The sequence below is a fragment of the Rhodamnia argentea genome, chromosome 2, assembly GCF_020921035.1.
Source record: "Rhodamnia argentea isolate NSW1041297 chromosome 2, ASM2092103v1, whole genome shotgun sequence".
Taxonomy (NCBI): domain Eukaryota; kingdom Viridiplantae; phylum Streptophyta; class Magnoliopsida; order Myrtales; family Myrtaceae; genus Rhodamnia; species Rhodamnia argentea.
Window position 1 is genome coordinate 4,104,358 of NC_063151.1, and position 119,911 is coordinate 4,224,268.

At 40.5% G+C, this 119,911-nt stretch overlaps 11 protein-coding genes, 1 long non-coding RNA gene, 1 other non-coding gene and 1 pseudogene across 18 annotated transcripts; 4 read left to right on the top strand and 10 right to left on the bottom strand.

Moving 5' to 3' along the window:
* Positions 1-13,673: 13,673 nt before the first annotated feature.
* LOC125313910 (receptor-like protein 9DC3) lies at positions 13,674-16,142 on the bottom strand. The gene has a single exon (XM_048275076.1). The coding sequence runs from the start codon at positions 16,140-16,142 to the stop codon at positions 13,674-13,676; it is 2,469 nt and encodes an 822-aa protein (XP_048131033.1).
* A 13,269-nt stretch (positions 16,143-29,411) lies between these two features.
* LOC115748954 (receptor like protein 22-like) lies at positions 29,412-31,877 on the bottom strand. The gene is made up of 2 exons (XM_048275078.1): positions 30,506-31,877; positions 29,412-29,893 (listed from the first exon to the last, which is right to left on the bottom strand). The coding sequence occupies exons 1-2, from the start codon at positions 31,875-31,877 to the stop codon at positions 29,412-29,414; spliced, it is 1,854 nt and encodes a 617-aa protein (XP_048131035.1).
* Positions 31,878-39,686: 7,809 nt separating this feature from the next.
* LOC115748956 (putative receptor like protein 25) lies at positions 39,687-40,112 on the top strand. The gene has a single exon (XM_030685621.1). The coding sequence runs from the start codon at positions 39,687-39,689 to the stop codon at positions 40,110-40,112; it is 426 nt and encodes a 141-aa protein (XP_030541481.1).
* A 12,923-nt stretch (positions 40,113-53,035) lies between these two features.
* Positions 53,036-56,985, bottom strand: LOC115748905 (UPF0307 protein KPN78578_45570). The gene is made up of 6 exons (XM_048274363.1): positions 56,465-56,985; positions 56,286-56,334; positions 56,142-56,193; positions 55,432-55,604; positions 53,813-53,923; positions 53,036-53,306 (listed from the first exon to the last, which is right to left on the bottom strand). The coding sequence occupies exons 1-6, from the start codon at positions 56,851-56,853 to the stop codon at positions 53,145-53,147; spliced, it is 936 nt and encodes a 311-aa protein (XP_048130320.1). The 5' UTR covers positions 56,854-56,985; the 3' UTR covers positions 53,036-53,144.
* Positions 56,986-57,550: 565 nt separating this feature from the next.
* LOC115748910 (chaperone protein dnaJ 11, chloroplastic-like) lies at positions 57,551-58,411 on the bottom strand. The gene has a single exon (XM_030685563.2). The coding sequence runs from the start codon at positions 58,274-58,276 to the stop codon at positions 57,806-57,808; it is 471 nt and encodes a 156-aa protein (XP_030541423.1). The 5' UTR covers positions 58,277-58,411; the 3' UTR covers positions 57,551-57,805.
* Positions 58,412-63,530: 5,119 nt separating this feature from the next.
* On the bottom strand, positions 63,531-64,299 carry LOC115748908 (chaperone protein dnaJ 11, chloroplastic-like). The gene has a single exon (XM_030685562.2). The coding sequence runs from the start codon at positions 64,279-64,281 to the stop codon at positions 63,805-63,807; it is 477 nt and encodes a 158-aa protein (XP_030541422.1). The 5' UTR covers positions 64,282-64,299; the 3' UTR covers positions 63,531-63,804.
* Positions 64,300-70,793: 6,494 nt separating this feature from the next.
* LOC115748911 lies at positions 70,794-71,903 on the top strand. The gene is made up of 3 exons (XR_004016274.2): positions 70,794-70,913; positions 71,657-71,727; positions 71,833-71,903. It is a non-coding gene; the product is annotated as an uncharacterized LOC115748911 (long non-coding RNA).
* A 6,655-nt stretch (positions 71,904-78,558) lies between these two features.
* On the bottom strand, positions 78,559-78,664 carry LOC115749023. Its single transcript, XR_004016289.1, has one exon. It is a non-coding gene; the product is annotated as a small nucleolar RNA Z279/snoR105/snoR108 (small nucleolar RNA).
* Positions 78,665-79,600: 936 nt separating this feature from the next.
* Positions 79,601-85,971, bottom strand: LOC115748904 (protein PSK SIMULATOR 2). Of its 6 annotated transcripts, none has more exons than XM_048274310.1 (13): positions 85,402-85,963; positions 84,796-85,081; positions 83,403-83,725; positions 83,198-83,290; positions 83,015-83,105; positions 82,482-82,575; positions 82,132-82,229; positions 81,747-81,816; positions 81,316-81,428; positions 81,076-81,192; positions 80,851-80,927; positions 80,698-80,742; positions 79,601-80,370 (listed from the first exon to the last, which is right to left on the bottom strand). In XM_048274310.1, the coding sequence occupies exons 2-13, from the start codon at positions 85,048-85,050 to the stop codon at positions 79,908-79,910; spliced, it is 1,839 nt and encodes a 612-aa protein (XP_048130267.1). In that variant the 5' UTR covers positions 85,051-85,081; positions 85,402-85,963; the 3' UTR covers positions 79,601-79,907. The 6 variants fall into 6 exon arrangements, with proteins under 6 accessions (XP_048130267.1, XP_030541412.1, XP_048130266.1 ...); XM_030685552.2 differs by having other exon boundaries at positions 84,796-85,086; XM_048274309.1 differs by having other exon boundaries at positions 84,796-85,091.
* A 7,028-nt stretch (positions 85,972-92,999) lies between these two features.
* Positions 93,000-94,403, bottom strand: LOC115748907. The gene is made up of 4 exons (XM_030685561.2): positions 93,857-94,403; positions 93,670-93,741; positions 93,478-93,552; positions 93,000-93,375 (listed from the first exon to the last, which is right to left on the bottom strand). The coding sequence occupies exons 1-4, from the start codon at positions 94,217-94,219 to the stop codon at positions 93,010-93,012; spliced, it is 876 nt and encodes a 291-aa protein (XP_030541421.1). The 5' UTR covers positions 94,220-94,403; the 3' UTR covers positions 93,000-93,009.
* Positions 94,404-99,084: 4,681 nt separating this feature from the next.
* Positions 99,085-99,507, top strand: LOC115748957. The gene has a single exon (XM_030685622.1). It carries the CDS (start codon positions 99,085-99,087, stop codon positions 99,505-99,507), a length of 423 nt encoding a protein of 140 aa, XP_030541482.1.
* A 317-nt stretch (positions 99,508-99,824) lies between these two features.
* On the bottom strand, positions 99,825-102,773 carry LOC115748974 (desmoplakin). Its single transcript, XM_030685641.2, has 5 exons — positions 102,299-102,773; positions 102,076-102,187; positions 101,611-101,684; positions 100,914-101,531; positions 99,825-100,292 (listed from the first exon to the last, which is right to left on the bottom strand). The coding sequence occupies exons 1-5, from the start codon at positions 102,503-102,505 to the stop codon at positions 100,191-100,193; spliced, it is 1,113 nt and encodes a 370-aa protein (XP_030541501.1). The 5' UTR covers positions 102,506-102,773; the 3' UTR covers positions 99,825-100,190.
* A 307-nt stretch (positions 102,774-103,080) lies between these two features.
* On the bottom strand, positions 103,081-104,122 carry LOC115748975 (gibberellin-regulated protein 1-like). The gene is made up of 3 exons (XM_030685643.2): positions 103,935-104,122; positions 103,792-103,834; positions 103,081-103,583 (listed from the first exon to the last, which is right to left on the bottom strand). The coding sequence occupies exons 1-3, from the start codon at positions 104,013-104,015 to the stop codon at positions 103,402-103,404; spliced, it is 306 nt and encodes a 101-aa protein (XP_030541503.1). The 5' UTR covers positions 104,016-104,122; the 3' UTR covers positions 103,081-103,401.
* A 3,392-nt stretch (positions 104,123-107,514) lies between these two features.
* On the top strand, positions 107,515-108,137 carry LOC125313817 (annotated as a pseudogene).
* The last annotated feature ends 11,774 nt before the right edge of the window (positions 108,138-119,911 follow it).

Sequence of the window (119,911 nt, forward strand, 5' to 3'; positions counted from 1 at the left end):
AAGATACTTTGAACATGCCATTGAATATTGTTATGTTCCACTTTGACCTATGTTCTCCATCCAAAAACAAGAAAAAAGAAAAAAAGAAAAATCTGCAATAGCTTTCAGTCCACAATCTACTACCGACAAGCAATTTCGAAGATTTCAGTGTTGATTCTTTAGGACATATTTCCACGGTAGATAAATTTATCAACATCTTTGGTCGAATGGGTTAAGGTCAGTCTTCACTTCTTTGAGATATATCAAGGCTATGCACAAGGAAAGATGGAAAAGAGATCTTTAGAGGTTAATGACGCTTCATTTTTGTTTTTGTTTTCTGTTTCTTTTTTCTTAAAGTTGTGTGGTTGACAAATCTCATTGTTCATCTTCTCAATTCAACCGATGCATGACGTCACCAAGAAACAAGAAGTGAAGACATTAGAAACAAGCCTCCATAAGGAAAATGACAATTCAAGCTAGTGTGGTGACATCATCGTTCACTGAATCTACATTGCACGATTTAAAGAGACAACTGAGACTCCACAAATTCGTTGTCCATGAAATTTGATGGCCTTTCGGGTTTTCTTGTCCATCAATTTGGCTGCTCTTCTCTCTAGCATCCTCATACCTCACGCGAGCCATTCGGGCCTTCTCATTTTGAATGCAATGTATGCAATGGAAATCCCAATTACAATTCCAGATGCATGTCGCGACCTAAAAATTGGTTATTTTCAGGTTAAAGGATTATTAGATTAATTAAATTAACTAACCTAATTCGGACTCTCCCATGTCCTACCGAATCGCAACTTAGGTTCAATTACGTGCCAAGATTTTAAATTGGAGCTGCCACTAATCTTTTATGGTAGGTAGATTAGAAACCTAAATAAAGTATTCGAGAGAAAATATTTTATTTCATACGAACCAGAGATTAAATGGTTTTGGGGACTTGGTTACATTAACTTTTCAATTAATGACCTTTCGGTACCCGATTTTCATGAAGAATCCTTAGTTTGATGATTTGAATTTTTTTTTTTTTTGGGTTTTCTTTTATTAAATGCAATGCTAATGCAATCTACCTATATAACATGTGAGATGTAATGACATGGCAAAAATACGTGACATGGCATAATGACGTGGCAAAAATGCATGACAAGGAAAATATAATAATGCAAACTAAACTATAATGCTATACAACGTGAATGGTATTTTTTGGTATATTTTAGTGTATTTTAGGATTTATGAAAAAAAATAAAAGTAAAAACTACCCTAACGTAAAGTAACATCTAATTTAACTTCAGAAATTGATTTCTCAAAGTCCTAATTTTATTAGACGTTATTTTCATGCAAAAAGTGAAGAGAAATATGATTTAGCTTAAGAAAACGTGACATCTTTTTTGGGATTTTTTAGGAAATTATTTAAACCATGAAAACAGTGAAATTTAAACAAAAATAAACAATATTGCCCATAAAACACCTTTAAATCCAAAATTCCGATTTTTATTCACAACATCCCACGAGATTAGGGTTAGCAAGTGAATATATTATAGAATTACCGTTGTCCCTATATACATAGAGCAAACCTTGAAATTCTATTTAGGAATTAGCGATCCGCTCTTCGAGATCGAGGATTTGATATCTAATTCACACGTACGGGCACGATTGTACTTCGAGATCGAAGTCATATGTTGCCTTTAATGTACGTTTTTCGAGGGACAAGGCACAAATAGGGAGCATGTGTTATGGGCAAGATTGTTTATTTAAGTGCAAATTTTAACAAACAATCAATCACATGAATACATAAATATGCATAAAGACATAAAATGCAGAGACTACGAGTTACCAGACGAGATGTAAAATGGTTAACCAGACATCGAAGTAAAGTCAATAAATCATCACAAGTATTGCAATCAAAAGTTGAAAGAAATTACCTTTTTTTTAAGCAAAAATTCCAGCACTAGCAATTCACCCTAAAAAGTCTTCTTTTGATCCAAATTCCCACTGAACAGGGGCTGATCCGAAACTTGAAGGGACGCAATAGTAGGGTGGCGTTAGGTAAGGTTGCTTGGAATGCGCCGGTGGTGAGCGGATGGTGGCGCAAGTCTTCGAATGGGATGTTCGGTTGAGCACCTTCCTTACTCGAGCACCTCTACCACTCTCTCCCCTTTTTCGTCCTCTATTTTCTCAGCGTAACCCCCCTTCAATTCTGATGCGAGTCCCCTTTATAGGATGAAGTTAGGGTTCCAAGAAAAAGGGTTGAATAGTCAAACCATCCTCTCCTTCGTATCTTTCCTCCCAATGAATATTACAAGTGGATTCTCCACTATTATTCAACCATGCAAATGTATATCTTCTTTATTGCAAGCTGCACTTAGCCGAATATACACCAGGATATTGTCCTTTTGTAATGATATCTCTTCTCTCTCTTTTTTTTACTTTCTTTTTTCAGCCCTGTTCCTTCTTCAGCAGCACGTATAATATTGGCTCAATATTGCGCCGATTTCCCTTGTGATTTGAATTCCTTCATGCCCATGTTTCCTTTTTGTCTTGCCCAAGAATATATTTGTCTCATATTACCTTTTCTTGGCCATTATGATAAAATGGGGACTAAGGTTCATACGAGCAAAAACTCAATGTGGATACCAATTCTTAATTCACTAAGTCTTAACTTATTCTATTAAACTTAGAAATCGCACAATTAAGTCCTCCCACCATTGGTCCGATAAATAAAAGAGAATGTGATGCATGACTAAAAAAATAAAAGAACACGAATGCTAGATTATTTTTGGTAGGAACTAAAAACAATTCCTAATTTTTTTTAAAACAATAAAAATCAAAATTTAGGTGTCAACAATGCATAACAAATCCACACTACTTTCTTTTTTAACCAACTCTCACATCCTTCGCGATTAAACATCGACAAGGATGATGGCAGAAGAGGAGGAGTATCGCCGGGGCATGCTTTTGAAAGTGGAGTTCCACATAACCCTGGATTCCCCCTAATTGAGTCATTTGAAAATGCGCTCAATTGCTTGTCTTGAGGAACTCGACCGGTGAGTTGGTTGTTCGAGAGGTCCAAGTATCCAAGGAATGTCAAATCTCCCAGTACTCTAGGAATTCCACCACTGTGCATGTTTAAAGATACATCGAGTCATTCAAGATGTGTCAAGTTCCCCAAAGTAAGAGGGATGGAACCCGTAAGATGGTTATGAGAAAGGTTGAGCCCTATGAGAAAGTGAAGATGTCCAAAGACTCTAGGAATGTCCCCATGAAAAAAATTGTGCGACAGGTCAATGGTTGTGAAGACATTCAAGATCTTCACTAGCTCAATCTTTAGCCCGGTTATTGCCACGGTAACGGAATTTTCGTATGACACTGTCCTTAAAGATTGTGTGATATACAATGATTTGTCATGTGCATTTTTGCATTTCATTATGCCTTTAAGGTTCATCATCAAGTTGGCTAGCAAATGACAGCGAAAGTTGTTGTTTGAGAGGTCCAAAATGTGTAACTTGGGAAATAACCGAGCGCCCCTCGAAATATTCAAAAGATCCTTAAAATTGTTGGACCTCAAAATGAGAACTTTCAGTTTTGGGAGTGTTCCCAGCCATCTCGGGAATGTATCTTCTATATGATTGTCATTGACATCTAGAACTTCTAGATACTTACATTTGACAAGGGACGAGGGCAATGTGCCTTCAAACAAATTTTGACTTAAGTCGAGTCGTGAAGCTATTTTTTGAAGAAAATGATTGAGGAATTGTGCCCTCAAGGTGATTCATTCGCAAGTTCAAAATTGACAGATGGGTGGTCAAATTTGTTAAGCACCGATGCAAGCTACCTATTAAGCCATCGTTGGACAAATCCATAATCTCGAGCTTGGTGGCATTGCATATCAAAGAAGGGATGTTTCTGGTTATGTAATTACTTGCAATGGAATAATAATATGTGACGGGACATGGCAATGGAATTGGCCCTCCAAATTTGTTGTTGAACAAATCTACTACACCCAATGAGGTGTTTGAGAAAACCTATACGGGCCACCGTCCAGTAAAATTGTTGTTGGAAATAAGTAAAGTAACAAGAGAAGGGAAGGGGAGTCCAAAAACAGTGAGATTGATCCTCCCATGAAATTTGTTGGATCGTAAATCAAGGACCACCAGATGCGGTGCTTCCAGCCAATGGGGGAAGATATCACTAAAATCAATGTGACTGAGACATAGTGATTCTAATTCCGTGACTTTGATGGGGGAGCGTGGCAATGACCCTTGGAATTTGTTGCTGCTCAACTAGATAGATGATATTGGCTATATTACCAAAACACGGTGGCATATTTCCTGAGAGACTATTGTTAGAGAAATCTATATGCAGGAGCGAACTCAACTGGCAAATCGAACAAGGGATCTCACCGGTGAAACTATTGTTCTCAAGGTGAATAATCGACAATCTCTTCCACTGCAACTGCTGTATTCCTCCCTCCATAAGGTTAGAAGAAAGATCTAATGCTGTCAATGTATCGGGGCTTATTTCCCAAAACCACCTTGGGATCTCCCCACGAATTCTATTTCAAGAGAGGTCTAACCATGCTAGATTTTGTAACGAATTCAAGAAATAGGGGAATTTGGTCAAGTTGGTATGGGACAACAGCAACCCTTCAAGGTGCCGAAGGAGGAGGGAGCTATTGGAATTGAGAGAGCCACGAAGCGATTTGCAAGTAATGTTGAGAATGACGACGTCGCCGGTGATCTCATCGCAAGTGACACCATCCCACCCGCAACAGTTCCCGTCCTTGTCCCATGTCTTCGAATGATCGGGAGCCGTGTGATAAGAATCGCAAGAGCCCGACGAGATGTTATCAAGCACAAAGGAATGCTTAAAGTGGAGCAAGGCATCACGCTGGTCGGATGGCAAGGGGGCAAGGGCAAGGAAAAGGGAAAGGGAGAGAGTGATTCCAAGGGCGAGGCAAAGGGAACGGAGGAAAGTAAGAGAAAGAGGAAATAGAGGAGGCCGAGGATTTGATGCCACCCCACTTTTGCAATTTAGCACTGCGAGTGAGTTTATTGGTGATGGACTGGAGGGTGCTTCCACTTATATATACAGCCCCTTCTAATAAGCCAAGGTACCAACACAAGTCTTTGGTGCAAGTTATGTGGTTGGGTTTATGCCAAAACATAACATTATTTTGCCGAGTGCTTTCGCCGAAAGGCTACATCCCATGGGAAAAACCTTTCAGGGGAGATATATCAAAAAAGTTCTGAATTTTTTTTCTTTTTTGCTAATTCAATTCTAAACCATTCATAGTGTGGCAAAAGAAGAAGGTATAGGACTGAACTGGCGCAAATCGCAATAGATATAGGACCTTTTTGGTTATCTTTTCAGCATTTCGGCTTTGTCAAAGGTAGAATTGAATATCCCATTTTCTTTTGCCTTTCCAATGATTTTTACCCCATAAAATTGGAAATGAAAAAATTCGACAGAAGACCTTGCCATGACATGGTCTTTGGGTACCTTTTCCTTTTTTTTTTCTCCTTTTCATCATTGCTAAAGTCCCGTTCACGGATGAGCCAAGAACAAATCAGATGAAGTCGTCCTTCAATTTCGGTTCAATGACTAATCAAAACCTTTTTTTTTTTTTTTTTTTTTTTTGCAATTTAAAGGGTCGCGTATCTTCACATCTGATTCTTGTAGCTATTATGATAAAATCAGTGCAATTTCCTTATTTTAGGGTTGGCCATCTCGACCCCTTCCCAACATATTTACCACTTACACACAACAGTCCTAGGTCTTTCTAGGTTATTACATATGCAATTTCAAATGTCTACTGTACTTGTTCCGTGCTTGCTTCGTAGGCCGTATTAGCTCACAATCCTCTCAAGAAAATAACAAGTGTTTGTTAATTTCAGTGCATGTGTAATGTACTGGCACGAACATGAATTCAAATGTAAATGATAAACCGAGGGTCACATGTACCTACAAATGAGTGTCGAAATGAACCCTCGGCAGAAGACAGTTTGACATCCCTTTTCTATTTCTATCATATGATTTGCAGTATTTCATACTGTTTATTCCCATAATGAGATCACAAAAGAGTAGAACTCAAAATCTCTGGAATTGTAGTGGAAGGATGATTTTGGGAATTGGAATAATTACCGTAGATGACAATCATGACATGGTAGGGATTAGGGACTAGCTGCTAGCTATGACTCGGAAGGTAAAGTAATTTTCGTTGTACCTATTTGTTTTCTGAAAAATGAATAATTTGGAAATTATTTTCCTAAAAATTATCGCTTGAATTAATTAGGCAATGAAAAATATTTTTGCTATCAACAACAATTTATGCCCAAACTTTTTCATTCATTCATTTTTTTTAGCGATATAAGTAATCATTTTTATGAAATATTTTTTAGATCATTCATTTTCGCACTTTTTTTATTATTTTGTACTGTTCATTTTCTAGTAAGGACCGATGGGTGTAGCTAGGGCCTTGGGCGATGACCCTCCGTGCCACGTTGAACGATTGACGATCGCATTAGCGATTTCCGGCACAGTTTGACCATTGTCAAAAGGTTTAAGAGTAATTTGATCCAGGAAAAAGATAGCAGATTTAAGACTTTTAGGACAACTATCCCTAAACTGGACAGTTAAGGTCGGCGAATTTTAGCATCCCCAACTCCACTAGATTTAACAAGAAGAGGTTCTTAGGCATTATTTAGAGGCTTATTATAGTTTGATCCACCCACAAGAAAATAAAATAAAAAAAATATTAGATCCACCCCATTATTCACTTTAAGATGCTGAGTAAGCTCTTGAAAGTCTTCTCTTGAAAGAGATCCACCCCATTATTCACCTTACAATGTGCGAAGTGATCCACGCAAGTCTTCTCTTGAAAGTCTGTTGGGGGAGCTCACAAAACGGGTTAGCCGTTTCTAAAAGCTCTGGTTGGATTGTTGACTGTACCATCACCATGATTGGTGGTGAGATAGGGAATTCAACTTTTTTATAACCCTTCTAACTAGCCAAGTGATCAACGTGAGTCCTTCCGAGTGCTTTCCACGTCAAGTGGGATTGGATTCCCATGTAAAAACAAGCGTTCTAGCTTTGTCAAAAGTAAAACAAAGTTTAGAAAAGAGAAAAATAAAGCAGCTGGAAGTGGCCTTCCAAATGACCAGAAAAGGACGTTAAAGCAAAATTTAATGTCGTATTTCCTGTCTTTGGAGTGATGTCTACCCGCTAAAATGAGAAAGAATAACTTCAATAAAAAAAACATTGCCATGAAATAATCTTAGTTTGACCGGACCATGTTTCTAGGTAATTTCCAACCCACCCACCACACACCCCCCCTCCTCTGAACGACGGTAAAGTTACGTTCATGTATAAGCCAATATGTGGAGAACTACAAAAAAATCCTAAACCTATTACACTTATATCAATTCAATCTTAGACATTTTAATTGTGTCAATTGAGCCCTAAAATTTTGCACATTTTACACCAATTGAGTCTATTCGATTAATCGAAAATCTCTGACATGGATGCCGGTCATCTTACGTGGCATGATGGGTACTGAAGTTGAAATTTTTTAATTATATTTAAAATGTTTTTTTTGAATTCTTGAAATTATTTTCTTTTCTTTTTCTTTTTTCCCCTGGACTTAGGGTTGGCAAGGTTGCGGCTCACCGTCGTAGCCACCGGGGGGAAGGTGTCCTAGCCTTAGTAGGATCTGGGTGAGCGAGGCCGTCGAAACCTTCCCTGGGGCTGCCAACGCTCTCAACGGCCCTTAATCCGGGGAAAAAAAGAAAAAGTTGGTTGTAGCATGGGGATTCAACTTATGGAAACGTTGGGAGAGGAAGTTGGAAGGTTCTTTTGCACAAGGTACATAAATGAGATATCCACTATTATCACCTCCTTTGCAGTGGCTTAAGTAGAGTATTTGCAAGAATTGCAGGTTCGGATTATCTGCATAATGCTTGCAAACCGCTCATTATCCCAGAAGAGAGAGAGAGAGAGAGAGAGAGAGAGAGAGAGAGAGAGAGAGAGAGAGAGAGAGAGAGAGAGAGAGAGAGAGAGAGAGAGAGAGAGAGATATATATATATATATATATATATATATACCTATTGAATAGGTGTAAATTCAGCCCTAAACTTTTTAATTTGATCAATTTAGTCCTAAACATTTTATATTTATGTCAATTGTGTCCATCCGGTGGGTCTCAACTAGAACCGCCGACATGGATGTCGGCCGTCTTACATAGCATGGCCGGTACTAACGTGGACATTTTTTTTAAATTTTTTTAGACAATTGAAATTATGATGGATTTTCTTCTTTTTCTTCCTTCCGGCAATGGCTGAGGCCCTTGCCCAAGGCCTTCGCGGCCCCGCCGACAACGGGTGAGACCCTGGCCCTCACCCGGATCGCCAGCCAAAACCAAGGAAAAGTAAAGTAAGAAAAAAAGGAAAAAAAGAGAGAAAATTTTGGGTTCATTTTATATGAAAAATTATTTAAAATGTCTATGTCAGCATTGGATGGACTCACTTGGCACAAATGTAAAAAATTTAAGACTAAATTGACTAAATTAAAAAAATTTAAGACTGAATTGACATCAACGCAATCGGCTTAAAGGTTTTTTTGTATACTTTTTGAATCCGGAGAGACAAATGACAACAAACATCTTGATGACCCGCGTTCTCATATTCCCAGAAGAAAGTCTGCTTTTACATGGCGGAAGTCTGGTCCGACACACTTTATTCAATCGCGCGATGTCCTAAATACGTGGGGGAAAAGTGGCTTTTGTCGAAGTGAGAGGGCACTATTAGTATTAGATGCACTCAGGTGGCCGTTGTTCTGCTTTTTATTTCAAGTCAAGTCTCCTCCATTATTGTTAAGCAAAAATAGCTTTTCGTATGCTCGTAATATTTACCCAACTGAATTAATTTGGTTAAATCTGCAAACAAACTACCGATATATTTTACTCTCATCTTGAACCACTGATAATCATGGTGGGGTTAGCTAAGTAGAAGAGTGCACACCTTTTAAGATTAAGCATTCCACTAATCTCTCTCTCTCTAGATACAGACGTGCATAAATATATACATGTACTTTATCAAGGCAAAGTAAATTCTCTAAAAACATCAAGATCATCATTGCCTAAGCTTATATGGAGTTCAATGAGAAGAATGAAATGCACAAACGCAAAAAGTTACATAGAGAGACAGCTTCTAGAATTGATTGAAATTAATCAAGTGCTAATTAAATTACCATCACATCCTTTTTGACTCTCGAGTCTTCTCATCGTCCCAGTCGTCTTTTCTGTCCCAAACCTCAAATTTCTATAAATTCTCTTAATTGAAGTTTTTAAGCCTTTGAATCGCCTCATATTCGGATTCGCTTTCTTTGTCGGCTCCATCTTCAGGTTTTATCAGAAAGGCATTCTTGGTGATAAAATCATAGTTGAGATTGATTCTAAATGCCGTCACTGATCTTATTAGTTAAGAACTTCTGATTGATAATGCTAGCTCTGCTTCGATTAAAGATATCAGAAGATTGTTGCACTCTCTTTTTGAGTTTAAGGTCCAATATAATTTTCGAGAAGGAAATCGCTCTGCTAAATGGTTTGCTAATCTTGCAATCGATAAGCACTTGGTTACTAGATTCTTTTTATTACCTCCTAGAGTTACTTCATATTTTATTAGCTGAAAAAATTGGGATAGTAGATCTAGATGTTAAATTTTTGTATTCGGCTTTAGCACTTTTTCATTCAAAAAATCTCTCTCTACACTCTATTATGGGAATTCCTCTCTCTCTCTCTCTCTCTCTCTCTCTCTCTCTCTCTCTCTCTCTCTCTCTCTCTCTCTCTCTCTCTCTCTCTCTCAATGTGTCGCCTTTTATGGGGCAAAGACCAATATCCAGTTAAATAGCTCTTTCTCAAGTTAGGTTCTTTCTTCATCATGGAAAGCTAAACAAAAAAGTCCTAAACTTGTTAGACTTATGTCAATTCAGTCCTAAATCTTTTTATTATGTCAATTGAGTCCTAAGCCTTTTTTATTTTTTTCAATTGAGTTCATTTGACCAATTCTGTCCAAAAATCGCTGAGCTGATATTTCTACATGGCATAGCTGATACCGATATGATCATTTTTTAATAAATATTTTAATGAGTTTTTGCATTTTTATAGTTTTTTTTTTTCCCTTTCTTTTCCTTTTCTCCTTTTTTGTTGGGATGAGGGTCGGGACGCCCTCGCAGGCCACAAGAGAGGGTGTCCCAGTCATGGCTGGATCTAAATGACGGTCGTGATGCCCTCGCCATATCTAGGCGAGGGGCCACACATCCTTGCTTTGACCGGCGAGGGCGTTGCAACCCTCGGCCCTCAGTCCAAAAAAAAAAAGGGTACAAAAAAAGGAAAAGTATGGCGCGCAACCAGAATTATCGGGATCACCAAACTATTAGCCCTTGAAGAATTAATCATATGGGAATTGTTGTGATGCTTTGCGTCACTGTAATGTGTCTGTTTTGGGGGAAAAGTACGTTTGCAATCGGAAGCGGAGTGTTATTTCATCTCTGGCTTCAACTATACATAACGAATAAAAGGTTTTGCTTGAAAGATCAAAATGATGAGGGTATCTAACGTAGACAAAGCACCTTTCACGGAGATAATTCGCCAATCTCTTATGGGGAAAAAAAATGTCGAAACATAAACTTAGAGATGGTACAGTAAAAAAGATTATAGTTGAAGGCATAGTAAAGAAGGCCGAACTTCCTAAAAAACCCCTCCAACTATAGGTCTCAATTCTATCTCCACTTTATTTTTGTCTCAGAAAAAATCCCAAACTTTAGGTCCAATTTCAAAACTGTCCCGAATTTTGTTTTGTCTAAAAAAATCACAAACTTTCAATCTATTATCAAATCTACCCCATGGTCCAGTATCAACTTGACGTGCCATTTCCACGTCGATAGAAAATCCACATAAGCAAAGTAATGGGGCGATAAGTATGGACCGACGTGACATTTCCATGTGGATACTAATTATGCCCCAATAAATATTATTGAAATCTCAAAAATAAAACTGTTCTAGGATATGAAAATTAGGGACGAATAATAGTGAATTTTGGACAAAGGGCTAATGGGACCAGATTTGAGATTAGAGTAAAAAATGATGATTTTTCTCTTAGAAAAAAAAAAGTTGGACATTATTTTGGAACTAGATCAAGTTTCAGATTTTTTCTGAGACAAAAAAAAGTTCGGGATAGATTTGGGGCAGGACCTAAAGTTAGGCATTTTTTCTTTGATGAAACAAGCTCTGGATAGAATTGGGATTGTACCTAAAATTTGGGTTTTTTTAGGGAATTCGGCCCAAAGAAGTAAAGAAGAGGCTTGTGAATTGAATTTTAAATGGGATCCTCCATAGAAATTGTCAAGAACTCAAAGCCTTGTTTAATATAACAAGCCGCAGAATGAAATCAAATTTCGGCAGGTTTGGATTAAATCAGATAATCCAATGCCAAACCATCATAATCCAAAGCCAAACCATCTTTTGCTTCTTTCTCCTACCAATTCAGCTGATAAACTCACCAGAAGAGTATCTTGTGAAAAATAACTCTCTCCTCAGAAGAATTGCGAGGAGAGAGAATGTCCCACAAAGGCTGCATGAATCACCACTTGCGATAATACCAAAGAAAGACCATCTTTTGCTTCTTTGATAAAGTCTAATCCTACTTTATTTTAAGATGGTCAAGTCTAATATGATAATAAGAAAGACCTGAATGCATTTGAAACTGTTTAACGGGATTTCTCCGTGACAAAATATCTTTCATCGAAATTCGTTCTTCGGCTTTTAAATGTGATAAAGGATTCTGTGGAAATCGTGAACGTGAGAGATCTGGATTGTCAAAAAAATCAAAACGTGAGATTTGCAAAGATTCTTATGAAATTTCACAAATATTATCTCAACCAGAGTTTGACTTAATGGAGAGACTCTATAAGTACAACTCAAAGGGAATCAATATAGATGAAATTAGGTAGACCAAACCAGAGTTTGACTCGATAGAATGGCTTAGTGAGCACGATTTCTCTCAAAAGATAACGAACCAACGCACTCGAAACTGTACCGAAGTTTGACTCAATAACAAAGTCTTGAATACACTTCGATAATACACTAGAGTTTGACTCGATAGTGTAGTATCTGGGATAAAGATAAACACACCGAAGTTTGACTCAACGACGAGAATCTAAAAGTTACAACTAAGAAAAGTAAAGTGCAGTGCGATAAGTAATGATAATATAAATTTGTTGATTTGGTCGGGAGCTTCTTCTGTGGATGTTTGGCGGTATTTATAATGGGGAAAGTAGGTAATTACTCTTCAACGGTTATGACTTTTAACGCACCAATAATTGCCACGTTCGTCATCTTCCACAAACATTTTTGACTAAGTCTTCCAGTAGTTATTTAGCCTCAAATAACCGTCAATACCTTAGCCTCAAAACAACCTCTTTACTCAGATTAGTTGTGTCTTCTAGGTTAAAATCCCAGTAACTGTTGATAGCCTTCAAATTAGAAGTACCAGTTAAACCTCTTTCATTCACATGATTTGTGTCCATGTGTTCCGTATTTTAGGAACTCCTTAGCCGGATTTCCAGGGAGCTGCTTCATCTTTACCTGCTAATAATTATTCTCTTGCCAAGTAATTCAAGGAAGAATTTCCATCTTCTTTGGCGTTACTTGAAAAGTTTAGGGATCTTTGGCGGGATTACTTCTCATTGGCACCCATGTTTATAGCTTGCTTTATGTTCCACTACTCTGGACATGCAGCATTATCCTTGCTGCTTGGACAGGTGGCTTTCCCTTGATGGTACCGATAAGTTTCTCAACGTTTCTTATTGATCGACATCTACTTGGACCCTCATGTGCTCCGCACGTGGTTACTTCGTACTCTGTCAAGGTTCTTGCTCATCACGTGTCTATTGCGGGTGTCGATTTCTCACGTTTTAAGCACATGTGCTGATTTCTCACATGCACAGCACGTGTGTTGACAGATGGATTATTTTGAGTGCCAACAGAAATCAACCTACATAATCTTCCAGAAAGCATATTAAAATAGTGAATTGTGTTCTATTCAATAGAAGCATTTGAAATTTGAAAATACTTTGAGACACTTCATGAAACATTTTTATTGGTCCATTTTGACCTATGTTCTCCATCGAAGAACGAATAATAGCTTCCGGTCCACAACCTACTACATCCCTGCAATTTCAAAGATTTTAGTGTTGATTCTTTAGGACATATTTCCACGGGGGATTAATTTATTAATATCTTTGGCCGAATGGGTTATGGTTAAGCCCCTCAAATGGGTGGACTTTTTAGTTTGATTTGGGTCGGGTGAAAAATGGTCCAATCCAAATTAATTCATTTGATCCATGTTAACCCATTTTATAAGCCCCGGTTAAGGTGAGTCTTAACTTCTAATTCTTTATGGACAAATAAAAGCGACGTGAGAAGTTGCTTCATACTTTTTTCAAAAGTTGTGTGCTTGACTGATCGAATTATTCATATTTTCAATTTAATTCATTTGCAATTACACCGAGAAACAAGCAAAGAAGAGTTAGAAACAAGCCTCCATAATGTAAATGACATTTCATGCTTGTCTGATGATATCTTTATTCATTGAATCTACATTGAACAGTTTCAAGAGACAACTTCTCAAACAATTTCACTGTCCATGAAATTTGACAGTCTTCCTCTTTGGCTTCTTCACCCATTTGGCTGCTCTTATCTCCAGCATTCTTACACCTCGTGCAAGCCATTTGGGCCTTCCCGTTTCAAATGCCATGTATGATAAGGAAATCCCAATCACAATTCCAGATGCATAACCTATCAACACCACTTTCTGTTTGAACCAACTCTCATGCCCTTTGCAGTGAAAAGATAATGGTGGAGAAGGTTGGGCATCGTTGGGGCATGCTTTTGGCAATGGAGCTCCGCATAAGCCAGGATTCCCACCAAATGAGTTGTTTGAAAATGTGCTCAATTGCTTGTCTTGAGGAATTCGACCAATGAGTTGGTTCTTGGAGAGGTTTAGGTAACCAAGAAATGTTAAATCTCCCAATTCTCTAGGAATAACCCCACTAAGATTGTTTGAAGAAAGATCAAGCCATCCAAGATCAGTCAAGTTCCCTAGAATTGAAGGGATGGAACCTGTAAGATGGTTATGTGAAAGATTGAGCCCAATGAGAACGTGAAGGTGTCCAAAGACTCCGGGAATGTCTCCTTGGAAAGAGTTACACGATAAGTCGATGGTTGTGAAGATGGTCAAGATCTTCACTAGCTCAATCTGTAGTCCTTTCATGGTTACGGTCACAGAACTTTCATATGACATTGTTGGGAGAGACTGTGTCATATACAATGGTTTGTCTTGCCCATTTTCACCGTTCATCATGGCTTTCAGGTTCGTCATCAAGTTGGCAGGCAAAGGACCACCAAAGTTGTTGTTGGAGATGTCTAAAATCTGTAACTTGGGAAAGAGATGAGCTCCTCGGGAAATATTCAAAAGACCTTTAAAATTGTTGGACCTCAAAATGAGAACTTTTAATTCTTGGAGTGTCCCCAACCATTTCGGGAACGTGTCCTCTATCCGATTGTCACTAAGATCAAGAACTTCCAGATATTTACATTCGACAAGTGACCGAGGCAATGTGCCTTCAAATTGATTTCGACTCAAGTCAAGAGTCAACAAGCTTCGCCTAGAACAAAATGAGACAGGAAGTGTTCCCTCAAAGTGATTCATTCGCAATTTCAAAATCGACAGACCGATGCTAGAATTTGTTAAGCATCGGGGCATCCTACCTATTAAGCCATTGTTAGACAAGTCGATGATCTGAAGAAAAGTGGCATTGCATATCAAAGAAGGAATATTTCCTGTTATCTTATTACTTGCAATGGAATAATAATTTGTGAGGAGAGATGGAAGCGGAATTGGTCCCCCAAACTGGTTGTTTGACAAATCTATTAAATCTAATGAGCTGTTTGAGAAAACATTTGTGGGCCATTGTCCAGTCAAATTGTTGTTGGAAACAGAAAAAGATCTAAGGACAGGGAAAGAGAGCCCAAAGACAGTGAGGTTTATCCTACCTTGAAGTTTGTTGGATTGCAAATCAAGGAAAACTAGTTGCCGTGCTTCCAGCCAGTGTGGAAAGATGTCACTGAACTCGTTGTGACTGAGTATGAGTGAATATAATTTTACACATCTGATTAGGGAGCGCGGTAATGGCCCTTGTAATTTATTGCTACTCAAGTCTATTTTAACGAGATCGGTTATATTACCAAGACATTGCGGCAAATACCCAGAGAGATTATTATTCGACAAATATAAAGACCAAAGTGAACTCAACTGGCAAATTGAAGGAGGAATCTCACCGGTGAAGCCATTGTCAGAGGCATCAAAGGTAACAGTAGAAGGTGGAGGAATGGGGAGTGATCCTTGGAATGAGTTGTTCTGAATTTCAATATGCAACAATCTGTTCCAGTGCAGTTGTGGTATAGCTCCCTCCAGTAGGTTATTTGAAAGATCTAAGCGTTGCAATGTATCATGGTTTATTCCCCAAAACCACCTTGGGATCTCCCCACTTATCCTATTGTTAGAGAGGTCTAAGTCTTGTAATTTTTCTAATGAATTCAAGAAATAGGGGAACTTGGTCAAGTTGCAAAAAGGCAAGCTCAACACCTGAAGCGAAATGGTCGAATGAGAGAGATGCAGATGAGTCGTTTCTGGAAATGCACTAAGATCAGGTGAAATGTGTGTGCTAACAAAGTTATTACCCAAAAAGTAGAGGGTTTGAAGATTGGGAAGGAGGAGGAGGGAGCTAATGGAATGAAGAGCACCACTAAGCCAACTGCATCTAAGATCAAGACTGATGACGTTACTGGTGGAAGCGTTGCAAGTGACACCATCCCATGAGCAGCAGTCGATGCTCTTGTTCCATGAGTTTGTCTTCGGGTAAGAGGTGAGCTGAAGATACTGGTCGCAACTGTAGTTGGATACCTTGCTGTCAAGCACGAAGGAGTTCTTGAAAAGGAGCAAGGCCTCACGCTGGTCAGGAGGGCAAAGGGGCGTGGCAAAGGGAGGGGAGGAATGTAAGAAGAATAGGAAACATAGGAGGCCGAGGATTTGATGCCGTCCCATTGTGTGAGTCAGTTTATTGGTGGTGGATGAGTGCTTCAACTTATATATTATAGCCCCAACTCAAGTGTGAAGTGATCCACACAAGTCTTCTCGACAAGGTATGTTAGTCGGCGTCACAATAACTTGATGCCAACCCATTTTGCAATTCAGCATAAAGAGCGAGTTTATTGGTGGTGGGCACAAGGATTCAACTAATGCAGCCCTTCTAATAAGCCAAGTTATCAACACAGCCTTCTCTCCCGATATAGAGTTAGGTCTAAACTTAAAAGCTCTTCTATCCCGATCTAGATATAGATATGTGATTTACAAGATCTCATTTGTCCTTGCTCAACTTATTATTGTTATTATTGTCTTTGTGCTGTGATGATACTGGGGATGCCGAACCTAAGCGCGCACCGCCTTTTTACAAAGCCTTAGTTTTTATGAAGGAAGATTTCGGTGTGTGTTCATCACTTATGATGATACAAGTTTCTGTGATTGGCCACCGATTGTACCTGTGGAAGGAGGAAGTTGCTGCAAGTTATACCAAATTGATTTAACGCTTTGCGATTGGTTTTGTCTTAATGTTATGTACCTCTCTTTTTTGTGAAATGAAAATTTCCTTTTGACCAAAAAAAACAAAACAGGCTTCTCGGAAAGGTTTGTTTGCAAAGCGCATATTTTATTTCCGAGTGCTTTCACCGAAAGGCTACGACAAATGGATTGGATTCCCGTGGAAAACGCGTTCTAACTTTCTCGAGTAAACAAAGTTTAGAGAAGCAACAATGAAGCAGCACAGCTGGTAGTGGTAGTGGCTTCCAAATGACCAGAAAAGGACGTCAAGACAGAATTGAATATATCGCATCTTCTTTTGTCTTTCGAGTGAGTTTTTACCGGCTAAAATTAGAAAGAAAAACTTCGACAGAAATCCTTGCCATGAAATGGTCTTAATTAGACTTGACCATGTTTTTTGGTACTTTTTTTTTCATTCATCAATGCTACAGGCACGTTCACGGATGAGCCAAAAACAAATCAAATGAAATCGTCCTTCAATTTCAGTTCAATAACTAATGTCTTTTTGTTCGCAATTGAAAGGAAAAAAAGGCGTTTCAATTCGAATCACCGAAAAACATGTTCCCTTTAGACAAGAATTTGTCTCAATCAGACCTGTCTTTTTGGTTGAAAATTCAAGGCATGGACGTAGACTAATCGACACAATCTCTCATTGGCAAATGATTCCGGCAATTTTCGGACGACTTCCAAATTGATACATGCCACTAACAAAAACAAAATTGTATATTTTATGGAACTCCTGCACGTCTCTTGGTCATGATTTTGACTACGCATTTCGGCCTGATCAATGCACTTTCACGTGAAAAATCTATCAGCTGTCTCAAAAGATTTGTTTTACATTAGTGCGAATAAAAGATATTCAATTGCTGCCGGTGCAGCAATCTGCGGGGAGATGCACCCAAAAAGGGTGGCATCTTCTCAAGAAGAAAAGAAGTGTTTGTTAATTTCAGTGCATATGTATATGTATGGGATTGAAATACATCTGTACTGGCACGAGCGTGAATTCTAATATAAAGGATAAACCGAGTATCACATGTACCTACAAATAAGTGTCGAAATGAACCCTCACAAGGAGAGGGTTTGATATCCCTTTTCTATTTCTATCATATGATTTGCAGTATTTCACATGGCTTATTCCTACAATGAGATCACAAAAGAGTAGAACTCAAAATCTCTCGAATTGTAGTGGAAGGATGAAATTGGGAATTGGAATGGTCACCGTAGATGACGATCATGACATGGTAGGGACTAGAGACTAGCTGCTAGCTATGACTTGGAAGGTGAAGTAATTTTTGCCATATCCATTGTTTTGTGAAAAATAAATGATTTGAAAATTATTTTTCTAAAAATAATCGCTTGTATCACTTGAAATAATTAGGAAATGAAAAACATTTTTACTATCAACAGCAATTTATGTTCAAATTTTTTCATGCATTCATTTTGGTGATCAATATAAGTAATTATTTTTAGAAAAATATCTTTCAAATCATTCATTTTTACATTTTTTTACTATTCATTTTCTAGGAATGACCGACGGGTGTAGCTAGGGCCTTGGGCGATGACCCGCCGTGCCATGTTGGACAATAGATGGTGATATTAGCGATTTCCGGCGTATTTTGGTCATTGTCAAATGATTTAAGACTATTTTTGTCAAGGTAAAAGACAATAGATTTAAGAATTTTTGGACAATTATTCCTCGATTGGACAGTTAAGGTCGGCGAATTTTAGCATCCCCAATTCGACTACATTTAACAAGAAGAGATTCTTAGGCGTTATTTAGAGGCTTATTATAGTTTGATCCACCCACTAGGATAAAAAAAAACTATTAGATCCACCCCATTATTCACTTTAGCATGCTGAGTAAGTTCTTCCATTTATCTAGCCCTTGCAAAGTGTGAAGTGATCCACGCAAGTCTTCTCTTGAAAGTCTGTTGGTGAGCTCACAAAACGGGTTAGCCGTTCTAAAAGCTCAGGTTGGATTGTTGACTATACCATCACCATAAATAATTGAGTGATATTTACCCGCTCAAATTAGAAAGAAGAACTTCAAATAAAAAAACCTTGCCACGAAATACTCTTAATTTGACCGGACCAAATTTCTAGGTAATTTTTTTCCCCTCTTTTCAACAACGCTAAAGTTACGTTCACGGATAAGCTAATAAGGAGAATTACAAAAAATAATAATAATAATACTAAACGTATTGCACTTGTATTAATTCAATCTTAAACCTTTTAGTTGTGCCAATTGAGTCCATCCGATCAATTTTAATCAGAAATCTCTAACATGGACGCTAGCCATTCTACGTGGCACGACGGGCATTGAAGTGAACATTTTTAATTACATTTTAATATTTTTTTTTGAATTTTTGTAATTCTTCCTTTCTTTTTTTTTTTTCCCCTAGATTTAGGGTTGGTGAGGTCATGGCTCACGGTCGCAAGCATCGGGGAAGGCATTGCTGCCTTAGTCGGATCTGGGTGAGCGAGGCCGTCGAAACCCTCATCCGGGGTGGGCGAGTCTCTCGGCAGCCGTTAGTATGTGAACTGACTCTTGATGACTCGCGTTCTCATATTCCAAGTCAAAAGAAATTCTGTTTTTACATGGCAAAAGTCTTGTCCGACACAATTTATTCAATCGCGCGACGTCCTAATTACGTGAGGGAAAAATGGCTTTAGGAGAAGTGAGGGGGCGTTATTAGATGCACACAGGTGGTCGTTGTTCTGTTTTTTATTTCAAGTTAAGTCTCCTCCATTATTGTTAAGCAAAAATTGATTACCGTTAATATTTACCCAACTTAATTAATTTGGTTAACTTTGTAAAAAAACTACCGATATATGAAAGTTGATCTTTTGTACATGATGGGTCATATGATAAGATCGTGAATATAAATTGAGGATTAGCTTGTCTAGAATCATCACGTGGTTGATTATTTCGGTTATGTGTAGGCCAGATGAACATTTTTGTTTTTGGCTTTGGCTCGACGTTTTTCAAAATCTTCCCATGCATGGTAGTTGAATAAAACTGTTTGGAAAGGTTATTTTAGAAACTGTCATATAGTCTTGGGATGTTATCCCCCAAATAATGAAAAATTGCCTATGAAGATTCAGATATCACAGCTTCCCTGCATTGTGGAAATAACTTATAGCTGGTTGATATTCGAAACCCATCTTCTCATTCATTCATTGATCCTTCTCTACTGCATTTTATCATGTTCAAGAAGAAGTAACAATGCTACAGTTGACTAGTTTTTCCAGTTATCTTCGTGTTTATCACTTGTATGTTTATCTGAGTGACAAAACCTCCTGTTTTCGTGGTTACCAACAAAAAAAAAAAAAACCTCCTGTTTTCGTAGAAAAGAATGCTGATTAGTGCCGCGACTCTGCATGTCCTCACTACAGGTCCATTTCCTTTTAATGATTTTCGGGACCAACCAAGTTACGTCCTTACTCCGCAACATCTCCTCATTTTTTGTCAGGCTGTTCAAATCTAACAGCACTAAATTTCCTGGCATTTCCTCCTGATCCTGGTGGTCACATTTAGCTTTGCTTAGATCCATCCACCTCTTCCCTAACTTTGATGCCTTGACCTATAGTTACGCTACAGGTCCGTCCTGCTATTGGCAGTTCCGCAGTAACTAGCATAGAAGGCATTATTCGTCGGAGCTGCCCTGGAATGAGTTCCTTTTATCCAATTCATCCGTAATTTAAGGGCTAGAGAAAGTGTCTAAACCTCTCCCATATTTGTGCCTCTAATCTCATCCAGATTGAATCCAACTTTGCTTTAGCAAGCAACTTCACGACTTTACTCCTTTTTCTTTTGCGATGTCCTGAATGGCCCCTAACATTGCCTGAACTCAAGGAGCCCAAGAAAAGCGAAGAAATCGGAACAGAAGTATGAACTTTGACTGCTGGGAATCTGCAAACTCAGTATGCCAAATGATGACATAAAGGGTCATGATGAACTTACTTTAGAATCAATTTTCATCAAGGTTTTCACCAACGCAGTCCTCAACGACATCTTCCAAAGTCACTGTCTGTTTCAGCCGTCCCAACATACCGTGTAACGTAGAATATAAGAATCCTAATGCAACGTAATCACAAAAACATCACTAGTAACCGGGACGCAAGAGAGAGGGAGTGAGAGATGAGAAGAATTCTTGTTTCTCATTTCTGTTCTAGTAATAGAGAAGCTGAAAAATTTAACATCTGATTTCTGTTTACAACCTGAAATAGAAAGCAAAATGGTTACCATTCGCGCCCTTAGAATCAGAGAGCTTATTTACATCAAAGTTGTTCTACACACGGTAGCTTTCTATATTACATGCCACCATGCTGCTGACAACAGTCGCAAAATTCTAGGTATCAATAGTAGAGTGCAGTCACTATAATTCATCTTCTCAAAGGGAATTTAACGTGAAATTTAATTGCTTGCTTCGTTACTGAGTTGAACCTGCAGTGTCAGTCGAGCCAAATGGAATGAAATTAAACTCAAACAAGGTGACAATCTGATCACATGACAAACTGGTCTCTTTAGAAAATAGGAACATTAACGCTGGTCTCTTCCACTGACTTAAAAGCTATATCACCATGAAGGTGGGGAAAACGCTGTGTCCTCAGAGCAGTCGCAACTTTACAAAATAAAAGTGGAACGTGAATAATTATTATTCTTAGGCCACAAAAAGAAAATCAACACTTTCCCACTGTAAATTTACAGTAGATTATTACCATTATTTCGATCTTGATAGTACATCATTTATTTGTCAGTAACTCATATACTCAAGAAATAATCACCATACCAAGTCAGAATAACTTATCTATTACGAACAAACGATTGTTTTTATAACTAAGCGTGTTTTTCTCTAGTAGGCTACAAATTCCTTACATACTTTTAGGAAATATCGATTAATGGGTATCGCCTACGAGGAAAAATAACTATTAATTTCGCTAGTAAACGATTGGGTTGATTCGGACTACATACAGCACACTGATGAGCTAATCATGTGATCTAGATTTATCATCTTACCTACCAACAAGGGCACTGTTCTGTTCCACTTTGACCTATGTTCTCCATCAAAGAAAATCAATAATAGCTTCCACTTCCAGTCCACAATCTACTATTATCCTTTCTATTCCACGTTGACCTATTTCTCTATCAAAGAATAGCCTCCAATAGCTCCAGCCACAATCTGCTAATGACCCGCAATTTCAAAGATTTTAAAGTTGATTCTTCAGGGCATATTTCCACGCTAGTTAAATTAATTGATATCTTTGGTTGATTGAGCTAAAGTCAGTCTTAACTTCTTATCATTAATGATGTATCAAGGCTACGCACACCGAAGATGGAAAAGAAAGCTATAGAGATTGTGGAAACCTAAATTTTGGCGACCCAATTGTTATTTATTTCATAAGAAATTTAGAAGTCAGCCCCGGCCCCTAAACAAAAATATAATTAATTCACCTTTGCAAATTAGGAGGATTTTAACTAAGTCCACTTAAATTGCATCTTCATTGGAGTGGTGCTAAATGGGCTTAAGCGGGGAGGTTCGGAGGTTAATTAAATTAATTAGACTAAATGGGCCTAAGCAGGCAGAAGAAAACTTGTTTCATTTGTTTTTTGTTTTGTTTTATGTACCCTATTTCTTAAAATTGTGTGCTTGACAAATCTCACTATCCATCTTCTCAAGCCAACCGATATATAATTGCACCAAGAAGCAAGGAGATAATACATTAGAAACAAGCCTCCATAAGACAAATGACATTTCAAGTTGGTCTGGTGACATCATTATTCACTGAATTTACATTGCACGGTTTAAAGAGACACCTGAAACTCAACAATTTCATTGTCCATGAAATCTGATGGCCTTCCACGTTTTCTTCACCATCCATTTGGCTGTTCTTCTCTCCAGCATTCTCACACCTCGAGTGAGCCATTTAGGCCTTTTTATTTCAAATGCAATGTATGTTATGGAAATCCCAATTACGATTCCGGATGCATAACCGGTCCACACTACTTTCTCTTTGAACCAACTCCCATACCCTTTTTGCTCGGGCGTTGAAGAGGATGACATCGGAGGAGGTGGAGCATTGTCGGTGTGTAACAGCCTGGGCCCACCACTCCTCCGCTACGTCACTTGTAAAATATTGTTCGTTTTGGAGTGCAGCACAAGGCTCGCTAACTCCTCACGATTTTGTTTCTCCGAGAGCCGCCCATACAGCCCTTAGAAAACGCGTCGTTCCTAAAAAGACCATTGCCATGACATGGTCTTAATTAGACTTGACCATGTATTTGGGTACCTTTTTCTTTTTTTCTCCTTTTCATCATTGCTAAAGTCACGTTCACGGATGAGTCACAAACAAATCAAATGAAGTCGTCCTTCAATTTCGGTTCAATGGTTAGTCTAAACCTTTTTTTTTTCGCAATTTAAAAGGTCGCGTTTCTTAACATCCGATTCTTGTAGCTATCATGATAAAATCAGTGCAATTTCCTTAATATAGGGTTGGCCATCTTTTACCACTAACACACAACAGTCCTAGGTCTTTCTGGGTATTTCATATACAATTTCAAATGTCTACTGTACGTGTTCCGGGCTTACTTTGTAGGCCGTATTAGCTCACAGTTTTCTCGAGAAAAAATAAAGTGTTTGTTAATTTCAGTGCATATGTAATGTACTGGCACGAGCATGAAATCGAATGTAAATGATAAACCCTCGCAAGAAGAGAGTTTGACGTCCCTTTTCTATTTCTATCATATGATTTGCAGTATTACATACTGTTTATTCCCATAATGAGATCACAAAAGAGTAGAACTCAAAATCTCTGGAATTGTAGTGGAAGGATGAAATTGGGAATTGGAATGGGCACCGTAGACGACCATCATGTCATGGTAGGGATTAGGGACTGGCTGCTATCTATGGCTCGAAAGGTGAAGTAATTTTTGCCAAACTCATTTGTTTCGTGAAAAATGAATGATTTAAAACTTATTTTCCTAAAAATAATCGCTTGTATCACTTAAAATAATTAAGCAAGAAAAAATATTTTGCTATCAACAACAATTTGTTCTCAAACTTTTTCATTCATTCATTCATTTTGGTGAGCGATATAAGCAATAATTTTTAGGAAATATTTTTCAAATCATTCATTTTCATAATTTTTTTTTTAGTTTTTACTGCTCATTTTCTAGGAAGGACCAACGGTGTAGCTAGGGCCTCGGGCAATGACCCGCCGTGCCACGTCGGACGATTGACCGTCGCATTAGCGATTTCCGGCGCATTTTGACCATTGTCAGACTGTTTAAGACTAGTTTGCTCAAGGGCAAAGGCAATAGATTTAAGACTTTTTCAACAATGATCCCTAAATTGGACAGTTAAGGTCGCGAATTTCAGCATCCGCAACTCGACTAGATTTAACAAGAAGAGGTTCTTAGGCATTATTTAGAGGCTTATTATAGTTTGATCCACCCACTAGAAAATAAAACCAAAAAAAACTATTAGATCGACACCATTATTCACTTTAACATGCTGAGTAAGCTCTTCCAGCCCTTGCAATGTTGTGAAGTGATCCACGCAAGTCTTCTCTTGAAAGTCTGTTGGGGGAGCTCACAAAACGGGTTAGCCGTTTCTAAAAGCTCTGGTTGGATTGTTGACTATACCATCACCATGATTGGTGGTGAGATAGGGAATTCAACTTTTTTATAACTCTTCTAACAAACCAAGTGATCAACACGAGTCCTTCCGAGTGCTTTCCACATCAAGTGGGATTGGATTCCCATGTAAAAACAAGCGTTCTAGCTTTGTCAAAAGTAAAACAAAGTTTAGAAAAAAGAAAAATAAAGCAGCAGGAAGTGGCCTTCCAAATGACCAGAAAAGGACGTTAAGGCAAAATTTAATGTCGTATTTCCTGTCCTTTAGCCGCTAAAAATTAGAAAGAAGAACTTCAATAAAAAAACGTTGCCATGAAATGCTCTTAATTTGACCGGACCATGTTTCTACGTAATTTTCCCCCCTCTTTTGAACGGCATTGAAGTGGAGAATTACAAAAAAATTCCTAAACCTATTACACTAGTATCAATTCAGTCTTAGACATTTTAATTATGTCAATTGAGTCCTAAAATTTTTCACATTTCCATCCGATCAACTTTGGTCGGAAATCTCTAACATGGGCGCTGGCATCCTACGTGGCACGATGGGCACTGAAGTTAACATTTTTTAATTATATTTTAATGTTTTTTTGAATTTTTGTAATTATTTTCTTTTCTTTGCTTTTTTTTTTTTTCCCTGGACTTAGGGTTGGCAAGGTCACGGCTCACCATCGCAACCACCGGGGGAGGGCATTGCAGCCTTAGTCGGATCTGGGTGGGCGAGGCTATCAAAGCCCTCGCCTGGGGCCAGCGAGGCTCTCGACTGCCCTTAATCCAGGGAAAAAGAAAAAGAAAAAGTAGGTGGTTGGCATGGGGATTCAACTTACGAAACGTTGGGAGTGGGAGAGGAAGTCGGAAGGTTCTTTTGCACAAGGTACATCAATGAGATATCCACTATCGCCACCTCCTTTGCAGTGGCTTAAGTAGAGTGTTTGCAAGAATTGCAGGTTGGAATTATCTGCATAATGCTTGCAAGCCGTCTATTATCCCAGAAGAGGAAAAAAGAAATATAAACCTATTGAATAGGTATAAATTCAATCATAAATATTTCAATTGGATCAATTTAGTCCTAAACATTTTGTATTTGTACCAATTTTGTCCATCCCGTGGGTTTCAGCCGGAACCGCTGACGTGAATGTTGGCCATCTTATATGGTATGGCCGGTCTTGACGTGGACATATTTTTTAAAATCTTTTAGACAATTGAAAATATGATGGATTTTCTTTCTTTTTCTTCCTTCCGGCAAGAGTTGCGGCCTTTGCCTAGGGCCTTTGTGGCCTCGCCGGCAACGGGCGAGGCCCTCACCCTCACTCAAATCGCCGGCCAAAACGAAGGAAAAATAAAGTAAGAAAAACAGAAAGAAAACCTTAAAGTTTATTTTATTTGAAAAGTTATTTAAAATGTCCATGTCAGCGTCGCCCGTTTCATGTAGGACTACATCAGTCATTTCCAACTAAAATTGGCCAGATAGGCTCACTTGACACAAATACTAAAAATTTAAAACTAAACTGATCAAATTTAAAAGTTTAGGACTGAACTAATACTAACACAATCAGCTTAAGATTTTTTTTAAACACTTTTCGCTCCCGGGAGACTAGTGACAACAAACATCTTGTCGTGTAAACTCAATGGTGGAACATGAGAAGCAAGAATATGTGAACTGACTCTTGATGACCCGCGTTCTCATATTCCAAGTCAGAAGAAAATCTGTTTTTACATGGCAAAAGTCTTGTCCGACACAATTTATTCAATCGCGCGACGTCCTAATTACGTGAGCGGAAAGTGGCTTTAGTAGAAGTGAGGGGGCATTATTAGATGGACTCAGGTGGTCGTTGTTCTGCTTTTTATTTCAAGTCAAGTCTCCTCCACTATTGCTAAGCAAAAATTGCTTACCGCTAATATTTACCCAACTTAATTAATTTGGTTAACTTTGTAAACAAACTACCGATATATCTTACTTTCATCTTCAATAATTGATCATCATGGTGGGGTTAGCTAAGTAGAAGAGTGCATAACTATTAAGATTAAGATTAAGCATTCCATTAATCTCTCTCTCTCTCTCTCTCTCTCTCTCTCTCTCTCTCCATCCAGATCATCATTGTCTAAGCTTATATGGAGTTGGCACATCAGAATATAGAACACTTACAAAGTCCTTTAGTACAATGAGAGGAATGAAATGCATGAACGCAAAAAGTTTTACATAGAGACAGCTTCTACAATTGTTTGAAATTAATCGAGTGCTAATTAAATTACTATTCCATCCTTTTTCACACTCGAGTCTTCCATCTTTCCAGTCGTCTTTTCTGTCCCAAACCTCAAATTTCTGTAAATTCTCTTAACGGAAGTTTTTAAGCCTTTTAGTCGCCTCATATTCGGATTCTCTTTCTTTGTCGACTCCATGTTCATGTTTTCTCATAAAGGCATTATTGGTGATAAGATCATAATTGAGATTGACTCTAAATGCCGTCACTGATCTTATTAGTCGAGAGCTTATGATTGATAATGCTCGCTCTGCTTTGGTTGAAGATATGAGAAGACCGCTGCACTCTCTTTTTGAGTTTAAGGTCTAATATAATTTTCAAGAAGGAAATCACTCTGTTGAATGGTTTGCTAATCTTGCAATCGATAAGCACTTGGAGACAAGATTCTTTTGTTTCCTCCTAGGGAGTTACTTCATGTTTTTTTTTTTTTTTTTGTCAAAATAATATTGCATTCACTTCCTCAATTGAAATACAAGAGAGAAACATCTCAGATAAAATAGCAAAACTTTAAACCATGACAATTCCAGACAACCGCAACACAAAACAAGCTCCGGATAATAAAAGAAATCATCAGAACAAGGTTATAGGTCACACGCTCAAAGAACACACCTATGGCTTCTTCACCCCCAAAATCGGCGGCCAATCCCCGAATCTATCTTCAATAATGAGCATACACCAAGAACTCCTTCTGATCTACGGCTTTACCTTTCGACGGTGCGCGCCTATATTTGGTGTTCTCAACACCATCACCGAGTAGAGTTACTTCATATTTCATTAGGTGAAAAAATTGGCATGGTAGATTTAGATGTTAATTTTTGTATTTGTATTTAGCCCTTTTTCATTAAAAAAAAAATCTCTGTCTACACTCTATTATGGAAATTCCCTTCTCTCTCTCTCTCTCTCTCTCTCTCTCTCTCTCTCTCTCTCTCTCTCTCTCTCTCTCTCTCTCTCTCTCTCTCTCTCTCTCTCTCTCTCTCTCTCATAATGTGTCTCCTTATATGGGACAAAGACCAATATCCAATTAAATAGCTCTTTCTCAAGTTAAGTTCTTTCTTTATCACGGAAAGATAAACAAAAAAGTCCTAAACTTATTGGACTTGTGTCAATTCAGTCCTAAAGCTTTTTATTATATTAATTGAGTCCTACGCCTTTTCATTTTTTTTCAATTGAGTTAATCTAACTAATTCTAACCGAAAATCACCGAGCTGACATTCCTACGTGGCACAGCCAGTATTGACATGATCATTTTTAAATAAGTATTTTAACGAGTTTTTGAATTTTTTTATAATTTTTTTTTGTTTCTTTTCCTTTTCTCCTTTTCTGCTGGGATGAGGGCGAGACGCCCTCGTGGGCCACTGGCAAGAGTGTCCCAGTCATGGCCAGACCTAAACAATAGTCGCAATGCCCTCACCATATCTGGGCAAGGGGCCGCACATCCTTGCTTTGACTAGCAAGGGCATTGCAAACAAAAAACAATGTACAAAAAAAAGGGAAAAGTATCGCATGCAATCAGAATATCAGGATCACCAAACTATTAGCCCCAAATAATCGTCAATAACTTAGCCTTAGCACAACCTCTTTACTCGGACTAGTCGTGTCCACATTCTCTCGACCTTCGGGGCTTCCGGGTCAAAATCCCAGTAATCGTCGATAGTCTTCAAATTAGCTGTGCCAGTTAAACCTCTTTCATTCACATGATTTGTGTCCATGTTTTCCGTATTTTACGGACTCCCGAGCCAGGTTTCTAGGGAGCTGCTTCATCTTTACCTGCTAATAATTGTTCTCCCATCAAGTAATTCAAGATGGAATTTCCATCTTCTTTAGCGCTAGTTGAAAAGTTCTTGGATCTTTGGCAGGTTTACTTCTCATTGGCACCCATGTTTATAGCTTACTTGATGCTCCACTACTCTGGACATGTAGCATTATCCTTGCTACTTGGACAAGTGGCGTTACTCCTTGATGGTACCGATAACTTTCTCAATGTTTCTCATTGATCGACACTCACATGAACCCTAATGTGCTCCGCACGTGGTTACTTCGTACTCAGTCAAGATGCTTGCTCATCACATGTCTATCACGGGTGTCGATTTCCCACGTTTTAAGCACATGTGCTGATTTCTCACGTGCACAGCACATGTCTTGATGGACGGATTATTTTGAGTGCCAACAGAAACAGACATGCATAATCTTCTGGAAAGCATATTAAAACAATGACTTGTGTTATATTCAATAGAATCATTTGGAATTTGAAAATACTTTGACACACTTCATGAAAAAATATTTTATGTTCCCCTTTAACCTATGTTCTCCATCAAAGAACGAATAATAGCTTCCGGTCCACAACCTATTATGGACCTGCAATTTCAGAGATTTCAGTGTTGATTCTTTAGGACATATTTCCACGGGGGATTAATGTATTAATATCTTTGTCTAAATGGGTTATGGTTAAGCCCCTCAAATGGGTGAACTTTTTGGTTTGATTTGGGTTGGATGGAAAAGGATCCGATTCAAATTGATCCATTCAATCCATATTAACCCATTTTACCAAGTTAAGGTGAGTCTTAACTTCTAATTCTTTATGGACAAATAAAAGCGACGTGAGAAGTCACTTGCTTCATATTCTTTTCAAAAGTTGTGTGCTTGAATGATCGAATTATTCATCTTTTCAATTTAATTGATATGTAATTGCACCGAGAAACAAGCAAAGAAGAGTTAGAAACGAGCCTCCATAAGGTAAATGACATTTGAAACTTGTCTGATGACTTCTTTATTCACTGAATCTACATTGAACAGTTTAAAGAGACAACTTCTCAAACAATTTCACTATCCATGAAATTTGACAATCTTCCTCTTTGGCTTCTTCACCCATTCGGCTGCTCTTACCTCCAGCATTCTTACACCTCGCGCAAGCCATTTGGGCCTTCCCGTTTCAAATGCCATGTATGATAAGGAAATCCCAATCACAACTCCAGATGCATAACCTGTCAGCACCACTTTCTGTTTGAACCAACTCTCATGCCCTTTGCGATGAAAAGTTGATGGTTGAGGAGGTTGAGCATCGCTGGGGCATGCTTTTGGCAATGGAGTTCCGCATAAGCCTGGATTCCCACTAAATGAGTTGTTTGAAAATGTGCTCAATTGCTTATCTTGAGGAATTCGACCTGTGAGTTGGTTCTTGGAGAGGTTTAGGTAACCAAGAGATGTTAGATCGCCCAATTCTCTAGGAATAACCCCAGTAAGATTGTTCGAAGAAAGATCGAGCCATCCAAGATTAGTCAAGTTCCCTAGAATTGGAGGGATGGAACCTGTAAGATGGTTATGCGAAAGGTTGAGCCCTATGAGAACGTGAAGGTGTCCAAAGACTCCAGGAATGTCTCCTTGGAAAGAATTGCATGACAAGTCGATGGTTGTGAAGATGGTCAAGATCTTCACTAGCTCAATCTGTAGCCCTTTCATGGTTACGGTCACGGAACTTTCATATGACATTGTTAGGGGAGACAGTGTCATATACAATGGTTTGTCTTGCCCATTTTCACCATTCATCATGGCTTTCAGGTTCGTCATCAAGTTGGCAGGCAAAGGACCACCAAAGTTGTTGTGGGAGATGTCTAAAATCTATAACTTGGGAAAGAGGTGAGCTCCTCGGGAAATATTCAAAAGACCTTTAAAATTGTTGGACCTCAAAATGAGAACTTTTAATTCTTGGAGTGTCCCCAACCATTTCGGGAACGTGTCGTCTATTCGATTGTCACTAAGATCAAGAACTTCCAGATATTTACATTCGACAAGTGACCGAGGCAATGTGCCTTCAAATTGATTTCGACTCAAGTCAAGAGTCAACAAGCTTCGCCTAGAACAAAATGAGTCTGGAATTGTGCCCTCAAAGTGATTCATTAGCATTTTCAAAACCGACAGACCGACGCTAGAATTTGTTAAGCACCAGGGCATGCTACCTATTAAGCCATTGTTAGACAAGTCGATGATCTCAAGAAAAGTGGCGTTGCATATCAAAGAAGGAATATTTCCAGTTATCTTATTATTTGCAATGGAATAATAATCTGCGAGGGGAGATGGAAGTGGAATTGGTCCCCCAAACTGGTTGTTTGACAAATCTATTAAATCTAATGAGCTGTTTGAGAAAACATTTGTGGGCCATTGTCCAGTCAAATTGTTGTTGGAAACAGAAAAAGATCTAAGGACAGGGAAAGAGAGCCCAAAGACAGTGAGGTTTATCCTACCTTGAAATTTGTTGGATTGCAAATCAAGGAAAACTAGTTGCCGTGCTTCCAGCCAGTGTGGGAAGATGTCACTGAACTCGTTGTGACTGAGTATGAGTGAATATAATTTTACACATCTGATTAGGGAGCGCGGTAATGGCCCTTGTAATTTATTGCTACTCAAGTCTATTTTAACGAGATCGGTTATATTACCAAGACATTGCGGCATATACCCAGAGAGATTATTATTTGACAAATATAAAGACCAAAGTGAACTCAACTGGCAAATCGAAGGAGGAATCTCACCGGTGAAGCCATTGTCAGAGGCATCAAAGGTAACAGTAGAAGGTGGAGGAATGGGGAGTGATCCTTGGAATGAGTTGTTCTGAATTTCAATGTCCAACAATCTGTTCCAGTGCAGTTGTGGTATAGCTCCCTCCAGTAGGTTATTAGAAAGATCTAAACGTTGCAATGTATCGTGGTTTATTCCCCAAAACCACCTTGGGATCTCCCCACTTATCCTATTGTTAGAGAGGTCTAAGTCTTGTAATTTTTCTAATGAATTCAAGAAATAGGGGAACTTGGTCAAGTTGCAAAAAGGCAAGCTCAACACCTGAAGCGAAATGGTCGAATGAGAGAGATGCAGATGAGTCGTTTCTGGAAATGCACTAAGATCAGGTGAAATGTGTGTGCTAACAAAGTTATTACCCAAAAAGTAGAGGGTTTGAAGATTGGGAAGGAGGAGGAGGGAGTTAATGGAATGAAGAGCACCACTAAGCCAACTGCATCTAAGATCAAGACTGATGACGTTACCGGTGGAAGCGTTGCAAGTGACACCATCCCATGAGCAGCAGTCGCTGCTCTTGTTCCATGAGTTTGTCTTCGGGTAAGAGGTGAGCTGAAGATACTGGTCGCAACTGTAGTTGGATACCTTGCTGTCAAGCACGAAGGAGTTCTTGAAAAGGAGCAAGGCATCACGCTGGTCAGGAGGGCAAAGGGGCGAGGCAAAGGGAGGGGAGGAATGTAAGAAGAATAGGAAACATAGGAGGCCCAGGATTTGATGCCGTCCCATTGTGTGAGTCAGTTTATTGGTGGTGGATGAGTGCTTCTACTTGTATTTTATAGCCCAATCTCAAGTGTGAAGTGATCCACACAAGTCTTCTCGACAAGGTCTGTTAGTCGGCGTCCCAATAACTTGATGCCAACCCATTTTGCAATTCAGCATAAAGAGCGAGTTTATTGGTGGTGGGCACAAGGATTCAACTCATACAGCCCTTCTAATAAGCCAAGTTATCAACACAGTCTTCTCTCCCGATATAGAGTTATGTCTAAACTTGAGAGCTCTTCTATCCCAATCTAGATATAGATATGCGATTTCCAAGACCTCATTTGTGCTTTCTCAACCTATTATTGTTATTGTTGTCTATGTGTTGTGATGGCACTGGGGACGCCGAATCTGAGCACGCACCTCCTTTTTACAAAGCCGTAGTTTTTATAAAGGAAGATTTCGGCGTGTGCTCATTACCAATGATGATACGAGTTTCGGTGATCGGCCACCGATTGTACTTGTGGAAGGAGGAAGTTGCTGCAAGTTATACAAAATTGATTTAACGCTTTGCGATTGGTTTTGTCTTAATGTTATGCACCTGTCTCTTTTGTGAAATGAAAATTTCCTTTTAACCAAAAAACAACAAAAGAGGCTTCTCGGAAAGGTTTGTTTGCAAAGGGCATATTTTATTTCCGAGTGCTTTCACCGAAAGGCTACGACAAATGGATTGGATTCCCGTGGAAAACGCGTTCTAGCTTTGTCAAGAGTAAACAAAGTTTAGAGAAGCAACAATGAAGCAACACAGCAGGTAGCGGTAGTGGCTTCCAAATGACTAGAAAAGGACGTCAAGACCGAATTGAAAGAAAAACTTACCCGCTAAAATTAGAAAGAAAAACTTCGACAGAAATCCTTGCCATGAAATGGTCTTAATTAGACAGGACCCCGGAGAAAAACTATTCTCCAGTGGAAAAGATCTCCGCCACACAAGGAAGGACGCGGTGGGAAGGAAGCAGCCCTAGCCTCTGTCCGGCCAATTAACTAATGTCTTTTTGTCCACAATTGGAGAGAAAAAATGGCGTTTCAATTCGAATCGCGGAAAAACATGTTCCCTTTAGACAAGAAGTTGTCTCAATCAGACCTATCTTTTTGGTTGAAAATTCAAGATATGGACGTAGAAAAATCAACACAATGTCTCGTTGGCGTATGATTCGGGCAATTTTCGCATGAATTCCAAATTGATACATGTCACTAACAAGAAAAATAGTATTTTTATGGAACTCCTGCACTTTCCCGTGGAAAATCTATCATCTGGCTTAAAAGATTTGTTTTGCATTAGGGTGCATGACAGATATTCAATTGTTGCCGGTGCAACTAGGGGTAATCGGTTTCAGAATGGGTAGGTTCTAAGCCTAGAACCTAAAACCTACCCTGTTATAACCGATTCTCAATTTTTGAAACATGAAATCTATCATGTTTTTCTGAAACCGGTTCTATAACCTACCTTATTTTTCCGGTCCGGTTTCAGGGTCTACCCGAGAACCTTTCTTTCTTTTTTTGTTTTATTTTTTACAGCAAAATAATCTAAGCAACAAAATAACTCATAGTAAAAAATGATTGACATAAATCTATATCCACCAAACACGTGGTCACATACAATTATAAATGATGAAAAGTTCAAACACGTAGCCACATACAATTGCAAACAATAAAAAGTTCAAACACGTAACATAAAACATAAATTATAAAGCTATGTTCACCATTCATCAAAATAATGTTAAAGTCCATTCTCCATTCGTCAATAAAAAAATATTGCTCCAAAGAATAGAGAAAGAGGCGACAAAGAATGGAGAAGAAACAAATGAGTCGAGGTGGAGTTAAACTCAATTTAGAAAAATTATGTTGTTTTTATGGTAGCTAAGAACCGGTTCGGTTCCCGAATGGCTCTTTACTTGGAACCAAAACCCGGACATGTTTAAATTGGTTCCAAATTTTTGAAATCAGAAACCAAATTGGTTTTTCAAATTGTCCGGTTCGATTTCCGATTCTACCCTATTCAGTTGTGTGCAGCAATCGGCGGGGAGATGCACTCAAAAGGGGTGGATAAATGCTTTTGTAATATCCCACTAAAGTGGGTGGAGAAACAATTTTCAAGCCAATCTTCAAGAGTTAGGCATTCCGACTCCGTCCCAATGAATTCTTCACTAACACACAACAGTCCCAGGTTTCTGTGGGTATTATGTATGCAATTTCAAATTTCTACCGTACTTGTTTCGTGCTTCCTTTGTAGGCCGTAGCTCACAACCTTCTCAGGAAGAAAAAAAGTGTGTTAATTTCAGTGCAGACGTATATGTACAGGATTCAAAAACATCTGTACTAGCACGAGTATGAATTCGACTGCACAGAATAAACCAGGTATTACATATAGGAGTGAGCTTGGTTCCAAAGTAGAAACTTGACGCAGCATTTAGCAAAAATAACAAGCAAATCTTACTTAGGAAGAAAATCTCAGAATTCAATAATCAATCAACATCCTCCAAAACGTTATAATAACACCTTTTATAGGGTGTTAACCCTAAACCTAACCCTAGAAGGATTCTAAACATCAAAATCTAAAATTACAAAACTGTCATTAATAATAAAATAAATTCCGAAAAAACTAAAAAAAATAGGAAAACCCATCTAGACAATCCCCAAATCACCAAAATTCATCGTTAGTCACAGCCAAAGGCGGTGAATATTGATCGGGACGCCATTTCGCTTCAGCCAAATGAATTTGAGCTCAATCCGATGTCATCGATCCAATCCGCCGGTTCTTGGCGCATCACCGTTTCGTCTTCCGATTGGATTTCTGCATGTCCAATCGATCCAGAAACGCATTACCAATACATTCCGCATCAAAACTGGAGCTCGAGAGCGGACCGGTGGGGATCCGATCCAGTTTCAAGCTCCAATAAAAATTCTAGGTTTCAAAAATTGGGAAACCTGTTCCGATTGGAATGTTTCGGGTTCCATCCTAGAAGTTTAACCTGTAATAAGTTTTTGTACTTTTCTTGGTATATGTTTTTGCATAATCCTACGGTATTCCATGGTGTCTGATGATAAGTGTGCACTAGTCTAAGCTTTTATTTCCAGTGATATTTATTACTAAGACTTTTACTTTGTCAATATTTTATATTTATTCGTGTATATAAATATGATTTGTGGTGAGTGGATTGTAGCAGCAAATTGTAAATCATTAAAGGTGATGATTCACTGTAATCGTTCAATTAAGAATACAAGTCGAATCTGGGTAGACCCTAGAACATGTGACATGATAGATTCCAGTTTTCAAGGTATGCGGGTAGGTTCCGGATGTCAAAAATGATGAACCTGTTCCGATGGGTTGGTTCCAAATTTCAAGTGAAACCTATACGGAACCCGGAACCAATCCTGCAAATGAGTGTCGAATTAGAGACTAACATGAAGAGAGCTTAACCTCCCTCTTTTTATTTATACACTAGCTATGACTCAGAAGGTGAAGTAATTTTCGCCATACTCAATGCGAGTCCTATATGAGTGTAAATTCCTTATGTTCTTATGTAAAAAAGAAGTATAGATGTCTTTTTGTACCAGACGCTTGCTAACGGGTATTACATCTTCAAAGTTGTATAAATCTCATGGCAGGCATGCTACTAATTCGTTACGTCATAGATTGATTGATATATGTAGTGTTGAGTGGCATTTCATCAAACACATTTTGCACCGGCTTGCTGTCCCAAAATGTATATTTAATGACCTAAACACGTACAATAATGTTTGTCGCATGCGATTTACCACATAGATGTCGCATTTTTTCCCCTAAGCAGACATAGTTTTGTTCTTCAAGGTAGGTATTTATTCATATTAAGATCTGATCTCAATCATCATAGAACTAATTATGGCTTTGGTGGTTACAATTACGCAACTCATACATGACGACCTCTAAAATTTGGCATTATCGGATGATGGGTGATTTGATTTGGGGTGTCAGCAAATCATCCCACGGCAAACACCTCAAGGGAAAGTTCAAGATGATAATAACGACCATCCGATATAATCCTCAAAGTAATCGACTAATCATGGAAGAGACAAAATAGGTCTAGAACCCATATTTGACCCATAATTTATGGCGGTGGGTCATAAATGGTTTCCTTAAGTTTTAAAAGTGGGTCATAAATAGGTTAGTTAAAAACTTAATGTGTGCTAAATGGGTTTTAAATAGACCATAAATGGGTTAGCTAAAAAATTATAAAAAAAAATTAACAATATGTATATCTTTTAAAATGTTTAAGAAATAATTTTTCCTAAATTGAATTTTAATATTAAAGTGTTTTAACAATAAAGGTCGGATCGGGACTCGATTTGCATAGTATGAAAATAGGTCAAAACGGGTTAAATAGGTCAATATGGGTCGGTACATATTCGACACCCAAACCTGGTCCGATCCACCCATCTGAACCGCGACTTATCCGTGCCTGCATGACTTTAGAATGGATTGTGCTAGTTTGAAGTCAGACGAGACTTATTTACTAATAGAACGGTGAAAACATGGATGATGCGAGATCAGAGACCCATTTTCCCCACATTTTCTTGTCCGCACATTGCTTGGCAAGATCCCCTTTGCCCAAGAAATTTATACAGCAACGACGTGCGTGGCGATTCAAACCATTCCTAACGATGAATCGCAAGAGTCAATTTTCTTCGACATGTAGCCACCAAATGATAATGGTCAACTTTAACTACTCGAGGGTTTCAAACCCAAGAAACAAGTTTCTCCAATTTGACAGCTTTTCGGGACACCTTAGAATTCGGGTTGAACGTATAATATGGGGGACGGTGAAATCAATCAAGGAAGAGTTAATTTCATTTTCAATTGAAGAGAATATCTCGTGGGGTCGGGTCGGATTTGTGATTCTCATGAGTTCATATTGGTTTTTTTTTTTTTTTGGTAATCCAGGATCCGCCGGTCGTAATTGGGCCAACTCACCAACCACCTTTCGGGCGGGGCGAAGGCCTTTTCCGACGGCGATTATACCTAGAGGGAGGCTAGCCCCGCAGCCCACCAGCAAGGGCCCCCTACTTAAGTCCGAGAAACGCGTTGGGAGGATTTCGAACCCGTCGCCTGCAACAAGCTCGAAGCTCACCAAACGCGCCATGCCCGTGGTGGGTAATTCATATTGGTTTTGATCTTCTTGTAAATGGCTAAAAGCCAAATCATACTGGATATTCTTGTTAGTTTTGTTCTTCATGAAGCCACATCTCTTTTTGTTGCTAGCGTAACAGACTGCCACCAGAGGGAATACTTTGGAAGTGTCCTCACATCCCACGCGCACCATTAATAGTTTGATATCTCAGAGCCCTCTTAACTTAATCAGCCAAAGATGTTACTCGAAATTTCAGAACTCTTCAACCCTGTCCTTTTTCCACCTACTTTACCTGTGATTGCAGCATGAATGTGAGTCAATTTGAAGAGCGAGTGAAATGCTAAACTGCGGCAATGGATTACTCTGCACAGGATGACATGATCATTCTGTAGAGAAAGGGAGGACTAATGACCGTAAAGAAAGAGTAACGAGAAAACAGAGGATTTGGTATAATCCCCTGTTTTGCTTCAGGACACTGATTTAGCGGTTCTAGGAGAGCGTTTTGCTTACATTATAGAATTCATATGCTTCATGTCCCCGGAGTCATAAATAATTGCTTGATTGGAAATTTTTTGGGGTGCCAATTTCTCATGCTACAGAGCTCGTTCCTTGACTCGATACCCAAGAGACACTAGAGTTGTCTTTAGGGCACTGCTGTAAGACAGGGCATCGACAGGCTGATCTAATGACTTGGATTTTACTGGTGAATTTCTTTGGTTATCGTTCGATCTGGCCACATAAACCCATGTGATGTAGCGAAAAATATAGCAATCCCACGTGCTGTAGCCTTTGCATGGGAATCCAATCCCATGTGCTGTAGCCCTTCGGCGAAGCACTCGGAATTATAATGATAAGTTTTGGCATAAACCCGCCAACATAACTTGCACAGAAGACTAGTGTTGCTACCTTGGCTTATTAGAAGGGATTATAATATAGGTATGAAGCACTCTCCATCACGGATAAACTCACTCGCATACTAAACTGCTAGATGGGGTTGCATCAACTCGTCGGCCTCCTCTGTTCCCTCTCTTTCTTGCATTCCTCCCTTCTCTTTGCTCGGTCCCCTTGCCTTACTGACCAGCGCGATGCCTTGCTCCATTTTAAGAATTCCTTCAGAGATGAAAGCGAGGCGTCCAACTTTAGTTGTGACCATTACCCCGGGGTCACCTTTTTTCTGAAGACACACTCGTGGAACAAGAGAGTAGACTGCTGCTCATGGGACGGTGTCCGTTGCGACCCTGCTGGTAACGTTGTCACTCTTGATCTTACTTGCACTTGGCTTCGTCACGATCTTTGTTCCAATAGTTCCCTCCTCCACCCGCAGCTTAAGCAGTTGAGGTTGTCCTCTTGCAACTTGACCAAGTTCCTATATTTCTTGAACTCGTTAAATAGATTAACAGACTTAGACCTCTCTTCCAATAGGATTAGTGGGGAGATCCCAAGGTGGTTTTGGGGAATAAGCCATAATACATTGGAATTCTTAGATCTTTCTCATAACCTTCTGGAGGGAGGTATACCACAATTGCACTGGAAGAGACTGTCGCGGATTAACCTTGTAAACAATTCATTCCAAGGACCGTTCCCCGTCCCTCCACCTTCTACGTCTTTATTTTATGCCTCCGACAATAATTTTACCAGTGAGATCCCCTCTTCATTTTGCCAGTTGAGTTCGCTCTCCTATGTATACTTGTCTAACAATAATCTCTTTGGAAATATACTACCATGTTTTGGTAATATAACCAACCTCGAGAATCTAGACTTGAGCAACAATAAATTACAAGGCCATTACCGCGCTCCCAGGTCAAATGCGTGAATTTATCAGCACTAATTCTCGGTCACAATGAGTTTAGTGATATCTTCCCACATTGATTGGAAGCAAAGCATCTGGAGCACCTTGATTGATTTTATGGCAGCATCAACCCCGCTTTCATTGGGCTCTCCTTTACTAATCTTCGATCTTTGTTTCTTTCCAACAACAACTTTACTGGAAGGTGGCCCCCTGAGATTTTCGCAAACACTTCATTGGGTGTAATAGATTTGTCCAACAACAAGTTTGAAGGGCCAATTCCACTTCCATCTCCAGTCACATTTTATTATTCCATTGCAAGGAATAATATAACTGGAAACATCCCTTATTTGATATGTAATGCCTTCTCGCTCCAAATCATCAACTTGTCTAACAATGGCTTAACATGTAGCTTGCCTCAGTGCTTAACAAATATTTGCACCATCCTGTCAGTATTGAACTTGCGAATGAATCACCTTGAGGACACAATTCCTCAACATTTCCCTTGGGAAATAGCTTGACGAGTCTTGACTTGAGTCGAGAAGGCAGGTTGCCCCAGTCCATTGTCGAATGTAAATCACTAGAAGTTTTGAATCTCGGTAGTAATCAGATAGAGGACACATTTCCAAGATGGTTGGGATCACTTCCAGAGCTAAAATTTCTCGTTTTGAGGTCCAAAAATTTTAAAGGTCTTTCGAATATTTCTCAATGAGCTCACCTCCCAAGTTACATATTTTGGACCTCTCCTTCAATAAATTTGGTGGTCCTTTGCCAACCAAATTGATAATGAGCCTTAAAGGGACGATGAATCGCAAAAATGGACAAGACAGATCATTATTTATGAAAAGATCTTTCCGAGAGCGGCCATAAAAAAATTTCGTGACCATGACGATGAAAGGGCTAGAGACTGAGCTAGTGAAGATCTTGGCCATTTTCACAACCATCAACTTGTCGCACAACTCTTTCCAAGGAGAAATTCCTGGCCTTATTGGACATCTTCATTCTCTCATAGGACTCAACCTTTCTCGTAACCACCTTACAAGTTCCATTCCTCTGACTCTGGGAAACTTGACCGATCTTGGATGGCTTCATCTTTCTTCGAGCGAACTTAGTGGGGTAATTCCTAGAAAAGTAGGAGATTTGGCATCCCTTGGATACTTGGACCTCTCCAAAAATAAACTTTCCGGTAGAATTCCTCAAGACAAGCCATGGAGCACATTTTCAAGCGAATCATTCAGCGGGAATCCAGACTTATGTGGAACTTCATTGCTAAAAGCATGCCCAGGTGATGCTCAACCTCCTCCACCATAGTCCCCGTCAACTATCGACTATGAAAAAAAAAAAAAAAAAAAAACTATCGACTATGAAGGGCCCAAGAGTTGGTTCAAACAGAAAGCAGTGTGGCTAGGTTATGCATCAGGAATAGTAATGGGAATTTCCATTGCATACATTACGTTTGAAACGAGACGACCCAAATGGTTTGCACGATGTGTGAGGGTTTTAGAGAGAAGAGCAGTCAAGTGGATGGAGAAGCCAAAGCGGAGGGTCATCAAATTTCATGGACAATGAATTCATTCGAGGAGATATCTCTTTAAACTGTGCAATGCAGTTTCGGTGAATCAAACTTTCAACAGCCCAACTTGAAATGTTGTTTCCCTTGTGAAGGCTTGTTTCTACTGTCTTCTCTTCTTGTTTTCGGATGCAATGGTATATTAGTGTAACTAACAAGATGAATGTCGCGACCTAAAATTTAGGCTAACGGATTATCGGGTTAATTAAATAACTAACTTAATTCGGACCCTCTCAAGTCCTACCGAATCGCAATTTAGGTTCATTCATGAGAAAATATTTAATCGGAGCCGCCACTAATCATTTACAGTAGGTTGATTAGAAACCTATATAAAATAGCGGGAGAACTATTTTATCTCTACGAACCAGAGAGAATGAGTTCGGGGACTTGGTTACGCTAATTAAAAAAATTAACGCCCTTTCGGTACCGGTTTCATGAAAAAAAAAAAAAAAAGCCTTTCCGATTGATCGATGTGAATTTGATGATTAATTGAAAAATGTGACATGAGAACCTTATATTAAACGCCCGGAGGATGATTTTTTTTATATTTTTAGCAATAAAAGGAAACATTCAAAAGTAATCAAAAATCTGAACAAAATTAAACAAAAATGCCCATAATATACCTTTAATTTTCGATTTTTCCGAAAATCCTCTCATTTCCGAAGATTTGGGCTAGAGTGAGATTTTATCTGCTACATCCTCGAGGATCCGAACCAGTATGCGGATATGTGTATAGAAAAACAACATCCCTTTTGCCGAAGGGCAGAATACGAATTTCTATACTAAATCACTATCTCATTCCATAAGATCATGGATAAGGCGTGTGATTTATTTTTCCAACGGGTCTAGGCACATATGAGAGCATATATTATGGGCATGTTTGTTTAAGGATGTGCAAATTATATCATGATAAAACAAATCAAGTAATCAAGATAAAGATATGATATGATGCAATAAATAGAATAACTACATACAAATAATGTGCCAAATTTAACAATAGGATAATATTGCATTATCTCTAACGCAATATTACCCTATCAAAAGGATTTACAGGTAATAATATCTGCAAGAATAAATATGTTAGATATGCAAAAGATAGGAAAATATCTAGACAGTTCGAATTAAGAAACAAATTATCACTAGGATAACATTCTTTCCTGATTTGAATATTGCAAGGATATTCAGTTTTCCATTTGAACACGTCGATGGATCAGATCGGGATCGGACCACAACGGTGGTCGGTGATGGACTCGGCCTCTCGATGGGACTGTGGTGTTTGACAAGAAGAGGCAGCGAAGATAGTCAGCAGGATGTCAACGATGAAGGTGACCACTGTGGTCGATTCTTCTTCTAAAGAATATACATGTTGCCACAGCTTCAATGCACCCTGCAAGAGTATTATTGTGCAGGCATAAAGTAAAACCACAGAACCCACAATGTAATCGTTAAACCTAGACAAAAATCCAAAAGAGAATAACTCCTCCGCTTTGACTGGAATGAAGGAACACGTGGGGTTTGGATGATAAGAAGATCTGATCCAGTAATCAGACCAATGATCATCCACTTCCCTTCCTTCAAGTACTACAAGACGACTCGCTTTATCAAACCTTTTGTCCCTTCCTTTATCTGAACACCACAACTGATCTTGGCACAATGAGAGAACAGGTAGTTAATAAAAGAGATCAGCAAGGAGACAAAACCTGGACACCACCGATGTTGACCTCGTTGAATTTCCCGGCTGGGCTTCAGCAAAGCAAGTGTCGGGCGAGGCTTCGAGGCTCATTCAATGCGACAAGCTAGCCGCCTTGTCGATTCGTCAGGATTGGGATTCGTCAATAGCAGGCTCGCCGCTAAAAGGCGGTGATCGCCTCGTCGATGTTTGTGAATGCTCGGATGATGATGATGTCCGGGGTGGCCTTCACGTCATCGGAGTAGCGAAAGGTAGATGGTGTGAACAAATATGTGCAACTACGAGCTTGCTGGTAGCACACCAATCGTGTGACACGATGGTCACTAAATCTGGCGTTGGAATACGCAGGCACACTCGGTGAAGGAGAGAAAATCTTCATGTTTGTCCTTTGTAGACTCAGGCTTTCTCTCCCTTTACCGGGTCTGGACCGAATTCAAAGCAAACTAACTGCCACTTTAAGTTGGATCGTGGATGCTTTGATGACGATTTGCTCTCTATGCTTCGGAGAATTCTTCAAGGGTTCCACCGAGGGAGCCTTCATCAAACAATCTTCATCTTATTTTCTCTCGAAAACCAGAATGTGTCATCTCCTGTGAAGCTCTCAATGGCCGTGTATTCAATAATTGTGTGGCCTCCTTAAACCCTAGACATAACACTTGTATTTATAGATAAAAGTGTCCCAAATCAAGTGCCTAAAGTTTCTTAATTTTTGTAAAATAAACCGGGGCTCAAAATATAACTTGAATTAAGTCCCGAAGGGTGTAATTGCACAAATTGATCCTTGAATGAGATGAAAATTTTGGCCTAGCCATATAGATGGGCTAGTCCAATTTTTCATGTCAATTGTGAGCTTAATTAGGCTTTTTCCAAATAATTGGCATTTTAGATAAAGCCTTTTTTTTCTAAAATATAAGCTCCAAAATAGTTTTAAATTTTCGGCACATATGTCCATGAATTGCCAAAAAATTTGCCCATCAGTTTAAGTCCAAATCGTCTGGAAAATTAAGCTCGGTCTCGCACCGCCGATCCAGATAAATGCTAATGCAATGCATGAATGAAAAATGACTGAATTATTTTTGTCTAGAACTAAAAGATTAGCTCTAATTTTCATGCAAAAATAACAAAAAAGGAAAGTCAAAATTTAGGTGTCGACAATGAATAATGACATCTGCCGAGCACACAACTTAACAAATAAAAACAAGCAAAATGAAGAAAAATGAAGCAAGTGCCATTAACCTATTTCCATCTTCCTTCCTGTGAGCGTAGCTTTTATTTGTCAATGAATAATTAGAAGTGAAGACTGCCCTCAGCCCATTCAACCAAAGTTGTCAATAAATCACTCTACCGAGCAAAATGTGTCTTAAAAAATCAACACTAAAATCCACTGCAACAGCATGAACCTGTCATGTTGGATCCGAGCGAGTGGCATATGCCTCGTGTACCCACATGAACTCAGGCCTCGACACGGCGATGTCCGGGTGCAGGACCCTGGCGAGCCTGCGGTAGGCAGTCCTAACAAAGTGTTCACAGCAGTCATTTTTTAAGAACGAATGAAATGCCAAACTGCAGTGATGCGTTACTCAGAACGGGAAAACATAATTGATCTGTTGAGAAAGGGAGGACGAATAACTGAAAAGAAAGAGAGAGAAAACAGAGGATTTTGGTGTAATCCCATGCTCTGCTTCAGGGCTTTGGCTCAGTGGCTCTAGGAGAGCGTTTTACTTGCTGGAGTCACAAATTAGATTACATGATTGCATTGATGTAAAATGGGCATAGACAAGCTCATATATACTGATGAATTTCTTCCGTTATAATTCAATCTTGGCACATAATGCACAGCAAGAAAGTCTTTGTTCGCTGATCTGAAAGGCATGTTAATCAAATATGTGGTGGCATCTTTTATCTACGAGACAATTTTAGCATTTCTAAAGCTATGTGCTTGACAGATCTCATTATCTCTTGAATTCAACGGATGTGTAGTTACACCAAGAAATAAGAAGAGAAGATATTGGAAATGAGGCTTCATAAAACAAATTACATTTCAAGTCGTCAGATGAAATCCTTATTCACTGAATCTACGGTGCACAGTTTAAAGAGACAATTCCTCAACAATTTCATTGTCCATGAAACTTGTTGGCCTTCCGCTTTGGCCTCCCCATCCACTCGGTTGCTCTTCTCTCCAACATTCCCACACCACAGGCCAGCCATTTGGGCTTTCCCGTTTCAAATGTGATGTATGCTATGGAAATCCCAACTACAACTCCAGATGCATAACCTATCCACACTACTTTTAGTTTGAACCAACTCTCATGCCCTTCACAGTCAAAAGGTGACAAGGACAATGGTGGAGGAGGTTGAGCATCGCCAGGGCATGCTTTTGGCAATGGAGTTCCGCATAAGCCTGGGTTCCCACTAAACGAGTTGCTTGAAAATGTGCTCAATTGCTTGTCTTGAGGAACTCGGCCAGTGAGTTGGTTCTTGGAGAGGTTTAAGTACCCAAGGAATGTCAAATCTCCTATTTTTCTGGGAATTCCCCCGTTAAGCTTGTTCGAAGAAAGATCAAGCCATCCAAGATTAGTCAAGTTTCCTAGAGTCAAGGGGATGGAACCTGTAAGATAGTTGTGAGAAAGGTTCAGCCCTATGAGGGAGTGAAGCTGTCCAATAACTCTTGGGATATCCCCTTGGAAAGAGTTGCACGACAAGTCAATGGTTGTGAAGATGGTCAAGATCTTCACTAGCTCCATCTCTTGCCCTTTAATGGTCACCATAACGGAATTTTCATATGATGCCAATTCAAAAGACCGTGTCATATACAATGATGCATCTTGCCTAGTTCTGCCATTCATCATACCTTGAAGGTTCATTATCAAGTTGGCTGGCAAAGGACCGCCAAAGTTGTTGTTGGAGAGGTCCAAAATGTGTAACTCGGGAAAGAGGCGAGCTCCATTGGGAATATGCATAATACCCTTAAATTGGTTGGACCTCAAAACAAGAACTTTTAGTTCTAGCAGTGTTCCCAGCCATGTCGGAAATGTATCCTCTATTTGATTGTCACCGAGATCCAAAACTTCCAAATGTTTACATTCGCCAAGGGACCGAGGCAATGTGCCTTCTAACTGATTTCGACTCAAGTCAAGAGTCGTTAAGTTATTTCTCCAAGAAAATGATTGCGGAAGTTTGCCTTCAAGGTGATTCACTCGCAAGTTTAAAACTGACAAAGTGCTAAAATTGGTTAAACACCGAGGCAAGCTACCTGTCAAGCCGTTGTTAGACAAGTCGATGAGCGCAAGCTTGGTAGCATTGCACAATGAAGAAGGGATCTTTCCTGTTATATTATTACTTGCAATGGAATAATAATATGTGATGGGAGATGGAAGTGGAATTGGCCCTGCAAACATGTTGTTGGACAAATCTATTACATACATTGAGGCATTTGAGAAACCCTCTACGGGCCACCGTCCGGTAAAATTGTTGTTGGCAATAAACAGAGATTGAAGAGCGGGGAATGAGAGTCCAAAGGCAATGGGGTTGATCCTACCTTGAAATTTATTGGATCGCAAATCAAGGTACTCCAGATGCGGTGCCTCCAGCCAATGTGGGAAGGTATCGCTGAACTCGTTGCGACTGAGAACTAATTTTGATAAGTGCTTACATTCCACCAGGGAACGCGGTAATGGCCCTCGTAATTTGTTGCTGCTCAAGTCTAGATTCTGGAGATTGGCTATGTTACCAAAACATGGTGGCATATTCCCAAAGAGATTATTGTTGGACAAATCTAAATGGGTGAGCGAACTCAACTGGCAAATCGAAGAGGGGATCTCGCCAGTGAAACCATTGTGAGAGGCATCGAAGTAAGAAGTAGAAGGTGGAGGGATCGGGAGTGGTCCTCGGAATGAATTGTTCTGAAGGTCAATGTCGGACAATCTCTTCCAGTGCAATTGTGGAATACCTCCCTCCAGTAAGTTATGAGAAAGATACACTGTTTCCAATGTATCACGATTTATTTCCCAAAACCAACTCGGGATCTCCCCACGAATTCTATTGTGAGAGAGGGCTAAGTGTCTTAATCTCTTCAACGAATTCAAGAAATAGGGGAACTCGGTCAAGTTGCAAAAAGATAAGCCCAACACTTCAAGTGAAAAATTTGAATAAGAGAGATCTAAAGTCGTTGCAACTGCGCTAGGACTAGGGGAAATGTGTGAGTGAGCAAAGTTATTGCAGACAAGATCGAGGCTCCGAAGATGGCGAAGGGGAAAGAGAGAGCTAATGGAATGGAGAGTGCCACAAAGCCAACTGTAATTAAGGTCGAGCTCAATGACGTTGCCAGTGACATTGTCGCACGTTACGCCTTCCCAGGAGCAGCAGTCCACGCCCTTGTTCCATGAGTTTGTCTTGGGAAAAGAGGTGATCCCGACATACTCGTCACAGCCAAAGGATGACTTGCTATCAAGCACGAAGGAATCCTTAAAATGGAGCAAGGCATCGCGCTGGTCTGGAGGGCAGAGGGGGGAGGCAAAGGGAAGGAAGGAATTTAAGAAACAGAGGAAACAGAGGAGGCAGAGGATTTCACGCCACCCCATTTTGCAGATCAGGATGCCAGAGAGTGCTTCAACTTATATAGCCCTTCAAAAGTGTGAAATCGTCGACGCAAGTCTTCTCTTGAAGGTCTGTTGGTTGGCGTGAGAGTAATTTGATGCCATCCCATTCTGCACTTCAGGATACTATTGAGTTTATTGGTGCTGGTAAATGGGGATTCAACTTCCATTGCCCTTCTGATAAGCCAAGCTATCAACACAAGTCTTCTCTGGAAAATACGTTGGTGGGCTTATGCCAGACACACTATCTTTCCGTTCCGAGTGCGACACGGTGTGTGCTCATGACAAACCATCAATGGCTCTACGATGCCAAGAGCAGAATGTCAAACGAGTAATAGATTCAGCAACCCCATGGAGTTGTTCAAGTAGTTTAAAAAGACTTGCAAGAGATTTGAATGCTCCAATAACAAGACTAAGAGCACAAACTGTGGGAGATATAGGAATTACTCAATATGGGACTTTAGGGATTCATTCAATTGTTATAAAAGAGGATTTGATTCATTCTTGCCGGTCAAAATGAATGGAGTGAATGGAGTTAAACTTCATTGGCTGTTTCAATGTCTTCTAGGGACTCCGGGGAATTGAAAATTGAAAAGCAAGCCCATACATGTTGAACTCGTCTTCCTCTAAGAGGATGCAATTGAAACTTTAAGTAGCAGCGACAAAGTTAAAAAAACCAGGTATTCCCTCCTCTTCCCGAAATCTTCTTCCCCTCGGTCATAATCTTCGCCAACCCAAGCACTCCGATACAGATAAAGCTTGCAGCCTGCTGTGGCCACCATCTTTGGTGGCCTCAATTTGAAGCATCCAATAACTCAGGTTCAACTTTTCGCAGCAACTTCCCTGACAAATGTGATTAACTAAGGAAGTTCACATTGCATCTTATGGACTCGCCAGGCAATGTAAACTTTGGATATTTCCCTGAACATTTGTCTGTTCCCCTTTGACGTATGCTCACTGTCAAAGAACAATTTATAGTATCTTCTGATCCACAATTGTCTTCTTCTTCTTCTCTTAAAACTAGACCTCATTACTCATTTTCTCAATTCAAACTTAAAAACAATTGCACCAAGTAACAAGAAGAGAAGGCGTCAGAAACATGCATTGATAATGGAAATGTCATTTCAAGCTGGTGTGAGGACATCCTTATTCATCGAATCTACATTACACAGTGTAAATTGACAAATCCCCGATAACTTCATTGTCCGTAAAATCTGATCACCTTCCACTTTGGTTTCAGCATCCACTCGGCTGCTCTTCTCTCCAGCATCCACACACGTTGCACGAGCCATACAGGCCTTCCCATTTCAAATGCAATGTATGCTATGGACATCCCAATTACTACTCCAGATGCATAACCGATCCACACTGTTTCATGTTTAAACCAACTCTCATGCCTTTCGTGGTTGACAGGTGACGAGGACAACAGTGGTGGAGGTTGAGCTTCGCCGGGGCATGCTTTTGGCAATGGAATTCCGCATAAGCCCGGGTTCCCACTAAACGAGTCGCTTGAAAATGTGCTCGATTGCTTGTCTTGAGGAATTCGACCAGTGAGTTGGTTCTTCGAGAGGTTTAAGTACCCAAGAGATGCCAAATCTGCCAATTCTCTAGGAGCTCCCCCGCTAAGTTTGTTCGAAGAAAGATCAAGCCATCCAAGATTAGTAAAATTCCCTAGAGTCGAAGGGATGTAACCTGTAAGGCTGTTGTTAGAAAGGTTCAGCCCTATAAGAGAGTGAAGATGTCCAATAACTCCTGGGATATCCCCTTGGAAAGAGCTATGCGACAAGTCAATGGTTGTGAAGATGGTCAAGACCTGCACTAGCTCAATCTCTTGCCCTTTTATGGTCACAGTAACGGAGTTTTCATACGATGTTGATTGGGAATACATGGTCATATACAATGACTCGTCTTGCCCATTTTCGCCATTCATCATGCCTTTAAGGTTCATCATCAAGTTGGCAGGCAAAGCAAGGCTAAAATTGTTGTTGGAGAGGTCCATAATGTGTAACTTGGGAAAGAGGTAAGCTCCCTTGGGAATATTCAAAAGATCCTTAAAATTGTTGGACCTCAAAACAAGAACTTTTAGTTCTGGGAATGTTCCCAACCATCTCGAGAATGTTTCCACTATCCGATTGTCACTAAGATCCAAGACTTCCAGATATTTGCATTTGAGAAGGGACCGGGGCAATGTGCCTTCAAACCCATTTCGACTCAAGTCAAGAGTGGTCAATTTATTTCCCGAAGAAAATGAGTGTGGCATTGTGCCCTCAAGGAGATTCATTCGCAAGTCCAACACCAACAAACCAGTGCTAAGATTTGTTAAGCACTGAGGCAAGGTGCTCGTTAAACTGTTGTTAGACAGGTTTATGAACTCGAGCCCAATGGCATCGCACAATAAAGAAGGGATCTTTCCTGTTCTGTTATTATTTGCAATGGAATAAAACCATGAGGCCGGAGCTGGAAGTGGAATTGGGCCTCCAAACTTGTTGCTGGACAAATCTATTATTTCCAACGAGGTGTTTGAGAAAATCTCTGTGGGCCACTGTCCAGTAAGATTGTTGTTGGGAATACGTAAAGAACGAAGAAAAGGAAAGGAAAGTCCAAAGGTAGTGAGGTTGATCCTACCATAAAATTTGTTGGATCGCAAATCAAGGCTTCCCAATTGCGGTAACTTTGGCCAGTGTGGGAAGATATCATTGAACTCATTATAACTTAGATCCAGTAATGATAAGTTCACGCATTTGACTAACGAGCACGGTAATGGCCCTTGCAATTTATTCCTGCTCAAGTCTAGATCCTGGAGTTCGGTTGTATTACCAAAACATGGCGGCATATTCCTCGAGAGATTTATTATTAGACAAATGTAAGTACCAAAGTGAACTCGAGTGGCAAATCGAAGATGGGATCTCACCCGTGAAACCATTGTCGGAGGCATCAAAGGAATGGGTATGAGGTGGAAGGGCCGGGAGTGATCCTTGGAATGAGTTGTTCCGGAGGACAACATGCAACAATCGTTTCCAATGCAGTAGTTGTATCTCCCCGCTAATCCTATTCGAAGTGAGGGTCAACACTGTTAATCTTTTTTACGAATTCAAGAAGCATGGGAACTTGGTCAAGTTGCAAGAGGACAACTTCGCCACTTCAAGCTTCGGCAAAGAATATTTCACTTTAGTGTTGGTAGAGATTTCAAACCCTACAAACCCGCTAAGATCATTCCATCCAAGATCTAGAAATTGGAGTTGCTCGAGATCCGCCGCTGACGAGGGTATGTGCCCTGTGAACTTGCAGGAGTCGAGCTTTAAAACTGCTAAGCTCTTCATGTTACTAACTGAACTGGGTATTTCTCCTGAAAAGCTTGTACGCTCGACATTCAAGGACACAAGAGGACCAGTCCAATTGGATTTAGGAAGAGTCCCGAGCAAGCTATAATTGGCACTGAGGTCGAGAATAGTGAGGCTCGGTAACCGAAAAACAAAATCCGGAAATATCCCCTGTAAGGAACACTCAGAAATGCTTAGCCGTGTGAAAGAGGAAGACAGATTCGCAAAGGACATTGGAGAAATCGCGGACATGTCTACTTCATCAAGAACAAGATTTCTCAGTATCGTTAGATTCTGAACAACCATTGTAACGATCGAATTTTCTAACCTGAGAGGAGAGCTCGAGCCTATTCCAAGAAAAACATTATGGGAGAGATCAAGTGACACCAGCTTGGACAGGCGAGAGATTTAACTAGGAGAGATACCCCAAAATTGTGACTAAGCAGATGAGTCATACTTGGAAATGTACTCAGATGTGGCGGAATGGGTGAGCTAGTAAGGTCATTACCGGAAAGGTTGAGGCTCCATGATGGCCAAGGAGAAAGAGGGAGCTATTGGAACGGAAAGTGCCGTGAAGCCACCTGCAAGTAAGGTCAAGACCGAGGACGTTACCGGTGAAGCCACCGCAAGTGACGCCATCCCACGAGCAGCAGTCTACGACCTTGTTCCATGAGTTTGTCTTGGGATAGGAGGTGACATGGTAATACCCGTCACAAACGTACGACGCCTGGCTATCAAGCACGAAGGAATTCTTAAAAAGGAGCAAGGCATCGCGCTGGTCAGGAGGGCACAGGGGAGACGCAAAGGGAAGGGAGGAATGTAAGAAACAGAGGAAACAGAGGAAGCTGAGGACTTGATGCCCCCCCATTTTTGCAATTCGGCTTGCGGGTGAGCATATTGGTGGTGGAGAGTTCAACTTATACTAGCCCTTCTCAAGCGTGAAGTGACCCACGCAAGTCTCCTCTCGAAATGATAAAATCATCTGATTAATTCAAAATACACGTTTAACATGCTAGATCAATTTGTACGTCTAGTGATTTCGAGATTGAATTAGTCACAAGAGGAAGTATAATTTAAACTGCGTTGTTCCACTTATGAAGCCTCCAGTGATTTCACTAACTGTAAGAGAAAATAAAAGCATAGAAAAGTTATTCGACACTTCGCTCAAATCACGCGTCTAAACCTGTATAATACAAGAGTTCTTGAGATTAATACTCCTCAGGAATTTGAATTTGTTGTAGAATTTAAGATAAACTAATAAGATATCTTTAAGTTTAATGAAGTGCTTGTCAACTAAATTGCACAGGAAGGGAAAAGAAGAGATGCAAATAAACATGGCCACGGGCTGATTTGAGCTCGGAACAGGCCCTGAATCTGCCCGTGGAAGAACTAGAACTGGCCCATTGACCGGGGGCGGCGATTCCTAACCGAAACCGGCCCGGCCCCTCACGAATCGGTTCCGATTTTAAAAAATTAGGAACCGGCCAAAAAAAAATTAGGGAAAGAGCCGTTACTCTTTCCCTCCCCCCTCTCCCGGGCCCCACCCCGGAATCGGAACCGGAACTGCCCCTTCAAGGGCCGCTTCCGATTGCATAGTGGCCACGAACCGGAACCGGCAGTTCACGGCCCATGTCTATGCCTACTTGCCTAGACACAGGGTTTGACAGAATTCCATATTTTTTTGTGTGGACCCCAATGGCTCTAGGACCGAGGTGCACTTCGCTACGAGCACTTACGAAGTCCAAAGTCTTCCGGAAATGACATTAGTGGGGATCATACTTGGTGTTTCTTGATTGTCTTGGTGGGGTTACTTGGGTGTGTGCTATGGAATTTTCTCCTTGGCTGAATGCATAAAAAGACGAGTTGGATGAATTTTAGAGGCATCCATTCTTAGATGGGCATTGACAAATCGGCGCGGGAGTTTGGATTTGATCGGTTTTTCTTCTCTTTGCAATATCATACCAAGCGTGGAAGATTTTTGCCACTTTTCTTAAAAGTCAAGTCTATGGTCACTTCGGCCTAAAAAGTCATAAATTTGTTGCATTTATGCAAATTCTGTCCTAAGCTCTCTTTCTTCTTTTTTTTTTTTTTTTTTTGCGATCGAGTCCTAAATCTTTTGTAATTATGTCAATTCAGTTCATTTGACCAGCCGACGCCGACATTGTGCCGTCGATGCTAATATGGTAATTTTTAATAATATTCTTAATATTTCTTCAAATTTTTTATAATTTTTATGTCTTTTTTCTTTTCTTTTTTTCGTTTTCAAGGTTTGGGCCGGCGAGGGCTTGCAAGCCCTCGTCCAAGGGCCGGCGGAGGTTGCCGCCCCAAACCCCCCCCAAAAAAACAGACAAAAAAAACCATTAAAAATAATTGAAAATTTCAAAGAAATATTTAAAAATTGTCATGTCAACACCGGCCACCCAAATGGACTGAATTGACACAACTGCAATAAGTTTAAAACTTTTTTATTAATTTTCCTGACTTTAATTGGTGGTGGGGAGAGCAACTTCGACGTATAATGACTTGCAACCCGAGTCCTCTCTGAAATGTCCGTTGGGGTAGGGCTCCCGCAGACTTCCAACTTCTTCTTCGATGGAGACGAATTCAATTTGCTTTGCGGGTTGGGAGTTGAATCAAGATCCATCCCCTTAAGTTTAAGCTAGTGAAGTATTGGTAATTTTCACAAGTGTTTCCCTAGGGTTTTAACCATGGAGTGTAGAAAACACCAATAAAAACACTCGTCGAGTTGGACATCCGAAACGCGGCTTAAAAATTTGAACTCGAGTGCGCATCACCTTATCCACCATTTAAACATTAAAAATAAGTTAAAGCTTATGGGCTTCCCATTGATTTTTTTTTTCATATAATTTAATTGGAATTAAGTGGATTCTAGATTAAAAAAAAAAAAGGAATTCATCTTTATTTTCTTGTAAATGGATTTTTTAAAAATGATTTAGCATATTTACCCGGTGAGATTAGAAAGAAAATATTCAACAGGAAACTTTTCCATGAAATGGTCTTAACTTCCTAAATCTAGCACCCTATCACCCACCTGGCTCTTGGCTCATGTACAACCTTGACTCGCAAATCGATCTAATCGGACCCCGAAAGAGGAAAATGCAATGTTACAAAATAGATTACTACAAGAGGTGAGTATCAACTGTGTAATCATATATTGCTACCATGTAATTGCCTCGCGAGGTTTCCCAGGAAACGGGTAAGGGACTTCTGAGCCCCTAGCAGCGCTATGCTAGCTTCTCTCTCGTTTTCATCAGTAGCGGCTGGCTGTTCTTGAATCGACTGCACATTCCGTACAAGCTTTCGGAGCTCCTATTAGAAGTACAACAAAGAAAAAATATTCGGCATAAATATGGAACCTGAAAATAATTTTGACATCGTGGCATAGGATATGTCAACCACACTAACTACTGGCAATTGGCACTTGCAAATTTCAGCGACAGGCAATATGTTTGTATGTGCACTGAAGAGCGACCTAAACATGGTGAAAGTTTGTGCATGTCGAGGGCAGGCACATACATAATGTTGTAGAAGTTGGATGAATGAATTAGCCCGACCAACTATAAGGGCTTGTGCAAATGTTGCTTGCATTCCACGTGTTAAGGTGTGTGCTTATGAAAAACCATCAATTGGTTTATGGTGTCAAGAGTAGAATGTCAAATGAGGAATAGATTCAGCAACCCATGGAGTTGTTTCTTGTTTCTTTGTATTTTGGCCGGCATGATTTGTTCAAGTGGTTATAAATCTACTGCAAGAGATTTGAACGCTCCAATAATAAAACTAAAAGCTCAAACTGTAGGAGATATCTGTCAACTTACTTGCCGGTCAAAATCGATGGTGTGAATGGAGTAAACTTCATTGGTTATTTGAATGTCTTTACTGATTAAACCGTCAAACCACCTGCTTGCAATGCTTGCATGCTCACTGGACTGGGAATTGAAGATTGAAAAGCAAGTCATTAATGAGAAACCTGAACAAATGCCAGAGAAGGAAGCTGGACATTATGTAAAACTATAATTTCAAGCATGACCAATCGATTGCATAACTAATGAACCTACATACTTAATAAATATAAGCTTTGACATATTTTTAGGGTGATGAAATCTCACACCATCTCTGCGTCCAAAGAGCTGTTTATCGTGTAATTCGTTTTTCGATGTTAAAAAGTTTGTTCATCATCTAAATCTGTGGTATCAATAGTGACCTACAAAGCCAAGATTCAAACTTGCTGTGCACCTAAAAAAAGACGGCACTAACCTTGAAAAAGTTAGAAATGAGATATTTGATGGCTCCATGCTAGAATATATATTGAATGTTCTCGCTGAAGTTTCTTATAGGAAAAATTTCTCCCTTATGCGCAACTTAGTATGTGAAGTTAAATAGCCGTCTCTCTTGTCCACTAGAAAGTAGCAAGTTTGATTACTAATGTAACTTCTTTTATCAAAATATGTTCCTAGGGTTCCCATGGAAACTCTGCCAACTCTCACAAACTAATTCCTTGATTTTTGAATTTTGGGTTTCATTCGAAACCTTTTGAGTGAAGGGCAGAGCAAATGGAGACTGTTGCAAAAAGACGCATATGGAGTCTACATAATGAAGTTAAACCAGGCAATTAGGGAAGATGATGAACATCATGCAAGATGGAGGAGGAAATGTATCTGATCCAGCTTTCATATCCAGTATAATCTTAAAGAAATAAAGGGCAGAAGATGAAGATGCAGAAAGGTATGAAGAAAGGGATGTATAAATTTGCAGGAAATGGTGAGCTCCCACAAACATTGGTTCTTCTAATAAACACTTATTTTTAGACAATTTCATGTAATTCTTCATATCCTCTATGATATTGAAAAAATAAAGTGTAATTATCCATTACGAGCATGTCTATGAATGCGTAATTCTAAGTGAAAATAGTATTTTACAGAAGATAATAAATTCCCTCTCTCCCTACACATAGTTTCCTACGTTGCATATTTGTTTTTCTTCAGATTCAAATCATTTAAATGCTCTGTCATTCTTTATATTACAAAATTAACCTATTAACAATACGTGGCAATCTCCACTTTTCTTACTAGAATATGTCAATTATCTCGCATGCACCTATATCTAATTCAACGTATAAGGTTTACATGACTTAGGACACCTGTATAAATCAGCAGCTCTCGGTAAATACAAAGCCAGGATTTTAGTCTATGCTTAATAGATTTGTACCAGCATGGTCTGCTTCAATGAATTTATAATAAAAATTAAGGAACTAAAAAGTGAATTAACCAAGTTTAGGTGGAACTTTCTTCTTTAGGTGATTGGGAAGTGGATTCCATCACGCATGTCTAGATGTAGAACTTGTATTCCTCCAAGAGGATGCAAATGAAACTTTAAGTAGCACCAATAGGCAATGCAGATTTTTCTTTCTCAAGTGACAAAGTTAAACCCCTTGTACCTCCTCCACTTCCTCGTGATCTTCTTCTAATTCTTCATCTCCTTCATCATCATCATCTTCGCCAACCCAAGCCTCCGAGCCAGATAGAGCTTGCAGCCTACTGTGGTCACCATCTTTTGTAGCCTCAATTAAAGCATCCATTAACTCAGGTTCAACTTCTCGCAGCAACTTCCCTAACAAATAGGATTCATTAAGGAAGTTTACATTGCATATCATGGACTCATGAGGCACCAATGAATTAGTGAGTCAACACCTCTCGTTCCTATTCTGTAGAATACAACTATGTAAAACTTTAACATGAAAACAAACCAAAGACACTTAAGTTCCATCTGCAAATGAAAGAAAGTATTAAGCAAGCAATATTGCAGATTTTTGGCACAGCTTGAGCAATTCATCTACGCCTTTCTTGAGCACATCATTACCAGTTACTGATCTTTTATCAATATTTACTCGAGGAAAGATACTCCAAGTACCATCCAAGCGTTTCAAAAGTACAAGCTGACATAATCAAACACAATCTAAGGGGGAGGGAAAGGGGCAATCAGAAAGGAGCTTCTTATTCCAAGAACTATTTTTTCCAGCAAGAACTCATTGTGCAATGGCCAAGCATAGCAAAGAAGATACCAGGTGAACCGGCAAGAAAGGCAAAAAGATTCTCACAAAACACACACGTACGCACTCATAAAAACAAGAAGAGAATTTAATAGTACCAATGTAATTGAACTGTCTTCGCTTTCCTTCTCGAATATCCGGCCCCAGTCTCTGCGACAAATCAACAAACATCTGAACTGCATGAACAACTAACAACTCGGAGCCAAAGCCTCACGATAAACAGCAACGCGCAGAAGCATCACCTTTGCAAGCATCAGAGCGTCCAACACCTCTTGCTCCAGAGAAGCCACCCTGCAATTCTCCATTAAAAAAAAGAGAATCAAACTGCAATGCTACACCATTGACATCACTATGTCCACGAAGCCCGTAAAAGCTCAAAATCGCGACACCTCGTAGACACGTTTTATTTCCCCAGTAGTACCTGAGGATGCGCTTGATTTGGGGATTGGAGAAGGAAGCGAGCTCCATGCCCCAGCGGACGGCGCGCCGAGCCTCGCGCTTCTTCTGGTTGCGGCTCTTCTTGGCATCGGAGTCGGAGCCGGAGTCGCTGCCGTCACCTTCTCGGGGATCGTAAGCCGGAGCAGGGGAGTTCCGGAATCTGAGACCCCGCGGCCGGTTATGGACTTCGCGGTGTGATGAAGGGACCAACGTCGGAAACAGACTGTGGCGAGGATGACGATGATGATGATGCGACGTTGCTCCAAAGGGCGAAAGAGATAAGGGAGAGGGGGAGAGATGACGGCAATGGTGGTGGTGGCGGTGGCGGTGGAACCTTGGCCATTGCCGGAGCGGGCGTACCAGATGAGCCATGGGTCTGGTCCTCTCAGTCTCATCTGCGTCTTTGTAGGAGTTCAATGATTGAATTGAGTCTATAATTGGCCCAAAAACAGCCCATGACCTTCTGGGCTCCAAGTATCTACGAACCTCGTGACCAACTTTGGGTCATCAGTCATGCCCTCCATTGTTTATCAAGTACTAACGACTCCATTAACGATCAAGCTATGATCTTTTCTGAAGATTCTGTTTCAGGGTTGAAGAACACCGCGTTAGAAACAAGAAACGATCGGCCGGGCCCGGGTTCAATGGGTCAATGACTTAAGTCTCGTCCAAACCCCCTTTTTTTTACTTTGGAGAGTGGGGTTCTTCTTGGTAACTCGCTGTCTGAGGTTGATTCTCAATTGGCCTAAACCCTAGCCCGGATTCTGACAGTCACGAGCAGTTAGCAGTTTGGCTCTTTAATTTCATTTGCTCGTCAAATCTGGAGTCCGCGAGCAAGCACTTGTAGCTCCATGGGAATGACAACTTAAAATTGGCATACCCATTTTTATCTGAATCTGACTAATAATCCTGGGAATCCTCCGAGTTTTATGAGCAAGAACAGGTGATTAGGGTGTAATCGATTTGCACAGAAACATGGATTGGCCATGTGCTAACCTAAAACCGGAAAATCACAGCGCGCAATAAACCCAAATGTGATGGGGACGAAGGAATTATGGAAGAGGAAAACTTCAAAGAACAAAGGAAACAGAGTTCCATTAAGAGTTCAGGCTGTCAAAAAAGAGCGCCTGCTCACATCTGATACAGAATCTCGTCTGCGAATTTATATGCACGCAAACATATACTCATTCCTAACACTTCAAAGAAGAGTATCAATCTTCGTCAGGGATCAGAAATGGAGCCACTTAAAATGCAGGCCTCCATATCGCCCAACAAACTGGATCTTATCAACTGATCTCTAACACTAACTCATGGGTCCTCCCAGCTACCAGCACTGATCCGTCTCCCACTTCCGACTCGGCCCACGCGCTGACGCCGCGGCGGCCGCCGCGAACCGTCCAGGCACCTGGAACAGCGTCCGGTCGTAGTCGGCCCGCCGGTCCGGATCCGAGAGAGTGGCGTACGCTTCGTGGACCCGCATGAACTCGCGCCCCGCGGCCGCCGTGCCGGCCGAGGCGGCGACGTCCGGGTGCAGGACCCTGGCGAGCCTCCGGTAGGCGGTCTTGATCTCCTGACCCGTGGCGCCGGCCCGGATCCCCAGCACCTCGTAAAGCGAGGACTGGGAGTGGGCCCCGGCGACCATCGGCCTCGGCCTCTCGGCAGTCGACGCGCAGGCGGCGGCGGCGCGGATGGGGCGGCACCGGACGGCTGACGGCAAGGGCGAGGGGGAGCTGCGGCGGGAGGGGAGCGGGGGATTGGAGGAGAAAACGGAGACAGAGAGAGATGCCGATGCCATTGGCAACGTCAACGTCAACGTGGACGTGGCGCTATGTGCGTCTCGTATTTGATTTGTGGTTTTGCTGCAGAGCTGAGAGCTTCAATGGTGAGTTCCGTGCTGCGGTTAAGGAAAGTTCGCCCGGAGTTGGGAGAATATATAGGGAGTTTGGGTGTGGGAGTTAACTATGGTGAGTTGGGTTGAGTTAAGGAGGAGGATCCGAGGAGGGGCTTATCCGGATCTGATGATGACTCAGCAATGAAAATCCGGACCGGATTGGAACGGCCGATTCGGAGTGATCTTTGTAGGAGCATCAGTTCGGCTTTTATAAAAGTGAAATCGATGATTTTGCGATCCAATTTCAAGGGGTGGAACCACCCATTCGGACCGCCCAGACCGGGTCAATTAAATTTTTTATTTTTTTATTTCTTATAAATTTGCGGTTCGAATCCCAGGTGAAAATTGAGATGTGCTGATTGGAATTGTATTTATCGTCTTTCTTTCCTATTTTGTTTACTCGGTCCTTGATTGAATCATAGTCGGTTGATCTGTTGATGGCTCTGCGAATGGATGTATCTATTCAGTTGTGAGGAATTTTCACAAATACCTCAAGAGTTCCCAAATATGTGACTGGTTCCATTGGACCGGTCGGTCTAGTATGGTTCCAAAACCAACCGGTCTGGTTCCCGGTTCTCAAGAACCGTCCATGTTTCTGGTTGGGATCAAATCGGATCAAAAACCTTTCACCTCTACTGCACATGTTGGAGATAAGAATTCTGAGTTGGACAAATTTAAGTAGGAAAAAATGACAATTCATTGCACCGGCTTCTCTACTTAATAAAAAATAAATCCTTTCAAAACTTCCTAAAAAAAATCTCAACATAAGGGATGCGTTCGTTCAGCGGAAAAAGGATGATTTGAAAAATATTTTCCAAAAAATAATTGATCATATCGCTTACAAAAATAAATAAATGAAAAATTTTCTCATCGCCTCCGGAAATAGATAGGTATAACTTGTTATCGATGATGAAGACATTTTTCATTAACTAAATTTTCTAAAGGTAAAAAGAAAATATCCCAAATGGTTCATTTTTCGCAAAACAAATGCACCCTAATTCCAATTTCAAATCTAACCTGACTTATTTTTGTCTCAACAAAGACCCTAAAATTTAGATTAACCTTTTTGTGTTAGCAAAAAATCTCAAACTTTAAGTCAAATCTCAAATCGACCCCGAACTTCTTTTTATCTAAAAAAAGGAACCAATTTTTATTCTAATCTTTAATTAGGGACGACATTTTATTGCACCGATTCTTCTCCTAAAGAAAAAAAAAATCAACTCTTTTAGAAAATAGGGTGCATTTCATGAATTACAATTTTCTCGGGGGAAAAAGCCACCAAAAATCATAAACTATGCCCGCTGTGACACATTTACCCCAAATTTTTATTTGTGACACAAAAAACCCTAAACTTGTACGCATGTGACACATTTACCCCAAACTTGTGCTTGTGTGACACATTTACCCTAAAATTTTTGTTGTGACACTAAAAATTTCAAACTTATATTCGTGTGACACATTTACCTCAAATTTTTTAAGTAAATGTGTCACATAAATATAAGTTTAGGATTTTTAATGTCACAAAAAAATATTTTGGGGTAAATATGTCACACGGGTATAAGTTTAGGGTTTTCAATGTCACAAGAAAAAGTTTGGGGTAAATGTGTCACGTGAATAAAAGTTTGGGATTTTTGGTGTCACAAAAAAAAATTTAGTGTAAATGTGTCACAATTGGCATAGTTCGGGGTTTTTGGTGGTTTTTTTCCCTTTTCTCGGTTTTCTGTTTTCTCGAAAACTAGAAAAAAAAAATATTAGACTCTGTCCATTTAATAGATCTCGGGTGAAACTGAAAATCGCGAATGTTGTTATTATTTATATGCATCCTTATTATATATGTCAACCTTTTTTTCTTTTGAGAATATATGTCAACTTTAAACGGCATAGAAGAGATATTACCATTCCGAATGCATCTTCATTATTTCACCCTGCGAGTATCCAACCATGATAATTTCGTCCTTCTAGTTTCTTTCTTCTCTCATAGTTATCTGGATTCTTTTCTTTTCGCCTCCGATAACCTTTATTAAATCTATGGTTTTGCTAGGATTATAATACCAAAATTTCTTATCTGTATCTCCCTAATCCTCATACATAAACCTAAGATAACTCGTGATATCACGGATGCAAACGGATAAAGTTAAAATAACTCTCGTAGCTGGATGTTACACGAGTGCACATTTCAATTTACCTGGCGGCAAAATAAATCATATTATTTTCTTTATGTATGAATAGTTCTAGGTCAAACTTTTGACTTAACCTCGTCCTGTTCGTCCTCTCCGCCTCCTTTGGGAAGCTTCGTCTTACGTCATCGATGAAGTGGCCAAAACCAGAAGGGGTCAACTTGACAACGTTTCTATGTCGGGCATCCTCGGCCTCATTCGACGTGGATCCCCACATGAACATATCCAAGTTGGAACGCCCAATTCCCCTCGAAATCGAAATGCGTGTGCGACGTCGTGTCACATCCGAATTCGAATATGAGCTGGAGCCAAGAAAGCTTCGATGTACTCTCTTTTGCGGTCCCTCCTTCGGATAAATATCTCCACATAAACAACACATCGTTAAAATGGAATAAGGACACTAAGAGTATCGATATTTATGTACAATACTCACTTTAGTATCAATATTTTTTTATTACTTAAGTGTCGATTTTTTTTTTAAAAACGGTTTTTTCAGTATCAACTTCGGTGAATTTAGTCGGAAATCCGACGTGGCATCTACATGGCTTGTCGGAGCTTCCACATCAATAATGAAAAAAGCCAAAAGTTAAAAAAATTAAAAGACTAAAAAACAAACTAAAAAAAATAAAAAGATAAAGAAAAACTCTATGTTGCCGCAACTAGGGCTTGGAAGCCCTCGCCTGCCAAGTGGCCGGCGAACCCCACTGGCCATCTCCCACCCTCGCCGGCCATTGCGGGCAATGGTGGGCGGCAACGATGGCGAGGGCTTCCAAGCCCTCGCCGCCGCAACAGATCAATTTCCTTTTTTTCTATATTTTTCTTTTTTCTAGTTATTTAGCTAATTTTTTAATTTATTTTATTTTTTTAAAAATATTTTAGCTTATTTTGTAAAAAGATATTACACTTAGTGTCCAAGTGGACCAATTTTTCTTTTAAAAAATGCCACTTGGACACCACGTGGACTGAATTTTCTTTTAAATTCCACATAATATTAAAAAGTTAATAAAAAAAATGTCACATGTACTGATTGAGCGGAATTGGCATTTAGGTGATTGTTTTTCTCTAATTTGGTACTTAAGTGATTCAAAAAAATATTAGCACAATAGGTGTTTTTTTGCTGTTTCGTGTATAAATAAGAAGAACATGCTTTTTACAAGTTTTGTTTTTTGTTTTCGGGCGAATTTCTTTTTACAAGTTCATGGGGTTGCTATTGTTAGCTTGGATCCGCATTCTGTTCACTTCGGCTCCAACGACAGTAAATTATAGGAGCAGCCCCGACTTAGGTAACATGGGCATCTACAGGAAAAGGTGACACGTGTCAAACCGACGTACATTGTGCGGTGGTCTACTGCGTTTTAGAAGGGGACTATGCACAAGAGAATTCCTTTTTATTTTTGAATTAGTATCACGAAAATATGCATGCACAATTTTATCATCTGTTAGTTTCCTTTACATTAGATTAATAGTACGAAATACTCTAAACTGATATATATATGTGATAAACGGGGGATATAAACTCCAAACCGATACATCCGTCAACTATAATATGACATCTAACTCTACAATTCGATGGTAAAATTTAACGAAAACTAACGGAATATAAATTGGTCAAGTGTACCAATTTGAGGTAAATTTGATATAAATGTATCAGTTTAGAGTTTTCATGGTATTACTATTTAGTTTATTATTCATATTTACAGGTGATGACCGCCGTTAATATCCCTTCACAACTATCGAAACACATTCATGTTTACTTGAATAATCAAAAGGAAAAAATTCACCAAAAATTATAAACTATTTTCATTGTAATACGTTTACTCTAAAAGTTTTTTTGGTAACACTCCGTTTTAGGCTCTATTTTCTTTGCTAAAAATATTTTATTTTTATTTTTTAGTATTCGAATCGCTTAGGAAAACAAGTCAAAGAAAAATATTCTTCTGAACAATGAAAAAACATATTCTTAAATTGAGTTGAATGATTTCCTCTTTAAAAGATCGAAATTCATTTTCAAAATATGGCTAGATATCGAGGTTTTGAACAAAAACTCTGCGTTTGGTCACGAGACATAACGCTCATTCTCGAGTCCCCATTGCCTAAGCTTGGATCCATTAAGGTCGTCCCCGTGCCCAGTCCCTGTGTCTAGGACCAAGTCCCCGCACCTTTGCCAGGCTCCGTTGAGGTAGGGGTCGAGCCCCCGATGCAAGTGTCCGATCTCCGGTGCCTGGCCCTAGGTCCATCGTGGATGGGCTCGAGGCCTTAGTGCCTGTGCCCGATGCCCCCGCACCAGGGATGGATTCACAAAGGCCGAACGTAACAAGAGTGAGCAGTTGCAAGGTCGGTCCAGGTTTCACCTCGGGTCATCATTTGTGCTGGAGCAGCAAGTGTTCAAATCCAACACTCCGTCCGTGAACGATTGTCCCCAAGGGCGAGAAGCAAGCGCACTCATCATCCATGCTCGCCATTATTTTATCAAATGCCAGCTAATCCTTTGAATGATGAATTGACGATCTTTTCTGCGGGTTCTGTTTCAGAGTTGAAGAACTCGGTGTTAGAAACGAGAAACGATTGGCCGGGCTGGGTTCAACGGGTCAATGCCACAAATGCCGTCCAAACCCCCTTTCTTGACTTTCGAGAGCGGGTCCTTCTTGGTAACTAGCTGTCCGAGGTTGATTCTCAATTGGCCTAAACCCTAGCCTGAATTCTGACAGTCACGAGCAGTTAGCAGTTTGGTTCTTTAATTTCACTTGCTCGACAAATCTGGAGTCCACGACAACACAGCAAGCACTTGTACCTCCATGGGAATGGAGCCCTGGAATTGGCAAACCCAATTTGTTTTTGCTTTTCCTGATCCTGGCTTTTAATTCTGGGAATCTTCGAGTGTAATCAGTTTTCACAGGAACATGGATCGGCCATGTGCTAACCTAAAACCGGAAAATCACAGAGCGCAATAAACCCAAATGTGATGGGGACGAAGGAATTATGGAAGAGGAAAACTTCAAAGAACAGAGAGGCAACACAGTTCTATTAAGAGTTGAGGCTGCCAAAAAAGAGCGCCTGCTCACATCTGATGCAGAATCTCGTCTGCGAATTTATATACACAAAACACATATATACTCATTCCTCACACTTCAAAAAAGGGAATCAATCTTCATCGGGGATCAGAAATGGAGCCACTTAAAATGCAGGCCTCCATATCGCCCAACAAGCTGCATCTTATCAACTGATCTCGAACACTAACTCACGGGTCCTCCTAAGCTACCAGCACTGATCCGTCTCCCACTTCCGACTCGGCCCATGCGCTGACGCAGCGGGGACCGACGCCGCGAACCGGCCAGGCACCTGGAACAGCGTCCGGTCGTAGTCGGCCCGCCGGTCCGGATCCGAGAGAGTGGCGTACGCGTCGTGGACCCGCATGAACTCGTGCCCCGCCGCCGCCGCCCCGGCCGAGGCGGCGACGTCCGGGTGCAGGACCCTGGCGAGCCTCCGGTAGGCGGTCTTGATCTCCTGACCCGTGGCGCCGGCCCGGACCCCCAGTACCTCGTACAGCGACGACTGGGGGTGGGCCCCGGCTGCCATCGGCCTCGGCCTCTCGGCGGTCGACGCGCAGTAGGCGGAGACGCGGATGGGGCGGCACCGGACGGAGGACGGAGAGGGCGCGGGGTAGCTGCGGCAGGGGAAGGGGAGCGCAGGATTGGAGGAGACGGCGGAGGAAGAGAGAGACGCGGAGGCCATTTGGCAAACGTCAATGCGGGACAGTCTGAGGTGTCGTTGTGTGCGTTTTGGATTTGATTTGTGGCGTTTGCTGCAAAGTGGAGAGCTGTATGCTACGGTTAAGGAAAGATCGACTGGAGTTTGGGAGAATATATAGGGAGTTCGGGTGTGGGAGTTAACCATGGTTAGTTGCGTTGGGTTAAGGAGGAGGAGGAGGGTTTGAGGCTTATCCGGATCCGAGGGTGACTCAGCGAAACGTCGGTGTTTCTCGATAGAATCTCTTTCTCTCTCTGCCCGCACATGTTGGAGATAAGGACTGAGACAATCTGTCTGAGTTGGACAAATTTAATGAAAGTATGAGAGAAGGATAGTGAATTTCGTTGCACCGAGCCTTCTCCTTAAGTAAGATTCTTATGAAAATGCAGAAAAAAATTCGTTTGTTATTGCGTATTATGGTAATTTATATCCATAAAGTAAATAATTACACCAAACATAAACTCTTTCAAATGATAGATCGTCGTTTCGTGAGCTACAATTTTCAGTAATCTTTTCTGGCTTCGAAAATTGAAAAAAGATACGAAATGCTGCCCATTTTTATAGATCTCACATGAAACTAAAAATGAAAAAGTAGGGGCTTCTTGGCTCCGTTTGCTTCGAAGAAATTGAACAATTTGGGAAACACTTCCCCAAAATTGATTATTTATATCCTTTGAAATAATCAACAAATGAAAATTATTTTTCATTAACATATTTGTTAAGGATGAAATTTCATTTCTTTAAACGATACAAGCGATCATTTTGAATAAAAATATTTTTTAAATTGATTCACTTATTATGAAAAATAAATGGAGCCTTGGTACGAAGAAATAGATCACCCAACTTACTTATGAATCGCGATATGCTTACAAAGTGGAAACGAACCGAACAACGCGACCGAATAATTCGAATTTGCATGAGGTACAAATGTCGATTACGAGTTTCAATTCTTTTTCCTTTTTTCTGGTTTCTTCCGACGGAAATTGCGCGTTCCAACCTGGCGTGGGGGCATGGGTTTCCGTGGGGAACGGGCCAGAGCCAAATTTTCAGTTTCGTCGAATGAGCCGACAAGGCCAAGCAACAGTGACGGCGTCGAGTTGACTCGCCTTTTCAGCTGACTTCATCAATGACCTGGACGAAGTTTCCAAACGGGGGGCGCAGAGAACGACCGGAACTATAATCAGGAGAGCCAAAATCGAGTTGGACAGATACCATGGCTCTTCATCTCCCTCGGTTTTTTATTGAATTGAGGTTTTTTTGGGTTAAACCCAATACTGTGGTCTGAAAGTCGGCTTTTTGCGGCTCTTGCTTTGATCCCTCCACGCCCTTCCCACTTCCCACATTCTCTGCTTGACTATAGATGCTCTCTCTCTCTCTCTCTCTCTCTCTCTCTCTCTTGTAAGCTCTAAGCTATTTTATTTGAGGGGAAAAAATAAAGCAATTTGACTTTGTCCCTTTGCAGCCCCGGCACCGGGTGTCGTGTTACGTGTGAGGAACGGGGAGATATGGATAATAGACAATATTAGTAGAAACCCGGCAAAAATATATACTCGACATAGGTTACCGGAAGCGGAAAGAGACTATTCTAATTATTATGAGAAGAGGATAGACACTTGAGAGATCATTGAAACAATTGAATACTCACGAGCAAAAGTAATGAGGATGCATTCGGAATGAACTCGGTTTTTTTTTTAGACCATATTCTCCTCCAGCACTACCCTTTCTAATTAGTGAATTAAAAGTGAGCGAATCTCACCGGCATGCGAAATTCAGCAAATAAAAATGTGGGCAATGTCTATGGTTGTACTTAGCCAATCAGAAATGTGGCCAGGGAAAAGTTCCTCAAACTAAGGTCTAAAGAAAAAATGGCACATGTTTCTTATTCCGATGATCGAGAGGGAATTTAGGAAATTAGAAAAACTAGCTGCACTAGTCCGTCCAGATCTTTCCCTTCTACTCCCCCACTTTTCATCCTCCCATCAAATTGTGATGTGCTCTGAGTTGGGGACAAGATCCCCTATGACGAGGCGTACAGAAATATGAAGTTGTCTATATTTATCGTATAGGGGTCTAGGACATCAAAATCGTGTCGTGCGCATCAACTACAGGTAATTTTGTTCCCTAAGCACTAAGCAACTCCGAGGTAAAAACAAACACATAATTTTTTTAAGATGATATCATAATTGATTCAAAATATATATATTTAGACCTAAAAGCTCAGGTTCATGTATGAAATGGTTTAGAGTCGAGAGCTCAGAAATGAATTTTTTTTCCCCTTTTTTTTTTGGTTGCCTCCGATGACGATTAGAACTGTTGCATTTTGTTTACGACTTTCGAGATTGGGTCGGGTCAGTTCGGTTGATGTGGTTGCGTTGTTACCTTCGGATCTGCATTCTCTTCACTTTTGTTAACTAATAATAAAATTATCTCAACCCCCAAAAAAAAAAAATAATAATAAAATTATAGGAAACAGGAACCGCAACAGGATAAAGGCAGATTCTCACTCTCGGACACCCGTGCGATGGCGGATTCGTGGGACACGTGTCGGACCGTCGTGCATTGGTCGGTGGGTCACTGCGATTTCGAGGTGGACTACGTACGATGGAATCTTTACCTTTTTCTTTTTCTAATTGAGACTTTTTACAGTCTACGAACACCATTAGCATCCCTCCACGTGTACCGACGCAAACAGTAAAGTAAATCGTCGCGACGTTTTCCCGTTGACCTGAGCATGACCTTGCCAACGTTCGGTGACCCGTTTTGATTCCAAAATCATTGTGTTTTTTTTTTTTTTTTTGGGTCCGATCAAAATCATTATGTTTGGCCGGCGACCGTTCCCAGCATGAGCATGTGGGTTCAACCGCAACGACGATGTTAAGAACGCTAATAACAGAAATAGATCCGAATCCCCTAACACTGCCAATTCAATATTAGAGGTGACATTATCAAATCGAGCCATCCAAATTAAAATAAACGGTCCGATTTGATTCATGTTTCTTATTCAAAATTTTTAAAAATTCCCACCCAAAATTTTCCTCCATTTTTAAGAGATAACATGGATCAAATCAGGCTGTTCATTTTGATTTGGACGGCCCAATTTGATCAATATCACCCCTAACATTGAATTGGCAATGTTAGGGCATCCATTTCTTGCATATTTCATTCCTCCGGTGAATTCTAAGTCGAAACACGTGTAATTCATATGTCTTGTACGCCTGATGTGTCGAAAATTTTGCCAATCCTAATCGCACAACATCTTGATTTGATAATCTATCTTTGTAACCATGAAAGTTGAGTCCAATCTAACAAGGGTTCTAGCTCTGTTGAAGTTTTTATTTTCCCCTTTCTTTCCTCAGTTTTTTGGAAGCACTCCATTAATTACGGCGACGAGTGCTAAAAAATTTCTTTCGCTTTAGATTTATAATTTTAGCTAGATTCGAAAAACAAAGCTGTGTTTTATGGTGCTGTGAGCCGGGGTCAAGGTTAATTGCATTGTGTCATGCTTGAATTTGACGGTCGGTGTTGATAAGATCTAGATCGAACAGGTGAGAAGATACATGATACAAATGATTGATGTTGACAAATTTGGATCCAACGGCTAACAAGGCAACATGCGACATTTCCGGCCATAAGGTCATGAGGAAGTAATTCAACAAAATGCGAAAAGCGAATACCTAGGATTCATTTTCATAGTGAATATATATTGCTGAAGTGTTTAAATACTGAAAATGAAAGCGAAAAATCGCATATGTACAATAGATGATAATTAAAAGAAAATCATCGGTTTCTTAAAAAAACACGAAAAAGCTACCATTATCGAGAAGTTTTGATGTCGATAATTGATAGGAGTTTAAGTTTCCATCACACATCACGTCTCTTTTTAACATGCAATGCAAGTGATCTATGGGATAAAACATTTAAGTCGTGTGTCTAGAGGTCGCGCACCTAATGACATTTTGAGTGCTGTTAAAAGTACTGACTTCGATACTTAAGGTACTTATCAAACACGCATTTAATGGCATTACATCTCTCGACATTGAGCGCTTTTTTCATGCGGCAAATTCACGAGACTGAGGCAAACTTCAAGTGTAAAGTGTGGAGCGAAATCGAAGTCAAAAGTTCCGATGGAAAGTTTTCCATGATCTGATAATTCTGTGTGCAAACAAACGTTAGAGAGAGAGAGAGAGAGAGAGCTAAAAAACACTGCTAAAAACTCTGGCCGGAGAGAGCAAAGCCTTGTCTCCAAAACTAAAATTACTTTGATGACGATCCGTTTATGTGAAACTCACTTTGACTCGATGCAAGTGTAGCGGGCTTTTATCCTTGGCCCAGGTCTGTGCTAACACGCATGTTCAGCTCAGAGTCCATTTGGCCCACAAGATGCTCGGACCATGCTTAGCTCGACAAGTAATGACCACGATCACCAACTCTAAACCTGACTGCAAAAAGCTGATCTGAGAGCAGATCATCATCCAAATGACCGTATTGAAAAGAAATTTGATAATCAACGTCAAACCATGTGCATTGAGAATGTGAATCTAAATAATCTCGACACTTATCTTTTATTGGACATGTCTAGCCCGGTGAGAGTTGATTAGATCGAATTTGGGTCGTGTCATGAATGATCCAATCCAAATAGCATGTTTTGACCCATTAATTTACACTGTTGAGTTTTTAGACCAATACCCAATCCATCTCGGATTCATTTTTAACATTTTTCGATGTTGTTGCCTTTGTGGAATGGACTTGTTATGGACAGGAGTGTGAAAGTGATGATGAAAGACTGGCCCGGAGCCGTCCACAAACTATGAAACCGATTCTGAACTTATGTTTCAGGTTAAATATAAACAGGTTTCACTAAGTACTAGGCATTCTCTCTAATTGTTTTCTATTAGACAAAATCCTCCGCCTACCGCAGGGTACACCCTTGAGACCCTCCTCCTCTTCGTCACCCATTGGTACCACCTCAAGCTCACCAGTCCGGCCGCCTCCACCACCTCCCTACCGCCGCTTCAATGATAATTAACAGTAAGCATCATTGCACCCCAGAATTCAATTCCATATATCAACAGCTATGGGAGGTTGATCATACTGGGGTCTGGAGTTGCGCTCTCTGAACTTTATCAACAGATGTGGATCTCCTTTCTCGACTCCAGACACGCGACTCAACTCCTTTGTCCGAATCTGCAATTACTGGATGTTATTAAAACAATCAAGAAACCAGTAGAGATAGCAAATTGACTCAAGCGTCCTAACTCAAACATCCTCGATCGAAATCGCAAACCCTAGCAAGCAAACAAGGCGGTGAGGGCAAAGGGGTGCACGGTGCTGAAGTCTGGAAGGGCGATAAGGAGAAGAAGAATAGATAAAAGCCCATATATATCTAGTCTCTATCCTCAATGTTGGTTCGAAAAATTGTGGGTTTTGACCTAGCATTACAAATGTTTCGTCTCATCATTATCAGACCGTATGTTCATTTTTGACTGAAAACCACTTTCAACTGTATCTTCGTCATGTACTTGCAATCTTCTCTCATTTGCTTCTAAAGAACCAACAGCGCACTTATAGACAGGTTATCAAATCCTTAGATGATTCTATAGTGGTGATAATAGAATTGTATTTCCTAGTGAGTATCACCAATATTTTCTCAACAATCCTCTGATCGGTGATTGCATCTCCGTAGGCTCTCATCTGATTTACTAGTTCTTTCAACCGTCCACAATATTCTTGAACACGCTCATGCACTTTTATTTTAGAATTCTCGAATTCTCTTCTTAGAGTTTGAAGTCGTATAGTGCGTACTTTTTTCGAGCCTTGATATTCTTCTTGTAATACTTCCCATGCTTGCTTTGTCGTCTTCGTGCCGATGATTCTCGAAAATATCGTATTCGAGAGTGCTTGCCGAATCACGAATAGAGCTCGTGCATCCTTCAGCCATAGTTCAGCCGGTCGGAACACTTGCAGCTTCTTTCGAGGCTTCGTATCCTTTCTCGACGATGTCCCATAAGTCTTGGGCCATCAAGAATGTAATCATCTTGATGCTCTAGTGATCATAGTTGTTTCCATCAAATATTGGGATGGGGAATGATGTGGTGGTGTTGGCCATTACGAAGTTGGTTAGAACAAATGCTCAAAACTAACGAATCGCAAACGTGGCTCTGACACCATTGTTGGGACTTTGTGGAAGCGTGTGTATAAGTGTGTGTGTTTGGATATGAAATATAGAGAAATAATGGCAAGAAGATTAGCAAAGATAAGAAGGATATTTGATGTAAAACTTAACAAGTAAAAAGACTTACAAAAGAATCTCCCATGTAAAAAGACTTACATGGGAGCACACCAACAATGAAGGACCAAAAGCCTATATTTATAGAGTACATCACCGACTTATGCCCCACCGCGATTATTATTATTATTATTATTTTTATTTTTTTTTGGTCTTCACCGCCAATTCTGCATTTGACAGAAGTGGATCATACTTCTACAAGTGTCCTATGATTTTCTCCTGTCTCCTCCGAATAGTCTATTTTCTCAAATGTCATATATGGTGAGGTGTTGGCAAGGAGATCCTGGCTTTGCCGATGAAGCTTAGTTGTGTCATTTTATTCCTTTCCTTGGTAACTTTTCTAAAGAATTTTCCTTTTTCATTCAAATTCCAGATGATGCTTTATGGTGCAATTTTTGGCTGCTTGTTGCCCGTTCTTTCAATATCATCTTTTCTGAGCTATAAATCGCCACTCATGTATCCAAAGGATGAGGTTGGTTCCAAACTTCTTTTATATTACATTTGTGCCTTTGTGCAGGAACTTGGGTAAGTCTGTTACCACATTGTATTTTCATCTCCAGAAGCATACTGGGCAAAACTGGCATTGCTGACTAATAAGACAGATCTAATTGAGGGTCACCCGCAGGCCGACCATCTGTCAATGGTGGTTGTGTACAAGAAATGGGGAAAAGTTCTTAATAAGGTTTGTTGGCTTTTGGCTTCCATTAGGTCTTCAAATAGCTCTCCAAAAGCATGACTTATGAATTTCACGACAAGTAGTGGTAATGCATGTTCAGGACGATGATTATGGGGTCGTAATGTGTTTTCTCCTTTTATATTCTCGTCTCTTTTTGTGTTCTTCTTTGAACATCTCTCGCATGTAAGCTGGATATTCCCATGGTGGATGGTGCTAAAGAGACTTTATTTTCCAGTTACTTTTTGTTATTTTCCATTTCCCTTTCTTTTTACAAATTGAACTTAGGTAAATGAAGTAATTCTCTGCTGTTAATATAGTACATGTAGTTTTCGAATGAAACTATGCCATGTCTATCCAAAGCATGCTGTTCGTTGCTTGTAATAATGTTGCTTCTGCAGAAAGGAGTCAAAGCTGCTCACCAGTTCTGCAATTCATACTTTCTGAGCTGTCCAGTTATGTTTATGATGAGGTGAATCTCTTCTTAACTTTTCATGTTGGTGGTAAGCCAACTGGTCCAGTACCTCCTTTGTTTTCCTTTTGCTTCTGATTTTCTGATGGAGGTACTAATCTGTAGGGAAATGAGGGTGCAGTTTGGAACTCTGCTAGCAGATTTGGGCTTATCACTTTTCACAAGAATTACCAGGTGGATGTTCTACCTGTAGTTAATGCACTAGTTGATCTGTATACTATTCATGTCTTCATTATTCTAATCCACATTTTAAAATTGGTTGGAGTACATTAATTACAACCTCGGCTGCTAATATGAGATATTCAATAATCGATATTTTTACATGATCGAGTAGCTGTAAGCATTGATATCCTTACATTCTCAAGCAACTGTAACGGATGTTTCATGATACATCCCTTTTACATTAAATTAATGTTACCACATGTGATTTTATAGATCAAATTTATGCTATAACGTTAGAGTTTATCAGAAATATCACTATTTACGCGATCTTTCCTTTTTATTCTCTTATTAAAAAAAATTACAGCAACCACAAAATTGGTACAAAATTATACTACGGTAGCTAGGACTATACCATGTAACTGTAGAGAATTATCTTTGGTGCTTTACTTATCAATTGCTCTTTGTGATACAATTAAAGCTTGATACCTAGCTACTCAAAAAAACAGAATTGGTCAAGGTATTTAATTACTTTTCGAGTGTGGAAGGATGGTTTGGAAGAGACAGGCATTTAGTTGATTGAATATCAAATTGATGGGTTATATGTCACGAAGATCCCAAGCATGCAAACTTAACTGCGTGTGATATCCCTATTTGGGTTATCCCTTCCTTCAATTGTTAGCAGGGCATCTATTGACAAGATTTATAGCCAACCCAATTGTTGCTCTCATAAATTTTCAGAAAAAATCTGACTTTTGGGCCTAACACTCTGCTGTGATTCTGCCCTCGGGTGATTCACTTGATCCCAAGGCCACAAGGAAGCTTTCATATATCGCTCGACATTTTCAATATGAAGTTTCGTTGAGGATAGGATGGACATTGTCGTCAGCAAGTGAATGCCCGAGTTCCGCCAGGAGCTTTAGTCTTTCTTGGTTTGGTGTCTCTGTCGGGACTTGTTGACAGATAAGCTATATTGGTTTTGATAAGACAGAACTCTGTGGTTTGAGTTTGCTTTATATGCGGTAGATATATCTCCAAGATCACATTAGCTTGCACTGTGATTTACATGCGTGTCGTTCACATTCTTATTTCGCGAAAATCCATTGTAGCTGGGTCCTTTGGTTGTCACGTGGGAAGAAATTGATACCTTGTCTTGCTTATTCATATCTAAGGTGGTGCTGTGCTCAACTGTTTTTGCATAGTCTTGTTCTCCCATCTGAAAGGGTGAGGTTGTTTCCATGTCGGTTCTTTTCCCTGAGGATACGGAGTGATATCAAGTGGTCCTATTTAAGTGTGCTCCTCGAGCCAGATTGTCCTAGGTAATTGTATTTTCAGGGAGAATTTTCAATTCATAGCGTGCTTTAGATCCTTGTATCTTTCCAGTAGTTGACAAAGTTATCCTGTTATGATATTGTGATGGAAAGAAATAGAGCACTTCATTTCTCTGTCAAGAATATTATGAATTGATGCTTCCCTTTTTCCTTTCAATTCTGCATGAAACCCACCCTATTGTGTCTTTGATATTTCTGGATTCCTTTATCTTGCGCGGTTTTCGGAAGAAGATGAATTTGTGGAATTCTGAAGGATAGGGACTCATGTTTTGCAACTTAGGGCAGGCTTTGTGATTAATCGTAGACTAAGTTTAGTCCACAGTGATAGAAGGTAAATCAATTGCCTAAGCAAGGTGAAAGCTTAACTTAAATTTGAGCCCTAAGAGATGAAATCCTCGGTTTCAAATGCAAATGGAATTAAATGTCATGTCGAATCAATCGAGCATTTTCACCTTTAGTTCTCCTCAAATCTTTTGGAGGTGTTTGATTCTTCTCTACAGCATGCCATGTGACTTTGTGAGGTGAGGTCCCTGGGAGAAACAGAATTACAGCAAGTTTAGTTGCTAAAAGTTATTTAACACGAGTATTGAGCATCATCTTCTATATTGCTTCCGATTGTGTATGACTATTAACTTCATAGGAGCCGCCTTTTTATGGGATAACACTCTTCAGTTCATCTTGGCTAATTGCATTTTGAGATGAGTTATGGTTTTTGTCTAATGACGAGGTGAATGTTTGAACATTGTTGACACCCGATTTTTTTTAATCGGTTTTCCTTTAGTTTTATTTTCTAAAATTCATCAAAAATTTACAAAAAATCAAAAAATTATAAAATCAATATTGGAAGCCTTGGCCAAGCATAAGGAACCAATTTTGAACAAAAAATAATTTTTCATATTTTTCACATTTTTTTAATATTTTCGAAAAATAGGAAAATATTATAAAATTCATAAAAAATGCTTTTCGAGGTCACAAAAATACACAAAAATGTCCAATATTTTTCATTTAATTCCCTTTTCATATTGACCTCATAAAAAATTAAAAATTGAATCCAATTTTAGGTGTTTCTTTATAATGCCTAGAGTTGAATTTCCATAAAAAATACCAATTGAGTCTTTTTATTTGCAATTTTTGCACATTTTGTGTCTTGACATTCAATTGCAGTCCCTTTGAACTTCAATTTGATCAATTGCACCCTCAATTACGCGAATTGCATGAATTGGACAAAATTTCTAAAGAATCTTGCAATTTAGTCCCTCAATTTCTCAATTTTTGAAATTAATTTTAATTGCGGGACTATCATGGTAAAATTGGACTGTCCCCTTATGTTTTCATGCATTTCAAATCGATTGGCATAGGTCCCATAGTCCAATTTAATCAAATTAACACTCAATTGAAAATTTCCCCAATTTGGGATTTTAGAAAAATTTGGGCCTTTCATGGAAATTGAAGTGAACTTTTGGGCAAAATTGCATTTCTAGATAGAATTAAGGTCCCTAAGTTCAATTTTGAGGTTTAATTGCAAAAATTCCCCATCAATTGTGGTTAATTTTGAAATTTTTGGAAAATTCACTATCCGAACAGGTTCGGACCGGTCCGATCGCCGGTCGGACCGGTCCAGCACAGTGTCATCTTCTTCACAGAATCGCGCGAATTACAGGTTTGAGAGTTGGATTTCAATGGCAAAATTGAAGGCCAATTCATGTATGATTAAGCTAATTGGTGTGGGGGTTTTCATGTGCGGGTCATTCTCCGTCAATTGCCACCGGCGGCACGGCCAATGGCCGCCGGAGGTGGCCGGAATCGATGGTCAAAGCCCCGGCGCTTGAAAAAGTCAACATCTTCGAATCCGGGTCTAATTCATGCTCGTTTGAGCTCGATTAAGGGTCTAACGGACGTTGACGGAATCATAACCGATTCCATCACCGTTCGGCGACCAATTTGCATGTGAATGGCACGTGAATCGTGGTCGGCGAACTCACACCCGTGCGTGCCCAAATTTGAAACCGAGTATAAAAGGCCAAGAGGATTCTAGAACAAGGAGGGGGGGCTCATTCGCCTCGCTCGGGTAGCAGATTAGAGAGAGAAAGAGAGAAAGTTAGAGAGAGAGGCTGCGGCGACGCCATTGACGAAGCTTCGGACAGAAGTTTCGCGACTTCATCCCAAACGATTCAGGTCGAATCGAAGCAGCGGATCGTCGTCGGAAGTTCACCCGAGCCAAGAGAAAGCAATCGGTACGGCTCGATTGACCTGCGGCCTCCAGAAACGGTGAGTTCACTTCTCGAGCTTGACACTGTGCGATTATGGCATCATACGTTCTCGAGCATATTCCTTGAAATTGTTGTGTGCCTTTTACTTCTTGAACCTCACTAATCATGCTCGCATATGATTTTTGCATCAATCATGTTCGAACATCCCGAGTCGAAACTTCCAACCATCGTCGTCTGGCTCAACGCCGGCCGGACCTCTCCAGCCTTTGCGAGCTCGATCTGAGCTCAAGGTAAGTCTTCTCAACGTCTTTTATTGCTTCTGTGTGGATGAATTGAGCTGAGATGTTCTCTGTTGTTCGATTGAATGTCTGTAGCTTCACTGCGTGCGAGCTTGACTTTTATTGATCTAGTCGATGAAATCACGTAATTTTAGAGTATGTTGATCCGGGGAACGAGACGAATCGATTGGTGTTAGTTTCGTGGGATTTCATCAAGATTTCGCCGTTAAATTGTTGCCGAAAGTTCTCGGCCGTCCATTGTCTCGCCGGCGAGAGGTTGAAGACGATGACGTGGCCCGAGTCAAAGAGTCAAAGTCCAACGTGGCGCCTTGTGATTGGTCCAGGTCATCGTTGACTCGGCCTAGTCGTTGGCGGGAATAGGCTGAGTCGACCACGATCCGACGGCTAGGAAAAATAGTTAGATTTGATTTTGAGCCGTTAGATCTTATTTTCGTATTTTCGAATAATTAGTTTGTTAAATAGAAAATACAAAAAAAATATATAAACGGCGCCATTCTGTGTAAGAAACGCGACGTCGTTTAAGCCTTAGATAGATTGAACGGCCCGGATCGAGTCCGGGGTTTAATCCGGGCTGTCCATGCATTAGTTAGGCGACGCCGTTTTTAAGTGGAACACCGGAAGCGTCGTCGTTTGAGTTTGAATAGGGTTGAACGGCTCGGATCTAACTTTAGGTTTAATCGCGGCCGTTCAGAGTAATAAGAGATGCGACGCCGTTTTAATCTAAGTAGAATGCACGGCTGAGATTAGATCCAGAGGAAATCGTGACCGTCCGTTAGTTTTGCTATGCGGCGTCGTTTCTATACTCAGAGTCAAATGCATCGTCATTTAGATTAGTGAGAGTCGACGGCTGCGATGAAGTATGAGGGTTTAATCGTGGCCGTCCGTGTATTAGACCGAAGCGGCACCCTTTTGTATAGTAAAGGTCCGACGGCTGAGATTGATTTAAGGATTGATCTCGGCCGTCCATCATTTTTGTATATATATTCGAATATTAGAAAACAATTTTGAAAAATAAAAAATAAATAGGATAAATACGCATACGGTACCGTATGGGTGCTGAGCGAGCCTACGGGTGGTCCGACCGGGTTGACCGGTCGTTGACCGGTTTGACCCGGTCCAAAAATATTAATAAAAAAATAAAATAATAATAAAAAATAGATAAAAACTTCCAAAAAATCCAAAAATACCTAGGAAATTCATAAAAATTCACGGATTTTCCCAAAAAATTTCTAAAAATTTCTAGATCGATTCGAGACTCATAAAGTCTGGATCAAAAATTTTGAGACTTCGAGGGTCGATTTGTGTCGATCCGGAAAATTCCCAATTTTTTAGAAAATAAATAAAAAATCCAAAAAAAAATAGAAAAATTCTGGAAAATCACAAAAAATGGGAAATGGCCACATTTAACTGGCCCGACCCCGATTTTGTGATTTTCGGGTCCCAAACCCCAAAAATGACCATTATACCCTTCCCGGGCCTTTCGCCCCAAATTTTCCCGAACCATCCCGGAACTCAAATTTGACATTTCTGTGGGCCAATAGGGTCATATTAGACTCGTTCACTTGATTGATTTGATTGTGTGCGATTATATTGATTGCGCTATTAATTTCTGAATGTGACCGTTATGGTAAAAATCCCGTCTGCATAAATATTTGGAACCGTTAGGGCCTACCTCACCCAAAAGTCCGTCTGCATGAATTCATAGGTTAGAAAATCACTTAACATTGGTAACCGAAAGGGCGTCGATGAAAATCTCGGCGTAATCAAGTCCCCGGACCCAAAAATCTCTAGTTTTCGCGGAACCGAACGGTTTCTCCCGACCGCTCGGTATGGTTTTCCGATCATACCCTCCAATAAATTAATCGGTGGCGACTCCAATTGCATGTACACATTGCACATGCCACCCGACCACACTAAGGTCGATCTCGATATTTCTTGGGAGAGACCCGCGATCCCTAAAAATCCCGTTGACAACCGGGGTTATACCCATATAAAATTTGAGGATCGGCTCGTTAACCCTACTCGCCCCGTGCGTATCGACGGAGGAGGGTCGCGACAAACATGCCTTTCCAAAACAATTCTGTTTACTGTCCAATGCCTACGGAATTCATTGATATGTTTGAAGTTTATTGATGTGAGGCGTCGTGTATGAAGTCTCTCTCGTGTGCGCATGAGTTCGGTCTAATTTTTATTGCAAGAGAAATAAGCCGAGGTTATGGAACTAGAAATCTGGAGAGAATTCCCAGAAGGCCTCTTCAAAACCTTTAATTGGCTAAGCTGATGGTCGTGCTATCACAAACAAAACCGGTTTAGACGATTGACACCCCGGAACAAAAGCGAGGAGTTCTTTAAACCCCGATGCGACAGGGCCATACATCAACTCAAGAAAAAACACACATAACCATCCATTCCCCACATTGAGTAGATTTTGTGCAAGACCAGGCATTTCTTAATTTCAACGGCTATGGTCCATTTTCCTTTCACATCGACCAATTTCCCAATCTCACTTGAGTCTTCACCTAAGTATCAATATTGACGAATATTAGCTTCATCTCCAGTATATACCATGGACCATTTTTCTCTTCCTTTTCTGTATTTTCTTCTACTTTTTCTTTTCCCTTTTCTTTAATATAATTTACTGTAATTAACCAACAATCTTTTTTCAAATAATTAGTTTTCTTGCAAAAAGTGAATATTTTTAATAAAAGGAAATCGATACCTGCTGAATCAGAAACCCCGGCATCCAATTGCCCTGAGGAAGGGCCCACTCGCTCCTGACATCTAATTGCCCTGGGAGAGGGCCCACTTCTCTAATGATCCTTCGAGACATTGGGGATCAGAAGGTACAAAGGATTGGAGCGCCCGGGTTGTCGTAACCAGGCTTTAGGCCGGTACACCCCTCTCGCATCCCGCGAGCATCGACCACTCATCATCCCCCGTTAAAACTGCCTGAAGGATCATAAGTGTGGCGCCTTTCCATCTTCCTTTTTTATGAAGCAAGCTGCTTATGCGCTCCATTGTCCTCTGCCGATGTGGGACTATCGGCGTGCACGTCACCACTACCTCCTCCTGTTCATGAATTCAGCAACCACCACCCGCGTCTCGCCCTTTAGCTAAGAGCTGCTTGGCTCCTTTTTCACCGAACGAAGTTGAATCAGCACACAAACAACCGCGCCAGTACCCCACAAGAGAAAATGGAATGGAATACGAACACTGACCCCATTTGCTTTTTCGAGACAACCTTGAGCCCTTCTTGTCATCATAAACGCCCTCGTCCCCTCCCTTCCCCCCCCCGGGGAGTTGTGTAGTACCCTGTTCTCTGTAGAGCAAACATACAGACAGACACCATCTATTTTGGGGACCCAAAAACCAGAATGGAAATTCTGCGGACACTTGAGATACCTAGCAATTGCGCTGCGACTTGCAGATATGTATATCCATGTCACTTTGCAATGCTAGGAATTGATATCTTGCTTGAGGGAAGAAACATATTTGCATCGTACGACAAGTGCTGTTGGTCAAGCAAGCTGGGAGAGCCAGAGATATTTGGAGACAATGCCGCCGTAGCAGCAGCATAAGGGGTGCGCTAAGTGCAGCCTAACTGGCCTGATTTCGGTTCTTTGCTGCTGCTATGCGACATGACACCGCAGGAGGTAATTACATAGGAATAATGATGCTACGTTATGGGCAATCTCCACCTGCTAGGCTGCTGTGACTTGTGCAGTACACAAGGTATGAAGTATTTCTGCCATATAAAGAACATTCCCAGTTCAATGTTGGAGATTAAATGACAATGAGTCAAATAACATTGCAGAGATCCAGGGAAGCACATGAGACCAATGCGAGCGAGCGCAAAAGTTTCCTACACCAATTGTTGCAGTGAAAACATTATAATTTTTAAGAGGGAGCTTTAATTCTCAATAGATACTGATGACAGCCTTTAAGGGTTTAATATAAGCTTGACCCTTTATAATTTTCTCAAAAAAAAAAAAAAAGAAGGAAAGTTCACCAGCCACTTACCGGTTATCAGTAGAGATACGCCATTGTTGCTGATATTCAAGGTATACTGGTGATTTATGATTTGATGGTCATATACATTGATAGACATACAAGAAGCTATGTATCATAGATGATACTACCACAAATCGAATGAAGAAAAAAAAATCAAGGAACTCTTTTTTCTACTCTAACCCGTCCATTACATCCAAAAGACTAGAATTTCTGTATTCCAACATTGGGGAGCTTCCGGTGCTCCTGCTCAGTGCCCACACTTTGTTGCTCGTCTTCCTAGTGGATGAAAATTCTTGACTCTTGCTGATCCCTGGGACCATTCTCCAGCGGCACACCTGGTTCAAGAGAATCCTATCTTCTAGCGAAAGTAGCATTGACCTCGTCTTGACACCGGTGTTCAGCGGTGAAGATAGCTGTATCCCGGGATGAAAACCCTGGCCCTTGGGATTTGAAGATTGGAGGGGCAGAGACTTGAAGAATATGTGATCCCGGTGTCGGACAAGAGCAATCAAGTGGTGAAGCCATGTGATCAGCTCAAGGATGCAGAGGTCCACTTTTTGCTTATCCGCGTGATAGAGGGTTTGGAGGCGAATCAGGCTGTTGTTTGTGGATGTAGTCTTGCCAAACTCGTTTCTGTACATGAAAGATCAGAACTTAAATAAGAGCGATCCAAGAGATATTAAAGTATAATTGATCGCTTGAGTGATCTAACAAACTCTAACTGAATGTTTGGCTTTACTTCTACTTTTAATGACACCATGCCACAACATTGATACAGAACGATTGAATTGTCCTAGGATGTTTGGTTTAGCCACAAAAGTTTTCTTTGCATCTTCGGCAGTGAATATCTGCACGTGGGGGCATGCATGCGTGTGTGTGTGTGTGTGTGTGTGTGTGTGTGTGTGGAGAGAGAGAGAGAGAGAGAGAGAGAGAGAGAGAGAGATAGCAAGCTTGGCTGACCCGCTGTTTGCCCATTCTCCAACCCAGCCAAAACCTTGATGAGCTCTGCACTCAGTTCACATAACACAGAAACATAAGTGATATGCATAGTAGCCTAAAAAAAACACATTTTGGCCGTCGATAAAACATATCACTTAGAACTGATAAACCTACTTAATAGTATTTGTTGCGATGGGAACAAGCCATTGAAGAGACTTCTCCATCTCGGCCTTCACCTGAGATACTGACATCTGAAGAAAGCAACATGTTATACAGACACTAGTCATTTAGTGATAGAAAGCAGCAGCTAAAACTGAATTAACATGCACCAAACGATTAAAACCAAGGGAAGCGATTTTCAGCATCGTTGACACGCCTGATGATGGATGGAACACGCACCTCGTCTTTGGTATCAGCATTCTGCAATCGTCTATGTAGAGCTTTCTTAACAGGAGGAGGCAACCCATGATATAACGTGTCCCTCGTGTTAGGAGGAAGGGATGCTGGACGTGACGCCTGAGAAGTAACACAAACGATCGTAATCGGTGAGATAACAAGGTCTTTTTTCGGGCGGGGCACTCCACACTGCTCTCTAAACATGCGGTTACTCTCTTGTAGATGAAACAGTTGGGCACTTACAATTGTATCTATCTGATTTATCAGGTTGGCGTAGTGTAATGCAAGGCTAGCTACGCCCAACCTTTGGGGATTGTCATTGCTTTTGTTAGCATCCTTCCAGACTGATGTCGAGCCTGGTAATCGGACACGAGCAAAGGTTCAGAATGCATTTTACTCATTTGAACGCTGGAAATCAAAGGTAAGATGCTCGCATGCTTTTAATAGGAACGGTGACTAGGTACAAAGGGATAAGGCTCGGTCACCAGTCTTTTTATACTGTTTGGAGGAGCAGATATGCAGATAATTGGTCCGCAAGCACACAAAAATGTCATGCAGATCCTTGATCAAGCCATATAAGTAAACCCAAGGGAAACATTTTCAATCCCCAAAAAGGAAGTGACCAGATTTGACAAATTCTTCTGTTTATTTACTAGAGTGAATAAAATGAGTACCATTATCTCCAAAAGCTTCACAGATTGCTTGATGCATGTAGGTAACAATATCAACAAGCTTCTCAATGATCTGCAATAAGACCAATGCATTATAAGAAATTATCATCAGCGACAAAAACGTGAGCGTCCTATTATGTCCAGTAAAACACTGACAAAAAAGTATCAATAGCAGTCCAGTGTCAACATGCCATTAAACCGATCGAAGTTAGAGGAGAGATAAATTCTCGATGAGATAAGGCCAAAAGGCAATTAAAATACATTCATAAGTACAGAGAAATGAACTAATAGGAAAAACCAAATTTGTAAGTGTGCATGTTCCTGAAAGTCCATTAAGTGCAGTTCTGGTTGAGGATATACTCAGCCTCTAACAAGTAGCCAATCTTACCTCCTCCAAGCTTTTCGACCAGAGAGATTTCTTTTTCAAGCTCCTTACAAGCTTTCTTTGATGTTTTAGCTCACTTTGCAACATTGAGATACCTTCTCCTAACATCCAAAGAACAAAAGCTATTAGAATTATTACAGCACCACTACTTTAATTAGGGGAGCAGCAACTGGTGTGGTTTTATTTTAGCAACCAGCTTTGTTAAGTCACATCAAAACCAACAAAGAAGAGGAGAAAATAAATGAAGCCAGTCAGAAGACCTGAATTAGTCATGGCAACAACTTAAGAAGTTGCATTTTTCTCTGACTGGAAGGTAGTAAAACTATCAGGACAAATGTAGTCATTAGTCTTACCTTTACGAGGGAGATTAAAAGACTCCACTTCCTCAAGCTTTTGCCTATAGTCTTGCTCAAATCTATCCAAAGCCTGCAATTCATGGTATAGTTCCTGCAAATTTTGAAAATGTCAGCTTCTTCAAGAGTATAGCCTGGCTTAGACCACCAATAACACGTACTAGTAGAGTGTGAAAAGATTCGCAAAGGAAAACATGTGAAGACAAAATCATCTGTCGTGTATAATGGAAGTGGTATTTGTTTCCTCTCGATAACAAAGTTCATTAGGTATGAGTTTATCTGCCATATCATGCAGAAGTTCAGCTGAGCAACAAAATGCACGACAGACATCCTTCCAACTAGACATCTCTAAAGAGTTGGAAGATATATCATCTGTACTTTGAAGAGCATTTGTGAAAATTTTATTTTACTATATATTTCTAGAATTGGAAAATGCTTCCAAGGAATAAATAAAATTAATTATTATGCAATGCAAACCAAGCAGAGAAATAACATTTTAGCAGGTAGATCTGACATGTATATGTGATTCTTACAGAGGTATGCTGGGCCAGAGTACTCAATTCTTGCATTGTCATTTCTGCTTCAGATCTTAGAATTTCATTGCCCACGTCTTCCCCGTCCAGTCTGTGACAGGTCATTCCAAGAAAGTCGAGTTACTATCAACACATAGGAGTGGAACTCATGCCTGAAACAAAGCTTCGTTAGAGCCTGATTACCTTGAAAAGTGTCGATCAAGATTGTGCCATTGTGGATCTTTGCATAAATGTCCAAACCTAATGACTTCCCGTGAAAAGACATCGAGTTCCTCCCTGCACATGTCCCAAGAGCAATAGCCATTATTAGACCACAAGTTCGATGTACGCTTACTTCAAGATAAGGCTAAAAGGCCTCTAACTCCTTTCAAGCATAAACGCTTTATACCTTTTATCAGCAGCAGCAATACTTAGCAACTCATTCATGTCTCTTGAAACTAGTTGCTGCACCCCTTCAGAGTGTAAAATTTCCTTCTTCAAGTACTGGATATTTTCTTCTGACAGTGATTGCAGTAAGTTTGCACCTTTGACTATTGTATTAGCTACTTCAAATGCCAATATAGAAATCTTATTTCCCCGGGAAGCCATTCCAGAGAAGCCACTATTGGAATGCAGATTTGACACGCTGCTTCCAAGTGTGTCGAGAACATCTACTGCCTTCTCATAACCCCTCATGCCGGCTTTTCCTATAAATGAATTTTTCGGTGTAACCTGAAAAATGTTAAAAACTTCAACATAGGAAACATAAATACTCAAAGGGCGAACAAAAAGGCACCAGATTTCTGCACCAGAAACGTTTATTAACTTAAACCACAATCGTGCTGCCAATTTAAGAGTACTATTCCAGCCATTAGCAGCTCTATACTTCAAAGAGAACCTAGGATAGAATTACTTTCAAAGGTAAAAAATCAATACATTGATTAACACACAAAAGTATACACCAACAGAGGACTTCAACTGGAATATCAAGAACTCATGCAGCCACCCAGAAAAGTTTCGAGTTTGCGATAGATTGGACGAAACTTATTGAACAATGTGTTAAGTATTGGGCTTACAGTTGCATACCCTAAGACAGGCAAGAAAGTTGTCAAACCATATAGCAAGCTAACTTTCCACTCGAAAGGAGAAATAATATTCTTAGAAGCTTTAAAATCAAGTCAACTAATTTGTTGCAACACTGATTTTCTACCTTTTATGTGCACTAAGATACTCAGGATTTTTGCTTTTCAAATTTGAGCGCAAAGGAAGAACAGGAACAGTGCCCCTCATTGCATGCAGGGTCATAATTTATTTGATCATCAACCATGGAGGCTTTGATATCAAGCAGGAATTGCAGCTATTGCTGCTTTATTCGGAAACTTGTAGTTTTGCAGTTTAGACAGGAATTTCAGCGATAACCGCCACTTGTACTTTCATGAATTCTTTGTCTATTTGCATTATTCTTCATCGAACAGGGTCGCAAATATTATCATCAGATGCAATGCTTTTTCATAGCATGGAAAAGCATGAGAATTCTGTGTGGCGTTCCAACCCATTTCATCAAATTCAACACTATGAAAGATTAAGAATGACATCAATTCCCACACCCTGAATTGACTAGCATGGACACAAGTTTCTTCTGCTCCGATTTGCTTCATCAAAGACTCGAATGGACCAAAATCCATCTATTAAATGATATACATCCATGGCAAGTTTTCTAAGTTCTATCCTCGAATTTTGCTGATCATCAGTAAATAATGACAATCACACAAAAAACCAACAATCAGATAGGCAAATCTTACCTTGCTAGGTCCTTTTCTAGTAGGAGTCGACGGCTTCGATGGCTTCAATTCTCTAGAGAAGGACAAGAGCAGCTCGCCGGAATAAGACTTTGGTGGCGTCTTCCTATGATCACTGCTCTCATGATTCGAATGAGAGACATCTCTTGACTTGGTAAAGCTGGCTTTTGACTTGAGCTTCCCAGAAAATCCCGAACTCTTCGCCCCTGAGGTTTCTGTCGTGTGATTGTCCATACCTCCCGAACAAACCCCTCCCATCTTTTTTCTTTCAGTCCAGACAAAATCGAAATCGCACTGAGCAGAAAAGCACCCCAGGAACAAGAAATCAGTTCAATCACTGCAACTGCCGTTACGAGCTCATTTGATTAACGCTCATCCCAAGCAAAACTCTCGCCCCAAAAGCCGAAACAAGAGCACATTTTTCTTTTCAAGAACTCGTATTCTCCCCACACTTTCCCTTCATCTTGTCAAGAGCCAAACGAGGGTCAATGGGAAAAAGGGGGAAGAGATGAAAAAAGGGAAAAAAAAAAAAACACGGGGTTCGCAGAATTCAACAGCTTCACAAGCAAAACACGAAAAAGCAGGAAAAGTACAAAGGAAGAGCAATACCTATCAAAACAGAGGAGCTCAGCCGAGCAATTATTTTAAGCCGCGAACGAAGAAGAAAACAGAAGGATGGTGGATTAGTTTTTAAAAAAAAAAAAAAAAGCCAGAGGACTGTGAGGAAGAGAAGCGAATGATGTAGAGATGATGATGGCGATGATGTGGAAGGAGAGGAGGAACACTCAGGATATATGAGATACCCAGATACTATCTCTGGCTAGTTGTCGTAATTATCATTACGCTGCACTACTATTATTACGATCTGGTGAGCAGTGATTTGACCAAGAAAAAAGAAAGAGTCGGGAGGAGCTAACGCGTAGCCCCAGCAATGGAAATCTCGTGGATAATGGGGGAAGGTTTGATTTTGAACATAGACGTCGCGATCGCGCAAATGGGAAATCTCTTTCTCTCTCTCTCTTTCTTTAAACCGAAGGTGAGGCGGGTTTGAACACTTCATTGGATCCAAACCTTGGCGTGGGAGGTGAGAGCTGCAACTGTTGACTTGTTCTCCGCGCGTTCAAAGAAAAGATCGAATCTTGAAAGCGAAAAACGAAAGCTTGACGCACACACCGCATCTCACACACAACCAAAGAAAGGACAAAAGAAAAAGGGAAAAAGACACAGAGAGAGAGAGAATATTTGTATTGGCGGGGGTTCGGGGGAAGACTCGCCTGCCTTGCCTCTGCCCGCCGTGTGAGGGGCGTTCTGGTTTTAATGTTAAAAGCGCGACGTCGCTCCGTCTGTCTGGTCTTTTCAAACTCCACCTGTTTATCAGTTTCTCCCTCTTGTCCCAAGCTTTGACTTTGATTTTAGCTTAAACTGGCGATTCTCCTCTCGCCACTTGTGTCCGGCATTGAATTCCCCCCCACTTTCCAGTTCTTTGGGTCGTTGGCTTTGAATTTTCACCCTCTTCTCAATCATCCCGAATAAGAACAAGTTTTGCTGGTAAGCTGGTGAGTAACTCTGGTTTCTTACAGAGAGCCTGGCCCTTTCGTTCATTTTCTGCGAGCAAAATGTCTCCACTTTCGTGCCGCGATAACATCAACGGAATGTTCGAAACGCCCCATTAATTTCGATCGGATATGATGCTAACAGTTCTTGTTTTGAAAAATATCGTCATGAATTCTTGATATTTATTTCATTTTTTCTCGAAGAATTGCATACCCGTGCTCTAAATCATAAAGGATCATACCAACAAGTTGAAACGAATGGACTACCACATAAGAGAAATGAACGCAATCATTATAGCATCGAGATGTGACAACTTCATTTCTCACGGCACTCCAAAATCCCATCACGATGGATCGTTACAAATTGATTTTACTAGAATCTTCGTAATCGCGGGAAAATTGAAGTTGACTTCACAAATTGCGGTCGCAGGTCCCATGCTCTTCACGAGAATCCTTTTTTAACTTCTTCAATAATTTTTTTTTTTTTTACGTTTTCCTTTATTGTGGTCCCGCTGTCTTAAGGGAAGGACACTGGAAAAGAAGGCCCAATTCCAGAATCGACAGCTTTGTTGAATATTTTCGCTTTCTGCATTTGTTTTGTTTGGGCACAAAAGAGGAAAATCATTTTATATTTTGCGTGGGTGATTGAAAATTGGAGCGACACGCCATTCCAACGTAAGAACTCTCTGGTCGGTGCAACGACAATCCGAAGCAAAAGGCATTTTGGGAGTTGAATGGTTCGTTCATCCGCCGCGTGCGAGTTCAGAAATTGCACGTGCCGCTTTGCCCAACTCTAACACCCAAAGTGACTTCAACTCCAAATGTTACACCTGCATGTCGGCCTTTGATTTGGTCAACCATTCCAGTTAGTCTCGATAATGAGATTGACCAAACTTTTATCATGTTATTACGATAGGAGTTTCGTGGTAAAAAAAGCATTTCTTCTCATCTGACGTGATCAAGAGATAATGAGTGTGAAACTGAATTAAAGACGACGAAGATACGTCGTAACTGCAATTAATGAAAAGAAAAAGGGAGTTGTCTTACGTCCGCCCTATTTAGTGTTCTAGACAACTGTAAAAATTTTAAAGAAATCATGCGAAAATGACTGGTGGGAGGGAGGGCTATGTTTAAGCTTCGACAAAACACGATCGAGATAAGTAGTGCAAAATATTTAAGAAGGACGGGGACGTGGAAAAGCCATCTTGACTTGTTCAAATGGATTGAAGAGAATATACTCTTCGAGGCAGAAGAAGCCAAACGTCGAGATTGACTTTGATCTTTCCATTGGAGAGACATACATGTTACAATTGCAATTAGGCTTCCACATGTTTTCACGGCAATTCCCGTCACTTTCGCTTTTACTAAGATCGCGATCCCGCCTTTCCAACCAACGTCGGGGCTACACGACGGTGAATTTCGCTCGAGATTTCATTGCTTAAAGTACGAGAAAAATCACTTCCAACGTTCATACAATCGAAACATAGAAAAATTGAAGAAACGGAGCGAATGAAGACTTTGATTTGTGAACAAGCGCCGCTTTAATAATGAGAGGAAAAGATCACACGCAATCCCCGCGATGGGATTAACATAAGGAAGTTCAAGGTTGACTTTGATCAAGAAATAAAGAAACGAAATTACTCCAATTCTCTATTGGAATATATATAATAAAAATTGGAACCGTGTAACTATTTTCCAGTTTATTTCTCGCCAAATTCTTCTCTCTTTTTTTTCCTAACAAAGAAGGGTCAATGCGAATTTGTGCTTTGACCACACAAAAAGAAGAAGAAGATGAAGAAGTGCGAAATCATGCAAAAGCAATAGTTTTTTTTGCACCAGAAAAGACAATCTAGAAGCCCTCAGATCATGGCAAAAATGGAGAGCAAGAATATGCTAGTCGTCCCCCGGTAGTCAAATTGGCATTGTTTGACCCTAGGATGAACGAGGAAGTGAGAGAGAAAGGAAACAATTAGATAGGGCCAACTTCAAGTTAAGTTACATCATAGGTATGTAGACCCATCAAAGCAGGTGAGTCAGGTCGAAAATGACCCTATCCAAATAGGCATATTTTCGTGCATTAACAATATAGTAACACGTATACGACCCGACTAATATTCGTAGGACACTTACATATTTAACCAAATCTAGAAAAACCCATACCCAAACTAAGGTAAAGGGGCGGAGTGAACGAGCGTGACATCGAGTGAATGCGATGGAGAATAAACAGAGAGTTATAGAGACAAGTTGGGTCTAAGTAAGTTGTAAAGCTATTTATAACTTATTTTAACGCCTATATTATGTTTAAATCCATTTATAAATCATTTATTGAATATAACCAACACGTAATGACTAGCCCGTTATATATAAGCTAAGAAATGGATTTATGGCCTCATTTTGACATATCTATATTCATGTTTATTCGGAGCCTCCGAATGAGGTTGATTTCATACGGCAATAGATCAAATAATTGGGCCACCTGGCAATGATATTACGGAGAAAGAGAGTCAGTTTGTCGAGTTCAACCGAGAGGGATCAAGTGATTAGTATAATCAAGACGAGGAAGTACCATATCTGCATACATCCTTTCTTTGATACCGCCGATCGCAAATTGGACAGAGCCTCTATGATCTTGTGGATTGAACAGTACAATCCTTTAAAAAAAAAATTGTGGGTAGTTAGATTGGGGTGGGAATTTCGTGAGCAATTTCATGCGTGAATTGTGTCCATATTTCGTTCAAATTGATGGGTTTGGGTTGATCGGAGATATTTGACTTCGACGCTGGACGGGTCGGACCACCCGTCCGATCCATTACCTTAGGCCTTGGGGCTTAAACTGCGACTCGATTTCTCTAGATGGTGCTCCGACAACATTCAATGTGACTCTCGCTCTTATTAGAAAAAAGGTCGAAAAGAGAAAGAGAGCGAAGTAGGTTCTTGTCCGCGTAGGAATGATTGTGAAAGTTTGATTTATCAAGGGGTTTTGCCCTTCTTCAATGACTAAAAGTGAAAGGATAGAAGAGCTCTTCTTCGTAGGAAATCTTGGCTATAAAAAAATTGAGTAGCCCCGTAGAGAGTTTATGTTCTCTCTCTCTCTCTCTTGGACCCTAACTTTAGTTATCAAACCCTCTTTGGGCTTCCTCCCCTTGTGTACAATTGCTTGATTTACCAATATAACTAGATTAATTAAACCGACCAATGCCACGGCAAACCGGTTTAACAATCACTGCACTATCAATCTTCTGGTCACATTAAAAATTTAATGTTTGTAGCTAGCTTAAGCGGTTTTCCATTTTTTGCAACATTATAGTAGCACTCTATACATTTCAGCTCATCTGAATACATTTTCGCATTAAGATTTAGCTAGTTTTATTATGTGTTAAAACTAGATGAAAAATGAAAACGGAAAAGTTAAAATTAGATGCATCATATAATACGGAAAAATTTCAAATAAAATGGTGTATAAAGTGGTATATAAGTGACCATATAGTGTTAAAAAAAAAAAACAAAGAAAAACATCGCCTCAAGGGCATTTTCGTCATTTAGTATTTTGATTCCTTTCTCTTTTCTTAAGTAAAAAAAAAATACACCTCGCGGGTTTTGGCAAGGGCTTGCTGGCCCTCTGGTCGGCAGGAGAGGCTAGTTCTGACCAGGGCCTGTTGGCCCTCACTGTTGCCGACCTTCTTTTTTTGAATTTTTTAAAATACAGAAAAAAAAGGAAAAAAGTCAAAAGAAAAAATGATGAAAATGCCGTTGAGGTCAAGTCATTATAATTCTTATTATTATATGTCAAAGTCATTGTTTGAAAAGGCTCTTATTTGAGAAAATAATATCTCAAACCCTTATTTAAGAATATTTGAGAAAATAAGGACACTTCGAATTCAATTTTGAAATTTTCCTTATAATACTTTAAGAATACTTTATGAAAGAAATAAAAATAAAAAAACCCCAGACATATCGATTCTAGAGACTCACTATTTCCCTTCCCCTTCCACACTGCGAGGAAACCCTGCTTTCATCTCATTACGCAGATTTTTCATTTGATTGGGGAAAAAATGAAAGAAGAAGAGTAGACACGAAGAATAATTCAAAGATGTCTTCCTCGAACCATTTGAACACGCACGCTTGAAAAGCAATCACGGTGACCCATCTCTTCTAACCATTTTCTCCAGGACATATAATCTTGGTGGAGGAAAACGAATCGTCGGAAGCGATGGAGGTTGCATCAGTTGCGGTGTCCGTCTCGGACGACCATCGCCAGAAACATTTTCGAACCCAAAAAGCTCGTCATCAGATCCAACAAAAGGCCCGTCAGTAGCAACATGACAACACTAATGAATACATAACAGAGGAACGACGATCCACGACTCGGATTGCTACAGATACCGCGGGAAAAAAGGGCCCCAGTCGGGAACTCAGGATTCAATCGAATTCTGGAAGAAACCGACGGAATAGGGATAGAGAGAATACCAAGAAGGGGGCTGCATCAGAGTCATGGAAGTGTGAGTTGAATCGACATCGTTGGCCTTCTTGCCAACTTCTTCACAGTTCGAACGAATCCTCGTCATTTGCAAGAAACCCCCCCAACTTGCGAGTATTAAATTCGTTCCACAGCAGACATCATAATTGAGGAAAACACAACACAAACTAATTCATAACAAGAAGGAAGAGAGAGACAGAGAGCTGAGCTTAGAATAGTATTTGACCGTGCTGAGGTTGCAGAGTGGACGGAGCTCTGGAACTGGGTACTGCGACATATATATAAATGCGCGATAGGGTAGGAGAGACCTAGGGTTACACAGGCATAGACGGGCTTCGCAATGGGCTTCGAATCTAAGGCCCATGACTCTGGTTTTGCTTGGGCTCGTTACTGGCCTTGCTGCAATCGCGTTCGCATGTGGAAATTCGGATTTATGTGTCGTCGTGAAGTCCTCTCCTTCCGGTTAATCACACGAATGCTTCCAAAGACCGCCTTTGTGTTGCACTTGCTAACGGCCGGATCAAAAAGATTTTTACAACCCTCAACGAACCCGTCTTGCTATTGTTACGTGTAATATAGATCCGTCAAACTGATGGATTGGGTCGGATTTGGGCCCAGATCATAAATGGTTCAAATCAGACATACCCATTTAACCCATTTATGACTCATCTATTGCAACTTAACACATACCGTCCTAATCTATATTCCTAAAACACTTACATATTTAATCAAATCTAATAAGATTCATACCCAAACTAAGTGTAGAATGCGGAGTGAGTGAGGGCGAGAAAAAATAAAGAGAGACATAGATGTGTGTTGGGTCCGACTAAGTCGTAAACACTCATATTTTGATTATACCCATTTGGATGTTATAAATAACTCATATAACAACTCAACCCATCATATTTGGGTTAAATGGGTTTATGGCATATTTTGACAAGTCCAGTGTAATCTAGCCCTTATTTGAAAAACGAATTATTTTAGGTTGGGTTTGTTAGACCCGTCAAATGGGTGGGTCACATTATGTCATAAATAACCCGATCCAAATAGATAGATTTAACCTATTTATGACCCATTCGTTGCAATGCAAATTTAATGACTCGTCTCTGAGTAAATTCATATTTCAAAAACACTTTCATGTATAATCCATTTTAGGAAAAATGATATCCAAATTGATGTGAAAGTGAGGGAGAAATCGAGAGAGAACGAAGAGAGTGTTATAGAGACGGATTTGGTCTAAGTAAGTTGTAAAAATATGTATGACTGATTTACGACAGGTTTTTGTCTAACTTCAACTATTGAATTTGATTAATCCATATAATAACTCATTTTATGGATCAACGAATGAATTTATAACCTATCTTGACAAGTTTTAAGCACGCTTAACAAGTATCTCGAAAACATTTTTAAATCTCTTCTTGTGATGATGAATCCAAAATTGTAAAGGAAAATAGTGAACTCTCCTCATGTAAGCTAACGGTTTGTTTTGAAATTCCGGTCAACTCTCTCAAATTGATTAAGGTTTTCACCGCTCGAAAATCGCAGCCGTGATCGATGAAAATGTTGCTAGGGCTTAGGGTAGGACAGGAACTACCGCCGGAATTACCAATCTACCCCTCTTCTTAACTCTGCGGCGCTCGGGGGAGAAGTTTTGATAAGCGCCCCCACCCAACCCCACCCCTCTTTCAAAACGAGAAACGTGAAGCGCACGACGCGACAAGGCTGAAGCAGAAGGAGTGGAGGCTAAACACGGACTGGGCGCGTGGAGGCCACGCTCGACAGGGATCGCGTGAGTCAGCATGCGAAACATGGCCCTTCTGACCGCTTCTTTGACAGGTTGGAATTCAGTTTCTGCTGACCCAGCAGCGACCCCTCTCTCTCTCTCTCTCTCTCTCTGCCCCCCGTGAACCAGAACTGGAGTTGCAAAAATTACATCTTTATCGACTCTACTTTTACTTAGCTGACAACAGAACGCTTTTAGTTTAATTATGGGAACGACATAATCGTTTCCTCTAAAATCGCAAAAATATTATAATGAAGAAGGGAATGGCAGGCGGCAGCCGTGAGCAGGAGAAGGAAACAATTTCTTTCCCTAATCCCACATTCTCTTTTCTTTACAAATTCCAAATATCCCGCAATAATTAAAAAAATAAAAATAATAATAATAATCTAGCGCTCGCCCTCCTCTCATCTAAGCTGGACACGTGGCTTGACAGCGGCGGTCGGATTCTTGGCTCTGTAGATCAGCTTCCTCCTCTGCCTCGCTTCAGCAGCAGCCCTCGCCCTGCTGCTCCACTCCTCGTCCAACGTCGTCCCGTCAAACGGCGCCAACCCGATGTTCAGGTCGGGGATGTCCCGCCCTGGGCCCACCGGGTCCCGCGTCTCGCTCGTCTCCGGTACGCTCGCCGCCTCACCGGGAATCGACGGTAGGTGGCGATCTGAGCCGGAGGGGAGAGACGCGGCCGTGGGCTCGGCCGATTGGCCCCCCAGAGTTAAACGCGTGCTCGGTTCTGGTCCTTGCTTGGCCTCTCCGGGTATTACCCGGATAATTAGCTGTAAAACACGAAGAGCAGGAAACAAAACAAAGGATTAGTAATAAAGACAAAAAAAAAAGGGGGGAATTCGGGAGATAATGCCATTGACGCAGTACAGTACCTCTTCCTTCCTGGCTTTCAACATCGAATTCAAAGCCTTCACTTGGTCGCGATAACGCCTCACATTCTCCACCTCCTGCGCGTATTCAGCAAAGCGGACCAAATCAAACAAACAACGACGGGAGCGAGAGAGATGCTCAGTGATTGCTCCAGAAACAAAGAGGAGGCGTTAAAAACTACTAAAAAAAGGCACCTTTCTGAGAGCGTCGCCTTGCTCCTCCAACAACGGTAAGAGCTTCAACCATTCCTCTCTCTTCGGCACAACCCGGGGGGGGAAGAACGAATAAAACAGAACACCCACGTTAATCATCAAATCAGACTGACATTAAACGCTGAAGACGGCAGAGAAGAATGGAAGAAAGGACGCAATTTGAGCATACCCTTTTGGTGGATTTTCTCTTGGAGTGGGACTGCTTGGCCTTGTTGCCGTCAGATTCGCTGGGGGAGAAGGAGAGGGGCGTGTCGGGGCTCGCCGCGTGGACCTTTGGCGGGCCAACCCTGTCCTCGATCGCGGCGCGGGCGGGGCACTTCGGCGGCTGTGGCTGCGGAGGAGGAGACGGGCGTGCTGGGGAGGGGGGCGAAGAGCCGCCGCGGAGGGCCGATCTCCGCCGCTTGGCGCCCCAGCCCCGGGGGAAGCGATCGACGAAGAGCCACCGCAGCTCCAGCAAGATTTCGGCCACGCGATGCTCGTCCTCGGTGAAGGGGGAAGTGCAAGGAGATGGTTCGCAGCGCTCGATTCCCATGCTTCCGCCCGCTTTCCCGCTGCTTCTTCTACTGTTCTATGGGGATTTTCCTCTCTGCAGAAGACTCGTGCGCATGACAAAGAGCTGGCGCGCCGCTTAGGAGGGAGGGGAGAGGCAGAATTGTGAAGGGAAGGTCGGAAACGAGAAAGCATGGGAGACTGATTTTAGGCTTATAAGGGGAAATCCGGAGGAAGGATGTGGCTGGTGACACGTGTAGCCCGGAGAGAGATCGAGATAGTCTAGGGTTTATATGAGGAAACCGAGGACAGAGAGGGACCCCACAGTCACAGAAGAGGGTGTGGCTCGTACGATTTGCGGGAAAGGGTAAGAAGTAAGATGTAAGAACTAAGAACCCTCAAAGTGTCAACTTTGGAGAGGACGGGAAGATGTACTGAATGAATCCCCGTTAGTTTTACAGCATTAAATAGCATTGATTTCAACTAAAAATTTCATGGTAATTTTTTCTTAATGAACTATATTTTCTTAAAGCATAATTAGTTTATATTTATTTGGTGATCCGAGGAAAGTGATTCCTTCCTTAACAGAAAGATAATTCCAATTTAATTTGTTGTTTGCGGCGTATGAAAAACGTTTTCTGTGAATAGATCCAAATGCCAAAAAGTCGAAAAATAATTTCTCGAAAATAACTTCCCTTCAAAGAAGCGAACCACTAATACACAATAGAATGTGTTCGATTTGCAGGAAATAGTGATTAAGCGTGCGTTTGTTTAACTGAAAGTGCTTTTTAGGAATTGATTTTTTAGACTTTCATCCTTTTTTTTTTTTTGCAAAAAATGATTCAGTCAACGAAAAATTCATGCATAAAATTAGAAAAGTGAATTCCTCAATTTGAGGAGATGAAAACATTTTATGGAATTGCTCATATCTAATTTTTAATATTTTTGTTTGTTCATTTTTTTATCTTTTTTTTTCTTCATCTCGTCGGTGGCGGCCCTCGGCGATAGCTAACAATAGGCCAAGCGAGGTCGAGTCTTGCTGGGATTTGGCGAGCTCGAGCTTCGCCGGTCTAGCGGTTGGCGAGCTCGAGCTCACCGGATATACGTGAGGCTCGACCTCGTCGACCGCTTGGCGAGCTCGACCTCTTGTGGCTGGTTGTTAAGGCATGGTGATCGGCGGAGGAAGAAAAAAAAATAAAAAAAGAAGAAAATAAAAAATATATAGTTCAATATAATAAAAAATAAAAATTATTTAAAAAATTAATTTTTTTTCATTTAATAAAGTCATGATATTGAAATTATTTTGCAAATTAGAACGAAACATTAAAAAAAAAAGGTTTTCGATAATCATGCAATAAAGGAAAAAAATCGTTTTTCTAAAAAAAATGATTTTTATAAATCACTTCCCTTTTTCGTGGAGTTTTTTCCCAACCAAACGCATCATGAATCGTGCTGGCAATTTTCACGTGTGATAAGTTTGCGGACTGAACATGACACACATACTCTCACCAATTCATATATAGAGGTTGTGAAAAAAGTCGGGCGATTTTATCTATAAAACTCTACACGATTCGAAATTTATCTATCGGGTAACACAAGACTCGAGTTCCGTTGATTGTTTACAAAATCGTTATCGCTCTTTTTTTTTTTTTATAAGAAAACTTAGGATTATTTAGATGTTTTCATAAACCCTAAAAACACGAAAACCGATAATGATCTACCTTTTCTTGTTTCTCGTTTTAGGATTCTTGCATCTTAGATTATTCTGATCTTATATTATGTGGCTTCTGGAGCGTTTTATTTGTAAATAAATAGCTGTAATCTCATAGCAAGCTGATAAGTTTGAGGGGATCTATTTATTATGGGTTTCGGACGGGTTGCAGGTTTCTGGACCACTCTGATAAGCTAGGTTTTCAAGCTCTCGTGTCAAAAATCCGAATTTGACAATAATAATCAAGATTCAAGAGCCGTCGAGACGGGTTTGGATGTGACCCGACCCGCCCGACTTGACGTGTTTCGTTGCACTTGTTATACTTTGGGCCATGAAAAGTTGGAGACATGATTAGGCTAGGTTGGGCCTTAGCACATGGCCCGTTTCGTTAAGAAAGTCCGTCGAAATTGTCTACATCCCAGTGTCAGCCAAGGCCAACACGATTCATTCTCAGACAATTGTAGCTTTCGCTGTCTTGTCTACTGATGGAGATGAGGGGGCTTAGGCTGCGCTTGATTAAGCTTTTTCAAGGTCTAACTACAAGTCCATTGGGGAAAAAAAAATTGGGGTGTTTGGCAATTTTTTTAGGGCCCATTTGGCCGAATTTCGGCCTTGGCAAAGATGAAAGTCTGGACTTTCGCTATTTGCGGAAGTTTACTCTTAAGGTTACATATTTTTTCTTTTCTTTCTTTCAAAACTACCCTCACAAAGTTTTCATTTTTTGATTTTGCACTCGTTATTACTGTTCATCTGTTCTGCGAGAGGGCTGCTGGCGAGGCACCAGGCGACCCTTGCCCTTGCCGTGTCCATGTAGGTGGCTCTTGCCCGGGTCGCGTGAACCTCTCGAGGCCCGCCCGTGATTGTGCAACCTTAGACGATAGCTGCCGATGCCAGATTTGGCTCATTGGAGGTCTCAGCCCTGCATAGGAGCCAGCAAAAGGTTTGAGTACTTTTTTTTTAAGTAAAAATGAAAAGAACAAAAAGTAGCCAAAATCATTTGCAAGTAAGAATTTTACTGAGCGCTATTTAACTCAAAGCTTTTTTACAAAGGACTTTTCACCAAACGCAGTTTGCATTTTGGAAAATTCTTTTAGCCCAAAGGCCTTAATATTTTCTCAAAGACTTTTTCCCCAGAGCCGAACCACACGCACTTAATCTGATTCATCACGAAAAAGATTTGTGCTTAATATGGTCCTCCTGGGTCATCTAACATCATATACACACTTTAATTATTCCGAAAAAACTAGACCAACTCAATTTAGTTTGTGAGAATGATTTACTTGGTGAAAGTCGATCTGCCATTGGTTTCTTACAATATAATCCGATCGTTTGAAGGGTCACTCATGATTCGAGGGTAGGGTATAAAGTTCAAATATGTCATCTAATCCTATGTATATCTTGTAAGCTTCGAATATAATTCCTACATTTTTCCTCCTGATTTATACATCTTGAAAATCACTAATATAGAGAGAACTTTTCTCCCATACATGTATATAGATAGTGTATCTAAAGAAGAGAGAATGAGGGCAAAGGTTGCGCGCCCTTTGCTTCAACTATCCATACGATATTATTAACGAGTGCTTTTAGGACATTGGTTGAGCATTCTCTTGTCATAAAGTGTACCGATTTTTTCAAAGTATCTACAACACAACTTAAGAAAAGCAGCGAATTTTGTAGTTATTTTATTTCATAATAAATATGTAGGAAAAAGTATAAAAAAATTTCTTAAATCTATTGTATTTGTACCAATTTAGTCATGAATTTTTCAGTTGTATTAATTGTGTCCTAACCTTTTGAATATTTGCCAGTTGAGTCTATATGGCCAAATTTAACGGAAAATTGCTAACGTAAATACCGGCTGTCCTTTGTGTCACAACTAGAATTGACTTGGTCATTTTGTTATATGTTTTTTTTTTGGTGTTTTTTCCTTTATTCCTCATTATTATTATTATTTTTTGGTTGGGGGGGGTGGGCTGAAGGCCAACCAGGGTCATAGAAATTGGGCAAGGGCTCGCGGGCTCTCAAACTGTGGCCGACAAGGGTGTGGCAACCCTCATCCAATTTGGGCCAAGGAAGGGAGCGGAGGTCTTCGCCGAGCCTGGGTAAGGCCACAACACCTTGATCAGGTGGGGGGCCGCGAGGTCGTCCCCAAATCAACCCTTGCCCCTCCGTTAAAAACAAATTAAATAAAGAGAGAAAAAAAAAGAGAAAAGGAGAAAATTATAACAAATTAAATATATAAATAAAGATTGAGTCATGTAAGACGGTTGGCGTCCACATTAGCAATTTTCGGCCAATATTAGCCTAGGGCAAATTGTAAAAAGATTTAAGACTCAATTAGTATGATCGAAAAGTTTAAGATTGAAATGACATAAATACAATAGATTTATATATATATATATATATATATATATATATATTTTTTTTTTTGGTATTTTCCCCGAAGTGTATACGAGGAATGTTTTCACTAAATTCCATTTTAAGGTTGGCCCGCCTGACCACTGCAAATCAATCAAGTCCTTTTTTTCATTTTTCTAAGTGAAAATTGAAAATTGTGTTTCGTAGATCACCTTCTCCAAGTCTTTAGTACTCATGTCGAGTTCAGAATTCAACCTCAAGCACGCCCGTCGAAGTAAATAAATCGATCTCGCTTTGATCAGCTCTTCGAGCATCATCAGCCTCAACCCACTCGAGAGCATTACAGCTCGATGGGAGTTGCTGACCATGGAAGCTTGCTTACCGCTCAATGATCTCGCAGCAGTAAATACCAATTATCCGAAAAAATAACGTGATTCCCCTGCACCTGTAAAGCCTTGGAAACATGACATGAATGCAATTCGGCAAAGGAAAAGGGCCAAGAACATATTCCCAAATCCCATTCAATCCCCTCAGCTTTTTCTTCAACCCCAAGATGCAAAAAACCACAGAATTTAATACAGAACAGATACGAGCGGCCATTAGTCACAGGGAAAAGTCGGGTGCTTGGATAGAATCAAACCTACCCCTCCCTTGCTCGAGAATTTGTGCTAAAGCAGACACAGAGTGATGCATCCATCTCTCACCTCCTATAAAGTCTGCCCAAAATCTGAACTCACAAACACAGAGACCCGATATCTCACTTCACAAAGTTAGCCCCGAAGAAATTAGAAGCTGAAGCTAAGAGGGCGAAAAAAAAAACAGAGGAGGAAAGAGAAATAATGGGGTGGCTGATCAAAGAGAAGAGAGGCCCTGCTTGGAAACATGGTTGGACGCAGCAGTCCATCGCCTCTATATCGCCGCCGCCCATGCCGGTCATCGCCCTCTTGAGCATCGTCCTCCTCCTGCTCTGGCTCTCCTTCCGCATCAACTACACCAGGCAGATGGAGCGCACGGTCGTCAGCCTGAAGCTCCTCCTCCTGCTCTTGCCCTTGCTCTTGGTCGTCTTGGTGCGCTGGGTCGCCGCCAACAGTGGCCGGCTTGTGATCCCTCTCCCGGATGCCGACCATGACGCCATGCACCGCGCCAGCCGCACGCCGTGGGGCATCGCGCTCCTCGTGGGGCTGGTCCTGGTGCTGCTCTCCTACCAGTCGAATTTGCGCTCCCAGTGGTCTCCTTGGTGGTCGTCTTATTACCATCTGTAGCGTTTCAGCTGGCAAGGGGTCTTAAAGGGAGAAGTGTCTGTAGAAAGTTGATCTCTGAATGTTCACTCAAGAGTGAACTTTTTTCCTGGTTTATTAGGTTAGATTGAGGTTCCATATGTCAAGTTGTTTTGGATGCTAAACTCTCTTGCTCTCTTTCATGTTGTAAATGATAGACACGGTCGCTCGTAACCTCTGATAAAAGAGAAGTACGTTATTATGACCTTTTCAACTCGTTTCGATCAGGGTGATTGCATTTTCTAGACATGTTTGGGAATCATAACAACTTCGAAAGGAGCTGTGTTTGGTGGTAAAAAAGCTATATTGAACTCTTGCATTACAATCATGGATATCTTCATGGCGAAGATCACAGAGCGTCTATTCTTTAAACACGTTGGCGAGCAACCGCACAAATTTACAAGTAAAAGGACAACAAAGTTGACTCGTCTTCTTTCATGTCGTCCACAGTTGCACAAGAGTGACGACACGAAGACTCATATACGACGCATATTCACTCGGAAGGACACAATACTTCTCTAAACCTATAGACGGTCAATTGAATTGACTTTCCAGAAAAAAATGACAAAATACACTGTAGCCAGAACCTGCAATGGTGTTAGGCAAATAAGTACAGACAATAACGTCTCTAGTTCAACCTACCTAAGAGTAATGGAATGAATCGTGCGTCATCTCACGGCTGAGGCCTTCAATTTGGGTACTTTAAACGAGGAAGAGAACAGCTTGGGAGTTTCAACAGCAACGGCCTTTCTTTTTGACCTTCCGGTTCCCTATTGTCATCGAGACGATTGCATACTCAGACATGAAGAAACAAAATCCGTACATTTCAATCAGCTCAAAATAAGCAAACCCTTGAGAAGTGGTGAAACTTTCTGCTTCAGTTTCGTTAATGTTATTAACAAGAAAATCTGAACAACGTTCTCAGTGCCAATAACTATACATCTCGGACAGGTTGTATGAAGACCTAAGTTAGTCAAGTGACACGGGAAGAGTAGGGTACCCATACTTTGCAACAGCATTTTTAAACTTTGCGGTAGGTGATGCTTAGCATCTGAAAACATGTTAATAACCTAGCTCAGAACATGTCAGCTGTAAGCGTGAACAGAGAGTGAAATTACTGACTTGGAGCCTCAGAATGCTACATCTACATGCCACAGATTGATGAACCAAAAACCATGAATTGCATCAGTGCTCGCCGATTGCTTCTCACAAATTGATAAATCTATGGTCTCACTACTCTTCCGCTGTTTTTCCCTCTTATCCCTATATCTTACAATTAAATTTCTTTTAATTTCCCTATACCTATCGTTAACAACAAGCATGGATATATAAATTAAGATTCTTTCTAATAAGACCAACTTCATGCGACATCACAGAGTATGAAAACTTACCTTTTCGGAATCTTTTAGAGAGTCAGAGACTTGTGGATGCCCCGTTTCTTTCTTAGCAAGGACAGTGCGTTTGTGAGCAACACTATTTTTTCCCTCGGTTTTGGAGGTTCTAGTTCTTGACGTGCAGTGACTCAAGACAGGTGTCACCGTGCTCTTCTTCAGTGCTTCCGATTCATGGGCAAGCCTGGCTATTTCTTCATTCCGTTTGCCCAAGATGGTTTCCATCTCATCTATTTTACTCTTTAGCTCAGCGATAGTATCATCCTTCTCACCTATCATCATTTCAAGCTTCTCCATACTTGTAAGGAGTTTGGATATTTTTTGATTTGCAAGTTCGAGTTCAGCCCCTTTGCTCTTTAACTTATCGTTAAAGTTAGTTTCCAATATGTTATACTGATGCCATACGAACTTCTTCTCTGCCAGTAATGCGGATGTTTCAGAATTCTTTTCTGAAACGAGCTTGTCATACTCAAGCCTCAACTTTTTCATTTCTTCCTCCAGCAAATGTGTATGCTCCTCTTGCACTTCCTTGGCATCTTTAGCAGGCTTCCTATCACTACTTCTGAGTCCTCTCCTCGTTTTTCTGGTTTCTGCAGAGTTATTCAATTGAGCACTCTCCTGCGAAACATTGAGAATTTGCAACTCACAACAATGTCCAGAAAAGCACTAACGAAAATTGACATTGGAAAACACTAACCTCAAATTCAGAGCATTTCTGTGGAATAATATCAAGGCACCCTCTAAAATCAGCCAACTCATCATCTGCTTGATCTGTATAGACAAGACAGTGTTATACTTAGACAAACATGCCTCCAAATCATTCAGACCCGCAGCACATAATTAGGTTTACTATACTTCTGTGGGGCAATAGGAATGCTAATAATGGATCACTAACAGATTCTCTTTGATTGTGAAGACAATCTGAAAACAAGAGGTGTTTCTTCTTCCCAATCTCATAGCTAGTAAGTTAATTGCTCTTAAACACAGGAAGTTCTAGATTACAACCTAAAATTTAAACACTTAAATCTCTTAATCGACTCAATTACGGTTCCCAAAACTATACAAGCACCAATATAATTAAATGAAAAGAAGAAAGATCCAAAATTGGGAGGAATTATATGAACTTATGTCAGAGAGAGATTAGAGAGAGAAAGTCACCAACCTAATTTCAATTTGTACAAAAGAGCCTCCCTTTGCTTCAACCCTAAAGCGAAATCCAACTTCGTGGACTCAAGAAAGTGCGCCATGTCTTGCACCTTCAAAGCCCCCTTCATCTGGCCAGAAATTCCGCATAACTAATCAGAAAATCCCCAAATCCATTCCCAATATCAAAACCCTAAATCAAAATCCCAATCAGTCGAGAGACTTCTTCCCTTTGGGGTCACCTGAGAGATTCGGTCCTTGAGAAAACGAACGTCGGAGTTCCAACGTCTATGTTGCATCTGGATGCGACCCTCCAGGAGCTTCCTCTCTTTGACGAGAGTCATGAGCTGTGCCTGTTGCTTTCCGAGCATTTCCACGAGAGCGTTGAATACCTTCCGCCACTTCCGGCGGTCCGAAGAGACTTCAGAAGCGTCTTTCCTGGTCGGCATTGCGAATCATAGAAGGAGAAGCAGAGAGAGAGAGAGAGAGAGAGAGAGGAGAGCCAAAGTTTCGATCTTGAGAACAAAGAACAGTGAGCAGAGAGAGAAGCGTCGTTTCAAAACTCCTGTCCACCAACGGTCAAATACCAGAGAGGAGGTATATAATGTGGGCCGACATGAATTTGGGCCCAAAATTCAAATGGGCTTTGTAGGTTAATCTATTGCACAGATTTAGCGTATTCCACCCACCTAAGGAGATTCCATGGGACAATCATATACATATACATATCGTGATCTTCAATAAATAACTTAGGATTGGCTTAAAGACATACAAATTTACTTTGATCGTCCCAAATTGAGGCGATTACAAGAAATGATTGTTAGTTCAAGCACGGTTGGAAACCAACCCATTACTAACTTCATCTTCTTCTTTTTATCGGGTAATTTCATTTTCTTGTGATAAAATTCAGTTCATTCCATCCCTTTCGTCTTTCTAAGAACCTATTAGGAGTTAGCTTTTGTCTGAGCCTTTTGGGCTCTTACGATTGCTTCTTGCACTCAGTGGAGTGGGTCGACTGAACCTAAAAAAAAAAAAAAACTCCAAATTGTAAGACTATATTGAAAAATGTTTCTTCATACAACACTTCATTACGGAAACCCTCGACTTATTTGCGATACATTTTCATACACACTGCACAAAAATCTTTCTAAGGAAACGACGACGCACATAATAATGTCCCCCAACCCTAACATTCTTCGACATATTTATAAAGTAGGAAACTTTGCATTATATGACCTGCTTCTTTAACATTACAAACAGCTATATACATTACATAACCCAAAGAGGCGAACAGTATATATAGCGACTCGGGAGAGGTCTGGCGAGGGACTCAGAAACTTCTGTCTCATGGGCACTTAAGCCGGCCACCGTGCGTGGTCATAGTGGCGTAGCAGGGACAGACGTCGCGGTTGCCGGAAGTGCCCGGAGGAACGCAGTTGCACCGCGTGCAGCACGTCCCGCACGCCCTGTGGCATAGCCGCTGCCTCGACGCCAGCTGGCAACGGGCAGCGCAGGCGGCGCCGCAGTCTGAAAAGGGTTCGTACGACGGGCATGAATTAGTAATTCAATCCAAACAATCTGTCCAAACTTTTTCACAGTCGTGTTGATCGAATGCATCTGTGAACACTACTGCTGTGCTCGTAAGCTAAGTTACCATGTACAGACGACAACTAGTAATTCCCCACGACGAGAAAAAACAAAAGCACAGAGAGAGACGACTTAATTGTATGCTCACCGATTTTAGCTGAAGTAGAGCTCGGGTTCGCCTTTGTGCTCTCCTGCAACAGTAGGAATACATGCATAGGAATAAGGTCAACAACAAAAGGCGTCGAAAACAGAGTTCATATGTCAGAAAAATTGCAGAGTATTTCGACGTACCATCTGATCAGCGGCTTCGGCGAGATTGAGCAGGAGGAGGCAGAGGAGGATGGAGGCAATCAAAAGCTTGGAGGTGGCCATAGCTGACTGAGAAACGAGCTGGAGCTTCTGTCTCTGTGATTAACCTGCAGTTCGAAACAGAGGTGGGTATTGCAGTGGAGCTCGGTTTTGTGAGGAAACGAGAGATAAGGGTTGTCATATATATGGTGAGAGCGGAAAAGCTAAGGACGTGCCTGTCTGTGGATACGACATCGAAATAGTAATGAGCGAGAGCTAATCTGGGGAAGCCAGAACCGGACATTCCCTGCACTGCATGTACCTTGAACTCGCACCTAGGATGACGTATCACATGTCTTTGGTGGAGCCAACAGAAAGGCCTTGTGAAATCTGGAATCATATGGGCTAAAAGTTTATCTTTTGTACTCGTTTGGAGTATGCTGGAAGGTTGCTAATTGGGGGATGACTTTATCTAGTGAGCTTAATCTGGCATCGGCTGATGGTTTTTCTGATCAGGAAAACTTGATCGCTGGGGTTTGTTATGACGACCATAGTTAAAGCAGTATGATTTTGTATTGAAAGAATTATAAAAAAAAAAGTCATAAATTTATCGCAATTATGTCAAGTCAATCTTAATTTTTTTTTATATAATAATCATAAATCTTTTGCATTTATGCCAATTCAGTCTATCTGATGCGTTTGAGCCGGCCGGTTGGCGCTTACGTAGATGCCAACACCGACGTGTCAATTTGTATTAATATTTATTTATTTTTTGATTTATTTATTTTCCATTTCTTTTTATTTTCTCTTCTTCTCCTTCTTCCTCTAGTCGATCGCTGGATTGGCGATCGACCATGGCGAGGTTGAGCCTCGCCCTCGTGAGTGGCCGACAAGGTCTTTGGTCATTTGTAGATTCGGGGAACGGTTGGAGGAAGAAGGAGAAGAAATTAAAAAGAAAGAAAATATTAAATATTAGTAAAAAATTACACACATCAATGTTGACCAGCTAAAGTTGGCCAAACGGACTAAATTGGCATAAATGCAAAAAAATTAGGACTCAATTGATAAAAATAAAAGGTTGATGGCTGAACTAACACAATTATGGTAGGTTTTGGACTTTTTCTGATAAGTTTTTCGATTTTGTAGATCACCGTCTATGTTTTTAAGTTGAATATGGAATCTTACATTTCAATTTGGAATATAATTTTTACGAGATTGAACGATGTTAACAGATTCAAATGTTTAAATTACTAGATTTTTTTGGGATCAATTTTAAAATATTAGATGAAGACAAGATTCTGCGTTCGAATGCTTTACTGTTTATTCTCGGTGTTATTTGTGGTTCAATGTTTCCTCCAATTTGGTATGGAATCAGCACGAAGTTGAGATTTAATCTCGAGGATGCAAAGGAGGATTTGAGAACAAGCCTGAAGCCCCCGATGACCGGAGGGTGAGAGCCAGCCGCTCGCTAGGTGCTCAGGCTAGTCAGCGGACTTTCTCTTGTAGCTATCGTATCGCCCAACCGCAAAGGTTCAAAATCCCGAAAGCATATCTAGTCTAGTCCCGCTCGTCGATCGTCACCGGCTCTTAAACTCGAGACATATGCCCTAAAGTTTCCTAAAGCGATTGGATTCTAGGACCGATGTGCCGAGGTGCCGTCTGCTTAGCTGTCAAAAGTTCACATACTGATAAAGATCTTGGCATCTTTATCTTGAACCTTTGACCTCCAGTTCAATCACGTGTCCTAGGAAGTACGAAGTATCGATAAATTAATACAACTTGGTAGCGGTAGTGGCCTAGTGGGAATACACCGTCGAGCCTCCAGAAAAGACAAGGGAGGAGGGTGGTAGTGCTCTTTCGAATGGTGGTGGACCGACCCATCCAAAGCTTAAGCTGTGGTCAATGATTGATCGACGCGAGATTCAAAGCCCTTGACTTAGTTGTGATCAAGGATACTGCTGGTGCTGGGAAACGAAGCCCCACTTTACTTTAGAGTTGGTGAGTCGGATAAGGCCGAGTCGAGTTGGGTTGGATGTTCGTGAGCAACTGGACAGCATCTCAATAATTTACATGGTGACTCCCAGCTGTATTTAATAGTACATATCATATCATATGATGTGCCCTCGTCGATTTGATCCGACTCGCTTGATGATATGAACATGACTGTACTTTAATCACACAGACTAATAATCACGTGTTATGTAGGAAAGTTAGTTAGACTTAAAGAGGGAGAATTACAAGAAAAAAAAAAGTCCTAAATATTTTGTATTTGTGCCGATTCAGTTCATTCAACTAATTTTGACTAGAAATCAATGATGTGAGCGATATTTACTAATATTTTGATATTTTTTCAATTTCATTTCTTTTTTGTCTTCATTTTTTTTTCCTTCTTCCTACAATAGTTAGCCCAGTTCGACGATCGGCCAGAGGCAAGGACTGGAGAGGTAGACCCCACCGGCCTCTGGCTAAGCTCACCCCCTCCAGCCACTAGTGAGAGCGATGTCGCGTCTCGTCGGGGGCAAGCGAGATCGACCTCTCCGGCCTTCCCTTTGGCTAGTAGTCGGATCTCGGGGATCGGTAGGAGGAAGAAGAAAGAAGAAAGAAAGAGAAAGAAAAAAAATAAAAATAAAAAAGTTCGAAAAATTATTAAAATCTTATTAAAAACGTCCACGTCGGTGCTGGTTGCGTCACATCGATTATAAATATTGTTTTACAGTAACTCTAAAAGTGAATGCGGGTGAGTAAGCATAATTAAATACCCAATACAAATTTGTGACATCAGTCAGTAAATTACTTTGTGCATCTCCAACTAGTTACGTGAGATAAGCTCATGCCAAGGGTACTAAGTATGGTTTGATTAGTCCTATCATGGATGGATGCATGAAGCCAACCTCGTCCCTACGCACCAAAAGCGCACGTCTCGACTTACAAGGTGATGGCCGTGGTCTCAAGATTATTCTGAGTCAAAGCACAAGAAACCTGTCGCATTCACATCAAACATCGATCCATTCCACCACTCAGGTCGATCGCGATTTGATACTTGGTAGCTTTCGGGAGCTTTCTAGTTTGGCGTGTTTGCTGGAAAAAACAAAAGAGGAACAGCTGTGTTTGCCGAGAGTTTCGCAGCTGGCAGATGATGATGCCTCACTTTGTCTCATTCTCATTTGGTGAAGGTTCGATCTAAGGCTCCGATCCCCCAATGCCTTTTCCTTTGCCCGACATCAATCAAAAGTACTAAAACCCATGCAACTTTACGTACCAAGCCAACCTCCCCTTCGAGCACGACGTCGTCATTTCATCAGCTCACGACTAAAAAACACAGTAAAGGAAGCCAAACAGCCCACGCATGCATGGCGCCGCGACTCATGAGTCATGACCACCCTCATACGCTTCCAAAGTCAGCGCAAATAATTCACCCTCGGCTACTTACTGCCGACCCTATGGCCATCTTAATGAGACGTCCACGAGACGAACTTTGCTTTGCTACGATAAGCCCATAAATATTAGCCACCCTCTACCCTCCGATCGCATTGTATCAAACGTCATCCGACCAAGTCATTAGAACTACACAAAGTCTCGCGCAATGGCCGTCCACAAGCTTTTAATTGCTTCCATCTTAGTCTCCGTCTTCTTCTTCAATTTGCCGAAGCTGATCAGATGGTACCGACTCGTTCCGTTTCGATCATTAGTATATTCTGCTCTTTTTTTTATTTTCCTTCTCTTCTGTGTTGCACTACCTCAAGTCCGTTCAGATTTACCAAAACAACCCTTCTTGTGTCCTTAACAGACGCAGGGAGTTGGAAACGCAGGAGACAATTCGAAGCTTCCAAAGATGGGTGCAGAAGCTGTATTTAAAGAGTCATCTTTCCTTTGCCTCCGTAAAATTTAAGTGAAATAATCGTCTAGTAACGTGAGGCCTTCATCTTCGTTGTGTAGACTGCGGCGGAGCCTGTGCCGCCAGGTGTCAGCTGTCGTCGAGGCCTTGCCTTTGCCAGAGGGCTTGTGGGACGTGCTGTGCCCGCTGCAACTGTGTCCCTCCGGGCACCTCCGGCAACCTCGACGTCTGTCTGTGCTACACCAACATGACCACCCGCGGCAACAAGCGCAAGTGTCCCTGAGACGTTCGACGGGCTTCCTTCTTTATTTTCGACGGTTGGACACCAATCACTACTCAAGCTGCTGATTACCATGGGGACGTTGTTCTTGTACTTTGAGTTTGATGAAGCTCGTTAGGAAGTGGTTTGCAAACACAAATTCACAATGTCTCAGCAATTTATCTGTAATGTGTCCATCGTGAATAAAGTTCTTCCTTTGATTTTTCTTTTTACTGCACTTATTACTCTTTTGCTCCGTGTGATTGATTGATGAGGAACATATAATATCTACTCAACTGAATCTAGACCATTATAAATCGTGGATTCTATATTGGTCCAATGTGAGGTCCATCTAAGTTGACGGTTCATATTCTTTTTGAACATGTACTAGATTAATCAAATAATTTCCTCCTAATTTGATGGTTGGATATATAGTTCGACCTTTGCTGGTCCTGCAAGCAATTAGGCCTAAACGTGAAAATGTAGTAATTTGGGCTTTCGCATTTAGGTTCCGACCATATATGTTATTGGGCTTGGTCCCTCTAATGGCCACGTGATTAAATTGAACAGGTAAAATCGACCACTATTGCCGCGGCCAAGCCTGTGCAAGAGGGCATGCGCGAGTGCGACTTGCTGCGCCCGCTGCAACTGCATGCCGCCGGGAACTTCCGGCAACTACGACGCCCGCTCTTGCTATGCCAACACGCCTACCCATGGATGCAGGCATAAATGCCCCTGGTAGGGTTTCAGTTTTAACTTAGGTTCACCTGCGAAAGTTGTTTCTGGAAGGATTTGCTCCCGAGTCTCCTACTTCTTTAGTTCTCAACCTCATAGAACATTAGTAAGCACCTTCGTCACTTGATTACCGTGTTCGGTGACAGAATATTCAGTGGTTTGGAACCATCGCGCCACCGGCTCACGTCCGGTGGTTTTTGATATTTCTTGATTATTAGAAATCTCTTATATGTTAACAAAACCTTATGGAGTAGGTTGGTCTAGGGCATGCTCTCGAATTGGATCCAATTATGAAGTCAAGCACCAAATCGCTCCAGCATGATGTTGAATCCAGTCATTATTATCTAAACTCGCTATCCCAGGTCAAATTCTATCACGTTTTGCAAAACGACATAGGCAGCGCCATGCAATTTTCTCGTATTTGCAACTTACGATGTTTGCTTTTTCATAAGGTAGAAGGATGGGGAGGGAGGCCCGGTATTATCAACCTTTTTCCGAGCATTACCTTAGGGTCTTCACATCTTTCGAGAAACGTTCGGTTTGAATCATGACTATTCCACAAATTACCCATTATTAGAAGACGTGAGATCGGTGAATCTGCAATCACTCACCAAAATACTAGTAGCCAGAATGTCTCTGCTCATGAAGTACACTGTGGTTAGACAACATAGCACAAACCATCAAGAGAGCAAAACGAAGCGACGAGACTTGAGCACGATCCGTGTGGCGAGGCTCACCGTCCGATCGGGCAACTGAAATTGCAGTTGTCATCGCCAGAAATTCAGATAACAGCCTATCAAGCTAAGCACGCCCGCACCAGATTTGGACCTCCCAAATCCAGTGTGGTGTGGTGTCAACCTGCATGGGGTGCGAACGAAGGAACTAGACCCGTCACGAAGCAAAGACAAAACGGCCAAAGCGAGAGAGGGGGAGAGATTTCAAGAGCCGCTAATCTTGCTGAATACAAATTGGATAGGAAAAATTATCAAAAAAATTCTAAATCTATTGTAATTGTTCTAATTTAGTCTTGAGTCTTTTCATTGTGTAAATTTAATCTTAAACCTTTTGAATTTATATACTAATTGAGTTCATCCGATTAATTTTAACAAAAAATAGCTTACCCGGACGTTGGCCGTCTTGTGACGTGACCGGTGTTGACCAAGATATTTTTTAATATATTTTTTAAAATGAATATTTTAACTACTTTTAATCATTTTTCATTTTTTTCTTTGTTTTTTGTTTCTTTCAATTTGGCCAACGATGGTCGTACCCTTGCCAAATCTAGCCAAGGGACTTTGCGGCTCGATCACTATCAGTGAGTCCATCACGGCCTCGCCGACCAAAAAAAAAAAAAAAAAAAAGAAAAGAAAGAAAAGATAACTAAAAATTTATTTTTTAAAATTTATTTAAAAATGTTCACGTTAATGACGGTCATGCCACTTAGGACGGATGGTATGAGCATCAACGATTTTCGATCAAAATTGATTTGATGGACTAAATTGCACATTTGAAAGGTTTATGACTAGTTCGACACCAATACAAATGTGTTTATGACTTTTTTTGGTACTTTTCCGATTGATCCCCTCTACTTGCCCACAGGATGAGGCGGTAGTCAATCATTCTACAATGAGAGGAACTCCCTGCCGAAAGGATGAGCTTGCTACAAATATCTTTCATGTCCCGGGGAATATTGTCTAAAAGGTTATAAACCTATTGCACATTTATCAATTCAATCATAAACATTTTCACGTTTTGTTAATTGAGTCCATCGGGTCAATTTTGACAAAAAATAGTGGACTTAGGTACAAGAAGTCTTACGTGACATGGCTGGCATTGAGATGATCAATTTTTTACTAACTTTTTAAATATATTTTTTATTTTTTATTTTCTTGACTTTTTTTTTTTAATTGTGGCTTGCGAGGGTCATCGGGCCCTCATCGGCAACCGGCGACGCTGGTCTCACCCATACCATCACGAAAAACACAAAGAACAGAAAAAAAAAATTACGAAAAAATTGGAAAATGCTAAAAAATTACCAACCTCAATGGCGGCAATGATGTTCACGTCAGTAATTTTCAGTCAAAATTAGCTTGATGGATTCAATTGATAAAACATGAAAAAATTTAGGGCACAATTTGTAAAATTAAAAAGTTCATGACTAAATTGATAAAAATGTAATATGTTGAGCGCTTTTTATACAATTTTCTCCATACCCAAATACGCATAAGTCATCTTTGCCCAAGCTATCAAGCTTATTCCCCTTTTGCCTCTTTTATTGACTTAAGCATCAGGGAGCTAATATGTTTCAAAAATCTAAACGCTTTCATTTGTTATCTCTGGGTGCGGGTCAATCTCTTGATTAAGAGTTGCGCGTCGACACCTATACAACTAGGTGCTATAAAAGGTGGGTACTACATACAACAATACTAGAACTTTATTGATATCGGATTATCCGATCGGAAAGGAGTCAAATTTTGTTCCGTAAAATGATGTGAGTGGGGGTACCTGAGATTAAACAAGAAAAGGACAAGTGCAAAACTTCAGAAGTGATATAATTCCGCTAATTTGAGTGTCATAATATAAAAATTTGGTTTCCATGGCCAGAAATGCACAAGTTATTTTTGCTCTAGGTATCAACTTTATTCCCCTTTTATCACTTATTGGCTTGGGCAACGGGGGGCCAATCCAGTTCGCGAACCCAAATGCTTAAACTTGTCATTTGCAGGTGCGGGTCAATCTCTTGGTTGAAGCTCCGTGAGACCAGAGCTGTGCATCAACACCTATGAAACTAACAAGGCGCTCTAAGGGGTTGGGACATACAACACTACTAGAAATTTATTAGTATCTACTTCTCATTCGAGGTCAAGAATATTGATTCTAAGAATGTCCAAACTTTGGTCAATTATAGAATCGTGTGCGTACCGCATAGAAGTATAAGTGCAATGAAATATGGTAGTATTGTCGAAAAAGAGGCATACACATTCGATACGAGCTCCTTAGTCCTCTAACTTAGAAGTTCAAGCTTTCAAAAATTTGAGTTCTTATGTCACTTTTTGCGGGAAAATCCACCCCCACCCCAAAAAAAAAAAAAAAAAAAAAATCCTAAACCTATTAAAATTATGCCAATTTAGTCTTAAATTTTTTAATTGTGTCAATTGAGTCCTAAATATTTTCACATTTTATCAATTGAGTCTATCCGATTAATTTTGACAAAAAATTGATGACATGAATGTCCGCCGTTCACCGACCATCCTACGAGACACTGGAGGCACATATGTGATTTTTTTTTTCTTTTCCCGCAGGAGGCCGCCTATTGAGGCCCAGTGACCTTCGCCAGCCACTGGTGAGGGTCACGGTCCTTGCCCAAATGTGAAAGAGGGCCGTGAGCGCTAGCCTAGTGGCCTACAATAAGGAGTACTTTCGATAGACACAAAACGTTTCGGCGCATGACCATTATTTGCTATCGCATCATTTGACGGGTCACGTTTTATCTCTACCATTGTTTAATGTTGAGAGAAGTTTTAATGACCTTTCTACTCAATCAATTAAAAGTACAATTAAATTGAATGAAAAGTTCAAGCTTTCAATGTTAGGAAGTGTCTAGAGACTTGCTTTAAACTTCAATGATGCATGTCCTCAATCAATTGGAAGCGCAATCAAAGAATTAAAGCCACGTTCGTTCAAGAAGATCGAAGCCACTAACTGTACACATGAGAACATGTTGTGCTGTGAATTCAACGCGTGCTCTTATCTGAAGGTGGAAAAGTAAATTGCATTATCTGCTCGAGAAGGATCTAAATCCCTCCCCTAAAATGATGAACATGAAGAGGACAAAGTCAAAAACTTTCTGAACTATGGCTGTGTGTTTTTCCTCTCTCACACACACGCAAGCGATCGCGAGCGCGCTCTTTGAGAAGTAATCTTCGGTTGTCGAACCGTATTACTCTTGAATGAAACTCTATCAAATATCAACGACCCTTGAAGAGTGCTTCGTCCGAGGCCGGCGAGGTCGCCCGGCCGGTCGCCGAGGCCGGTGACCGATTGGAGGAAGAAGATGGGGAAAAAAAGGAAGAAAAAAGAAAAAAATTCAAAAAATATAATAAAAATTATCCATGTCGAGATCGACGATCAAATGGACTAAATTGACACAATTACAAAAAGTCTAATACTCAATTGGTAAAAAAAAAAAATTTAGAGCTGAATTGGCACAATTGCAATATATTTATGACATTTTTTTTTTTTGTAATTCTCCCCTCGACAATCTGATCAAGGATTTGGTCACATTTGGGTTGAAAATTGACGCAGACGATTGGCATATTATAATCGCCAATACCATACTTTTTTTTTTTGGGTGGACCAATACCATACTTCAAACATTGTCTAACGGGCAGAATCTTAGCATGTATATAAGAAGGTAAAAATGCATTTTGTTTATCCTTACTGGCTCTTTTATACCGCACTGCATGAAGCGCCTATAGGATCAATTTATATGATATTATTCGACGTCGGTGATTAAGTCATCTCCTAGGAGTACCTAGAGCATTAAATGGATGGGTCGAATCGAAAATAATCCGACCCAAATTGACTCATTTATATGCAATACAAACTCGGTGATTCATATCTTATCTAACCTAGTTATTAAAATACTTCCGTATTTAATCCAGCCTATACAAATCCTTATCCACTTAGTTAACCCACTTTAAGCTCTTCATGTATATAGGTTATTTAGATAAAACCGCCATCTTTGCTATAAGATGCTAAAGAATTGATTTTCAACATGGCATAGAATTTTCAATTTATGTGTTGATTCACAATGAAGAATTAAGAGAAAGTAAGTACATGATATTAACTTTATAAAATTATAATAACAAATAACGTGGAGGAATTAAAGTTTTAATTAAATGAAATGTACAATATTGAAGAAGATGATTTATACTGATCATAGGTTGCAATGACAAGAACTCAAATTAGAATATTACATAAAAATAACAATGCTAAATGCAACCAAGGAAAGATATACTCCAATTATTAACAGAAGAGACTCACAAGATTAACAAAACTAAAAAATAATGAGAAAAAAAGAAGTTGTCTTGATATTTTCAGCAATGGTGAAGTTGGGCCATCTTGCGGGCCCACCAAGACTTTTATGAACCTGGAACAGTGAGTCTATTATTTCCCATCGAGGATGAAGAGAAAGTCACAAAAGTGGGTTGAGTTTGATTAAACTATGAACCCATTTAACACTCATATATTTTAGGGTTTTGCCTTTCTAAATCTATTATCCATTTTCTGAACATAAGTAACTCACATAATCACTCAACCCACCATTTATGGATTACAAAATGGGTAAATGACTGAGATATGTGGGCCTACTTATCTTCTTAAGATCATTCAAAGAGAAAGGAAATCCTTCTAAAGTGCAGACCCTAATTTTGTTAATTAACAACCCCACCCATCCACATACGTGTCTTCATTGACAAACACACATGGACCGTAAAAAAAAAGTATCATGACATAAAGACATACTATCATTTTAATTTTCACTTGGAATAATTGTAAAACAAAAAACTTAAAAAGTTTGTCTACCCAAGCGCGCATGTATATATAAATGATCATCGTGAGCCCCCTCAGCAAGGAGTGTTCACTACCTCGTTCAGCTCCCAACTTTCTCTTCTTCTTCTTTTTCTCTTACATTATCACAATAATGGTCGGCCCGCGAAGTGATTCAGGCTCCGTGAGGCCATTGAGATCGGATCTAGTGGCCAAATGGTGCCTTGTTGTGCTGATCTCGGTGGTTTTGGTTGGGCCAAGCACTTGTGCAGCAAAGACCCGGCACTTCGGATGGGAAGTGGAGTGCATGTACTGGTCTCCGGACTCTGTCGAAGGCGTCGTGATGGGCATCAACGGGAAGTTTCCAGGGCCAACCATACAGGCCGTGGTCGGCGACACCATCTCCGTCGAGCTCACCAAAAAGCTCAAGACCGAGAGTGTCGTTATCCACCGGCATGGGATCGACAAGGTTGGGTGGTTATGCTTGAAGTTGAAGTTTGAGAAAGAAAGGCTTGAGTTTGATATGATGATTCACTCTTCTATTTTAATTTATGGGTCAGTATGGGACTCCATGGGCAGATGGTACAGCCTTCATCTCGCAATGCCCCATCAACCCGGGAGAGAATTTCACTTACTGATTTACAGTTGACAAGATTATTACTCTCCCTCTCTCCCTCTCTCTCTCTCTCTAAGCCAGCTTAGTGTGAAAATTTCACGCTGAGAGGGAAGTTACTCTCGTAAGTTTGCGAAAGAAAAAACATATTTTGAAGAAGCAATAATAAGCTTTTGCGCACTATCTTTTCTGAAATATGTCCGCCCCTATAAGATGATCGAAGATGAAAAAGGAAACATCTATGGGATTGAGGAAATCATTTGAGAAAGATTCATCACGCTTGCTTGCGTGAGTTTATTTTTAGACTATCACCGGTGAATTATTGTTAGATCGGACTTAGATACGACTATCACCGGTGAATTCCCTATTCAAGTTTAGAAGTCGGAACCCTAAAAGAAAAATGTTTACTCTGTCGTTACGATCACAATCACAATTCCTAGCGAAGGCAACTTGTGTATTGAGAAAGTTATTTTTGGTGAATTTCTTAACCCTAACTATACCAAGAAGTGGGTTCATAATAATTGGAACCGGAGTATCATTCAAATCCAGTGTTGTCTAGATTAAATGATCAAATATGTGTGAATCCGCCTACTGGATCAATATGAAGAAAACATTATAGTCTAAGCGAAACATTATACCAAATCATCACTAATAAAAGAAGCTAATATTACACCAAAACATCGCTAACAAAAGAAGCTGAAAAGAACTGAAAATCATGTTCGACATAAATTAAAAAAAGAACAACAATAGGTTCGGAGTAATTCGACATAAATTCAAAAAAGTAATTCGACATAAATTCAAAAAAGAACTAGAATACGTTCGGAGTTATGGATGAAGGTGGCGGTGTCGGTGGCGGTGAAACATTCTCCTAAAGTTGAGATATATAATGTTGATTGAAGCTCAAGGTAATCCAACCAGCTCTTCAATTTTTCTGCACGATTCTTCGATCCGCATCACTTTTTGTGGGGGAAAGAACTTCTCCATGTTGCAGCTCTTCAATTCCTTGCACTACTCTTCGATCCGCATTACATTTTGTGGGGATAAAACTTCTCCATGTTCCAACTCTTCAATTCCTTGCACCACTCTTCGATCCGCATTACATTTTGTGGGGATAAAACTTCTCCATGTTCCAGCTCTTCAATTTCTCCGTACCATTCGTCGATCCGCATTACTTTTTGCGAGGATAGAACTTCTCCCTGCTTCTCCAAAGTAGAAAGTTCTTGCCACAACCTCTCCCCTTTAGACTCAATCTTCTTCGACAGAGTTTCCCTTTTAGACTCATCCTTCAACATAGCTTCTTCCACAATGCCAATTAGTTGTGTTGTTTTTTTCAAAATACCAATAAGTTGTGTTTTCCGTTCAACCCTTGATGACCCTTTTTGCTTTCCCGTATTGTTCTCTATTCCCAATGATGCTCCATCACAGCCTGGGACTGTTGAGATTGGGCACATGATAAATGAGATTGAAATTAAACTGACGCTTTTATGCATGCTAATAAAAATGTCCAGCTCCTAAGAAATTCGCTGGCCAATTATTCTGAGTTTAGTGTTTGCCTCGATCTCTATTACATTCGCATTCAATTGACAGGTTATTATACTCTGATTTGAAGCTATGATAGCAACAGCATGTGCACAAATCTGAGCAACATCCCTATTCTCGGGCGAAGATTATATGTGTATTGCACGAACTTCAACTCTTGGGAAATCTAGAGATTGCACACGTATCATGTGGGACCTCTGTATTCATGTTGGTTCTCGGGCAAGTTCTTCTCCCTCGATCTCAATTTCGTTCACTCGTGGAGATTGTTGGGGATTTATCCCTCTAGAGTGAATGAGAAGGAAATGTAGGAGTCCCACATAGGATGAGAGGTAGATGGGAGATGAGTTTATTAAGTGGAACCTCACAAATGGGTTTGGGCCCCAAGGGGCACCCCACTTTTGTGGAGGAGGGAGGACCTACGCAAATGGATTTCGGCCCACACGCGTGCGCCGCCGCCACCGTCTGTCCGGCCGGTTCGGTCCCGGGCCTTTTCGTCCTTCCAAAATAAATAGGCCATTTCGGGACATGTTTTTCCTTTTTCCCGAGCATACATTTCGGTTTCCTGAAAAATCTTGCACACCTGTTTTCCCCTCATACATTCTGTGCGATAATTCCGCAAAGTTACGTTCGTTGGAGTCCTTTGAAGAAGTACCGCTTCAGAGGAACACGATCCGTTCTATCCTGGGAGACAATTGTCCAACGTCCTCGGGTACGAAATTTCTCCGAATTGAGGGGACAAATTTGTCTTAAGGAGACAGCGACATTCGTTGGGCTCGGATCAATCTTCCGCATACTCGTTTTTCATTTGGCTAAAGGTTAGTCTTTCAATCTTATTTTCTGTTTATACGAACTTAGACGATAACAATCTTAAGACAAATTCGTGGTTCGTTCATTCATGATCATTGTGCTTAGTTCGTATAATATTTTTATTGAAAGTATTCTGTTCAACCGTTAATGTATCGTGTACATGCTTGTTGTATGATATTCTATTGCATCGTTCAATATCAATCTATTTGTTTTTCATTCTGTCTTCGACGTATACTTCTTGATTAGATTGATCTTCGTTCTGGTGTATCTTTGTTCTCATGCACTTAACATATTTAATAGTCCATTGTCACTTAGTTCATTTCTTGCCGAGCAACTATCATAATCACGGTATTATTTTTTCTGTTTTGTGCCGAGACTATTGCTTGTTTATTTTGTTAGTACTCGTTTGTGCTTTATAATTATCATTTTGTGATTTGTTGTGGTCACTGTATAATAGATATGGCTTCGACTTCGACTCCGGTCAACCCTATTCCGAATCACGGAGAAAAACCAGAAAAGTTCAATGGTATAGATTTCAAGAGATGGCAACAAAAAATGTTGTTTTATCTTACGACATTGAACTTGGCAAGGTTCCTCAATGAGGATGCTCCTAAGTTGGATGAAAGAGAGGTAGACAAGGAAAGGTTTGCTGCAGTAGACGCATGGAAGCATTCTGATTTCCCGTGTCGCAATTATGTCCTCAACGGTCTGGATAATACTCTCTATAACGTCTATAGTCCACTAAAAACGGCTAAGGAGTTATGGGATAGTCTGGACAAGAAATATAAAACTGAAGATGCCGGACTGAAGAAATTCATTGTCGGGAAATTTCTGGACTTCAAGATGGTTGATTCAAAGACCGTCTTAAGTCGGGTTCAAGAGCTTCAAGTAATTATGCATGATATTCATGCTGAAGGAATGACTCTAAGTGAGTCATTTCAAGTGGCTGCCTTCATTGAAAAAGCGCCACCGTCCTGGAGAGATTTCAAAAATTATCTCAAACATAAGAGAAATGAGTTGTTACTTGAAGACTTGATTGTTCGGTTGAGGATAGAGGAAGATAATAGATCTTCTGAGAAGAAAGTTGGAAAAAATCTGGAGGTCTCAAGGTCCAATGTTGTTGAAGAAAGATCGAATCCCAACAAGAAGAGGAAAATGCCTAGCAAGTCGGGAGAGGGATTCACCCAAGGTCTGAAAAAGTTTGTTGACAAATGCTTTAACTGTGGAAAATCTGGACATCGAGCCAAAGATTGCAGAGCCAAGAAAAGACAGAAAGCTCAGGCAAATGTGGTGGAAGAGATTTCCAATGGTGTTAACGATATCAATCTCATCGCTATGATATCCGAGTGTAATATGGTGGGAAACCCCAAGGAGTGGTGGATTGATACTGGAGCAACTCGTCATATCTGTGCGAACAGATCGATGTTCTCGTCCTACACAACGTGTGGGGGTGATGAAAAACTCTATATGGGTAATTCATCAACCTCTAAGGTTGAAGGTGTCGGAAAGATTGCTCCGAAGATGACATCTGGAAAGATTGTGACACTAAATAATGTTTCGCATGTGCGCGATGTTCGCAAGAATTTAGTGTCCGGATCTCTCCTTAGTAAGAATGGTTTCAAGTTGGTTTTTGTATCTGATAAGTTTGTACTCTCCAAAAATGAGATGTATGTAGGAAAAGGGTTATCTGAGTGATGATTTGTTCAAGTTGAATGTAATGATTGTTGTAACTAAAGATGATATGAATAAAGCTGCTTCTATTTATGTGCTGGAGTCTCCTAATATTTGGCATGCTAGACTAGGACACGTTAACTATAAGTCGATAAAGAAATTAATTAGTATGGGACTATTGTCGAAGTTTGATTGTCCAAGTGAAAAGTGCCAAGTATGTGTTGAATCTAAGTTTTCTAAGCCTCCTTTCCATTACGTAGATAATAGAGTTACGTAACCTTTAGATCTAATACACACGGATATTTGTGATATGAAAGCAATACCTTCTAGAGGTGGTAAGAAATACTTTATCACGTTCATAGATGACTGTTCGAGATATTGCTATATCTATCTACTTAGTAGTAAGGATGAAGCTGTGAATGCTTTTAGAACTTATAAATCTGAAGTTGAAAATCAGTTAAATAAGAAAATAAAAGTGTTAAGAAGTGATAGAGGAGGTGAATATGAATTTCCTTTTGAGGAAATTTGTACTGATTTCGGTATCGTTCACCAAACTACCGCCCCTTATACACCGCAATCGAATGGTGTGGCGGAAAGAAAGAATCGATCATTAAAGGAAACAATGAATGCATTGTTAAACAGCTTTGGTTTACCGCAGAATTTGTGGGGGGAAGTTGTCTTGACAGCAAATCTTATTTTAAATAGAGTACCCCACAAAAAGATAAAACAAACTCCCTATGAGAAATGGAAAGGCGGAATGCCTAACCCGAATTATCTTAAAGTGTGGGGGTGTTTAGCTAAGGTTGCGGTTCCTAAGCCTAAAAAGGTTAAAATAGGACCAAAGACTGTTGATTGTATTTTTATCGGATATGCTCAGAATAGCAATGCATATCGTTTTCTTGTTCACAAATCAGAGATCCCGGATATACATGTTAATACGATCATTGAATCAAGGGACGCTTCGTTCTTTG

Bases quoted from the DNA above. Each gene is read 5' to 3' on its own strand.
- LOC115748954 (XM_048275078.1), bottom strand. From the start codon at position 31,877: ATGGGACGGCATCAAATCCTGGGCCTCCTATGTTTCCTATTCTTCTTA. The intron at 29,894-30,505 runs GTCTGTCGGTTT...ACCATCTTACAG, and splicing joins CTTAACAAATTCTAGCGTCG to GTTCCATCCCTCCAATTCTA.
- LOC115748956 (XM_030685621.1), top strand. From the start codon at position 39,687: ATGACGATGAAAGGGCTAGAGACTGAGCTAGTGAAGATCTTGGCCATT.
- LOC115748974 (XM_030685641.2), bottom strand. From the start codon at position 102,505: ATGCCGACCAGGAAAGACGCTTCTGAAGTCTCTTCGGACCGCCGGAAG. The intron at 101,532-101,610 runs GTTAGTGTTTTC...AATGTTTCGCAG, and splicing joins AGAAATGCTCTGAATTTGAG to GAGAGTGCTCAATTGAATAA. The intron at 100,293-100,913 runs GTAAGTTTTCAT...CGATGACAATAG, and splicing joins CTCTAAAAGATTCCGAAAAG to GGAACCGGAAGGTCAAAAAG.
- LOC115748904 (XM_048274310.1), bottom strand. From the start codon at position 85,050: ATGGGAGGGGTTTGTTCGGGAGGTATGGACAATCACACGACAGAAACC. The intron at 81,817-82,131 runs GTAAGATTGGCT...GTCTTATTGCAG, and splicing joins GGTCGAAAAGCTTGGAGGAG to ATCATTGAGAAGCTTGTTGA. The intron at 80,743-80,850 runs GTAGGTTTATCA...AACTGAGTGCAG, and splicing joins ATCGCAACAAATACTATTAA to AGCTCATCAAGGTTTTGGCT.
- LOC115748975 (XM_030685643.2), bottom strand. From the start codon at position 104,015: ATGGCCACCTCCAAGCTTTTGATTGCCTCCATCCTCCTCTGCCTCCTC. The intron at 103,835-103,934 runs GTACGTCGAAAT...CTACTGTTGCAG, and splicing joins CCGAAGCCGCTGATCAGATG to GAGAGCACAAAGGCGAACCC. The intron at 103,584-103,791 runs GTGAGCATACAA...AACCCTTTTCAG, and splicing joins CTCTACTTCAGCTAAAATCG to ACTGCGGCGCCGCCTGCGCT.
- LOC115748907 (XM_030685561.2), bottom strand. From the start codon at position 94,219: ATGGGAATCGAGCGCTGCGAACCATCTCCTTGCACTTCCCCCTTCACC. The intron at 93,553-93,669 runs GTGCCTTTTTTT...GAATACGCGCAG, and splicing joins AAGGCGACGCTCTCAGAAAG to GAGGTGGAGAATGTGAGGCG. The intron at 93,376-93,477 runs GTACTGTACTGC...CGTGTTTTACAG, and splicing joins TGAAAGCCAGGAAGGAAGAG to CTAATTATCCGGGTAATACC.
- LOC115748908 (XM_030685562.2), bottom strand. From the start codon at position 64,281: ATGGCCTCCGCGTCTCTCTCTTCCTCCGCCGTCTCCTCCAATCCTGCG.
- LOC125313910 (XM_048275076.1), bottom strand. From the start codon at position 16,142: ATGGGACGGCATCAAATCCTCGGCCTCCTATGTTTCCTATTCTTCTTA.
- LOC115748905 (XM_048274363.1), bottom strand. From the start codon at position 56,853: ATGGCTCATCTGGTACGCCCGCTCCGGCAATGGCCAAGGTTCCACCGC. The intron at 56,335-56,464 runs GTACTACTGGGG...GGAGAATTGCAG, and splicing joins CAAATCAAGCGCATCCTCAG to GGTGGCTTCTCTGGAGCAAG. The intron at 55,605-56,141 runs GTACTATTAAAT...CCTATTTGTTAG, and splicing joins AAGACAGTTCAATTACATTG to GGAAGTTGCTGCGAGAAGTT.
- LOC115748957 (XM_030685622.1), top strand. From the start codon at position 99,085: ATGGGGTGGCTGATCAAAGAGAAGAGAGGCCCTGCTTGGAAACATGGT.
- LOC115748910 (XM_030685563.2), bottom strand. From the start codon at position 58,276: ATGGCATCGGCATCTCTCTCTGTCTCCGTTTTCTCCTCCAATCCCCCG.